General features: G+C 39.8%; 1 protein-coding gene across 3 annotated transcripts; it reads right to left on the bottom strand.

Annotated features, from left to right (window-relative positions):
• Positions 1-28,598: 28,598 nt before the first annotated feature.
• Positions 28,599-130,993, bottom strand: LOC128686874 (uncharacterized). Of its 3 annotated transcripts, none has more exons than XM_070082522.1 (21): positions 130,935-130,993; positions 122,757-123,014; positions 118,139-118,322; positions 117,355-117,527; positions 116,487-116,745; positions 115,550-115,675; positions 112,223-113,292; positions 107,851-108,021; positions 101,316-101,480; positions 78,789-79,098; positions 74,687-74,864; positions 66,308-66,421; positions 64,714-65,163; positions 55,517-55,721; positions 54,527-54,690; positions 53,992-54,064; positions 48,729-49,543; positions 46,859-46,936; positions 42,040-42,159; positions 41,442-41,602; positions 28,599-30,981 (listed from the first exon to the last, which is right to left on the bottom strand). In XM_070082522.1, the coding sequence occupies exons 2-21, from the start codon at positions 123,011-123,013 to the stop codon at positions 30,781-30,783; spliced, it is 5,274 nt and encodes a 1,757-aa protein (XP_069938623.1). In that variant the 5' UTR covers position 123,014; positions 130,935-130,993; the 3' UTR covers positions 28,599-30,780. The 3 variants fall into 3 exon arrangements, with proteins under 3 accessions (XP_069938623.1, XP_069938624.1, XP_069938625.1); XM_070082523.1 differs by having other exon boundaries at positions 64,714-65,160; XM_070082524.1 differs by having other exon boundaries at positions 74,687-74,834.
• Between the last annotated feature and the right edge of the window lie 2,162 nt (positions 130,994-133,155).

The following is a 133,155-nucleotide window of genomic DNA, read 5'->3' as shown; positions in this document are numbered from 1 at the left end:
CACACGATGGTTTTCTTGTTATACTCCAGCTCACACGATGGTTTTCTTGTACAATGGTTTTCTTGTTATACTCCAGCTCACATGATGGTTTTCTTGTTATACTTCAGCTCACAAGATGGTTTTCTTGTTATACTCCAGCTCACACGATGGTTTTCTTGTTATACTTCAGCTCACACGATGGTTTTCTTGTTATACTTCAGCTAACACGATGGTTTTCTTGTTATACTCCAGCACACACGATGGTTTTCTTGTTATACCCCAGCTCACACGATGGTTTTCTTGTTATACTTCAGCTCACACGATGGTTTTCTTGTTATACTCCAGCACACACGATGGTTTTCTTGTTATACTCCAGCACACACGATGGTTTTCTTGTTATACTTCAGCTCACACGATGGTTTTCTTGTTATACTCCAGCTCACACGATTATACTTCAGCTCACACGATGGTTTTCTTGTTATACTCCAGCACACACGATGGTTTTCTTGTTATACTCCAGCACACACGATGGTTTTCTTGTTATACTCCAGCACACACGATGGTTTTCTTGTTATACTCCAGCTCACACGATGGTTTTCTTGTTATACTTCAGCTCACACGATGGTTTTCTTGTTATACTTCAGCTCACACGATGGTTTTCTTGTTATACTTCAGCTCACACGATGGTTTTCTTGTTATACTCCAGCACACACGATGGTTTTCTTGTTATACTCCAGCACACACGATGGTTTTCTTGTTATACTCCAGCACACACGATGGTTTTCTTGTTATACTCCAGCACACACGATGGTTTTCTTGTTATACTCCAGCTCACACGATGGTTTTCTTGTTATACTCCAGCTCACACAATGGTTTTCTTGTTATACTCCAGCTCACACGATGGTTTTCTTGTTATACTTCAGCTAACACGATGGTTTTCTTGTTATACTCCAGCACACACGATGGTTTTCTTGTTATACTCCAGCTCACACGATGGTTTTCTTGTACAATGGTTTTCTTGTTATACTCCAGCTCACATGATGGTTTTCTTGTTATACTTCAGCTCACACGATGGTTTTCTTGTTATACTTCAGCTCACACGATGGTTTTCTTGTTATACTTCAGCTCACACGATGGTTTTCTTGTTATACTTCAGCTAACACGATGGTTTTCTTGTTATACTCCAGCACACACGATGGTTTTCTTGTTATACCCCAGCTCACACGATGGTTTTCTTGTTATACTTCAGCTCACACGATGGTTTTCTTGTTATACTCCAGCACACACGATGGTTTTCTTGTTATACTCCAGCACACACGATGGTTTTCTTGTTATACTCCAGCTCACACGATGGTTTTCTTGTTATACTCCAGCTCACACGATGGTTTTCTTGTTATACTCCAGCTCACACGATGGTTTTCTTGTTATACTCCAGCACACACGATGGTTTTCTTGTTATACTCCAGCACACACGATGGTTTTCTTGTTATACTTCAGCTCACACGATGGTTTTCTTGTTATACTCCAGCTCACACGATGGTTTTCTTGTTATACTTCAGCTCACACGATGGTTTTCTTGTTATACTCCAGCTCACACGATGGTTTTCTTGTTATACTCCAGCACACACGATGGTTTTCTTGTTATACTCCAGCACACACGATGGTTTTCTTGTTATACTCCAGCACACACGATGGTTTTCTTGTTATACTCCAGCTCACACGATGGTTTTCTTGTTATACTCCAGCTCACACGATGGTTTTCTTGTTATACTCCAGCTCACACGATGGTTTTCTTGTTATACTCCAGCTCACACGATGGTTTTCTTGTTATACTCCAGCTCACACGATGGTTTTCTTGTTATACTCCAGCACACACGATGGTTTTCTTGTTATACTCCAGCTCACACGATGGTTTTCTTGTTATACTCCAGCTCACACAATGGTTTTCTTGTTATACTCCAGCTCACACGATGGTTTTCTTGTTATACTCCAGCTCACACGATGGTTTTCTTGTTATACTTCAGCTCACACAATGGTTTTCTTGTTATACTTCAGCTCACACGATGGTTTTCTTGTTATACTTCAGCTAACACGATGGTTTTCTTGTTATACTCCAGCACACACGATGGTTTTCTTGTTATGCTTCAGCTCACACGATGGTTTTCTTGTTATACTCCAGCACACACGATGGTTTTCTTGTTATACTCCAGCACACACGATGGTTTTCTTGTTATACTTCAGCTCACACGATGGTTTTCTTGTTATACTCCAGCTCACACGATGGTTTTCTTGTTATACTTCAGCTAACACGATGGTTTTCTTGTTATACTCCAGCACACACGATGGTTTTCTTGTTATACTCCAGCACACACGATGGTTTTCTTGTTATACTTCAGCTCACACGATGGTTTTCTTGTTATACTCCAGCTCACACGATGGTTTTCTTGTTATACTCCAGCACACACGATGGTTTTCTTGTTATACTCCAGCTCACACGATGGTTTTCTTGTTATACTCCAGCTCACACGATGGTTTTCTTGTTATACTCCAGCTCACACGATGGTTTTCTTGTTATACTCCAGCACACACGATGGTTTTCTTGTTATACTCCAGCACACACGATGGTTTTCTTGTTATACTCCAGCACACACGATGGTTTTCTTGTTATACTCCAGCTCACACGATGGTTTTCTTGTTATACTCCAGCTCACATGATGGTTTTCTGTTATACTCCAGCTCACACGATGGTTTTCTTGTTATACTCCAGCTCACACAATGGTTTTCTTGATGGATTTTCTTGTTATACTCCAGCACACACGATGGTTTTCTTGTTATACTCCAGCACACACGATGGTTTTCTTGTTATACTCCAGCTCACACGATGGTTTTCTTGTTATACTCCAGCTCACATGATGGTTTTCTGTTATACTCCAGCTCACACGATGGTTTTCTTGTTATACTCCAGCTCACACGATGGTTTTCTTGTTATACTCCAGATGGTTTTCTTGTTATACTCCAGCACGATGGTTTTCTTGTTATACTCCAGCACACACGATGGTTTTCTTGTTATACTCCAGCTCACACGATGGTTTTCTTGTTATACTCCAGCTCACACGATGGTTTTCTTGTTATACTCCAGCTCACACGATGGTTTTCTTGTTATACTCCAGCACACACGATGGTTTTCTTGTTATACTCCAGCTCACACGATGGTTTTCTTGTTATACTTCAGCTCACACGATGGTTTTCTTGTTATACTCCAGCTCACACGATGGTTTTCTTGTTATACTTCAGCTCACACGATGGTTTTCTTGTTATACTTCAGCTCACAAGATGGTTTTCTTGTTATACTTCAGCTCACATGATGGTTTTCTTGTTATACTTCAGCTCACACGATGGTTTTCTTGTTATACTCCAGCTCACACGATGGTTTTCTTGTTATACTCCAGCACACACGATGGTTTTCTTGTTATACTCCAGCTCACACGATGGTTTTCTTGTTATACTCCAGCACACACGATGGTTTTCTTGTTATACTCCAGCTCACACGATGGTTTTCTTGTTATACTCCAGCACACACGATGGTTTTCTTGTTATACTCCAGCACACACGATGGTTTTCTTGTTATACTCCAGCTCACACGATGGTTTTCTTGTTATACTCCAGCTCACACAATGGTTTTCTTGTTATACTCCAGCTCACACGATGGTTTTCTTGTTATACTCCAGCACACACGATGGTTTTCTTGTTATACTCCAGCTCACACGATGGTTTTCTTGTTATACTCCAGCTCACACAATGGTTTTCTTGTTATACTCCAGCTCACACGATGGTTTTTTTGTTATACTCCACCTCACACAATGGTTTTCTTGTTATACTCCAGCACACACGATGGTTTTCTTGTTATACTCCAGCACACACGATGGTTTTCTTGTTATACTCCAGCACACACGATGGTTTTCTTGTTATACTCCAGCTCACACGATGGTTTTCTTGTTATACTCCAGCTCACACAATGGTTTTCTTGTTATACTCCAGCACACACGATGGTTTTCTTGTTATACTCCAGCTCACACGATGATTTTCTTGTTATACTCCAGCTCACAAAATGGTTTTCTTGTTATACTCCAGCTCACACGATGGTTTTCTTGTTATACTCCAGCTCACACAATGGTTTTCTTGTTATACTCCAGCACACACGATGGTTTTCTTGTTATACTCCAGCTCACACGATGGTTTTCTTGTTATACTCCAGCACACACGATGGTTTTCTTGTTATACTCCAGCTCACACGATGGTTTTCTTGTTATACTCCAGCACACACGATGGTTTTCTTGTTATACTCCAGCACACACGATGGTTTTCTTGTTATACTCCAGCACACACGATGGTTTTCTTGTTATACTCCAGCACACACGATGGTTTTCTTGTTATACTCCAGCACACACGATGGTTTTCTTGTTATACTCCAGCACACACGATGGTTTTCTTGTTATACTCCAGCTCACACAATGGTTTTCTTGTTATACTCCAGCTCACACGATGGTTTTCTTGTTATACTCCAGCACACACGATGGTTTTCTTGTTATACTCCAGCACACACGATGGTTTTCTTGTTATACTCCAGCACACACGATGGTTTTCTTGTTATACTCCAGCTCACACGATGGTTTTCTTGTTATACTCCAGCTCACACGATGGTTTTCTTGTTATACTCCAGCTCACACAATGGTTTTCTTGTTATACTCCAGCTCACACGATGGTTTTCTTGTTATACTCCAGCTCACACAATGGTTTTCTTGTTATACTCCAGCACACACGATGGTTTTCTTGTTATACTCCAGCACACACGATGGTTTTCTTGTTATACTCCAGCACACACGATGGTTTTCTTGTTATACTCCAGCTCACACGATGGTTTTCTTGTTATACTCCAGCTCACACGATGGTTTTCTTGTTATACTCCAGCTCACACGATGGTTTTCTTGTTATACTCCAGCACACACGATGGTTTTCTTGTTATACTCCAGCACACACGATGGTTTTCTTGTTATACTCCAGCACACACGATGGTTTTCTTGTTATACTCCAGCTCACACGATGGTTTTCTTGTTATACTCCAGCACACACGATGGTTTTCTTGTTATACTCCAGCACACACGATGGTTTTCTTGTTATACTCCAGCTCACACAATGGTTTTCTTGTTATACTCCAGCTCACACGATGGTTTTCTTGTTATACTCCAGCACACACGATGGTTTTCTTGTTATACTCCAGCACACACGATGGTTTTCTTGTTATACTCCAGCACACACGATGGTTTTCTTGTTATACTCCAGCACACACGATGGTTTTCTTGTTATACTCCAGCACACACGATGGTTTTCTTGTTATACTCCAGCTCACACGATGGTTTTCTTGTTATACTCCAGCTCACACGATGGTTTTCTTGTTATACTCCAGCTCACACGATGGTTTTCTTGTTATACTCCAGCACACACGATGGTTTTCTTGTTATACTCCAGCACACACGATGGTTTTCTTGTTATACTCCAGCTCACACGATGGTTTTCTTGTTATACTCCAGCACACACGATGGTTTTCTTGTTATGCTTCAGCTCACACGATGGTTTTCTTGTTATACTCCAGCACACACGATGGTTTTCTTGTTATACTCCAGCTCACACGATGGTTTTCTTGTTATACTCCAGCTCACACAATGGTTTTCTTGTTATACTCCAGCTCACACGATGGTTTTCTTGTTATACTCCAGCTCACACAATGGTTTTCTTGTTATACTCCAGCACACACGATGGTTTTCTTGTTATACTCCAGCACACACGATGGTTTTCTTGTTATACTCCAGCACACACGATGGTTTTCTTGTTATACTCCAGCACACACGATGGTTTTCTTGTTATACTCCAGCTCACACGATGGTTTTCTTGTTATACTCCAGCACACACGATGGTTTTCTTGTTATACTCCAGCACACACGATGGTTTTCTTGTTATACTCCAGCACACACGATGGTTTTCTTGTTATACTCCAGCTCACACGATGGTTTTCTTGTTATACTCCAGCACACACGATGGTTTTCTTGTTATACTCCAGCACACACGATGGTTTTCTTGTTATACTCCAGCTCACACAATGGTTTTCTTGTTATACTCCAGCTCACACGATGGTTTTCTTGTTATACTCCAGCACACACGATGGTTTTCTTGTTATACTCCAGCACACACGATGGTTTTCTTGTTATACTCCAGCACACACGATGGTTTTCTTGTTATACTCCAGCACACACGATGGTTTTCTTGTTATACTCCAGCTCACACGATGGTTTTCTTGTTATACTCCAGCTCACACGATGGTTTTCTTGTTATACTTCAGCTAACACGATGGTTTTCTTGTTATACTCCAGCACACACGATGGTTTTCTTGTTATACTCCAGCACACACGATGGTTTTCTTGTTATACTCCAGCTCACAGTATGGTTTTCTTTTATACTCCAGCACACACGATGGTTTTCTTGTTATACTCCAGCACACACGATGGTTTTCTTGTTATACTCCAGCTCACACTATGGTTTTCTTGTTATACTCCAGCTCACACAATGGTTTTCTTGTTATACTCCAGCTCACACGATGGTTTTCTTGTTATACTCCAGCACACACGATGGTTTTCTTGTTATACTCCAGCACACACGATGGTTTTCTTGTTATACTCCAGCACACACGATGGTTTTCTTGTTATACTCCAGCACACACGATGGTTTTCTTGTTATACTCCAGCTCACACGATGGTTTTCTTGTTATACTCCAGCTCACACGATGGTTTTCTTGTTATACTCCAGCTCACACGATGGTTTTCTTGTTATACTCCAGCACACACGATGGTTTTCTTGTTATACTCCAGCACACACGATGGTTTTCTTGTTATACTCCAGCACACACGATGGTTTTCTTGTTATACTCCAGCACACACGATGGTTTTCTTGTTATACTCCAGCACACACGATGGTTTTCTTGTTATACTCCAGCACACACGATGGTTTTCTTGTTATACTCCAGCACACACGATGGTTTTCTTGTTATACTCCAGCACACACGATGGTTTTCTTGTTATACTCCAGCACACACGATGGTTTTCTTGTTATACTCCAGCACACACGATGGTTTTCTTGTTATACTCCAGCTCACACGATGGTTTTCTTGTTATACTCCAGCACACACGATGGTTTTCTTGTTATACTCCAGCACACACGATGGTTTTCTTGTTATACTCCAGCACACACGATGGTTTTCTTGTTATACTCCAGCACACACGATGGTTTTCTTGTTATACTCCAGCTCACACAATGGTTTTCTTGTTATACTCCAGCTCACACGATGGTTTTCTTGTTATACTCCAGCACACACGATGGTTTTCTTGTTATACTCCAGCACACACGATGGTTTTCTTGTTATACTCCAGCACACACGATGGTTTTCTTGTTATACTCCAGCACACACGATGGTTTTCTTGTTATACTCCAGCTCACACAATGGTTTTCTTGTTATACTCCAGCTCACACGATGGTTTTCTTGTTATACTCCAGCACACACGATGGTTTTCTTGTTATACTCCAGCACACACGATGGTTTTCTTGTTATACTCCAGCACACACGATGGTTTTCTTGTTATACTCCAGCTCACACGATGGTTTTCTTGTTATACTCCAGCTCACACGATGGTTTTCTTGTTATACTCCAGCTCACACGATGGTTTTCTTGTTATACTCCAGCACACACGATGGTTTTCTTGTTATACTCCAGCACACACGATGGTTTTCTTGTTATACTCCAGCACACACGATGGTTTTCTTGTTATACTCCAGCACACACGATGGTTTTCTTGTTATACTCCAGCACACACGATGGTTTTCTTGTTATACTCCAGCTCACACGATGGTTTTCTTGTTATACTCCAGCACACACGATGGTTTTCTTGTTATACTCCAGCACACACGATCGTTTTCACACGATGGTTTTCTTGTTATACTCCAGCACACACGATGGTTTTCTTGTTATACTCCAGCACACACGATGGTTTTCTTGTTATACTCCAGCACACACGATGGTTTTCTTGTTATACTACAGCACATACATGGTTTTCTTGTTATACTCCAGCTCACACGATGGTTTTCTTGTTATACTCCAGCTCACACGATGGTTTTCTTGTTATACTCCAGCACACACGATGGTTTTCTTGTTATACTCCAGCACACACGATGGTTTTCTTGTTATACTCCAGCACACACGATGGTTTTCTTGTTATACTCCAGCACACACGATGGTTTTCTTGTTATACTCCAGCACACACGATGGTTTTCTTGTTATACTCCAGCACACACGATGGTTTTCTTGTTATACTCCAGCTCACACAATGGTTTTCTTGTTATACTCCAGCTCACACGATGGTTTTCTTGTTATACTCCAGCACACACGATGGTTTTCTTGTTATACTCCAGCACACACGATGGTTTTCTTGTTATACTCCAGCACACACGATGGTTTTCTTGTTATACTCCAGCACACACGATGGTTTTCTTGTTATACTCCAGCTCACACACGATGGTTTTCTTGTTATACTCCAGCTCACACGATGGTTTTCTTGTTATACTCCAGCACACACGATGGTTTTCTTGTTATACTCCAGCACACACGATGGTTTTCTTGTTATACTCCAGCACACACGATGGTTTTCTTGTTATACTCCAGCACACACGATGGTTTTCTTGTTATACTCCAGCTCACACGATGGTTTTCTTGTTATACTCCAGCTCACACGATGGTTTTCTTGTTATACTCCAGCTCACACGATGGTTTTCTTGTTATACTCCAGCACACACGATGGTTTTCTTGTTATACTCCAGCACACACGATGGTTTTCTTGTTATACTCCAGCACACACGATGGTTTTCTTGTTATACTCCAGCACACACGATGGTTTTCTTGTTATACTCCAGCTCACACGATGGTTTTCTTGTTATACTCCAGCACACACGATGGTTTTCTTGTTATACTCCAGCACACACGATGGTTTTCTTGTTATACTCCAGCACACACGATGGTTTTCTTGTTATACTCCAGCACACACGATGGTTTTCTTGTTATACTCCAGCTCACACGATGGTTTTCTTGTTATACTCCAGCACACACGATGGTTTTCTTGTTATACTCCAGCACACACGATGGTTTTCTTGTTATACTCCAGCACACACGATGGTTTTCTTGTTATACTCCAGCACACACGATGGTTTTCTTGTTATACTCCAGCACACACGATGGTTTTCTTGTTATACTCCAGCACACACGATGGTTTTCTTGTTATACTCCAGCTCACACGATGGTTTTCTTGTTATACTCCAGCACACACGATGGTTTTCTTGTTATACTCCAGCTCACACACGATGGTTTTCTTGTTATACTCCAGCACACACGATGGTTTTCTTGTTATACTCCAGCACACACGATGGTTTTCTTGTTATACTCCAGCACACACGATGGTTTTCTTGTTATACTCCAGCACACACGATGGTTTTCTTGTTATACTCCAGCACACACGATGGTTTTCTTGTTATACTCCAGCACACACGATGGTTTTCTTGTTATACTCCAGCTCACACAATGGTTTTCTTGTTATACTCCAGCTCACACGATGGTTTTCTTGTTATACTCCAGCACACACGATGGTTTTCTTGTTATACTCCAGCACACACGATGGGTTTTCTTGTTATACTCCAGCACACACGATGGTTTTCTTGTTATACTCCAGCTCACACGATGGTTTTCTTGTTATACTCCAGCTCACACAATGGTTTTCTTGTTATACTCCAGCTCACACGATGGTTTTCTTGTTATACTCCAGCTCACACAATGGTTTTCTTGTTATACTCCAGCACACACGATGGTTTTCTTGTTATACTCCAGCACACACGATGGTTTTCTTGTTATACTCCAGCACACACGATGGTTTTCTTGTTATACTCCAGCACACACGATGGTTTTCTTGTTATACTCCAGCTCACACAATGGTTTTCTTGTTATACTCCAGCTCACACGATGGTTTTCTTGTTATACTCCAGCACACACGATGGTTTTCTTGTTATACTCCAGCACACACGATGGTTTTCTTGTTATACTCCAGCACACACGATGGTTTTCTTGTTATACTCCAGCACACACGATGGTTTTCTTGTTATACTCCAGCACACACGATGGTTTTCTTGTTATACTCCAGCACACACGATGGTTTTCTTGTTATACTCCAGCACACACGATGGTTTTCTTGTTATACTCCAGCTCACACGATGGTTTTCTTGTTATGCTCACACGTGGTTTTCTTGTTATACTCCAGCTCACACGATGGTTTTCTTGTTATACTCCAGCACACACGATGGTTTTCTTGTTATACTCCAGCACACACGATGGTTTTCTTGTTATACTCCAGCACACACGATGGTTTTCTTGTTATACTCCAGCACACACGATGGTTTTCTTGTTATACTCCAGCACACACGATGGTTTTCTTGTTATACTCCAGCTCACACAATGGTTTTCTTGTTATACTCCAGCTCACACGATGGTTTTCTTGTTATACTCCAGCACACACGATGGTTTTCTTGTTATACTCCAGCACACACGATGGTTTTCTTGTTATACTCCAGCACACACGATGGTTTTCTTGTTATACTCCAGCACACACGATGGTTTTCTTGTTATACTCCAGCACACACGATGGTTTTCTTGTTATACTCCAGCTCACACGATGGTTTTCTTGTTATACTCCAGCACACACGATGGTTTTCTTGTTATACTCCAGCACACACGATGGTTTTCTTGTTATACTCCAGCACACACGATGGTTTTCTTGTTATACTCCAGCACACACGATGGTTTTCTTGTTATACTCCAGCACACACGATGGTTTTCTTGTTATACTCCAGCTCACACGATGGTTTTCTTGTTATACTCCAGCACACACGATGGTTTTCTTGTTATACTCCAGCACACACGATGGTTTTCTTGTTATACTCCAGCACACACGATGGTTTTCTTGTTATACTCCAGCACACACGATGGTTTTCTTGTTATACTCCAGCACACACGATGGTTTTCTTGTTATACTCCAGCACACATGATGGTTTTCTTGTTTTCTTGTTATACTCCAGCACACACGATGGTTTTCTTGTTATACTCCAGCACACACGATGGTTTTCTTGTTATACTCCAGCACACACGATGGTTTTCTTGTTATACTCCAGCACACACGATGGTTTTCTTGTTATACTCCAGCACACACGATGGTTTTCTTGTTATACTCCAGCACACACGATGGTTTTCTTGTTATACTCCAGCACACACGATGGTTTTCTTGTTATACTCCAGCACACACGATGGTTTTCTTGTTATACTCCAGCACACACGATGGTTTTCTTGTTATACTCCAGCACACACGATGGTTTTCTTGTTATACTCCAGCACACACGATGGTTTTCTTGTTATACTCCAGCTCACACAATGGTTTTCTTGTTATACTCCAGCTCACACGATGGTTTTCTTGTTATACTCCAGCACACACGATGGTTTTCTTGTTATACTCCAGCACACACGATGGTTTTCTTGTTATACTCCAGCACACACGATGGTTTTCTTGTTATACTCCAGCACACACGATGGTTTTCTTGTTATACTCCAGCTCACACGATGGTTTTCTTGTTATACTCCAGCACACACGATGGTTTTCTTGTTATACTCCAGCACACACGATGGTTTTCTTGTTATACTCCAGCACACACGATGGTTTTCTTGTTATACTCCAGCTCACACAATGGTTTTCTTGTTATACTCCAGCACACACGATGGTTTTCTTGTTATACTCCAGCACACACGATGGTTTTCTTGTTATACTCCAGCACACACGATGGTTTTCTTGTTATACTCCAGCACACACGATGGTTTTCTTGTTATACTCCAGCACACACGATGGTTTTCTTGTTATACTCCAGCACACACGATGGTTTTCTTGTTATACTCCAGCTCACACAATGGTTTTCTTGTTATACTCCAGCTCACACGATGGTTTTCTTGTTATACTCCAGCACACACGATGGTTTTCTTGTTATACTCCAGCACACACGATGGTTTTCTTGTTATACTCCAGCACACACGATGGTTTTCTTGTTATACTCCAGCACACACGATGGTTTTCTTGTTATACTCCAGCACACACGATGGTTTTCTTGTTATACTCCAGCGATGGTTTTCTTGTTATACTCCAGCTCACACAATGGTTTTCTTGTTATACTCCAGCTCACACGATGGTTTTCTTGTTATACTCCAGCACACACGATGGTTTTCTTGTTATACTCCAGCACACACGATGGTTTTCTTGTTATACTCCAGCACACACGATGGTTTTCTTGTTATACTCCAGCACACACGATGGTTTTCTTGTTATACTCCAGCACACACGATGGTTTTCTTGTTATACTCCAGCACACACGATGGTTTTCTTGTTATACTCCAGCACACACGATGGTTTTCTTGTTATACTCCAGCTCACACGATGGTTTTCTTGTTATACTCCAGCATCACACGATGGTTTTCTTGTTATACTCCAGCACACACGATGGTTTTCTTGTTATACTCCAGCACACACGATGGTTTTCTTGTTATACTCCAGCACACACGATGGTTTTCTTGTTATACTCCAGCTCACACAATGGTTTTCTTGTTATACTCCAGCTCACACGATGGTTTTCTTGTTATACTCCAGCACACACGATGGTTTTCTTGTTATACTCCAGCACACACGATGGTTTTCTTGTTATACTCCAGCACACACGATGGTTTTCTTGTTATACTCCAGCACACACGATGGTTTTCTTGTTATACTCCAGCTCACACAATGGTTTTCTTGTTATACTCCAGCTCACACGATGGTTTTCTTGTTATACTCCAGCACACACGATGGTTTTCTTGTTATACTCCAGCACACACGATGGTTTTCTTGTTATACTCCAGCTCACACAATGGTTTTCTTGTTATACTCCAGCTCACACGATGGTTTTCTTGTTATACTCCAGCACCCACGATGGTTTTCTTGTTATACTCCAGATGGTTTTTTTTTTGTTATAATCCAGTACACACGATGTTATGTTACTCCACCACACAGGATGGCTAACCTAGGGTAATCCAAAAAAGTCAGACAGTGGCTTATTTCCATGGGGTCCTTGATAATAAAATGTCAACCTGACCTTTGCATACTTTGGGTTTCATAAATTTTATATTTGTGGAAGTATAATGTTTTAAAAAATAAAATTATTAATTTTGAATTAAAATGTATGAGTTATTGCATTTAAAAGGGAGTGCCAAACCCATAGGGATCATATAGCTCCTGGGGGAATGGGAGACAATAAAGTTCAATCCAAGGAAGGTAATTGGGGCCCAGGTCCTTTTATCAAGAGCCCCTCATCAAAAAAGTAAGCAAATTATAATCATGGGAAAGTGCTAAAGCCTAGGGGTAAAAATTAAAATCTTGGGGAGTGGGGGGATAATGAAGGCTCACTAAACATAGTAAAATTGCACAAAAAATTATTTTTCTTTCATATTATTTTGTTAATTTTGTTTTATTTTAAGTTGCTTTATTGCATATAATACACATATTTCTCAGCATGTATGACTATTCTCCATACAGTTGGATTCAATAAACTATTTTAAATTTGAATGCTCCTTGCATTTTTTCCAGATTCTGTGGACTTTCAAGTCTAGTAGGTAATTTTGCTATACATAAATTTGTTTTGGGGTAATACCCAAAAAGGTTTGCAGAGCTCTGCACTAGACCCAGAGGGTATCATACAGCACCTGGGAGAATTTAAGACAACCAGGTTCAAGGGGAGGATAGGCCCAATTCATTGGATCAAAATCCCCTCATTACTGTCCACTAAGCTATATCAGCTTTGAAAGTTTAAAGCCAATCGGAGGGGAATTCCTAGCTATTTCATAGACTAATATCCCAGATTACTCCAGAGTTGCTTATAAGTTGTATTCTCAAGTTATCTATGCTGAAGGCTTGACACCTGCTGGATGAGGCATTCACACTTTATTGTATGGAAATTGTATTATTTAATAATTTCTTCAATTTTACATTTATGGGGAGACCACTAAATCCATAGGGAGTCATAGCACCTAGGTGAATGTAAGGCATTTAGGTGGCCCGGTGGCCTGGTGGCTAAAGCTCCCGCTTCACACACGGAGGGCCCGGGTTCGATTCCCGGCGGGTGGAAACATTTCGACACGTTTCCTTACACCTGTTGTCCTGTTCACCTAGCAGCAAATAGGTACCTGGGTGTTAGTCGACTGGTGTGGGTCGCATCCTGGGGGACAAGATTAAGGACCCCAATGGAAATAAGTTAGACAGTCCTCGATGATGCACTGACTTTCTTGGGTTATCCTGGGTGGCTAACCCTCCGGGGTTAAAAATCCGAACGAAATCTTATCTTATCTTAGGCTTGATTCAAAGAACTGGAGTGCAGGTTCAGTTCCTTTGATCAAGACAGCCTCAACATTAATGTGAAGCTGAATTATTCTCATTGTTCCAGACTATGAAGGATAAATAGTATAAAATACCGACACAATGGAAATATAAACACATATGCAGTATAATGTGATCCTTTATTGACAATGTTTCGCCCACACAGTGGGCTTTTTCAAGTCACAAACAGATCTGTTTGTGACTTGAAAAAGCATACTGTGTGGGCGAAACATTGTCAATAAAAGATCACATTATACTGCGTATGTGTTTATATTTCCAGACTATGGAGCTGAACTCTTCTCCAGGCTGAGGGACTGATCACCACAAACTATTTCTTCAAGCTTGATGGACTGATTACATCATTTTTGCTTCGCCACTACTGCTGCCTACTATCCCTTCTCTGTATCTGACTGAAGAAGCCTACAATGTAGCCAGAATGTTTCAACAATACAGATACCCAACTGTTGAACATATGTTTTACTGACGAACTTGTCCGTATTTTATACCATTTTCAAGATCTTTAAGTCTTCAAGAGAGAGCCTGACAAGTTTCTCATAGCAGTTAATTATCAGCAGCATTGTGGTGCTTACACTTTACTGCACATTACTAGCAACTAATATGTATGCTTAAGCTATCAATCAGGACTAATCAAGGATTAGGCTGACCCCTCAGAATCCATGACAAGTAGAAAACAGGTAACCTGTTTCAGCACCTATGTGGGGCAATCTAGAGGTGTAATGCCTTCTAGTTTTGTAGTGCATTATCATGTGCTATTACTTAGGTTAACCAAAACATTTGCTGGCATGTGCAAGCTAACTTAATCATAACCCATCAACTTGTATGCATAGTTCTCTTGATTTAGGGAATTGGATCTGTGCTCCAGTTCCCCGAATTAAGCCTGAATGCCTTCCACATCCCACCCCCCAGGCGCTGTATAATCCACTGGGTTTAGCGCTTCCCCCTTTGATTATAATAATAATAATAATGTATGCATAGTTGAGTGCAGAATATCTTGTCTTAGCTAACCAAATAATTTAAATACAGTATAAATCTGTGACTGGTTACAAGGGCTTTTTTACTCTTGCACCCAGATATGGAACTAAACTGTATAAGTTGTATCATGTAATTGTAGAAATAAATATTATTATTATTATTATTATTCTAAACTTCCAATTTGACTGCCTATTCACTCAAGCTATTACTGCCAGTGAACTGCAGGCATACATATTATTATAGAATTCACAATAAAGTGCTAAACCCTGCAGGCCTACACAGCTATCCCACAATGGCCAATCTGGCACACTTTGCAGGAAGTGATCCATCTTTCTCTTTAAAATATAAATCACCATCCTTGCACTGAGTTTTTTCTACTCGAAATCAAACGTATAAAATGATAAAAACTATTATATTTGCAAAAAGTACCATACCTATATGGGTCATCATGCAGCACAAAGATGGTCAGAAATAAGGAACGCTGCCAATTACACTCAATTTTATTGTGATGACAACAGTTACCCAAGGTAAGCAGGCATATATAAAGGACTGTTGTATTAAAAGTAATTAGCTCCTTGCATCTGTCAACCACAATCATTCACTTTAAATGATGTTTCTTAAAAAGACTTAAGAGCTGAGTATACTGTGCTCCATAAGCAATAAATTCATAATATTAAGGCCATTTCTGAGTAAGGTTATGGTGTTTGCACGTTAATACATTAATGTTTGTATCTCTCTTAAGTACAAAACATAGAAATGTGGTAACTGAAACAAGCCCAAATATACATAAACAGAAGAAATTCTATGTAAGGCATTGCGCTGTTTAGCTATTGGCATTGTAATGAAAAAGAAGTACTATTTACAAAAGGTTGTATCCAGTCCTATGATCATATGATTTTTTTTATATATCTGCTAGTGAATACTAGTGTAAATGAATGTCAATGAATTGGCAGTAAAATTAAAATGTAATGATAAATAATCCTACATTAGTGTCAAAGGCATCTTCAAGCATATGCATACAAATGGCTCAAAGATATCCATTAAATAAAATCTAAATGTGAAGTCCAGATACACAATACCTCCCCAAATTACTACAGAACCATAAATATATATTTACCAGACATTTTTTATAAATGTCCTAATTATTACATTCATGGGGAAGCACTAAACCTGTAGGGGCCATACAGGGCCTGGGGAATGGAAAGTAATCAGGTTTGATTCAAGAGGAGAGCTCCAATTCCTTGGATTAGGAGCTTTTTACCAACATCAAGGCATCCCATAAAGTGAATGTATATGCTACCTGTCTGAAAATTTACTTTTTTAGGCCTTAAAAATGTAGAATGGGCCATTTTCTGATTCTTCGTTGCATGTTTTAATTCAAGCAGTTATTTTGTTAGCTTTAAAGTCTATTAACTGCAATAGGGTTATTAAGGCCTCAAGAATCAAGAATCCCTAAAATTGGTATTAAAGTATGTGAATGTATGTGTATATATATATATGTTTGTGTGTGTATGAGAGAGAGAGAGAAAGAGAGTGAGAGAGAGAGAGAGCATGAGAGAGAGAGAGAGCATGAGAGAGAGAGAGAGCATGAGAGAGAGAGAGAGCATGAGAGAGAGAGAGAGAGAGAGAGAGAGAGAGCATGAGAGAGAGCGTGAGAGAGAGAGAGAGAGAGAGAGAGCGTGAGTGAGACAGCATGAGAGAGAGAAAGCACGAGAGAGAGAGAAAGCATGAGAGAGAGAGAAAGCATGAGAGAGAGAGAGCGTGAGGGAGAGCAAGTGAAAGTGTGAGAGAAAGAGAGAGAGCATGAGTGTGAGAGAGCGTGAGTGAGAGATAGCATGAGTGTGAGAGAGCGTGAGTGAGAGATAGCACGAGTGTGAGAGAGAGCGAGCGTGAGTGAAAGAGCACGAGAGCGTGAGTGAGAGATCATGAGCGAGAGAAAGAGAAAGAGAGTGAGAGCGAGAGAGTGAGTGTTGAAAACCCCCTTCTCCTGTACACATAACTAAATTTAAAAAGGGCAACTTTAGTTTTTCTTGTTAGGTCACCTTGCCTTGGTGGATACGACAGGGTCATTGAAAAAAATATGTATATATTTTTTATATCATGCTGGCTGTCTCCCACCCAGGCAGATTGTGTAGGAGAAAGTGAGATTACTTTCCAGTGAGAGTAGGCCTTAGACAGGGATGTGTGATGTCACCATGGTTATTTAACATATTTTTAGATGGGGTTGTAAAGGAAGTAAATGCTAGGGTGTTGGGGAGAGGTGTGGGATTAAAATACGTATACAGAATCTAATACATGGGAGTTGTCACAGTTACTTTTTGCTGATGACACTGTGCTTTTCAGAGATTCTGAAGAGAAGTTGCAAAGGTTAGTGGAAGAATCTGGGAGGGTGTGCTAAAGAAGAAAGCTGAAAGTGAACAAAGATATGAGCAAGGTGATGAGGGTAACAAGAGTTAGGTAATGAAAGATTGCATATCAGATTGGAGGGAGTATGGAGGAAGTGAATGTGTTCTGATATTTGGGAGTGGACCGATCCAGATGGGTATATGAAAAATGAAGTGACCATAAACTGATGAAGGAAAAGAGGTGGGTGGCCTATTGAGGTATCTATGGAGACAAAGAATGTTATCCATGGAGGCAAAGAGGGGAATGTATGAGAATATAGTGGTGTCAACACTCTTATATGGATGTGAAGCTTGGTTGTAAATGCTGCAATGAGGAGGAGGAGGAGGAGGAGGCTGGAGGGAGTGGAGATGTCATGTTTGAGGGCATGTGTGAGCATGTTAGATAGGAGTGGAGACAAATGGTTTTTGGGACCTGACAAGCTGTTAAAGTGTAAGCAAGGTAATATTTTGTGAAGGGATTCAGGGAAACTGGTTAGCTGGACTTGAGTCCTGGAGGTGGGAAGTATAGTGTCTGCACTTTAAAGGAGCTGTCTTGGATATCTGCTGTTTGGAGGGACATCTTAACTGTCATATATGCTCGCCTCTGGCAAGACAGTGATAGTGTGAATGATGGTTACAGTTTTTTTTTTTTTTTTTAGGGGGGGGGGGGTCACCCTGCCTTACTGAAAGGCGGCCAGCGTGTTAAAAAAAATATATACATGTACTCATGTATACACATACATACATACAAGAGATACAAGACTGCTTGATGTATATTCAATGAGATGCACATCTACTGGTATATATACTGCAGTATATGAACACTAATGCACACACCTTTTGGTGTATATACACATCTTAGTATACATACCCAAAAAATCTCAAACACAACCATTCTAAAACTGTCACATTCTAAACAATAATTACTACAGTAAACTCAGGAAACTTGTAGTTGCACATACACTATTCTGAACAAGAAAGAGTAACTTGCTATTTAAAATGTGACAAGCAAAAAAACAAGAAAATTCATTATCTTTTGTTAAACAATAATACAACAATACTAAATTACAATCTTACAATTTAGTACAACAGAACAATAATGCTTAAAAGAAAATGTATAAAAATACCTTAAGAAACTTGCAAAACACCAGAGTTTGATTTTAAAGTATTTCTGTACTACCAAGCTATAATCAATCTCAACATACTTTAATTATTCAAGTGACAATTATTTTCCCTTTCAAATATTACACAACTGGAAAATACAACTTAATCAGTTTATAGTGATTAGTATATTCACACAAAAGTTAAACTTGTCAGCAGCTGGATATTATGATCACATTCATGGAAAACGCTAAGCCCATATGGGTTGTGCAGCGCTGTACAGTTTAGGAGGAGAGATGAAACAGAGGTTTCGAGGAACAAACATTGGCAGAAGGTTGGATACAGAGGATGAAGCAAATCAGTGTCAGTTAAGATAGCAAAGTCTGGGTCTATAACAAAGATGGGACTGTCAAGAGAGAGGAGGGCAGGCAAGGTAAGCCTAGCAGTGCATTGGAAACAGTGTCTGAAATGAAGTTAGCCCATGCTCTCCAGTGAACAGGGCCATTGATCAAAATATAATACTGTACTGTGTACTGGACTGTCAGGGTGACCTGACAATTATTGCAGTGGTGTAGTGCACCCTTGTCACGCAACAGTTTATACTGAAAAGTTAATAAATATACTGAACAGTCAGCAATTTAGATAAAAGTTTAATCTAAGAAAATGAAGTTCAACTTATTAATTTTAAATAAATTTTATTTAAATGATGTATGCAAGGTACACAGTTTTTACCAACTTATTTTCCTATTTTCGTTATATGGCAGAGCAGATTGCATAAAATCTTCCATCACAGCCTTAGTGAATATTTTAATACAGGGGTATTCACAATAAGTGCTAAACCTGTAAGGGTCATATAGCACCTAAGCAGTGAAAGATAATCATGTATGATCTGAGGAAAGGGATGATAACACTCAAATAATTTGGGTGAGACCTTCACCATCATCAAGGAACATTCCTTACTGGCATTTAACCTTTTATGTATGAATATGGAGTTAAGTGAAAAGCATCACCATTATACTTCGAGATGTCATTAAACCAACGTTCTCATGGGGAGGCACTTGCCACGAAATGAAAAATTGTATTTCTGTTGATATTGTGCCAGTGGTAGTACTAACTTCCTGCGATAGTGGTGGTAATTACCAGTTACACCTACCATCCGACTTACGACCTGCTCGATTTACGACCACTCGACTTACGACCCTGTTTTTTATGCCAAATTTCTGGGAAATAAACAACTATTTGTGTTGTACACAGTGTTTATCCTAAACCTTACAGTATAAAATACAGTACTAACAACATAAAAAGTAAAGTAATACATGAAATACCAAAATAAAACAATAAAATAAAGCCATTACAAAAATGTTTTGTTGATATTCAGTAGTAAAGTTCGACTTACGACCGGTGGAAAGTAATACAACACTTAATCTTTTTTTTTTGCCTCTAATAAGGAGTATGACTAAATAATTCCTTTTTTTCTCCTTTATTAAACTGATTTATTGGGTATATCCTTTTCATTCTATGTTGATTGGCATTATATAGGTATCTTATTGGGAGTATTAATACAGCATATTTGTGGGGAAGTGCTAAACCCATAAGGATAATATAGCACCTGGGACTGGGCAGTGGTGGTGTTGGGGTAGCCCTTCAGCTCCTGCCAAAATTTCCTGAGCCTTCCGTCTTCCATTAAAAATACAATGCTGCTGCTTCAAAAGTCTCCTAGCCCCCCTCTCCAACCAGACAGCCACCCCTAAGCATTCCCCTAGTATACAGACAGCCTCTCCTCACTTAATGACACACTCGTTTACCGATGACTCGGACTTATGACAGGCTCTCTGACCTGTATGCACACCTAAATAATATGTATTAGAGTTACGTAATTTCCTCTATTCTGCTTATTACAATATGCAGTACACTACTGTATAAACATTTAAAAATAGTATGTTAAAAATGTTATAAATGGTGCAAAGATGACATTAAAACAATATCAAAGATGGTTGACACAAACCCACAACCATTATAGTATGCTCCTTGCTTAGTGACAAATTAATTTACCGATGTGGTCTTGGGAACGGAACTCTGTCATTGAGTGAGGAGGGGCTGTATTCTAGCACCACTCCTGGGAACGGGAAAGATGTAGGTAATCAGGTTTGATCTGAGAAAGTGTAATATCATTCCAGTTCCTTCAGTCAAAAGGTCTTCACCAATCTCAAGGTTACCTCCTCGATGGGATATGAGAAGTACTGTACAGTATTTGTCATTTTCTTTAACAACATTTGGCAAAAAAGTGTTAAAATGTTGATGACTTCTTGATAAATATCCATGATATAAAGTATAAAAAAAAGATACAAATAATGGAAATGCTACAGAATGCACACTTATCAGCCAGAGAAAAAATATGTCACAATAAATAGAGCCTCGGTGGGGAAAAAGGCAACCCTTTTGAAACTCCAATTTTTTCTTTTTACTGCACCAACTATTTCCCACTAAGGTACTGTAACAAGGAAACATTCACTACTGCTCATTATCCAGTTGTGTTTACCAGACCTGCACAAACATCACAACTCAAATGACTTCTAACTGCAGCATTTCTGCCTCAGGAAGCAGTAGTGTGTTAGTTATGGAAAGTACTGAACCCACGTGGATCATTTATCGCTACATGGCAATCACAAGGAGGGTTTCGTGGGTGAGGATCTTGGACTTCCAGCAAGCGTGCGTGAGTATGTTAGATAGGAGTGAATGGAGACAAATGGTATTTGGGACCTGACGAGCTGTTGGAGTGTGAGCATGGTAATATTTAGTGAAGGGATTCAGGGAAACCGGTTATTTTATATAGCTGGACTTGAGTCCTGGAAATGGGAAGTACAATGCCTGCACTTTAAAGGAGGGTTTTAGGATATTGGCAGTTTGGAGGGATGTGTGTATCTTTATACGTATATACTTCTAAATTGTTGTATTCTGAGCACCTCTCTAAAAACAGTGATTGTGTGTGAGTGAGGTGAAAGTGTTGAATGATGAAAGTATTTTCTTTTTGGGGATTTTCTTTCTTTTTGGGTCACCCTGCCTCAGTGGGAGACGGCCGACTTGTTAGAAAAAAAAATACATTTTATCTGCAAACTATAAAAATCTGGCTTTAAAAATGTCTAAATTTAAAGTTTTAGCAGCTTTCCTTTACTGCAACCTAAATTCTTAATAGTACTTCAACAATGATCTTAATAGTTGTACTTGACTGAGATAATGGTGGTGGTTGTTCATCAGGAAACAACAGTCTCTCTTGATGAGCATCTTTGATCAGTTAAGTTGTTAAGCATTTGCTGCTGTACCAGAAATAGGTTTTCCATCCCAATTAAATATCAAGGGATCACCACACAGTAGTCCTAATTCATTATCCCAAGATAATTGCTCCCACTGCAAGTACATTTACACTGATACTGCCAATGAATTTACAACTGAACTATCTGTGTTATTTATACATTCATGTAAAGCACTAAACCTGTAAGTCATATGGTGCTTGAGAATGGGAGGTAATCAAGTTTGATCCAAAGGAGAGGGTAGCTCCAATTCTCTAGATCAAAAGCCTTCACCAGTAACAAAATACCCTTGAAGGGTGAATAATCTGTAAACAGTCATGGAAAAACTTTTCCCAGAAAAATCTTTGTCCTATCTACTTTGACTAGGTTCTATAAACAAAACTTCATTTCACAATTATCTAATGCCAACTAATTGTTTCTATATCTACAGTGCTCATCAATAAAGTAAGATGGTCCCTACTAAAACCATGCCCACAAAAGATTGTCCTTTGCTTTTAAGGACATCCTTCAACTGACCAGGAAGTGTTTAACACACATTCTTCAGGGTTTCATTGGATAAATTCCCCCATGACTTGTGGATGATGTCTTTAAGCTGTGGGATTGGGCAGATGTCCTTTACCCAGTAGATCTGTCTGTATTACAGCCCAGAGATTCTCAATTATGTTCAAGTCTGGGTAATATCCTGACCAGTGATCAAAGAAGGGTACGTACCTCACAGGCATGAAGCCAATGAACAACAGATTTCATGGTGTGGCAAGCGGCAGTCTTGCATGAAAACTTTGCATCACACTGCATAAAAGATTCAAATAAATGATAACAGAGTAATTCTAGGTACATTATTACAGTTAACATTAGTGGGCATTTTATGATGTTTCCCTCAAAGAACCAAGAGAACCAGGTCCTCACTGGACACTAACACACATCAGTGGCTTCTACTATTTCCATAGTTTGATGATCTGCCATATGTAATCCAATGAATTCTGCAATGGTTTCATGTCAGCAACTTACTCCTGCCAATATTAATTCGTCAAAAGGCAAAAATGGACAATAATCTCGGCTCTCAAGCTCACACGACACAGGGGTACTACGGACACAAAACTATCCATCTCACAAGCCTGGAAGGCCCTTAAGATCCTGCCAGTAAGTAACCTTAGGAAATCTTGAGACATCCAGCTTTTTGTCTCACTAACAAACCTACCAGGGTAGGGTATTACTTTGGACACTGAATTATGGCGAGTGCCTTTCACCCAATGTACTGTACATCATTATCAGCACTATGTGCTCTATCAGCCAACATGCACTATCTGCTTCATCCACTTTACCACTTCATCCAGAAGAACAATTCCTATACCATAACTATAACAGCACTTACTGCTTAAAATATTAACCAATGTTGATAAAAATAATATTTGTTAAATGTCAAAAACAAAACAAAAATTTGGTACATTAAAGGTGAGTATGCATAGTCAAATAAGCAATTACACAAAGATACAGGGATTCAACAGTAAATACAGTACAACAATGCTAATTCACACTAGTCGGCCAAGATTTAATTGAAAGATGAAGTGAGGAGCTGAAACTCGCCCTTCCACAAGTGAAAATAAGTTATTGTACACACAACATGCTAGCTGTCTTCCGTGGACGTAGGGTGATTCCACCCTCCTTACAAAAAAAACTCAATAGCTGTCTTACTAGTGTGCAGACATCACAAATCAAATGAACCTCATATGCATGAGTGAGGTGAAAGTTTTGAATGATGGTGAAAGTATTTTTTGGGGGGGATTTTTTCTCTTTTTGGGTCACCCTGCCTAGGTGGGAGACAACCGACGTGTTGGAAAAAAAAAAACACAACATCCTCAATCCCCCTTTTCAGGCATTATACTACCTACTTTCAGAACTCAAGACCAATTAATCAGTTTTCTCAAATTCCTTCACAAATGTTACCTTGCTCATGGTAAAATTGCATTCGAAGCCATTAAAAAAGCACTCATCTCCCTTTACTCCAATCTAATGCATTCACACAAGCCTGCTAGATGTTCAGGCCCCCTAATTCTCAAAACCCCATCTACTTCGCTTCTACAAACTTCCTTGGAATGACACCTTACTCCCTCCTTCCATCCACCCCATATTGCACCCTCTTAGTCATCTATTCTGCTTCATTAACTCTTGACCACCATCTCAACCACCTCTCCTCAGCCATTTGAATTACACCCCTGATAACCCCAACTCCATCTTCTAAAATCTATGCTCCGAATTCTATATGCAATATTTACAACACACACTGTTCTCAGACATGACATCTCCACTGCCTTCAACCTCCACTTCCATTACATTCTAAATACTATTATTTTCAAGAATAGAATTTTATTAGGTAGTAGGTTGGTAGACAGCAACCACCCAGGGAAGTACTACCGTCCTGCCAGATGACTGTGAAACAAAAACCTGTAACTGTTTTGCATGATGGTAGGATTGCTGGTTTCTTTTTCTATCTCATAAACACGCTAGATAACAGGGATATCTTGCTACTCCTACTTACACTTTGGTCACACTTCACAGACACGCACATGCATATATATATACATACATCTAGGTTTTTCTCCTTTTTCTAAATAGCTCTTGTTCTTCTTTATTTCTTCTATTGTCCATGGGGAAGTGGAAAAGAATCTTTCCTCCGTAAGCCATGCGTGTCGTATGAGGCGACTAAAATGCCGGGAGCAATGGGCTAGTAACCCCTTCTCCTGTAGACATTTACTAAAAAAGAGAACAAGAAAAACTTTATAAAACTGGGATGCTTAAATGTGCATGGATGTAGTGCGGATGACAAGAAACAGATGATTGCTGATGTTATGAATGAAAAGAAGTTGGATGTCCTGGCCCTAAGCGAAACAAAGCTGAAGGGGGTAGGAGAGTTTCAGTGGGGGGAAATAAATGGGATTAAATCTGGAGTATCTGAGAGAGTTAGAGCAAAGGAAGGGGTAGCAGTAATGTTAAATGATCAGTTATGGAAGGAGAAAAGAGAATATGAATGTGTAAATTCAAGAATTATGTGGATTAAAGTAAAGGTTGGATGCGAGAAGTGGGTCATAATAAGCGTGTATGCACCTGGAGAAGAGAGGAATACAGAGGAGAGAGAGAGATTTTGGGAGATGTTAAGTGAATGTATAGGAGCCTTTGAACCAAGTGAGAGAGTAATTGTGGTAGGGGACCTGAATGCTAAAGTAGGAGAAACTTTTAGAGAGGGTGTGGTAGGTAAGTTTGGGGTGCCAGGTGTAAACGATAATGGGAGCCCTTTGATTGAACTTTGTATAGAAAGGGGTTTAGTTATAGGTAATACATATTTTAAGAAAAAGAGGATAAATAAGTATACAAGATATGATGTAGGGCAAAATGACAGTAGTTTGTTGGATTATGTATTGGTAGATAAAAGACTGTTGAGTAGACTTCAGGATGTACATGCTTATAGAGGGGCCACAGATATATCAGATCACTTTCTAGTTGTAGCTACACTGAGAGTAAAAGGTAGATGGGATACAAGGAGAATAGAAGCATCAGGGAAGAGAGAGGTGAAGGTTTATAAACTAAAAGAGGAGGCAGTTAGGGTAAGATATAAACAGCTATTGGAGGATAGATGGGCTAACGAGAGCATAGGCAATGGGGTCGAAGAGGTATGGGGTAGGTTTAAAAATGTAGTGTTAGAGTGTTCAGCAGAAGTTTGTGGTTACAGGAAAGTGGGTGCAGGAGGGAAGAGGAGCGATTGGTGGAATGATGATGTAAAGAGAGTAGTAAGGGAGAAAAAGTTAGCATATGAGAAGTTTTTACAAAGTAGAAGTGATGCAAGGAGGGAAGAGTATATGGAGAAAAAGAGAGAGGTTAGGAGAGTGGTGAAGCAATGTAAAAAGAGAGCAAATGAGAGAGTGGGTGAGATGTTATCAACAAATTTTGTTGAAAATAAGAAAAAGTTTTGGAGTGAGATTAACAAGTTAAGAAAGCCTAGAGAACAAATGGATTTGTCAGTTAAAAATAGGAGAGGAGAGTTATTAAATGGAGAGTTAGAGGTATTGGGAAGATGGAGGGGAGGGAATATTTTGAGGAACTGTTAAATGTTGATGAAGATAGGGAAGCTGTGATTTCGTGTATAGGGCAAGGAGGAATAACATCTTGTAGGAGTGAGGAAGAGCCAGTTGTGAGTGTGGGGGAAGTTCGTGAGGCAGTAGGTAAAATGAAAGGGGGTAAGGCAGCCGGGATTGATGGGATAAAGATAGAAATGTTAAAAGCAGGTGGGGATATAGTTTTGGAGTGGTTGGTGCAATTATTTAATAAATGTATGGAAGAGGGTAAGGTACCTAGGGACTGGCAGAGAGCATGCATAGTTCCTTTGTATAAAGGCAAAGGGGATAAAAGAGAGTGCAAAAATTATAGGGGGATAAGTCTGTTGAGTATACCTGGTAAAGTGTATGGTAGAGTTATAATTGAAAGAATTAAGAGTAAGACGGAGAATAGGATAGCAGATGAACAAGGAGGCTTTAGGAAAGGTAGGGGGTGTGTGGACCAGGTGTTTACAGTGAAACATATAAGTGAACAGTATTTAGATAAGGCTAAAGAGGTCTTTGTGGCATTTATGGATTTGGAAAAGGTGTATGACAGGGTGGATAGGGGGGCAATGTGGCAGATGTTGCAAGTGTATGGTGTAGGAGGTAGGTTACTGAAAGCAGTGAAGAGTTTTTACGAGGATAGTGAGGCTCAAGTTAGAGTATGTAGGAAAGAGGGAAATTTTTTCCCAGTAAAAGTAGGCCTTAGACAAGGATGTGTGATGTCACCGTGGTTGTTTAATATATTTATAGATGGGGTTGTAAGAGAAGTAAATGCGAGGGTCTTGGCAAGAGGCGTGGAGTTAAAAGATAAAGAATCACACACAAAGTGAGAGTTGTCACAGCTGCTCTTTGCTGATGACACTGTGCTCTTGGGAGATTCTGAAGAGAAGTTGCAGAGATTGGTGGATGAATTTGGTAGGGTGTGCAAAAGAAGAAAATTAAAGGTGAATACAGGAAAGAGTAAGGTTATGAGGATAACAAAAAGATTAGGTGATGAAAGATTGGATATCAGATTGGAGGGAGAGAGTATGGAGGAGGTGAACGTATTCAGATATTTGGGAGTGGACGTGTCAGCGGATGGGTATATGAAAGATGAGGTGAATCATAGAAATGATGAGGGAAAAAGAGTGAGTGGTGCACTTAGGAGTCTGTGGAGACAAAGAACTTTGTCCTTGGAGGCAAAGAGGGGAATTATGAGAGTATAGTTTTACCAACGCTCTTATATGGGTGTGAAGTGTGGGTGATGAATGTTGCAGCGAGGAGAAGGCTAGAGGCAGTGGAGATGTCATGTCTGAGGGCAATGTGTGGTGTGAATATAATGCAGAGAATTCGTAGTTTGGAAGTTAGGAGGAGGTGCGGGATTACCAAAACTGTTGTCCAGAGGGCTGAGGAAGGGTTGTTGAGGTGGTTCGGACATGTAGAGAGAATGGAGCGAAACAGAATGACTTCAAGAGTGTATCAGTCTGTAGTGGAAGGAAGGCGGGGTAGGGGTCGGCCTAGGAAAGGTTGGAGGGAGGGGGTAAAGGAGGTTTTGTGTGCGAGGGGCTTGGACTTCCAGCAGGCATGCGTGAGCGTGTTTGATAGGAGTGAATGGAGACGAATGGTTTTTAATACTTGACGTGCTGTTGGAGTGTGAGCAAAGTAACATTTATGAAGGGATTCAGGGAAACCGGCAGGCCGGACTTGAGTCCTGGAGATGGGAAGTACAGTGCCTGCACTCTGAAGGAGGGGTGTTAATGATGCAGTTTAAAAACTGTAGTGTAAAGCACCCTTCTGGCAAGACAGTGATGGAGTGAATGATGGTGAAAGTTTTTCTTTTTCGGGCCACCCTGCCTTGGTGGGAATCGGCCAGTGTGATAATAATAATAAAAATAATATCTGAGTATTGGTTATCAGGAAGGCTGGAAAAAAGACTACGATAGTAAAATCCTACATTAAGAGTGAGAAACCCAACATCAAGTTAAAAGACATGCACCACAAAGTTACTACCTGTGTCAGAGGAAGTGGAAATAGTTATCGGCCAGAATAAGATTAGCTAGGAAGGGATTTCAGTATTTCCAAATTTCAGGCTAAGAGGCAAAACTGTGTATTTTCTAGGAGTATATTTTTATCAGAAATGGAAATCATAAAATAATAATTAAGGCTTAATAATGAAGAATGTTTTTATCTGCAGTTTATTTAAAAACTTTCGATGCAATTAAACAATTTAGTGTGTATTATTTCACACTGATGTGGCTATGGTACCACAATGTAAGAAATAAAGGCCGAACATGAAATCCTACATCTAAAGAATAAAAAAGTCAATATTAGCTGGAACAGTTCACAAACTGCATCAATAAGACTGAAACTTACAGTGACATTTTGATCCAACTTGGACCATTAACAAGTCACTGTTTCTACTACTACTACCACCACCACCTTATTTCAACCTCTATCTACCACCGTACTATGGCAGCTGCTGTTGCAACCACTACCATCAATACCTCCAGCTCTGCATCACCATAACCCCATATATTCTGGATCCCTTCCCTTCTCGCTTCTCTGTCTGACTTGTTAACAGTCCAAGTTGGATTGAAACATCAACAAAAGTTTCAGTCTCCTCAGTACAGGTTATCTGTTTTGAATCCTACTACTCTTTGTTTAGTCTGTTCTTTAATATACAGAGCATGGTATTAAAAAAAATCATTTGCAGGATGGAGATTCCAACTTGAGTCACATACTGCAGTACACGGTAATTCAGCAGTAAGGAGCAGAGATTTAAAATTTATAAAGTAGCTAATAAAAATTACAAGAAGTTTAGGCAAGTCTTGGTAACTTGGAGGCTATGTAAAACTGAGCCAAGAGAGTAATTGAATCTTAGAAATGTGTAGATATGAACATCAAATGAGCTAACTGAGTAAGAAACCTAACAGTGATTATGGAAAATATTTTATGCAACCCATCCTCCAACTTAAGCAGAGTGCAAGGGGCTTACCAGTGATTTAAACAACTGTGTTTCAAAATGTAAGCTGGTCATTTTATGCAACTTTGTTATCAGCTGTTAACTATACATAAATCTAGATAACTTAGGTTAAGCTAACCTAACATAGAATAACTATTGCATAATTTTTGTTATTATTTAAACTGTGCAGAAATTGACGAATTATAAAAATGAGCATTTTATTAGGAGAGCAGGCTAAGTTATGACTCCAAAGATACAAAACAAAAAAATTACAATAAACTTTGCTATTAATTTCAGTAAGTACACTTTACAGCTTTAATTTCATTGTTCAAATCTAAGAACCCTTCCAGGTGAAATACCTATCTATAGAAAGGGGGAAACAAAAAATAACAATGCTCAAGTAAATTCTCGCAGAAATTTACTTTTTAAAGGCATAATGTGATACAATCTACATAAATCATTCCATTATAAAAAATATATTTTATATACTGATATTCCCTTTTTGTATCCAGTCTTTACTCTAGCTTGAACTGAAAAAATATTAACACAGAAAAATACCTGAAAATTCTTTAAGCATTTGATTTTTGAGTTCAATACTACCTCTGGTGCTCAGTAAGTTTCTTGTTGGTATGTACTTAAAAGACATGGACATGCATAAACACTCATAACACAATATTATCAATAAATGAAATCCCATGCCCTTCACATATTCCAAGTATGAAATCATAGTTGCATGCTCAATAATAATGTATGAAGGCATACATATGCTTTCCAAAATCCATGAAAAAATTTTGCCTAACATATTTGATAACCTGCAAATACTGTATATATTTATGATAAATTTAAGATCTTTATTATTTAAAAAAATATAAAGAGTAATATCACAATACATTGCTTCAGTGGTAGCAAATCCCTATAAATGTGTTACCAGACAAGAGACATGCCTGGTTGATATTCTTTGTGTATATTTCTAACAAAACAAAGTTGAACATAACAAAACCAAACTTTTTGTTCAGTGATTTACACATGTATAGTTTTAACTTGCATTAACAAAAAACTCAAACAATACAATTTCCCTCATTCCAAAATGAGCCTGAAAATCTCACTTTAAAAACAATGTGGCCACAGCAGGAATGTTAAATTTTCTCACTTGCACTGTACCACATACAGCCATCCTACCCTTCTCTCCAGTACTGAAGATATGTCTCAAATGCAGAAGACATTCTCTCTCTCATTTAAAGAGATATGGTCCTCAGATTCATATGGCACTGTATGAATTTCTGCCCTTCCCCTAACTGTAGCGTATGTCTTTTATATTTTACGGATTATTTCCTTATAATTTATTTAGTTTTTGTTGCATGCCCCCTTTTTAAGCTGATCTCCAATGCACGTAGAGAACCGTCAGCGCAAGATATTCAGTTGCCCTCTGTTAGTACCATAAATAAGACCTTGACCAGGGTAAGGAAGCCAGCGAATGCAGTTTAGTGATGTGTGCCGGTGATCATTCATGACTTCAATGTCACGGAGTAGCTGCAACTGTCCTGCTTGCCCTCGTCTATGGAACACTGGGTTGTCACACAATTTGTAAATCTGAGCCACAACCTAATTGGAGATAAAACATAATTTAGAAAATTAAATCTATAGAGAAGAAACAGTGCACATTAATTAAATGGAACTGAGGTGCTGCACAAAATGAATACTGCTTAGTCATATAGTATTCAAGGATAAAATATACATACATGTATCTAATGCCCATCAATGTGCATCATAGCTGTTGATGCTGAGCTTCTTCAAAATGCTGTACTCCCTTAGGATAATTTCTATAAAAAATCCAAACACATTTTCTTCATACATATCTAAATTTTCCTAGGTAGTAGGTTGATAGACAGCAACTGCCCAGGGAGGTGCTACCGTCCTGCCAAGTGAGTGTAAAACAGAAGCCTGTAATTGTTTTACACAATGGTAGGATTGCTGGTGTCTTTTTTCTCTCATTAACATGCAAGGTTTCAGGTACGTCTTGCCATATCTACTTACACTTAGGTCACACTACACATGCATGTACAAGCATATATATACACACACCCCTCAGGATTTTCTTCTATTTCCTTACTAGTTCTTGCTCATTTCCTCTTATCTCCAGGGGAAGTGGAACAGAATTCCTCCTCCATAAGCCTTGCATGCCTTAAGAGGTGACTAAAATACTGGGAACAAGGGGCTAGTAACCCATTCTGTATAAATTACTAAATTTAAAAAGAGAAACTTGCATTTTTCTTTTTAGGTTGCCTTGCCTTGGTGGGATATGTTAGTTTGTTGAAAAAAAAAAAAAAATCTTAAATCCAATACCATGCATAATCTACTTTTTAAAAAAGATTATAAGTCTTACAGTCAACTCTAAATTATCTGAACTTTCACACCTCCTCCTGTAAAAAAAAAAAAAAGTCACCATCTTTATCATGACTTCCCAACACATTTGTGGCCTTTACTATATCTGGACATCATTTATCCAATGTTTCTGATGGGCAACCCAGGAACAGATTTGATTACCCAATGGTTTTTCTGGTTCAATGGCTTTCTCACACTCAAATCTCTCATTGTTCTGGTCATTATTTCTTATCCATGTCAATATTAACCATGCTAGAGTGATATATTGCAGAAGTATGGGCTCTGAGACACTATGAACCCAAAACTTTAACAATATTTGTTAAGCAGATTTAATTTCAGATTGCTAGCAGTGTTTAGTGTCTCATAACCTCTAGGAAAGTAATACTCTGTGAACTGGTAGAGAAGACTACTCCACACTAAATCACATTACTCTCCTCCAAACCTTTCCATGCGAATCTTATTGTGGCTAGCTGGTCCAGTGGCTAACGCGACGGTCTGGAGTTTTGAGAATCTCTGACCGCGGGATCAAACCCCACCCGTGGTATGGTTTCTTTCCATGCTGTCTACCTGTTAATGTCTATCTTGTGTTAACTCAGAGGCTAATGGTGAGAAGTATGACCCTCTGTAGCAAATCGCAGAGGACAACAAAGTTAGCTATGTTGGCTGATAAAAAAAAGTGTGATAAATAATTGATAAATAATACAAAACCAAGATTTTTAGAGAAGGATTAAGAAACAAAGCATTCAGAATAAAAAGTTTCACTATCAAAAATAGTCAGCACAATAAAATACAATTTTTAAAAAATAACTACCTGGAAGTTAACAGGTAGCGCCCGCCCCGTTGGTTCCACCCATAAGAGGGTGTACTAACGAGGTTACCACGAGAAGGTGGGGTCGGACTTGACTACCCTCCACAAAGGTAGGGTAGCCCTTTCCGAGGTGCAGCTTGTTCTCCAACAATAAATTCTTTTTTGAACAGCTTTGCATAGCCTCAACCTCATTGGATTGGTTACAATACTACTGTTATACAAAACAGCAAATATACCCTCCCCAACAGTGATTTAACAGTTCTCAACACCAATAATCACCTCACACCAATACTTCCTCCTAACTCTTATTAACATTCTTCAACACTGATCATCATCTTACACCAATACTTCCCTTCCTACTCTGATCAACATCAGCTTAGTTCAGATCAGTATTTCCTCCCGATTCCAATCAACATTTTTTCTGAGCTGGCCAACATTAGTTTATCTCACACACAAAATACCACCCAATTCTGACTAGAAGTCCCTCCTATTTTCCTGAACAACAAACCTACCCAAGTCTGCAATCTGTAGTTCTTCTTACATCTCCACTATACATGCTATTTTCTTTAACTGTAACTTTTAGTCCATGTATCATCACACACAATCACATCACAATATTTTATGTGAAAGCTAGGTAGAACTTTTTTTTTTTAACAAGTCCGCCGTCTCCCACCGAGGTAGAGTAGCCCAAAAAGAAAGAAAATCCCCAAAAAGAAAATACTTTCATCATCATTCAACACTTTCACCTCACTCATACATAATCACTGTTTTTGCAGAGGTGCTCAGATACAACAGTTTAGAAGCATATACATATAAAGATACACATTATATCCCTCCAAACTGCCAATATCCCATAACCATTTTAACAAAACATTGGCTCTTTGTAGCATTACACCACAATCTCATTAATATGGTATAAATCAACAAAATTACTTAATTCCTAAATTATTTTTTTTCAACAAGTCGGCCGTCTCCCACCGAGGCAGGGTGACCCCAAAAAAAGAAAGAAAATCCCCAAAAAGAAAATACTTTCATCATCATTCAACACTTTCACCACACTCGCACATTATCACTGTTTTTGCAGAGGTGCTCAGAATACAACAGTTTAGAAGCATACACATATAAAGATACACAACATATCCCTCCAAACTGCCAATATCCCAAACCCCTCCTTTAAAGTGCAGGCATTGTACTTCCCATTTTCAGGACTCAAGTCCTACTATATGAAAATAACCGGTTTCCCTGAATCCCTTCACTAAATATTACCCTGCTCACACTCCAACAGACTGTCAGGTCCCAAGTACCATTTGTCTCCATTCACTCCTATCTAAGACGCTCACGCACGCTTGCTGGAAGTCCAAGCCCCTTGCCCACAAAACCTCCTTTAGCCCCTCTCTCCAACCCTTTCGAGGACGACCCCTACCCCGCCTTCCTTCCCCTATAGATTTATATGCTTTCCATGTCATTCTACTTTGATCCATTCTCTCTAAATGACCAAACCACCTCAACAACCCCTCTTCTGCCCTCTGACTAATACTTTTATTAACTCCACACCTTTTCCTAATTTCCACACTCCGAATTTTCTGCATAATATAATTCTTAAGTGTGCTACTAAAAATTAACTAGACACGATTTCATGCATTAGGATGCTCGAGGGAAATCTCCCTTACCCTTCTCTTTCCCTCCCTACCTCCCCCAATTCTTTTTCTCTTCTCCTTTTCTTGCTCTCCTTCCTTACCTTTCCTCTTCTTTATCCTTCCCCCTCCTCTCCTAAAGGATAAGGCGAGAAGGGCCTCAAAGATATTGGACCGAGATTTCAGAGCAAATGTTAAAGGAAACTGTAGAGCAAGACCAGAGGTATTTGAGGATGAATTCTGATGAGTACCAAATCATAGGGAAGGGAGGCTGTGTGAGGGTATTCAAAACTAAAATAAGGGCAGAAGTAGGGATTTCTGAAGAAACCAACTACAGTTGAAATTTCCTAGGCAGCAGAATTTGAAATCACTGGTAAGAGGTAATTTACACAAAGAAAGGTTTAGGCATGGCTGTACATGCCACCTTCTCCTTTAAACAGCAAATCTTGCATTCCTTATTGTACACATAGCACAGGCAGAAATATGCAAAGGATGATCTCCAAAATAATTCAGGCAATGCAAGACTGAGTTCTTAAAACCTCAGGAAATGTACTCTAACTAAAGATCTGTGCATTTTCAACTGTAAATACAGCACATTACTTGGTACCAGAGTAGGAGTGTAAGAAGCAATGTTGTTTTGCAGACCTGCTGTCTCACCGGTATACACAAAACATCCCAAACTAACAAGCAAAATAGTTAAACAAATATCCACCAAGGTTCATCATTTTCAGTTGTGCATATATAAAATTGTGGTTTATGAGGAGTTAAGAAGCAGTTTACACAGAGATTAATCTACACCCTGCCTCAGTGGGAAACAGCCAACATATTAAAAAAACAATGCTTATACAGTGGACCCCCCGGTTATGGTTATCGTAATTAATCTGTTAAAGAGATTGTGACTAAAGCTGAATTTGATGATATCCAAATTCATTTTCCCTATAAGAAATAATGTAAACCCAATTAATCCATTCCAGACACACAAAAGTATTAAAAAATAATAAGTATTTTACATGAAATATACATTTACCTACACAGAAAACAATGAGACATGAAGAATAAAACAATAATAACATGACACCTTTATTGAAGATTCTTCTTAGTGTATGGAAGATGGGAGGAGGGAAGAGGATGGAGGAGTTACTATTGTTTGGAAGGGAAATCTCCTTCCATAAAGACTTCGGGTACCAAGTCATTTTCTGGGGTTACTTCCCTTCTTTGTTCTTTAATGCCACTAGGATCAGCTTGAGAATCACTGCACACCTGTGGCACTAAATATCTGTCAAGAGAGCTCTATTTCTGGTGTCTCTTTAAAATTTCCCTAAAATGGGACAAAACATTGCCATTGTACATGTTGCCGACATGGCTTGCAGCAGCTTTGTTACAGTGATGTTCCTCCACAAATCTTTCCATCCTACTCCACATTGCACAATCTCCATTACTACCACCCTCTACCACCATCACTACGACCCTCTACCACCTTCACAACCACTACCACCCTCTACCACCATCACAACCACTACCACTCTCTACCACAATCACTACCACCCTCTACCACCATCACAACCACTACCACCCTTTACCACCATCACAACCACTACCACCCTGTACCACCATCATTACCAACCTCTGCCACCATCACTACCGCCTTCTACCACTATCACTACTGCCCTCTACCACTATCACTACCACCACCACTTTCGTATTTTTCTACAATCTTTTTCTTTAATTCTATTGTGTTTGTCACCTTCTTTATCAAAGGGCTGGCATTAGCTTTCTTTGGGCCCATGGTGGCTTATTTAGCAGTTGCAAGCACTTAAACGAATGGAATATTATGAAATGTATTGTATGAACGCGTGTGATCGTGCTCACTCACTGATAAACAATGGCACACTTACAGTGGCTGCGTCGGGGCCACTCATGTGCATTTGGGAAAAACAACTATTACCGAGGTAAATGACGATCACCGAACCAATATTTTGGCAAAAAAAAAAAAAAGTTACGATTACCAAATATTACGAAATCTGACCACTACGATATCTGGGGGTCCACTGTACAATGAAGCTTGCTTTGACATGCAATGGACCCCCGGATATCGTAGTTGTCGGATTTTGTAATAGTATTCGAAAATCGCAACTTTTTTCGGCAATAGTCATTCGTCCCAAATGCTTCCGCACGGCAACAGCGGCCCAACATAATTTACAACCAGTGTGCCATTGCTTATCAGCCAGTGAGTACGATCCCATGCATTCATACAATACATTTTGCATTATTCCATTCTTTTTAGTGCTTACAACTGCTAAATAAGCCACGATAGGCCCAAAGAAAGCTCGTAGTGCCAGCCCATTGGTAAAGAAGGTGAGAAACACTACAGAATTCAAGAAAGACATCATTGCAAAATATGAAAATGGAGTACGTGTGGCAGAGCTTGCCAGGTTGTATAACAAACCCCATACAACCATCGCTTCCATCATGGCCAAGAAAAAGGAAACCAAGGAAGCTGTTGTTGTGAAAGGTGCAAATATGCTCACAAAACAGAGATCGCAAATACTCGAAGATGTGGAGACTTTGTTGTTGGTGTGGATCAACGAGAAACAATTATCAGGAGATAGTATTATGCAGTCGATAATTTGTGAAAAGGCAAGGCAGTTGCATGGTGATCTCATTAAGAAAAATGCCTGGAACTAGTGCTGACATTAGTGAATTTAAGGCAAGCAAAGGCTGGTTTGAGAGATTTAAAAAGCGTAGTGGTATACACAGTGTGGTAAGGCATGGCGAGGCTGCCAGTTCTGATAAATATGTGGCTGAATAATATGTTCAGGAATTCAAGGGGTACATAGAGGCTGAACAATTCAAACCCTAAGTGTTCAATTGTGATGAGACAGGCCTCTTTTGGAAGAAAATGCCAAACAGGATCTACATCACACAGGAGGAAAAGGCACTCCCAGGACACAAGCCTATGAAAGACAGGCTAACTTTCATGCTAGTGTGGATTTCAAAGTGAAGCCTTTACTGGTGTATCACTCTGAAAATCCCAGTGTGTTCAAGAAAAACAGTGTCGCCAAGAGTAACTTGTGTGTGATGTGGAAGGCAAACAGTAAGGCATAGGTTACGACGGACATTTTCCTTGACTGGCTCAATGAAGTGTTTGGCCCCAGTGTGAAGAAATTCCTCCTGGAAAATAAATTGGAACTCATGTGCCTCCTGGTAATGGACAATGCTCCTGCTCATCCTCCAGACTTGGAAGAGCAAATGGTGAAAGAGTTTCGTTTCATCACAGCAAAGTTCTTGCCCCCTAATACCACTCCGCTCATCCAGCCCATGGACCAGCAGGTCATTTCAAACTTCATAAAAACTGTACACCAAAGCAATGTTTCAAAGGTGCTTTGATGTGACCTCAGACACCCAGTTGATCCTAAGAGAGTTCTGGAAAGATCACTTCAGTATCCTCCATTGCATAAACCTTATAGGTAAGGCTTGGGAGTGACTTCCAGGACTTTAAACTTTGCTTGGAGAAAATTGTGGCCAGAATGTGGAGGGAGGGGGATTTTGAAGGGTATGGGGAAAGTATTGTGGCATTGGGGAATTCCATGGGGTTGGATGTGAGTGGCAAAGATGTGGAAGAGTTGGTGGAGGACCACAATGAAGAGCTAACCACTGAAGAGCTGCAAGGCCTTCATCTGCAACAGCAACAGACCTTAGCTCAGAAAATTGCTTCAGAGGAGGAGGAAGAGAGATGGAAGAAGGTGCCTTCTATAAAGATTAAGGACATTTGTGCTAAGTGGAGAGAGGTCGTGTTGGCAACATGTACAATGACAACGTCGTGTCCCATTTTAGGGAAATCTTAAAGAAACGCCAGATACAGAGCACTGTGGAACAATTTTTTGAGTGACAGGGGTCCAGTGACTCTCAAGCTGGTCCTAGTGGCTTTAAAAAACAAACAAGGGAAGTAACCCCAGAAAAGGACTTGGTACCCAAAGTCTTTATGGAAGGAGATTTCCCTTCCAAACAATAGTAACTCCTCCATCCTTTCCCCTCCTCCTGTCTTCCATACATCAACAAGTCTTCAATAAAGGTAAGTGTCATGATATTATTGTTTAATTCTTCATGTCTCATTGTTTTCTGTGTAGGTAAAAAAATTTTTTTCTTTAATACTTTTGGGTGTCTGGAACAGATAAATTGGATTTACATTATTTCTTATGGGAAAAATGAATTCAGATGTCATCAGATTCAGGTTTAGTCACACTCTCTGGAATGGATTAATTACATTAACCGAGGGTCCACTGTATAAGCATTCTAAAGTTTTATAAGTTTCAGGTCAATATGTGGGAGCAAGGGGCTAGCTTTTCCTGTATACATTACTTAAGCTTGTTGAAAGGAGGAGGTCAATATGTAGAGGTTATACCACATTGCAGTACATAAACCAGTATAGATTTGTCTTCAGGATTAATTACTAAAATAAGTTAACATCACATGGCACTGTGACCAGTTTCTAGGGTCCTTCTATCCTCTCACCCCAGCCTGAGGCCAGATTTCATTTTGACTGCCTGGTCAACCAGGCTGTTGCTTTACCTAATGAAGATACCTAAAGAGCCTTCCTCCAGTTTTGAAAACTTCTCAACCAAGTTGTTACAGAGATAAGTTCATAGTATGCATGTCCATTATAAATCATCAATCATTATCCCTGATAAGCATCATTTTCAAGAGTGGTTTATGACTTTATTTTTTATTATTATCACACTGGCCGATTCCCACCAAGGCAGGGTGGCCCGAAAAAGAAAAACTTTCACCATCATTCACTCCATCACTGTCTTGCCAGAAGGGTGCCTTACACTACAGTTTTTAAACTGCAACATTAACACCCCTCCTTCAGAGTGCAGGCACTGTACTTCCCATCTCCAGGACTCAAGTCTGGCTTGCCGGTTTCCCTGAACCCCTTCATAAATGTTACTTTGCTCACACTCCAACAGCACGTCAAGTATTAAAAACCATTTGTCTCCATTCACTCCTATCAAACACGCTCACGCATGCCTGCTGGAAGTCCAAGCCCCTCGCACACAAAACCTCCTTTACCCCCTCCCTCCAACCTTTCCTAGGCCGACCCCTACCCCGCCTTCCTTCCACTACAGACTGATACACTCTTGAAGTCATTCTGTTTCGCTCCATTCTCTCTACATGTCTGAACCACCTCAACAACCCTTCCTCAGCCCTCTGGACAACAGTTTTGGTAATCCCGCACCTCCTCCTAACTTCCAAACTACGAATTTTCTGCATTATATTCACACCACACATTGCCCTCAGACATGACATCTCCACTGCCTCCAGCCTTCTCCTCGCTGCAACATTCATCACCCATGCTTCACACCCATATAAGAGCGTTGGTAAAACTATACTCTCATACATTCCCCTCTTTGCCTCCAAGGACAAAGTTCTTTGTCTCCACAGACTCCTAAGTGCACCGCTCACCCTTTTCCCCTCATCAATTCTATGATTCACCTCATCTTTCATAGACCCATCTGCTGATATGTCCACTCCCAAATATCTGAATACATTCACCTCCTCCATACTCTCTCCCTCCAATCTGATATCCAATCTTTCATCACCTAATCTTTTTGTTATCCTCATAACCTTACTCATTCCTGTATTCACTTTCAATTTTCTTCTTTTGCACACCCTACCAAATTCATCCACCAATCTCTGCAACTTCTCTTCAGAATCTCACAAGAGCACAGTGTCATCAGCAAAGAGCAACTGTGACAACTCCCACTTTATGTGTGATTCTTTATCTTTTAACTCAATGCCTCTTGCCAAGACCCTCGCATTTACTTCTCTTACAACCCCATCTATAAATATATTAAACAACCACGGTGACATCACACATCCTTGTCTAAGGCCTACTTTTACTGGGAAATAATTTCCCTCTTTCCTACACACACTAACTTGAGCCTCACTATCCTCGTAAAAACTCTTCACTGCTTTCAGTAACCTACCTCCTACACCATACACCTGCAACATCTGCCACATTGCCCCCCTATCCACCCTGTCATACGCCTTATCCAAATCCATAAATGCCACAAAGACCTCTTTAGCCTTATCTAAATACTGTTCACTTATATGTTTCACTGTAAACACCTGGTCCACACACCCCTACCTTTCCTAAAGCCTCCTTGTTCATCTGCTATCCTATTCTCTGTCTTACTCTTAATTCTTTCAATAATAACTCTACCATACACTTTACCAGGTATACTCAACAGACTTATCTCCCTATTATTTTTGCACTCTCTTTTATCCCCTTTGCCTTTATACAAAGGAACTATGCATGCTCTCTGCCAATCCCTAGGTACCTTACCCTCTTCCATACATTTATTAAATAATTGCACCAACCACTCCAAAACTATATCCCCACCTGCTTTTAACATTTCTATCTTTATCCCATCAATCCCGGCTGCCTTACCCCCTTTCATTTTACCTACTGCCTCACGAACTTCCCCCACACTCACAACTGGCTCTTCCTCACTCCTACAAGATGTTATTCCTCCTTGCCCTATACACGAAATCACAGCTTCCCTATCTTCATCAACATTTAACAATTCCTCAAAATATTCCCTCCATCTTCCCAATACCTCTAACTCTCCATTTAATAACTCTCCTCTCCTATTTTTAACTGACAAATCCATTTGTTCTCTAGGCTTTCTTAACTTGTTAATCTCACTCCAAAACTTTTTCTTATTTTCAACAAAATTTGTTGATAACATTTCACCCACTCTCTCATTTGCTCTCTTTTTACATTGCTTCACCACTCTCTTAACCTCTCTCTTTTTCTCCATATACTCTTCCCTCCTTGCATCACTTCTACTTTGTAAAAACTTCTCATATGCTAACTTTTTCTCCCTTACTACTCTCTTTACATCATCATTCCACCAATCGCTCCTCTTCCTTCCCGTACCCACTTTCCTGTAACCACAAACTTCTGCTGAACACTCTAACACTACATTTTTAAACCTACCCCATACCTCTTAGACCCCATTGCCTATGCTCTCATTAGCCCATCTATCCTCCAATAGCTGTTTATATCTTACCCTAACTGCCTCCTCTTTTAGTTTATAAACCTTCACCTCTCTCTTCCCTGATGCTTCTATTCTCCTTGTACTTATAATAATATAATACTTGTACTTATTCTCCTTGTACTTATAATAATAAAATTCTACCTTTTACTTATAATAATAAAATACCCTACTTGCCTGTTTTGTATTATGATGTGCAACAAGCCGAGGCATATGAGATGCAAACCCAACCACCAAATGTCTTGCCATTGGAGAAAGACTGACACAAATGGTATTGGGTGCGAAGATGTAGCTGTACAGGAGCTGACCAAATGAATGACCTTCTAAACTGTAGACTCCTGGAAAAAGGCACAACAGTCACAATTTACACCAGATTCTAAGAAAGATTATGAATATGCTACAGATATAAATAGCTGTATCATGCATCTTAATGTTATCAGAATGAGATGAGCAATAATAAATTTGAGGCAATAAAAGAAAGCACAGCATAGCGCAGTACTGAATGTTATCAATGTTGTGCCAGTCAATCACACGAACAATACATCACAAAACTGTGACAAACAATTCATAACTATCCCACAAACTGGAAATGAAACTAGATAATATTTCGGTATCTCCTAGACTATTATAACTCATGTTTTGATAACGATCCACGACAGACCAAGAGGTCACCTAGTTTTGGAGATCTGTGGATCAGATTTGAGGTAACCATATTTAAACATGGAACACAGCTTGGTAGATACAGAAAATATAAGGGCTTCCAAGAGATACTCACCAACCATGGTCATGGCTTGACTCTCAGGAACTAGGGCAGCTAACATGGTGCCATCAGAGGAAATGTCAACACTGGCATCATTGTGTATTTTGCATTTTCCCACCACCACATTTGCATTCCCTGGAAATAAATGTACAAGTTTCATGCATTTCATTTTTATACCCAAGTGGTTTTTCAGTGTTCATATATACTGTCCAGTACATTTTAACTGATAAATTAGACACATGTGCAACACTTGGGTATCTTTATTGAGGAAAGTCTCGCCACACAGTGGCTTCATCAGTCCATACAAAGGACAACATTGAATAACAGGAGTAGTTTGAGGTAACCAGTCCCTCAGCCTTGAGTCGATGTAGTCAGTCCATCAATCTTGAAAAGAATACAGCATATGTGCATAGAAGTAGTTTATATACTGTAGGTAGGAGAGGTGCAGCAGTCGTAGGTGGTATCACATTTGTCCAATGTGGAAGTAGGTCATGCCCAAGGGTTAGGCAAGTGAAGATTTCCCTGTATTAAGAGCCCAAGATGTTGCTGTGTCAACTTGTCAGTTCTCTGAACCATTCATCTACATTCCTGTCTGATACAGCAACATCTTGGGATCTTAATACAGGGAATTCTTCACTTGCCTAACCCTTGGGCATGACCTACTTCCACATTGGACAAATGTGATACCACCTACGACTGCTACACATCCCCTGCCTACGGTATATAAGCTACTTCTACTCACATATGCTGTATTCTTTTCAAGATTGATGGACTGACCACATCGACTCAAGGCTGAGGGACTGATTACCTCAAACTCCTCCTGTTCTTCAATGTTCTCCTCTGTATGGACTGATGAAGCCACTGTGTGGCAAAACGTTTCCTCAATAAAGATACCCAAGTGTTGCACACGTGTCTAATTTATCAACTTGTCAGTTCTCTGAACCATTCATCTACATTTTTAACTACACTATACATGAATAAATCAGCAAATTATTGCAGCTAAAAATCTCTATCGCTGTTATTATTTTGAACAGTACATTTTTAATTACAATATATAGGAATAATTGAGGTAGGTAGTAGGTTGGTAGACAGCAACCGCCCAGGGAGGTACTACCGTCCTGCCAAGTGAGTGTAAAACGAAAGCCTGTAATTGTTTTACATGATGGTAGCATTGCTGGTGTCCTTTTTTCTGTGTCATGAACATGCAAGATTTCAGGTATGTCTTGCTACTTCTACTTACACTTAGGTTACACTTCACTTGCACGTACAAGCATATATAAACACACCCCTCTGGGTTTTCTTCTATTTTCTTTCTAGTTTTTATTCTTGTTTATTTCCTCTTATCTCCATGGGGAAGTGAAACAGAATTCTTCCTCCGTAAGCCATGCGTGTTGTAAGAAGCGACTAAAATGCCAGGAGCAAGGGGCTAGTAACCTCTTCTCCTGTATATATTACTAAATGTAAAAGGAGAAACTTTCGTTTTTCCTTTTGGGCCACCCCGCCTCGGTGGGATACGGCCGGTGTGTTGAAAGAAAGGACTGCTTGTGTCTTTTTTCTGTCTCATAAACATGCAAGTTTTCAGGTACGTCTTGCTACTTCTACTTACACTTCACTTGCATGTACAAGCATATATAAACACACCCCTCTGGGTTTTCTCTATTTTCTTACTAATTCTTGTTTATTTCTTCTTATCTCCATGAGAAAGTGGCACAGAATTCTTCCTCCATAAGCCATGCATGTTGTAAGAGGCAACTAACATGCTGGGAGCAATGGGCGAGTAACTCCTTTTCCTGTATACATTACTAAAGTTCAAAAGAGAGACTTATGTTATTCATTTTGGGCTACCCTTCCTTGGTGGGATAGGGCCAGTTTGTTGAAAGAAGGAATAATTAAGCAAAATACAAAGAAGGAAATGTATGAAAGTATAGTAGTACCAACACTCTTATATGGGTGTGAAGCTTGGGTTGTGAATGCAGCAGCGAGGAGGCGGTTGGAGGCAGTGGAGATGTCCTGCCTAAGGGCAATGTGTGGTGTAAATATTATGCAGAAAATTCGGAGTGTGGAAATTAGAAGAAGGTGTGGAGTTAATAAAAGTATTAGTCAGAGTGCTGAAGAGGGGTTGTTGAGGTGGTTTGGTCATTTAGACAGAATGGATCAAAGTAGAATGACACATGGAGAGCGTATAAATCTGTAGGGGAAGGAAGGAGGGGTAGGGGTCGTCCTCGAAAAGGTTGGAAGGAAGGGGTTAGGGAGGTTTTGTGGGCGATGGACTTGGACTTCCAGGAGGCGTGCATGAGCGTGTTCGATAGGAGTGAATGGAGACAAATGGTATTTGGGACCTGACGATCTGTTGGAGTGTGAGCAGGGCAATATTTAGTGAAGGGCTTCAGGGAAACCGGTTATTTTTATATAGCCGGACGTGAGTCCTGGAAATGGGAAGTACAATGCCTGCACTCTAAAGGAGGGGTTTGGGATATTGGCAGTTTGGAGGGATATGTTGTGTATCTTTATATGTATATGCTTCTAAACTGTTGTGTTCTGAGCACCTCTACAAAAACAGTGATTATGTGTGAGTGAGGTGAAAGTGTTGAATGATGATGAAAGTATTTTCTTTTTGCGGATTTTCTTTCTTTTTGGGTCACCCTGCCTCGGTGGGAGACGGCCGACTTGTTCAAAAAAAAAATAAATAGTTAAAAATCTCAATCATTAATTATCATGGGAAGTGTTAAACCCATAGGATTCAAACAGCACTTGGGAAATAGGTGGTTATAATATTTGTCCCTTTTTATTATTTTTTAACACACCAGCCATCTTCCACCAAGGCAGGATGACCCAATAAAAGAGAAACAAAAGTTTATTTCTCTTTTTACAATTAATAATTTATACAGGAAGGTGGGTGTAGGAAAGAGGAGTGATTGATGGAATGATGAAGTGAAGGGAGTGATAAAAGAGAAAAAAGTAGCTTATGAGAGGTTTTTACAAAGCATAAGTGTTATAAGAAGAGAAGAGTATATGGAGAGTAAAAGAAAGGTGAAGAGAGTGGTGAGAGAGTGCAAAAGGAGAGCAGATGATAGTGTGAGAGAGGCACTGTCAAGAAATTTTGATGACAATAAGAAAAAGTTTAGGAGTGAGATAAAGAAGTTAAGAAAGCCTAGGGAACGAATGGATTTGTCAGTTAAAAACAGAGTAAGGGAGTTAGTAGATGGGGGGTTGGAGGTACTGAGTAGATGGCGGGAATATTTTGAGGAACTTTTAAGTGTCGATGAAGAAAGGGAGGCAGTAATTTCATGCACTGGCCAGGGAGGTATAACATCTTTCAGGAGTGAAGAAGAGCGAGATGTGAGTGTGGGGGAGGTGTGAGGTATTACATAAAATGAAAGGGGGTAAAGCAGCTGGAAATGACAGGATCATGACAGAAATGTTAAAAGCAGGGGAGGGGGGATACAGTGTTGGAATGGTTGGTATTTTTGTCTAATAAATGTATGGGATTGGCAGAGAGTATGTATAGTTCCTTTACATAAAGGAAAGGGGGACAAGAGAGATTGTAAAAATTATCGGGGAAAAAGTTTACTGCATTATAGGTAGTAGGTTGGTAGACAGCAATCACCCAGGGAGGTACAACCGTCCTGCCAAGTGAGTGTAAAACGAAAGCCTGTAATTGTTTTACATGATGGTAGGATTGCTGGTGTCTTTTTTTTTCTGTCTCATGAACATGCAAGGTTCCAGGTACGTCTTGCTACTTCTACTTACACTTAGGTCACACTACACATACATGTACAAGCATATATATACACACCCCTCTGGGTTTTCTTTCTAGTTCTTGTCCTTGTTTATCTCCTCTTACCTCCATTGGGAAATGGAACAGAATTCTTCCTCCGTAAGCCATGCGTGTTGTAAGAGGCGACTATAATGCCAGGAGCAAGGGGCTAGTAACCCCTCCTCCTGTATATATTACTAAATGTAAAAGGAAAAACTTTCGTTTTTCTTTTTGGGCCACCCCACCTCCGTGGGATACAGCCAGTGTGTTGAAAGAAAGAAAGAAGTTTACTGAGTTATAGGTAGTAGGTTGGTAGACAGCAATCACCCAGGGAGGTACTACTGTTCTGCCAAGTGAGTGTAAAACGAAAGCCTGTAATTGCTTTACATGATGGTAGGATTGGTGGTGTCCTTTTTTCTGTCTCATAAACATGCAAGATTTCCGGAACGTCTTGCTTCTTCTACTTACACTTAGGTCACACTACACTTACATGTACAAGCATCTATATACACACCCCTCTGGGTTTTCTTCTATTTTCTTTCTAGTTCTTGTTTATTTCCTCTTATCTCCATGGGGAAGTGGAACAGAATTCTTCCTCCATAAGCCATGCATGTTGTAAGAGGCGACTAAAATGATGGGAGCAAGGGGCTAATAACCCTTTCTCCTGTATAAATTACTAAATTTAAAAAGAGAAACTTTCGTTTTTCTTTTTGGGCCATCCTGCCTTGGTGGGATACGGCCAGTTTGTTGGAAAAAAAAAAAAAGTTTACTGAGTATACCAGGAAAAGTGTACGGTAGGATTATTATTGAAAGAATTAGAGGTAAGACAGAGAGTAGGATTGCAGATGCGCAAGGAGGCTTTAGAGTGGGGAGGGGATGTGCAGATCAAGTGTTTACATTAAAGCATATATATTTTTTTTTGAACAAGTCAGTTCTTAAGATATTGTGATGTTCATAAGGTATTGTGACATCTTATGTCAAAAACTACTACTATATAAATATACGTAAGAGCTTCAGACTTTGATTAAGTTTTTCATATAAATATAATATCAAGGATAAGGCTTTTAATATTTTTACCATCAGAGATATCTGGGATGCGGTAGTGTGTAAAGTCCCAAGCTTGGATGCGATGTGTTACCCCCGATCCTGGAGAGCCTGAAATAAAATGGCCAAATGTGAGTACTGACTGATGATAAAATCTAATCAGCCTGAAAAAAAACATACACACAACTATGTCTAAAGTTCTGGAAGAGTATTGAAACATCCAGATTCAAATTTCATTACATATATAACACTACATGGGGAAAATGAATGTGTTGAAGAAATAGTGGACATACATTTTGCACTTGAGCTGCACCTGTATAAAGCCATAATATTACTTAGATATTCTAGATCGATTGTAATACAAATGCATCATCTAACAGGCATGCAGTGTTGTAAAACATACATGCAAGTTGTGGAGTAAGGAATCACTCTCAAACTGGGAGACATAAGGTTCCAGTAATAATTAAGTTAATTTGTTATTACAGGAACCATACATCCAAATAAAGTCACAACATCCCATACAAGTCACAAATCCAAGAACTTAGCCTCAAATAATGGGCATTAAGTCATAAATATACCCTGTGAATCAGTGAATCTGATGATTAAGAGGGTACAACAGAGTATGTATTCTATTGAGCTTCTCATTCAATACTTTTATATTCATTTTTAAAGATGGGTTACTGCATCAACTAATCAAAGACAATGTTTTATTCTGTTATCATACGCAGCACAGGAGTGTGAGCTCCCAAACAGTGACAACTTGTGGGTGTGGAAGATGGCAATAAAACTACAATGTTAACAATGGTTAAGAAAGAAGCAAGTAACGAGACATTGACTGCTTTAACAGAACAAAACTGGATACTATAAATGGAATGCAAATGACTACTTAAGAAATATGAGTCATATGTGACCAGTTTATTTACAGCACCCTTCTCTCACAACCCAGACTGTGGGCAGAAATCCAAAGTGGCTGCCTGATAAGCCATGCATAGAAAAAAAAAAAATATTGTGGCTACTGCAAGGGGAATTTGATAGAAAACAAGCTCAGGAGAATATTAATGAGTTACTGAAGGGCACTGCAGAGTCTTCAAATGTACAGTTGCTGATTTGCAACTTAACCAGGAAGACAACACTAATGCCCATCTAGCAGAATCTCTGCAGCAGTTACTTGAAGGAATTAAGATAAGAAATCTGGAGTCTTCTTTACAGAATGTGATCCAGATCAATCATCTAACTGTCTGAAGACATTAAAAATGCTGTTTACTACTACAAGGAGCTATTGTATATCTTCCATTGAGGCTGAGGAACTGTAAACCTCAAGATGACTCGTCTACTTCTTCCAAATGTGGAACTAAACCCCACAAAATCTCCACTTCAACTGTTGCTTTCAAGGGTGTGGGACTGAACACATCAAAATCTCTACTCATTCAACAGTCTCCAATATGTTAGTAACAAAATCTCCATTTATTCAACTGTCTCCAACATTTCAGTCACCTCTGTATTTTTAAGAAGTGGCCTGCAGCACAGGCAAAAATGTTTCCATTACAACTTCTAAATGCAAGAATAGTGAGCAATACAAGACTGTGCCCAAAAGGAAGAGAAGTATGTTGAAGTTAACCAAAAATAGTAATACTGCATTATTAGACAAGCTTGTTAAAATGATTCATGAGTTGGTGACCAGATATCTGGCATAAATAAGTCAGCAGTGAAATGCACAGAGTGAGAAGCAGATAAAGGACAGCATGGGATCATATAAATTTTTATGCATACACATGCTTAGGTGCTACAGTTCACAGGATAAATATGGAGTGCAGAATAAATAAGTTACTTTTGTGGCATAAACCAAATCTAGCCTAACAGCTGATGCCAACAGTTTCCCTGTTTATGAGGTCCTGTCTTTTACCTGATAATGTTCTGGATGCTCCAAAATGTGGTGTAAAGTATGGTCTACTAAAGAAGTTGTCGGCTTCCCTTTCTGCTGCTCGGTCAGGTGGTGCACGCTGAAGATTAGGACGGAAAAGCATCTCTGAACCGGGCCCTCTGGGAAGTCCTATATCATAAGGAGTTAAGTGGCCTCTCCATGGAAATGGTGGGTCTGATGGATGACTTGGCCCATCCTGAACTCCATCATGGGGGCCAGGAGAATCTTCAGAGTCTGGGCTTCGTCTATCAACAGCATACTGGCGACCAAGGAGGCGAAGAGGTACCCCTGACACTGACCTTGTGCTGAAATCTGCCTGGTCACTGTGAGAAGGTCCAGGCGTAGAACCAGAAGGTGCATTCTCTTCTTCAACCTGACTCTCACTCCCATTAGGATCACTTAATGTAATACGAGGGATAACAAGAAGGGGTCTTGGAGAGCTGCTTCTGAAACTTGTGCTTCCAGTCCTCCCTGATCCTCCATTAGCATTTTGTTGTTGAGCCAGGTTCCCTGACCGTCTTAAGAAATCTGTAAGTCTTCTAGGAACATTTGTGATGGGTCTAGTACTCTCCTGAGATGGATTAGATTCTCCAGCTGCATCTCCAACACCATCATTTCTCAATTCTTCACTAGCCATACGCACTGTTTCAAGAAGTGTACTTAGATTATGTAACCCTGGTTCAAGATCCAAGGCCATAGGAGGAGGAAAATCGCCTCTTTCCCCATCCCCAGCACCGCCTGTCTCCTCATCACGGAAGGGATTAGGAAGGCGAGATATGGGTCGTTCTTCATATGATCTTTAAAAAGAAAAAGAATGATGAAAAATTGGGTAAATACAAATAAAAATCTTTAAGAATCTACAAAGCAACTATATTTTTTTTTCAACAAGTCAGCCATCTCCCACCAAGGCAGGGTGACCCAAAAAGAAAGAAAATCCCCAAAAAGAAAATACTTTCATCATTCAACACTTTCACCTCATTCATACATAATCACTGTTTTTGCAGAAGCACCCATATACAACAGTTTAGAAGCATACATAAAGATATATAACATATCCCTCCAAACTGCCAATATCCCAAACCCCTCCTTTAAAGTGCAGGCATTGTACTTCCCATTTCCAGAACTCAAGTCCAGCTATATAAAAATAACCGGTTTCCCTGAATCCCCTCACTAAATATTACCCTGCTCACACTCCAACGGCTCGTCAGGTCCCAAAAACCATTCATCTCCATTCACTCCTATCTAACACGCTCACGCACACTTGCTGGAAGTCCAAGCCCCTTGTCCACAAAACCTCCTTTACCCCCTCCCTCCAACCTTCTCAAGGAAAACACCTACCCCACCTTCCTTCCCCTACAAATTTATATGCTCTCCATGTCATTCTTTGATCCATTATCTCTAAATGACCGAACCACCTCAACAACCCCTCTTCAGCCCTCTGACTAATACTTTTATTAACTCCACACCTCCTGATTTCCACACTACAAATTCTCTGCATAATATTTACACCACACAATGCCCTTAGACATGACATCACTGCCTCCAACTGCCTCCTCGCTGCAGCATTTACAACCCACCCTTCACTTCGCGCCTACATATACCCGTCCTGCTCTACTTCTCGTCAGTGTGACTTTGTAAATGGTCTAAGTCGGACTGAAATGTCATCATAAGCTCCTCTCTTCTATGTGCAGGTTATTTGTGTATTGTGTAAGAGTATTGGTACCACTATACTTTCATACATTCCCTTCTTTGCCTCCATAGATAACATTTTTTGTCTCCATATATACCTCAACGCACCACTCGCCTTTTTTCCTTCATCAATCCTATGGTTAACCCCATCCTTCATAAACCCATCTGCTGGCACGTCAACTCCCAAATATCTGAAAACATTCACTTCCTCCATACTCCCTCTCTCCAATGTGATATCCAATTTTTCTTTATCTAAATCATTTGGTACCTTCATCACCTTACTCTTATCTACAGTAAGGCCCGCTTTACGGCGTTCCACTAATACGGCAATGTCAAATTATGACCAAAATTTGCTATACGGCAAGCGGTCTTTCAAATACGGCGCCCCCCACCCGGTTTGTTTACATTTTCCATGACCTCATCTATTACGTCAGGAAACTTTCCAAAATTTCAAGTGTTTTAAAGTTACTACATATTTTATATGTACTCTGATGATTACACTTAAGTTTACCTGTACCTAAATATACTTACACACAGTGCTGGTGTGCAGGTACACATTAAAATCACTAAGTCTCTCTCTACTCATGACGCCAATACTACGTAATAATAATCACTCTTGGGCACACTAAATGTCTTATTTTACATTAATATAGACATTTTCATTAATCCATCTATGATATTTTCCTCAAAATTATATATGAAACCCATTATATAGCATATAAACATGATACATACACTCACAGAATAAAAATTGACATAAATATGAGATTTGTTTACAAAGCAGCTGTGTGGGTAGTGTCGGAAGAATTACGTTTTCTCAAGTCAAACTGGAGGATACCTGTAGAAAAATATTCTTTTCTTATGCCTTTACTCTCTCTATAGCAATTCATGACCCTTGTGGATTTAGTGCTTTTTATAATAAATAATAATAATATTATTATTATTATTAATACTAATAATAATAATAATAATAATAATATTATTATTATTATTATTATCATTCACTCTAAAAATGGTGTGTTGCTGTTTGTTTATTCTTAACTAACTTGTACAACTTGTACACAATGTAAGAGTATTTGTATTGTGAGGTAATTATTATTATAATAAAAAAATATTGAGGTAAATGTTTTACAAACTTTTACAAATGGACGTGAATGAACTAAAAGTAGACACACATTAATACGCATTTATTTTGCCTGGCCAAGTGATCGTCCACTACCTGTTCAGTTTGTGTTCTTACATTGTCTCAACTCTGTATCTCGTTCTCTCTCTCGTTTACTCTTTCGTTAACTAGTTGGCTCTCATTGATGATGGCGTCTAAGGTTAGCTGTGATAAAAAGAGAAGTCGTAAGCCTCTTGCTTTAAGTGCCAAGCTAGAGGATGATGGTGTGCCATTCTGATTTTATTCAATAAACACCCTGCCACTCACCTCTCACACATTAATATTAATATTTTAAGGTAAGTAATAAGTGTACTCTGTGTGTATCTTACCTTTTATTGTGTTTTCAATGCCTAATTCTATTGCTAACTAATATAAGTTAGTGTAAACTTGTTGTTTGGCATTTATTGCATATTTTATATGCTCTGTTAATAATACTTGTGGAGCTGTATGGTAGCCGGGTGGAGGGACATTACGTTTTCTCTGCTCAGCTATCAGAGAAAACGTGTATGAATCTGCGTTTGGCCCAGTCACTCCCTCACTCCGCTTTTGTTTACAATTTTTGGCATGAATTATTCATTACTTCTACCTTCGTTTATGATGGCATCTAAAGGTAGTTGTTAGAAATGATTAAATTCAGTGAACAAGGCATGTCGATGTTAATAATATGGCTCTGGGCCACAGTGTAGGTAGCCGGTAGGTGTAGTCCAGGCGGGCTACACCTACCGGCTACCTACACTGACTTCCTACAAATAAATACTACTCACCTCTCTTCCTATATTAAGACTACACATATTTTAAGGTAAATAATGAGTGTACTGTATGTGTATTTTACCTCTCTGGGATGTTTTAAATATCATATATTAAGTATGAGACGGGGAGCCAGGGCTACCTACACCTGTGCTACCTGCACCTGACTTCCTACATATAAGTACTACTCACCTCTCTCCCTACATTAAGATTACAAATACTTTAAGATAAGTAATGAATTTACTGTGAATGTATTTTACTTTGTGTATTTTTAATGCCTGGTTATATTAATAACTTAATATAATTTAGTGTAAACTTGTTGTCTGGCATTTATATGCATTTATAAATGGAAAAAAATGGCGTTCTGCCTTCCAGCGATGTCTGCTTTCTGGCGACAGCCTGGAACCTAACCCGCCATATAAGTGGGGCCCTAATGTATATTCATTTTCAACTTTCTACCTTTACACACCTTCCCAAACTCATCCACTAACAGCAGTTTCCTCCCACAAGATGGCATCTTACTATGAAAACACAGAATCACTGAATACAAGTGATAATATTATACTTTAATAACAATATTAGTTCCAAAATAAATTCAGGTATGAGAGCTCATGATTACTCAAGATACACTAGTAGCAATATATTTCTAATAGGCCTAAAGTCAAGTCCAATAAAGATATTTACTACTCCATTTGTATCTCATACATACTATATGTTTGGAGACAATCTATTTCTAGTTAAATCCAGAACAAAAACATTAAATACTTACCTCAATCTGTGATCATAAATACTGATGATGTCTCCATCTAATTCTCTATAATTACTACCGTGTTTTTGTTTCTGCTTTTAACAACATTACCTTATCTATACATATTTTTGTTTCTACTCTTAACAGCACCATCTTATATATACAGAACTTGGCTATTTTGTCTACTGTACCTCTAGTTCCCTCATTATGTCTCCTCATCTCAAACAATTCTTCTTGCTTTAACTAGATATTATTCATGCAACTACAAGTTAGTGATTGTAGTGTCATTTAGCCACATTTTTTTCAAAGCATTGACCATCTCCTACTAAGGTAAGGTGACCCGAAAAAGAAGAAACATTTTCACTGTCATTCACTTAATCACTGTCTTCAAAGAAGTGTACTGCCATCACAGCTCAGATGAGGCTCTGAACTGCAACATCCCTGTCATTCTTTCAGAGTGCAGGCAATATACTTCCCACCTCCAGAAGTCAAGTCCAGCTAACCAGTTTCTACTTCCCACCTCCTGGACTCAAATCCAGTTAACCAGTTTCCATGAATCCCTTTAGAAATGTTATCTGGTTCACTCCAACCACATGTCAAAATATAAAAACCATTTGCCTCTACTGCACTCCCATCTAACACACTCACACAAACCTGCTGGATTGCCAAGCCGCTAACACTCAAAACCTCCCTTATCCCCCTCCCTCCAACCATTCCTGGGATGACCCATATCCCAGGAGCCATATAGTACCAGAGGAATGGGAGGGAATCAGGTTTGATGTGATCAGAGGAATGGGTGGGTAACTCCAATTTCTTGGATTGTGAGCATTTCCCGGCATCAAGGTATTCCTGTAAAGTGTAAAGGATAATGATGAAACAAATGCTGAAGCTAAACATACATATTTTGGTTGCAGATGAAGTTGAGTAGCTGGTAAATGAGATGAAGTGCCAGTCGAACCAACAGCCGTAAATCTGATGGAAAATACATGCGCTTAACACATAGTCACATACAGGAGGTCACTAATTTACAAGTTATTCTTAAATATACTCTATTAATTTGTTTTGTCAAAATTTAAGTAAAGGTACACAAACATTACAGTAAGTCCTTTATGTTAAAAAATTACCATATAATTCCAAGTAATGTATGCAATATTATTGGAGAATCTTATGCATAAATCTTAAAGGTACAGCAACTATTTTAATCACTTACCATATGCCCATATCCTGAATCTTATTTTTTAACACATTGGTCATTTCCCACCAAGGAAGGGTCACACAAAGAAAACACATTCACCATCAGACATTCTCTGAGTGTCTTGCCATAAGTACACAGACAATTCAAATAACCCTCCAAACTAGAACATCCCCATCCACCTTTCAGAGTGAGCGCATTATTTTGAGACTAACTGAAACCCTGAGAGATTAAACGCTTACTTAGCATATGGTTATCCATGGAGCTTCCAGCACCATCCTGCTCAGCCTCAGAGGCATCTGTTGTATGCTGGTCTTGCTGATTTTGTTGATGCTGGTGCTGCTGGTGCTCTTGCTCCTGACTGACCAGACTGTTAAGGCGATCTGCCATCCGCTGTAATATCTGCCTGAAAAGAGTATGAGATATCCTTAGGTTATTGAAAAGGAGACGCACAATGAGCTTTATCAAGTTACAAACAGATCTGTTTGTGGCTTGATAAAACCTATTGTGTGGGCGAATAAAGGATCAATCACATCATACTGCAATGGTGTCTCGTTTTCCATGTGTCAGTATGTTATACCATTTATCTTCATACTAAAGTTTTACACCTATAAAAAGATGACTCCATAAAGGATAATCATTAAAATCTGAAGTAAAGATTGGGCCCAAGAAGAGAAAGCCAAACCCATAAATGCAATTTCACCAAACTGATATACAAATTGGAGATGCAAGCCTGTGTGATAGGAAAAGCACCAAAAAGACAGAAGAACGTCAAGCCAGGGTGGAGAAAACACTGCATTAGACAAAAGTTACAATGTCCCCAAAAGACTATGATATTACTAAAATCAGTATAATTTCTGAAGTATGTACATGACCTACCAGTAGGAATCAACACCAAAAGATGCGAAGCTGATGATACACACAAAAAAATGTAAGAGGACCTTGATGAACTGCAGGAATGATCAAGCAGGTGTTGGATTTTAACCCAGTATGTACAAAATATAAATGAAATGTTTCTCTCACATGTGTCATGTGAGAGAGAAACAGCTTCTGACATTGGAAAAATAAAGACCTGGGTGTACAAATTACACCTGACCTCTGCCACGTTTAAGTAGTGCCTTCAAGAACTTTAATAAGAAATTGCTTAGAACACAGTACACCACATTCTTCCAGATAATCCTAGAATATGCATCACTAGTGTGAGGATGTGAATTAGTTATTAAGCAACATACCTGTAACGATCCCGTCTCTCACGACGAAAACCCTCCCTCAAAAATACCCTCTCAGCTGCTATACTTCGAGACCTTAGTGCAGCCATGGGCAACCGAACAGGGTCCCTGGTGTTTCCAAGTGTGCGACCAGTTACCATCTCTCTCCGTGTAGTGAAAATATCTGGTCTTAAACGATGTCTTGCACTGTACCACTGACTAGAATTATCTGGAAAAACAAAATTTTAATATTATATTGAGACATCCAAAATTTATTAAAAGCACAATATATATTTTTGACCCCACCAGTAATCTCCCACCAAGGTAGGGCGACCCAGAAAAGAAAACATCATTAATAGATGCCTTCACAGAAGTGCGCCAACATCAACATTCAAATGCCCTTCTGAACTAACTTCTCCACCTCTACTCAGAGTGCAGACACTCTATTTCCCACCTCCAGGACAAGTCTAGCTAACCAGTTTCCCTGAATCCCTTCAAAAATATTACCTTACTCACACTTCAACAGCAGGTCAAATTACTAAAACTACTTGTTTCTATTCACACTGGATAACATGCTCACACATGCCTGCTGAATGTTTCAGCCTCTACCACTTATAACCTTCACATCCTCCAACCCCTACCTCTTCTTCCTTCCACCCAGATTTATACACCTTAGTCATCCTATTCTACTGTGTTTTCTCTAAATGCCCAGATCCTTTAAACAAGCCCACCCATGCCCCATGAATAATGCCTCTCGTAACCCAACACAGCACACTGTTCTCAAACATGACAGTATCATGGTTTCCAATTTCCTCTTTGCTGTAACATTTAAAATCCATATTAGAGAGTTAATACCATTATACTTTACAATGGGATATTCTTCTTTTTAGATTCAATAAATTACTTTCTCCCCACAGATACCTTAACACTCCACCTACATTTTTCCTTTCATCTATTCTATGATCCTTCTCATCTTTTACAGACCCTGTGCCAACGTGTCCACTAAACTAATATCTTAGCGCCTCTGCAAAGACAGTGACTATGTATGAGAAAGGTGAAAGTGTTGAATGATGATGAAAATATTATCTTTTTGGGGATTTTCTTTCTTTTTGGCTCACCCTGCCCCAGTGGGAGACGACCGACGCATTAAAAAAAAAAATTCACCATAAAATTGATGAAGGAAAAAGGTGGGTGGTGCATCGAGGTAAATGTGGAGACAAAGAACGTTATCCATGGAGGCAAAGAAGGGAATGTACGATAGTATTGTGGTACCAACACTTTTACATGGATGTGAAGCATGGGTTGTAAATGCTGCAGCGAAGAGGCGGCTGGAGGCAGTGGAGATGTCATGTATAAGGGCAATGTGTGGTGTAAATATTATGCAGAAAATTCAAGTGTCCAAATTAGGTGATGGTGTGGAGTTACTAAAAGCATTACTCAGAGGGCTGAGGAGGTGTTGTTGAGGTGGTTTGGTCATTTAGAGAGGATGGAGCAAAACAAGATGACTTCGAGGGTGTATAAATCTGTAGTGGAGAGGAGGAGCGGTAGGGGTCATCCTAGGAAAGGATGGAGGGAGGGGGTAAAAGAGGTTTTATGAGCAAGGGGCTTGGACATACAACAGACATTTATGAGCATGATATATAAGAGTGAATGGAGACAAATGGTTTTTGGGACTTGACAAGCTGTTGGAGTGTGAGCAGGGTAATATTTTGTGAAAGGATTCGAGGAAACAGGTTAGCCGGCTTTGAGTCCTGGAGGTGGGAAGTACAATGCCTGCACCTTAAAGAAGAGGTTTGGGATATTTGCTGCTTGGAGTGACATCTGACCTGTCATATCTGCATGCCTCTGCAAACAGTGATTATGTGTGAATGATGGTGAAAGTGTTTCTTTCCTTTTTGGGCCACCCTGCCTCAGTGGGAGATGACCCTCTTTCTAATCTATATCCAGTTTTTCACTGTCTAATATTTCTGTTACTCTCATCACCTGCTCTTTTCAGTGGTTACTAGCAATGGGCTAGTAACCCCCTTCTCCTGTAAACATTTACTAAAAAAGAGAAGAAAAACTTTATAAAACTGGGATGCTTGAATGTGCGTGGATGTAGTGCGGATGACAAGAAACAGATGATTGCTGATGTTATGAATGAAAAGAAGTTGGATGTCCTGGCCCTAAGCGAAACAAAGCTGAAGGGGGTAGGGGAGTTTCGGTGGGGGGAAATAAATGGGATTAAATCTGGAGTATCTGAGAGAGTTAGAGCAAAGGAAGGGGTAGCAGTAATGTTGAATGATCAGTTATGGAAGGAGAAAAGAGAATATGAATGTGTAAATGCAAGAATTATGTGGATTCAAGTAAAGGTTGGATGCGAGAAGTGGGTCATAAAAAGCGTGTATGCACCTGGAGAAGAGAGGAATGCAGAGGAGAGAGAGAGATTTTGGGAGATGTTAAGTGAATGTACAGGAGCCTTTGAATCAAGTGAGAGAGTAATTGTGGTAGGGGACCTAAATGCTAAAGTAGGAGAAACTTTTAGAGAGGGTGTGGTAGGTAAGTTTGGGGTGCCAGGTGTAAATGATAATGGGAGCCCTTTGATTGAACTTTGTATAGAAAGGGGTTTAGTTATAGGTAATACATATTTTAAGAAAAAGAGGATAAATAAGTATACAAGATATGATGTAGGGCGAAATGACAGTAGTTTGTTGGATTATGTATTGGTAGATAAAAGACTGTTGAGTAGACTTCAGGATGTACATGTTTATAGAGGGGCCACAGATATATCAGATCACTTTTTAGTTGTAGCTACACTGAGAGTAAAAGGTAGATGGGATACAAGGAGAATAGAAGCATCAGGGAAGAGAGAGGTGAATGTTTACAAACTAAAAGAGGAGACAGTTAGGGAAAGATATAAACAGCTTTTGGAGGATAGATGGGCTAATGAGAGCATAGGCAATGGGGTCGAAGAGGTATGGGGTAGGTTTAAAAATGTAGTGTTAGTGTGTTCAGCAGAAGTTTGTGGTTACAGGAAAGTGGGTGCGGGAGGGAAGAGGAGCGATTGGTGGAATGATGATGTAAAGAGAGTAGTAAGGGAGAAAAAGTTAGCATATGAGAAGTTTTTACAAAGTAGAAGTGATGCAAGGAGGGAAGAGTATATGGAGAAAAAGAGAGAGGTTAAGAGAGTGGTGAAGCAATGTAAAAAGAGAGCAAATGAGAGAGTGGGTGAGATGTTATCAACAAATTTTGTTGAAAATAAGAAAAAGTTTTGGAGTGAGATTGGCAGAGAGCATGCATAGTTCCTTTGTATAAAGGCAAAGGGGATAAAAGAGAGTGCAAAAATTATAGGGGGATAAGTCTGTTGAGTGTACCTGGTAAAGTGTATGGTAGAGTTATAATTGAAAGAATTAAGAGTAAGACGGAGAATAGGATAGCAGATGAACAAGGAGGCTTTAGGAAAGGTAGGGGGTGTGTGGACCAGGTGTTTACAGTGAAACATATAAGTGAACAGTATTTAGATAAGGCTAAAGAGGTCTTTGTGGCATTTATGGATTTGGAAAAGGCGTATGACAGGGTGGATAGGGGGGCAATGTGGCAGATGTTGCAAGTGTATGGTGTAGGAGGTAGGTTACTGAAAGCAGTGAAGAGTTTTTACGAGGATAGTGAGGCTCAAGTTAGAGTACATAGGAAAGAGGGAAATTATTTCCCAGTAAAAGTAGGCCTTAGACAGGGATGTGTGATGTCACCGTGGTTGTTTAATATATTTATAGATGGGGTTGTAAGAGAAGTAAATGCGAGGGTCTTGACAAGAGGCGTGGAGTTAAAAGATAAGGAATCACACATAAAGTGGGAGTTGTCACAGTTGCTCTTTGCTGATGACACTGTGCTCTTGGGAGATTCTGAAGAGAAGTTGCAGAGATTGGTGGATAAATTTGGTAGGGTGTGCAAAAGAAGAAAATTAAAGGTGAATACAGGAAAGAGTAAGGTTATGAGGATAACAAAAAGATTAGGTGATGAAAGATTGAATATCAGATTGGAGGGAGAGAGTATGGAGGAGGTGAACGTATTCAGATATTTGGGAGTGGACGTGTCAGCGGATGGGTCTATGAAAGATGAGGTGAATCATAGAATTGATGAGGGAAAAAGAGTGAGTGGTGCACTTAGGAGTCTGTGGAGACAAAGAACTTTGTCCTTAGAGGCAAAGAGGGGAATGTATGAGAGTATAGTTTTACCAACGCTCTTATATGGGTGTGAAGCGTGGGTGATGAATGTTGCAGCGAGGAGAAGGCTGGAGGCAGTGGAGATGTCATGTCTGAGGGCAATGTGTGGTGTGAATATAATGCAGAGAATTCGTAGTTTGGAAGTTAGGAGGAGGTGCGGGATTACCAAAACTGTTGTCCAGAGGGCTGAGGAAGGGTTGTTGAGGTGGTTCGGACATGTAGAGAGAATGGAGCGAAACAGAATGACTTCAAGAGTGTATCAGTCTGTAGTGGAAGGAAGGCGGGGTAGGGGTCGGCCTAGGAAGGGTTGGCGGGAGGGGGTAAAGGAGGTTTTGTGTGCGAGGGGCTTGGACTTCCAGCAGGCATGCGTGAGCGTGTTTGATAGGAGTGAATGGAGACAAATGGTTTTTAATACTTGACGTGCTGTTGGAGTGTGAGCAAAGTAACATTTATGAAGGGATTCAGGGAAACCGGCAGGCCGGACTTGAGTCCTGGAGATGGGAAGTACAGTGCCTGCACTCTGAAGGAGGGGTGTTAATGTTGCAGTTTAAAAACTGTAGTGTAAAGCACCCTTCTGGCAAGACAGTGATGGAGTGAATGATGGTGAAAGTTTTTCTTTTTCGGGCCACCCTGCCTTGGTGGGAATCGGCCAGTGTGATAATAATAATAAAAAATTAACAAGTTAAGGAAGCCTAGAGAACAAATGGATTTGTCAGTTAAAAATAGGAGAGGGGAGTTATTAAATGAAGAGTTGGAGGTATTGGGAAGATGGAGGGAATATTTTGAGGAATTGTTAAATGTTGATGAAGATGGGGAGGCTGTGATTTCGTGTATAGGGCAAGGAGGAATAACATCTTGTAGGAGAGAGGAAGAGCCAGTTGTGAGTGTGGGGGAAGTTCGTGAGGCGGTAGGTAAAATGAAAGGGGGTAAGGCAGCCGGGATTGATAGGATAAAGATAGAAATGTTAAAAGCAGGTGGAGATATAGTTTTGGAGTGGTTGGTGCAATTATTTAATAAATGTATGGAAGAGGGTAAGGTACCTAGGGATTGGCAGAGAGCATGCATAGTTCCTTTGTATAAAGGCAAAGGGGACAAAAGAGAGTGCAAAAATTATAGGGGGATAAGTCTGTTGAGTATACCTGGTAAAGTGTATGGTAGAGTTATTATTGAAAGAATTAAGAGCAAGACAGAGAATAGGATAGCAGATGAACAAGGAGGCTTTAGGAAAGGTAGGGGGTGTGTGGACCAGGTGTTTACAGTGAAACATATAAGTGAACAGTGTTTAGATAAGGCTAAAAGGTCTTTGTGGCATTTATGGATTTGGAAAAGGCGTATGACAGGGTGGATAGGGGGGCAATGTGGCAGATGTTGCAGGTGTATGGTGTAGGAGGTAGGTTACTGAAAGCAGTGAAGAGTTTTTACGAGGATAGTGAGGCTCAAGTTAGTGTGTGTAGGAAAGAGGGAAATTATTTCCCAGTAAAAGTAGGCCTTAGACAAGGATGTGTGATGTCACCGTGGTTGTTTAATATATTTATAGATGGGGTTGTGAGACAAGTAAATGCGAGGGTCTTGACAAGAGGCGTGGAGTTAAAAGATAAAGAATCACACATAAAGTAGGAGTTGTCACAGTTGCTCTTTGCTGATGACACTGTGCTCTTGGGAGATTCTGAAGAGAAGTTGCAGAGATTGGTGGATGAATTTGGTAGGGTGTGCAAAAGAAGAAAATTAAAAGTGAATACAGGAAAGAGTAAGGTTATGAGGATAACAAAAGGATTAGGTGATGAAAGACTGGATATCAGATTGGAGGGAGAGAGTATGGAGGAGGTGAATGTATTCAGATATTTGGGAGGGTGAGTGGTGCACTTAGGAGTCTGTGGAGACAAAGAACTTTGTCCTTGGAGGCAAAGAGGGGAATGTATGAGAGTATAGTTTTACCAACGCTCTTATATGGGTGTGAAGTATGGGTGATGAATGTTGCAGCGAGGAGAAGGCTGGAGGCAGTGGAGATGTCATGTCTGAGGGCAATGTGTGGTGTGAATATAATGCAGAGAATTCGTAGTTTGGAAGTTAGGAGGAGGTGCGGGATTACCAAAACTGTTGTCCAGAGGGCTGAGGAAGGGTTGTTGAGGTGGTTCGGACATGTAGAGAGAATGGAGCGAGACAGAATGACTTCAAGAGTGTATCAGTTTGTAGTGGAAGGAAGGCGGGGTAGGGGTCGGCCTAGGAAAGGTTGGAGGGAAGGGGTAAAGGAGGTTTTGTGTGTGAGGGGCTTGGACTTCCAGCAGGCGTGCGTGAGCGTGTTTGATAGGAGTGAATGGAGACAAATGGTTTTTAATACTTGACGTGCTGTTGGAGTGTGAGCAAAGTAACATTTATGAAGGGGTTCAGGGAAACCGGCAGGCCGGACTTGAGTCCTGGAGATGGGAAGTACAGTGCCTGCACTCTGAAGGAGGGGTGTTAATGTTGCAGTTTAAAAACTGTAGTGTAAAGCACCCTTCTGGCAAGACAGTGATGGAGTGAATGATGGTGAAAGTTTTTCTTTTTCGGGCCACCCTGCCTTGGTGGGAATCGGCCAGTGTGATAATAAAAAAAATAAAAAATTTTTACAATCCCAAACTTCTGCCTCTGCCCAACACTCTAACCTTTATTTCTTTTACAACTCTATCAATACAATATTAAACACTCATAAAGACATCAAACATTCCTGTCTATGACCTGCTTTTACTGTAAAATGGTCCCCTTCTCTCCTTCACATCCTAACGTAAGCCTCACTTGCCACAAAGAAAATGCCCTACTACTTTTAATAATGAATTACCTATTCAATATTTTTGCAACATCTGCCATATTACACCCTTATCCAATCCTTTCCCTAAATCACAAATGCAACAATACATTCCCTACCCTTATCCAAGTAGTGTTCACTTATATGCTTCAAAGTAATTACCTGATCTACTCATCACCTACCTTTCCTATAGACTCCTACTTTCTTCTAACTTTTCAATAATAATTCTACAGTACACTTTACCCATTATACTCAGGAGACTTAGTCCCCTAGAATTCTTAATTCCCTCTTATCACCTTTTCCTTTATACGAAGGAACTACAGTGGACCCTTAGCACTCAAACTTAATTGGTTCCAGAAGGCTGTTTGAGTGCGGATCTGTTCGAGTACAGAATGAATTTTTCCCAACCAATTTTCTTTTTGGTTGGCTGTTATCACTAACCCTTTCAGGCCCCATGGTGATTTATTTAATATAAAAACACCAAAAAATGCGAAGAAACATGAAATGGTTTACAGTGAAGTTCTAGTAGGTTGTGTTTGTTTGGTTGGTTGAGTGCCGAGCAAACGGTTGACTATCAAGCAATCTCTTTACTAAACGAAGTGTTTGAATATCAAATTATTCGAGTATGGAGCTGTTCGAGTACCGAGGTTCCACTGTATGCATGCTCTCTGCCAATCCTTAGGCATCTTTCCTTCTTTCATTAATATACGTATTTAGAAAATACACCAACCACTCCAAAACCACATCCCCACCTGCTTTTAAACTTGTGATGGGATGATACCTAAATTTTGCCCAGTATCAATACAGACTCAATTTTAGGCTATTACCTATCAATACCAATACCATTAAAATTAGGCAATACCCACTGTTATCAATACTCAATATTAGACAAATACCGATACTATCAAAATTATCCCATCCATACAGATAACAATACCTGTACTAATATTTGGCATACCCCTATTTTTAACATGCTAGTCTTAATCCCAACTGTCCCAGCTGCTTTACCCACTTTCATTCTACACACTGCCTCATGAACTTCCCCAACATTCATCTCTGGAACTTCCTTAACCCTACCAGTTATTATTCCTTTGTCTGATGAATATCACCATCTCCCTCTGAAATCTTAAGAGTTATATACCCAAAGCAGTATTGAAAACTATTAGGTCAAATTCTTTAATTTTTTTTAACATGTCAGGCATTTCCCACCAAGGTAGGGTGACCCAAAAAGAAAGAAAAAACTTTAATCATCATTCAACACTTCCACTATCATTCATACATAATCACTGTCTTTGCAGAGGTGCTCAGATACAACAGTTTAGATGTCACTCCAAACAGCCAATATCCCAAACCCCTTCTTTAAAGTGCAGGCACTGTACTTCCCACTTCCAGGACTCAAGTCTGGATAACTGTTTTCCCTGAATCCCTTCACAAACTATTACCCTGCTCACACTCCAACAGCTTGTCAGGTCCCAAAAACCATTCGTCTCCATTCACTCTTATCTAACACGCTCATGCACACTTGCTGAAAGTCCAAGCCACTCACCCACAAAAACCTCCCTTACCCTCTCCCTCCAACCCCAATTCTCAATTCTTTAAGTACAGCCAGATAATCTATACCAATACAGTGCTGATTTAATTAAATACGTAGAATTGAGAACATTCTGCAAGATTAATTTCAGGCTAAATGTGTACTATTTTATATGCATAATAACAATCTACCAAGGTAGTAGGTTGGTAGACAGCAACAGCCCAGGGAGGTACTACCGTCCTGCCAAGTGAGTGTAAAACAGAAACCTGTACTTGTTTTACATGATGGTAGGATTGCTGGTGTCTTTTCTCCGTCTCATAAACATGCACGATTTCAGATATGTCTTGTTACTTCTACTTACACGTAGATCACACTACACATACATGTACAAGCATTTACATACACAGCCCTCTGCGTTTTCTATTTTCTTACTAGTTCTTGTTCTTGTTTATTTCCTCTCATCTCCATGGGGAAGTGGAACAGAATTCTTCCTCTGTAAGCCATGCATGTTGTAAGAGGTGATTAAAATGCCGGGAGCAAGGGGATAGTAACCCCTTCTCCTGTATAAATTACTAAATTTAAAAAGAGAAACTTTTGTTTTTCTTTTTGGGCCACCCTGCCTCAGTGGGATACAGCCTGTTTGTTGAAAGAAGAATAACAACAATCTACATACCTACAAGAATGAAATTTACAATACAATACTCACTGTTAAAGTCATTGCTTCGTGTCTCTGTATCATCAAGCTGTGACAGAGTAGGAGGTGCTGTTGATGGGGGCCCTGGAGGTGGTGGCTGTTGGGAAGGCGGTATTCCACTCCATGGACTTGAAGCATCTGAAGATCTTTGATATGGGGTATCTAGTGCTCTATCCGGATTCCTTCCACTGTTTCGTCCATGTGGCCGCTCAGAGTGCCTACTGTGCAACCGGTCTGACCCCCTCCTTGGCAGACGATCAGAATTTGTGTCGCACCACCTTTCCGACACTCTTCCATATGGCCTGTCAAACCACCTGCTGGAATTTCTCAGGGAAGCCCTCTCAAGGGGTCTGGTATAAGGTCTGTCTAAAGGCCTCTGATATGACCTGTCTAATGGCCTAGAAGGTGTTAAATTTGCTGCTTCACTTCTGTCACTTCCTACATTGTTTTCTTGAGACTCTGCTAAAGAAAAAGTATATTTTTGATTATCATCCATCTTACTTATATGTTTTGTTCTAATTTATATACTCATCTCAAAGTGGTGACTGAAATACATTACATTCACATGATTTCTTGGCATAATTCAAAATAACAAATAAATTACAAAAGTTAAATTACAGAACTTTTAAATAAAATTTATGTTTAATTCTAGTACTAGTAGTACAAGTACTAGTAGCAGTACTAGTACTATAGTACTAGTAGAACAAAACCCACAGAGGTAATGAAGCACCTTATAATTATGAGCTAATCATTTTTGATTCACAGAATGAAAGGAATGCTCCAGCTGCTAGGATCAAAAGCACTTCACTAGCATTAAGGAACCCCATACCTCTCAAAATTTCATCCTTTTGTCCCTTTCTTCTCTTCCTTGGAAGCCTTTACTACAATGTCTAGCATCTCCTAAAATCTGCTCTGCTTAGTCTTAGATTTACTGTGTGTTGTCTTATCAACTTTCTTTCATATTTTGCTACTTTCATTTTACATAACTAAATCACTTCTTCCACTCAATGAATTATATATTTCAATATTTCCTGTGCTCATTCCAGAGTCTATGATTTTTAACAAGATTTTTTTTTTCACCGCCTTTAACCCTCTTGCTGCCACTTTTGAAGTAATGCTTCACACCTATGCAAAGTTGTCACCCCATTATACTTTAATATATTTCTATTTTTGCTTTCAGTGGCAAACTTTCTTTCCCCAGACTCACCAATTCACTGAATCATTTCTCACACACTTATCTACTGACACATTCACTTCCTCCTGACCTTTTCCTTCCATTTTAAACTAATTTTTACTTTCCTACACAGAATACCATCTCCAACATAGAGTTCCATACTATGCCAAAGGCTCATAATCAATATCACGAAAGTAGCTATCACAACAGCATTAGCGTTTATACCTTATGGTTAAAGATTATTAAATTTCAGAGGGTTATTTGAATTGTGATATCCACACACTTCTGACAAATTAGCTACTGAATGAATGAATAATGGTGAACATGTCCCCTACTTTAGATCATCCTACTTTAGTGAAAAGAAGCTAATATGATAAAAGAAATAACTGCATTACAGCTTAGGTTAGCCACAAGCAATTTACTGATACTCACCTGAGGTTGAGCTACTGTTAGTTGCATTGGCTGCATTAGCAGACTGATGAGCAATCATATTAGCAATTCTGGAAGCCAGAGATGTTGTTGGTGGGCCAGCTCGTCGATAACGCTCTGCCAAAAAATTTAGAATTACGTAACTCGTCCACCGTCCAGCAAGTACATTTATGTAACTGATGCCAGAATCCCTTACACAGATGTATGTTTCGAGCTCAGCTACTGCGGATAAACTGTAAGTGGTAAATTTGGACCTAGATATGAGAGAATGGGTCTCTGCAGTGTAGTGAGTGTGCACAGTATAAAAAAAAAAATCCTGCCCTGTAGGGTTCATGTCGGGAAAAGAAAATTCAGACCTTGTGTCTGGTTTAGAACAGTGACTCTGAGGTCTTTTCTAAGATGGTTACAAAGCATGGCTTGCTTCTGCAGTGTTTTAAAAATTGAGGTTGGAGAGTTGAAGGAGGAGGTCTTGCTTCTCCAGGAAAAGATTAGGAGGCTGAAGGTCCACCTCAGTGGGTCTGGGAGAGAGTGTGAGGTGGCTGGAGTTGTGGGGAATGAGGCTTCTAGCAGTGAGGTGCAGTCTGTCTCTCGCTGTGAGGAGGCTGTAGGTGGGGAGGTAGCAACGGCTACCAGCAGTGAGGTGCAGTCCAGCACCTGCTACAAGTGGCGAGTGGTAACCAGTAATGGGAGGAGAATCAGAATAAGGAAAGTTAAGAGTGAAGATCTGAAGGTAGGAAATCGCTTCTCTGTTCTTCAGAATGAATGTACTTCAGTGGCCAGTGAAGGTAAGGGTACTACTGCCCCTGCTAACAGAGGTAAGCGCATTCTTGTGGTTGGTGACTCTCAGGTAAGATATATTGACCGTGCTTTTTGTAATAGGAATAAGAAGATGAGAGATAGAGTGTGCTTCCCTGGAGCTGGTGTTGGGGACATAGTTGACAGGCTGGATAATATCATGTCAGGTAATGAGAACGAGCCCATTATTTGTCTCAGTGCTGGTGGAAATGATGTTGGGAAGGGTAGGAGAGAAGAGCTGCTAGGTAAGTACAGGTCAGCTATAGATTTCATTAAGTCTAAGGGAGGGGTCCCAATCATATGTAGCATCTTGCCTAGAAGGGGAGTAGGAAATGAATGGTTGTCTAGGGCAATTGGTGTAAATTGCTGGCTAGACAGATACTGCAAGGAACTTGCAATCCCATTCATTGACAACTGGAACAACTTTTATGGCAAACATGATATGTATGCAAGGGATGGGGTACATCTCTCTGGGGCTGGGGTGGTAGCACTTGCAAACTCAATTGAGAAGGCCATTGGTGAAATGCCTATGATTTTAAACTGATAGAAGATAGAGGTATGGGTGTGTGTGGGAAACAAGCAGGTTGCAACACTAGGGTTGGAATCAGTAAATGTATAAAAGGCATTCAGCATGAAGTTATAAATAAAGACAATAGATCAGGTCAGCAAACAAAGGGGGACAGCAGAGGACAGCAAGGGACTAGCTCCCTTAAGGTTTACTATACTAATAGCAGGAGTGTAAGAAATAAGATAGATGAGCTAAGATTAATTGCAAGTGCAGGAAACATAGATATTATTGCTATAACAGAGATCTGGCTCAATCTGAAAGATAGAGAGATGCCCTCTGAATGTCACATACAAGGCTATAAATTATTCCACACTGACAGGGTCAACAGGAAGGGTGGTGGAGTAGCGATGTATGTCAGAGACAATTTAAATTGTTGTGTTAGACAAGATATAAAAGTAGAAGCATCAGACACTGAATCTGTTTGGTTACAGCTTCTTGAGGGCCGAGAAAAACTAATTTTGGGTGTGATTTACAGGGCCCCAAATCTTGAAAGGGAGTGCAGTAAACTTCTATAGGACGAAATTCGTAAGGCATCTACATACGAAAATGTTGTGGTAATGGGAGATTTCAACTACAGACAGATTGACTGGAGCAATTTGACAGGAAATTTAGAGTCAGGTGACTTTCTTGATACGATTCGGGATTGTTTTTTAAAACAGTTTGTGACAGAGTCAACTAGAGGAAATAACCTCCTTGACTTGGTTCTTGCCAGTAGGGAAACACTAATTAATAATCTTGAGGTTAATGATGAGCTTGGGGAAAGTGATCACAAATCACTCAGTTTTAATATATCATGGAATTCCCCTAATAATGGCAATCAAGTCTCCGTCCCTGACTTTCGCTTGGCTGATTTCATAGGACTGAAAAATTACTTAGGAGGGCTGAACTGGAATGACCTGACTAAGGGTCAGGTAGGTGGTGATGGTTGCCGATATGATGCTTTCCAGGGCATAGTTCTAGCTGCTCAGTCAAATTATGTTCCAAATAGGGAAATCAGATCAAACAAAAATGATCCTAAATGGATGAACAATAGATTAAAATATCTGATTGGTCAAAAGAGAGGCATATATAGGCAAATCAAAAGAGGAGAGGGGCAATTAAGAAATTGATATATTCAGTTAAAGAGAGAAATAAAAAAGGAAATTAGAAAAGCAAAAAAGAGATTATGAGGCTAAAGTTGCAAGAGAATCGAAGACTAACCCAAAAGGATTCTTTCAGGTATACAGAAGTAAGATCAGGGACAAGATAGGCCCACTCAAAAGTTCCTCGGGTCAGCTCACTGACAGTGATAAGGAAATGTGTAGAATTTTTAACACATACTTCCTCTCAGTTTTTACACAGGAGGATACCAGCGATATTCCAGTAATGATAAATTATGTAGAACAGGACGATAATAAACTGTGCACGATTAGGGTCACAAGTGACATGGTCCTTAGGCAAATAGATAAATTAAAACCTAACAAATCCCCAGGCCCTGATGAACTGTATCCAAGGGTTCTAAAGGAATGTAAAGAGGAGCTTAGCACACCTTTGGCTATTCTTTTCAACATATCACTACAAACTGGCATGGTGCCAGACAAGTGGAAAATAGCAAATGCAATACCTATTTTCAAAGCAGGTGACAGGTCCTTAGCTTCGAACTAAAGACCAATAAGCCTAACCTCCATAGTGGGAAAATTTATGGAATCAATAATTGCCGAGGCAGTTCGTAGCCACCTTGAAAAGCATAAATTAATCAACGAATCTCAGCATGGTTTTACAAAGGGGCGTTCCTGCCTTACGAATTTATTAACTTTTTTCACTAAGGTATTTGAGGGGGTAGATTATGGTAATGAATATGATATTGTGTATATGGACTTCAGTAAGGCTTTTGACAGGGTCCCACATCAGAGACTATTGAGGAAAATTAAGGCACATGGAATAGGAGGAGAAATTTTTTCCTGGATAGAGGCATGGTTGACAAATAGGCAGCAGAGAGTTTGCATAAATGGGGAGAAATCAGAGTGGGGAAGCGTCACGAGCGGTGTTCCACAGGGGTCAGTGTTGGGCCCCCTGCTGTTCACAATCTACATAAACGACATAGATGAGGGCATAAAGAGTGACATCGGCAAGTTTGCCGATGACACCAAAATAGGCCGTCGAATTCATTCTGACGAGGACATTCGAGCACTCCAGGAAGATTTGAATAGACTGATGCAGTGGTCGGAGAAGTGGCAGATGCAGTTTAATATAGACAAATGCAAAGTTCTAAATGTTGGACAGGACAATAACCATGCCACATATAAACTAAATAATGTAAATCTTAATATTACGGATTGCGAAAAAGATTTAGGAGTTCTGGTTAGCAGTAATCTGAAACCAAGACAACAGTGCATAAGTGTTTGCAATAAAGCTAACAGAATCCTTGGCTTCATATCAAGAAGCATAAATAATAGGAGTCCTCAGGTTGTTCTTCAACTCTATACATCCTTGGTTAGGCCTCATTTAGATTATGCTGCACAGTTTTGGTCACCGTATTACAGAATGGATATAAATTCTCTGGAAAATGTACAAAGGAGGTTGACAAAGTTGATCCCATGTATCAGAAACCTTCCCTATGAGGACAGACTAAGGGCCCTGAATCTGCACTCTCTAGAAAGACGTAGAATTAGGGGGGATATGATTGGTGTATAAATGGAAGACAGGAATAAATAAAGGGGATGTAAACAGTGTGCTGAAAATATCTAGCCTAGACAGGACTCGCAGCAATGGTTTTAAGTTGGAAAAACTCAGATTCAGGAAGGATATAGGAAAGTACTGGTTTGGTAATAGAGTTGTGGATGAGTGGAACAAACTCCCGAGTACAGTTATAGAGGCCAGAACGTTGTGTAGCTTTAAAAATAGGTTGGATAAATACATGAGTGGATGTGGGTGGGTGTGAGTTGGACCTGATAGCTTGTGCTACCAGGTCGGTTGCCGTGTTCCTCCCTTAAGTCAATGTGACCTGACCTGACTAGGTTGGGTGCATTGGCTTAAGCCGGTAGGAGACTTGGACCTGTCTCGCATGGGCCAGTAGGCCTTCTGCAGTGTTCCTTCGTTCTTATGTTCTTATGTTTCTTGGTATCATTTGTTAGAACAGGAGAATACTACTAAAACAGATATAATTAGGATTGCTTTCAGGATTGGAAGTAGCTTCAAATGAGGCTCAAAGTAGCAGAAACATTAAATTTTTTCTGATTATCCAGAGGATGGGTAAGGTAACCCCTGTACCCTTTACCTCCCAAGTCTATTTAATGAGTTTTTACTAGGTCTAATACAATTATTGGGAAGACATAAACCATAACAAATCATTCCTGGTTATATTTTATTATTCGAGATATAGGTCAAATCCTTGATTTTTTTGTGTGATAAATTTAAAATGGAAAGAAGTGTAACACAGGTCTGGAGGCATAATTAATGAAGACAGGTAATGATATTTTAGTGCCTGAAATGTCTCCAGTGCTTATTTTGGACTATTTTTAAATTTTATAAGTCCACACTTCCTCCTAATTTCCACACTACAAATTCTCTGCATAATACTGACACCACACACTGCCCTTAGACATGACATCTCCACTGCCTCCAGCCTCCTCCTTGCTGCAGCATTGACAACCCATGCTTCACACCCATATAATAGTGTCAGTGCCACTATACTCTCATATACAGTGGACCCCCGCATAGCGACCTTAATCCGTGCAAGAGGGCTGGCTGTTATGCGAAATGTTCGGTATGCGAATGAATTTTCCCCATAAGAAATAATGGAAATCAAATTAATCCGTGCAAGACACCCAAAAGTTTGAAAAAAAAAAATTTTACCACATGAAATATACATTTTCCTACACACAAAGAGAAGGATACATGCACAATAGTAGAGTAGTACATGCACAATATATATTGTGCCTGTACTACTCTACTAAATGAAGAATAAATGACACTTACCTTTATTGAAGATTCAGCAATGACTGATGAGACACTGTGTCCTGGGAGTGCCTTTTCCTCCTGAGTACTGTAGGTCCTGTTTGGTATTTTCTTCCAGAACAGGCCTTATCACACTGTGTATGTCACTACGATTCTTAAATCTCTCAAACCAACCTTTGCTGGCTCTAAATTCACCAATATGAGCACTAGTTCCAGGCATTTTCCCTGTTCACCTGGGTGTTAGTCGACTGGTGTGGGTTGCATCCTGGGAGACAAGATTAAGGACCCCAATGGAAATAAGTTAGACAGTCTTCGATGACACTGACTTTTTTGGGCTATCCTGGGTGGCAAATCCTCTGGGGTTAATTGTTTCTTGGTATTCTCAATAAGCCACACCAACAACGGTGCTACAGCAGCAGCAGCAGCAGCTGACGGTGGTACAGCAGCAGCAGCTGACGGTGGTACAGCAGCAACAGACGATGCTACAGCAGCAGCAGACGATGCTACAGCAGCAACTGACGATGTTACAGCAGCAGCAGACGATGCTACAGCAGCAGCAGCAGCAGCAGCAGACGATGCTACAGCAGCAGCAGCAGCTGACGGTGGTACAGCAGCAACAAACGATGCTACAGCAGCAACAGACGATGCTACAGCAGCAGCAGACGATGCTACAGCAGCAACTGACGATGTTACAGCAGCAGCAGACGATGCTACAGCAGCAGCAGCAGCAGACGATGCTACAGCAGCAGCAGCAGCTGACAGTGGTACAGCAGCAACAGACGATGCTACAGCAGCAACAGACGATGCTACAGCAGCAGCAGACGATGCTACAGCAGCAACTGACGATGTTACAGCAGCAACAGACGATGCTACAGCAGCAGCAGACGATGCTACAGCAGCAGCAGACGATGCTACAGCAGCAGCAGACGATGCTACAGCAGCAGCAGACGATGCTACAGCAGCAGCAGACGATGCTACAGCAGCAGCAGATGATGCTACAGCAGCAGCAGACGGTACTACAGCAGCAGGAGCAGCTGACGGTGGTACAGCAGCAGCAGCTGACGGTGATACAGCAGCAGCAGCAGCTGTACCACCAATAGTAGCGATGGTTGATTGGGGTTTATTATACAACCTGGCCAGCTCGGAGACACGCACTCCACTTTCATACTTATCAATGATCTTTTTCTTCATCTCCATAGTAATTCTCACCCTTATTGCTGTAGGGTTGGCACTAGAAGCTTTCTTGGGGCCCATGGTCACTTATTTTCCAGAAAAAAATCACCAAAAACACTGTAATAATACAAAATGTTCCGATTGTATGCTTGGATGTTACCGCGGAGGCTGGCTGGTAAACAATGCCACCCGCGGAACATGTGAGCGTGGCTCAGGCCGCACATTGGACGCGTCTCGGACGAAGGGCGCTGAGCGGGTTTTTGGGCGGTATGCGAGGCAAAATTTTAGCGATCAAAGCGTCCGGTATGCGGATTGTCCGTTATGCAAGGCGTCCGGTATGCGGGGGTCCACTGTATTCCCTTCTTTGCCTTCATGGATAATGTTCTTTGTCTCCACAGATACCTCAATGCACCACCCACCCTTCTTCCTTCATCAATTCTATGGTTTACCTCATTCTTTATAAACCTATCTGCTGACAAGTCTACTCCCATTATTATTATTATTATTATAATCAAGGGGAAGCACTAAGCCCGTAGGATTATACAGCACGTCTACTCCCAAATATCTGAAAAAATTCACTTCTCTCATACTCCCTCCAATATGATATCCAGTTTTTCTTTCCCTAACTGGCACTGGACAAGCACCTAAAGTCGGTTCCTGACCAGCCAGGCTGTGGCTCATACGTTGGTTTGCGTGCAGCCAGCAGCAACAGCCTGGTTGATCAGGCTCTGATCCACCAGGAGGCCTGGTCACAAACCAGGCCGCGGGGGCGTTGACCCCTGGAACTCTCTCCAGGTAAACTCCAGGTAATACCCTCATCACCTTACTCTTATCTATGCTCACTCTCAACTTTCTTCCTTTACACACCCTCCCAAACTTGTCCACTAACCTTTGCAACTTCTCTTTAGTCTCTCTCAAATACACAGTATCATCAGCAAAAACTAACTGTGTCAACTCCCATTTTGTATTTGATTCCCCATAATTTAATCCCACCCCTCTCCCCAACACCCTAGCATTAAGTTCTTCTACAACCCTATCTATAAATATGCTAAACAACCATGGTGACATTACACATCCCTGTCTAAGGCCTACTTTTACTGGAATGTAATCTCCCTCTTTCCTACACATCTGAGCCTCACTATCCTCAAAAACTCTTCACAGAATTTAGTAACTTACTAGCTATTCCACACACTTGCAACATCTGCCACATTGCTTCCCTATCCACCTAATTATTTGCATTTTCTAAATCCATAAATGCAACGAAAACTTCCCTACCTTTATCTAAATATTCTTCACTTATATACTTCAATGTAAACACTTAGTCTGCACATCCCATACCCATTCTCCAGCCTCTTTCAATAATAACCCTACCATACACTTTACCTGGTATACTCAGTAAACTTCTTCCCATATAATTTTTACATTCTCTTTTGTCCCCCTTCCCTTTATACAAAGGAACTATACACACACTCTGCCAATCCCTAGGTACCTTCCCCTCTTTCATACATTTACTGAACAAAATTACCAACCACTCCAAAACTATATCCCCACTTGCTTTTAACATTTCTGTCACGATCTCATCAGTTACAGCTGCTTTACCTCTTTTCATTCTACCCAATACCTCATGCACCTCCCTCACACTTACATCAAGCTCCTCATCACTCCTGAAAGATGTTATACCTTCCTGGCAATCATGCTGGGGAGCAACATGATTGCCAGGGCACAAGCTCCCATTTCATGCTCCTAGGGAAAACTGATAGTACCTTTTCCTCCTGGTTCGTTAATTTAATATCAGGTTATGGTAATGTACAAATGCCTAAATTAGTGTCATGAAGTATAAATGCTAAGGTTTTTGATTACATAAAACACTTCTAGAAATGACTCCCAACTGCAACAAGTAACATGCTTACCAGGTGGACTTGGTGGATCCTCTTCCCGGCCTACAGATGCAGATGAGGTAGCAGATGATGTGCTGGAAGTAGAGGAGGAGGAATTGAGAAGCCCACGCAGGCGACGCTCCTGCTGCTCTAGCACTTCCTGTCTCTCCCGTAAGCGTTCCTGAAGTCGTTCAAAGGAGTGACGTATCATCTGAGGATGCTTTGATGAATTACCCAATAGTAGAGGTGGGCTAAGTTTACTTATTGAATCCCTAATAAAGAATGAATTTTAAGTTCTTACAAACCAAAAAATAGAAAAAGCAAAATGTACTATGGTAATCAATAACTTGACATTAAAAATGCATCCCATTATTTCCTGCATTAATATAGTGATATGTATTCAATGTTACAAATTCAACAACACATTAACTAAAATATATTACTAAACTAATGGTCAGATACCCTAATTTTCTCTACCTTTTAACTACACTTCCTCTGCACTAGGTCATATTTCACTACTGTCCACAAAAGTCTACGCCATTCACCTGACCTCACTAATATGTCTATGCTCATATGTATTATAATTTGATATTTTTAATCTGCTACATCATCTATCTCCCAGTAAGGTCAGGTAATTCTGAAGAACACACATTACTGTGACATGCTCTCTAGCTCTTTCCACGAAAGTGAAGAAATCATTATCAAAATGTTGCCCACCAAGCCGACATGACCATCAAACTACGAAAGGTTCAAGCGCTGCTTTTCCTACCTTCAGCACTAAAGTCTGGCTAACCATCTTACCTGAATACCTTCAGAAATTGCCATGCTCCCACTCCAAGATATCAAATCGTCAAGCCTCCCTTGCACGAAAATACCTTTTGTTTTGCTCTAAAGCACAGTAGGTAGGGATGAAAGCAGCTTCTATGCATATCCTCCTGACTATTCTCCTTATAATGAAAATGAATGAAAGCCTCTTTATATTCAAATCTACAACACTATAACCAAATTACTTTAATGTTTACTACACCAATACATTACCTACATCACCAGTTCTCACCCGTGCAGCAGCCCAGGTCATGTGACCAAGGTCCTTGCTTATACTCTTTACTTGACCAGATGGCATATACAAGTGGCTGACATGTTTTTGTCTAACTTAACCCTTTGATTGTCGCAAAAGTTTTGGAAAAAAAAAAATTTCTCATGAAATGATAGAGAATCTTTCCCGAATGGTAATGACACTAAAAGTAGGAAATTTGGTCGAAAACTCATGGAATTACGCTCCAGCGAAGTTAGCGGTCTCGGCGACATATACGCATTGGCAATTTCGCTGACTTTGATCCCTGTTTTTGGCCAATTCCGTTGTTCCAGTTGACTAAACTCATATTTCTTTAGAACTCCATTTTTTCTATCAGCTGAGGACAAGAAACCGCCCATTTACCGATTTCAATGACCCAATAAAGTGGTCAGAAATTGGCAATTTGGCTAATTTCACGCAAATTAAAAAAGATGCCAATTTCAAAATAGGGTCCAGAATAAACAATGTAGACATTCTTGGCACTAAAATAACATATCCTCTGTTCATTAGTCACGTCTCTAGGCCCCTTTTATATTACTATTGCTTTCCATTTTTATTTTTTATTCATACAAAAAATACAAAATTTACTGTTATGAAGACTAATGCATCATTGTAAAAATGGTATAAATAATATCAGTCGACTAGTAAAAGAATATTAGACTCCCCAGTCGACGTGTATTGGACGTGTGGTGTAATTTGTTTACTCCTGAACATTGGTAAAAATCAAACATTTCTGCTACTTTGAGCTCAATTTCAAGGTAGTTTTCATCGTGAAAGTAATGAAAATCATCTCTATTTCTGTAATATGTTTTCCATTTTATCACCTGAGACCATGAAAACAAGAATACAACGATAAATGCTATACGAAAATACACCTCAAAGTCGGTGTTTTAATCCAAAAAAAGGTCAGTTTTTTTTCTCATTACGCACTGCGTGCTGCAGGTTTTTTTTTATGTGGTGCACACTGACCACACAGACCCATTCTCTCACATGTGGGTCTACCAGCTTTCTCCTGCTTGATTTGAAGCCGCTAGAATTTACATGTATAAATACATCAGAAACAGTGGCGCGTAAGCGTGTATATATGACGTAAACAGTCAAAGGGTTAATGAAGCTCTTCTTCAGCAAAATGCTATTATTATAAAGACTTATGCCATTTCATGTGTCTTTGTTATCTACTTGTCAACTTACTGCTGCATTCACCAGGGATGAGAAAAGACTAGTAAAAGGTGATGGTGGAGAGGCCAACTACATATACAACATTAACCCTTTCAGGGTCCCTAGGCACTCTCCAAGACTTGTTCTCAGGGTTGCCCAAATTTAAAAAAAAAAATATTTTTTCTTATGAAAAGATAGAGAATCTTTTCCTGATCATAATGACACCAAAAGTATGAAATTTGATGGAAAACTTACGGAATTATGCTCTCGCGAAGTTAGTGGTCTCGATGATGTTTACACATCGGCGATTTTGCCCACTTTGAGCCCTATTTTCGGCCAATTCCAGTGTGCTAGTTGACAAAAATCATAACTATTTCGCTAGAACTCCCTTTTTTCTATCGAATGAGTACAAGAAACCACCCATTTACCGATTTCAACTATCCAATACAGTGGTCAGAATTTAGCAATTTTGCCAATTTCACACAAATTTCAAAAGATGCCAATTTCCAAATAGGGTCCAGAATAAACAAGAAAGACATTCCTGGCACTAAAATAACATTTCCTCTGTTCATTAGTCACATCCCCATGCCCCACTTAACATTCTTTTGCTTTCCACTTTGAATTTGAATTTTCTCACAAAAAAAAAAATGATTTACTGTTATGCAGACTACTGCATTAGTGTAGAAATGGTATAAATAATATCGGCGCACTTGTGAAAGAATATTACTCACCAATTGACGTGTATTGGACGCTTAGCATGATTTCTTTACTTTTGAACTTTGGTAAAAATCAAACATTTCTGCTACTTTGAGCTCAATTTCAAGGTACTTTTCATTGTAAAACCAATCAAAATCAACTCAATTTCTGTAATATGTCTTCCATTCTATAAAATGAGACCAGGAAAACTAGAATACAACAATAAATACCATACGAAAATACAGTGCAGTCGCTGTTTTAATCCAAAAACAGTTTTTTTTTCTCATTACACACTGTGTGCTGCAGGATTTTTTTTATACTGCGCACACTGACCACATAGACCCATTCTTTCATATGTAGGCCTACCAGCTTTCTCTCACTAGATTTGAGGGCGCTAGAATTTAGGCGTACTAGTACGTCAAAAACCCTGGTGCGTAAGCCGTACCAGTATGGCAAAAACCCTGAAAGGGTTAAGAGTAGATATGATAAGACCCTGGAGCTAGAAATCAGCAAAGCCAGTCGTTCATATTTAGGAGACAACTCAAGAAGCTATGATTCTAACCCTACAAACAATTTGGAGAATATAACTAGAATACTCTTGCAACTTTCAAGTAGTATTCTGTGATTTACTTAATCCTTCATAACCCATCTGCTGATACATTCACTCCCAAGTAACTAAATACATCTGGTTTCTGCATACTCATTCCTTCAACTCAATTTTTTCCCTATACATTTACGTATTCTCATCACATTATTCTTTTCTATATTCATATTAAACTTCCTCCTTTTATATACCTTTCCAAACTTCTACTCCAAGCTATGCAGCTTCTTTTTCCTGGAGCACCCAATAACACTATGTCATCTGTAAACACTGTTTACAACAACTCCCACTTTATACAGAATCATATTTATTATATTTTAAAACTGTAGCACACATTAAGTCATTTCTTTCACAACCCCAACTTAAAATACATAAAACCAGAGACAATGCATATCTTGTCTAAGACCCAATTTTAATTGAACACATTCTTTATGAAACAGTAATGAAGACTGTTGGCGATGAGAGATGATTAAGATACAATTCATGGACAGGGTATCGACCCTCCACCACTTTGTGAGCTCAGTGACCCACATGGGTTTAGTGTTTCATGAAATGTAATGCAACCTTAATATAATTCACCTATAAAAACCCTGACACCATCTTACATTTCGTGTTTGTGTGAGGCACTGATTGCGAGACACAATTCGCACAATATCTCTTGGCTGTTCTTCCGAGTGCCCTTGGTCAGGTGGTGGTGTTGGGAGCGGGCCAATCACAGCTCCAGCCCCAGTGGTTACAGTGGCAGCCCTGGACTCCCCTAAATTTCTTGCTGATGACAATCTTCCTCCTGCTGTTGTTCCCGTGGTACTATTAGTTCCTTGCAGAGGTGTAGATAACTCTGGAAGGTGAAGACGCGTTCGTATGGAACGACGTCGAGGAATTCGGCGAAAAATACTGGGTGACATCATACATGACCTGTTGACAAAAATATATGGTATGTAAAAAGCTCTTTTAATTTCAAGCAAGGGAAATATTTTTTTAATTTTGCAATAATTTCACCCATTTAACCCGTAAACGGTCCAAACGTATATATACGTTTTTACCGTTAGTGCCCCAAACGTATATATACGTTTTATGTGTCTAAGGGCAATGTGTGGTGTAAATATTATGCAGAAAATTCGGAGTGTGGAAATTAGGAGAAGGTGTGGAGTTAATAAAAGTTTTAGTCAGAGGGCAGAAGAAGGGTTGTTGAGGTGGTTTGGTCATTTAGAGAGAATGGATCAAAGTAGAATGACATGGAAAGCATATAAATCTATAGGGGAAGGAAAGAGGGGTAGGGGTCGTCCTTGAAAGGGTTGGAAAGAGGGGGTAAAGGAGGTTTTGTGTGGTGTAAATATTATGCAGAAAATTCGGAGTGTGGAAATTAGGAGAAGGTGTGGAGTTAATAAAAGCATTAGTCAAGAGGGCAGAAGAAGGGTTGTTGAGGTGGTTTGGTCATTTAGAGAGAATGGATCAAAGTAGAATGACATGGAAAGCATATAAATCTATAGGGGAAGGAAAGAGGGGTAGGGGTCATCCTTGAAAGGGTTGGAAAGAGGGGGTAAAGGAGGTTTTGTGGGCGAGGGGTTTGGACTTCCAGCAAGCGTGCATTAGCGTGTTAGATAGGAGTGAATGGAGATGAATGATACTTGGGACCTGACGATCTGTTGGAGTGTGAGCAGGGTAATATTTAGTGAAGGGATTCAGGGAAACCAGTTATTTTCATATAGTCGGACTTGAGTCCTGGAAATGGGAAGTACAATGCCTGCACTTTAAAGGAGGGGTTTGGGATATTGGCAGTTTGGAGGGATATGTTGTGTATCTTTATACGTATATGCTTCTAAACTGTTGTATTCTGAGCACCTCTGCAAAAGCAGTGATAATGTGTGAGTGTGGTGAAAGTGTTGAATGATGATGAAAGTATTTTCTTTTTGGGGATTTTCTTTCTTTTTTGGGTCACCCTGCCTTGGTGGGAGACGACCGACTTGTTGAAAAAAAAAAAAAACATTTAACATTGCCACGATAAGCCTGAGTCGCCTAGACATGAGAGAATGGGTGTGAGCACTCACTGTGTGCCATATTAAAATAATTGGGGATGCCTGGGTACCATATGCTCTTTTTTCCTATTAAAAAAACTATTTTTTTTTTCTCAAAAAAGTTCGGGCAGTACGGTAGTAAACATATATATACATTCGGACCGTTTACAGGTTAACATACATAAATATAGTGGACCCCCGCCTTACGATAATAATCCATTCCTGAGAGCTCATCGTGAGCCGAAATACAGTGGACCCCCGCATAATCGGTATGCGAATGAATTTTCCCCATAAGAAATAATGGAAATCAAATTAATCCGTGCAAGACACCCAAAAGTATAAAAAAAAAATTTTACCACATGAAATATACATTTTCCTACACACAAAGAGAAGGATACATGCACAATAGTAGAGTAGTACATGCACAGTATATATTGTGCATGTACTAGTCTACTAAATGAAGAATAAATGACACTTACCTTTATTGAAGATGCAGCAATGACTGATGAGACACTGTGTCCTGGGAGTGCCTTTTCCTCCTGAGTACTGTAGGTCCTGTTTGGCATTTTCTTCCAGAACAGGCCTTATCACACTGTGTATGCCACTACGATTCTTAAATCTCTCAAACCAACCTTTGCTGGCTTTAAATTCACCAATATGAGCACTAGTTCCAGTTGACTGGTGTGGGTTGCATCCTGGGAGACAAGATTAAGGACCCCAATGGAAATAAGTTAGACAGTCTTCGATGACACTGACTTTCTTGGGTTATCCTGGGTGGCAAATCCTCTGGGGTTAATTGTTTCTTGGTATTCTCAATAAGCCACACCAACAACGGTGCTACAGCAGCAGCAGCAGCTGACGGTGGTACAGCAGCAACAGACGATGCTACAGCAGCAGCAGACAATGCTACAGCAGCAACAGACGATGCTACAGCAGCAGCAGACGATGCTACAGCAGCAGCAGCAGCAGACGATGCTACAGCAGCAGCAGACGATGCTACAGCAGCAGCAGACGATGCTACAGCAGCAGCTGACAGTGCTACAGCAGCAGCAGACGATGCTACAGCAGCAGCAGACGATGCTACAGCAGCAACAGACAATGTTACAGCAGCAGCAGACGATGCTACAGCAGCAGCAGCAGCAGACGATGCTACAGCAGCAGCAGCAGCAGACGATGCTACAGCAGCAGCAGACGATGCTACAGCAGCAGCAGCAGACGATGCTACAGCAGCAGCAGCAGCTGACAGTGCTACAGCAGCAGCAGACGATGCTACAGCAGCAGCAGACGATGCTACAGCAGCAGCAGCAGCTGACAGTGCTACAGCAGCAGCAGACGATGCTACAGCAGCAGCAGACAATGCTACAGCAGCAGCAGCAGCTGTACCACCAATAGTAGCGATGGTTGATTGGGGTTTATTATACAACCTGGCCAGCTCGGAGACATGCACTCCACTTTCATACTTATCAATGATCTTTTTCTTCATCTCTATTGTAATTCTCACCCTTATTGCTGTAGGGTTGGCACTAGAAGCTTTCTTGGGGCCCATGGTCACTTATTTTCCAGATAAAGCACCGAAAACAATGTAATAATACGAAATGTTCCGATTGTATGCTTGGATGTTACCGCGGAGGCTGGCTGGTAAACAATGGCACGGGCGGCACATGTGAGGCTGGCTGAGGGCGCACATTGGACGCGTCTCGGACGAACAGCGGTGAGCGGGTTTTTAAGCGGTATGCGAGGCAAAATTTTTGCGATTAAAGCAAGCGGTATGCGGATTAATCGTTATGTGATGCCAACGGTATGCGGGGGTCCACTGTAATCGTAAGGTGAATTAATTTTCCCCATAAGAAATAATGGAAATCAAATTAATCCATGCAAGACACCCAAAAGTCTGAAAAAAAAAAATGAAATATTAATTTTAACCCTTTGACTGTCGCGGCCATATGTATACGTTTTACGAGGTGTCGTGTTTGACGTATATATACTCATAAATTCTAGCGGCTTCAAATCAAGCAGGAGAAAGCTGGTAGGCCCACATGTGAGAGAATGGGTCTGTGTGGTCAGTGTGCACCATATAAAAAAAATCCTGGAGCACGCAGTGCATAATGAGAAAAAAAAAACTCCGACCGTTTTTTTTAATTAAAATGCCGACTTTGTGGTCTATTTTCGTATAGTATTTATGGTTGTATTCTCGTTTTCTTGGTCTCATTTGATAGAATGGAAAACATATTACAGAAATAGAGGTGATTTTGTTTGATTTTACTATAAAAAGAACCTAGAAATGGAGCTCAAAGTAGGGGAAATGTTTGATTTTTGCCAATGTTCAAAAGTAAACAAATGATGCCATTGTCCAATAAATGTCCAACTAGCCATTCTAATATGCAGTCATGAATGGGTTGATGTTATTTATACAGTTATTACAGCATTGCAGTAGTCTGCATAATAGTAAGTCTAATATTTTTTGTTTGAATAAAAATTCAAAATAGAAAGCAAGAGTAATATCAGAAGGGCCTGGAGACGTGACTGATGAACAAAGAAAATGTTATTTTAGAGCCAGGAATGTCTGCATTGTTCATTCTGGACCTTATTTTGAAATTGTCATATTTTTTAGTTTTCGTGAAATTGGCCAAATTGCAAATTTCTGACCACATTATTAGGTAGTTGAAATCAGTAAATGGGCAGTTTCTTGTATTCAATCGATAGAAAAAATGAAGTTCTAAAGAAATAGCTATGAGTTTGGGCGACTGGAACAATGGAATTAGCCAAAAATAGGGCTCAAAGTGGGCGAAATCGCCGATTTGTAAACAGCGCCGAGGTCGCTAACTTCGCGAGAGCATAATTCCGTCAGTTTTCCATCAAATTTCGTTTTTTTGGTGTCATTACAATCGGGAAAAGATTCTCTATCATTTCATAAGAAAAAAATAATTTTTTTTTTTTAAATTTTGCGACACCAGGAGACACCTCAGGATTGGGGGTTGCGACAGTCAAAGGGTTAATACATACAAACTTAAGAAGACATGCACAATTAATACTCTACTAAGAATAGAATACATGACACCTTTATTGAAGATCTGGTGATGATTGAAGGGATGGGAGGTGGGGAGACTGTGAAAGTTGTTATTGTTTAGAAGGGGAATCCCCTTCCATTAGGACTTGAGGTATTAACCCTTTCAGGGTCCGTCCCGTAGATCTACGGCTGGTCAGTGAGTGTCCAAACCGTAGATCTACGCCAAAATTCTAGCGCCGTCAAATTTAGCGCGAAAGCGCTCATAGGCTTACATATGAGAGAATGGGTCTGCGCCGTAAACAAAAAATCTAGGCGCCTGCATAGCATTGTGGGAACTCCGGCTCAGTCACCCTTGTTCACCATGCCTCGTCGCAAGTCAGCTCTCACTCCCCGGAAAATTGGGACTCTCCTCTTCCTGTCTGATAGTTCTGACACTGATGGAAGTGGAAATGAAGACGAATTCTACGGCTTTGATAAGTTAGTGACCGAAAATAATGACCAGGATATCGATAATAGTGCAGAAAACCCCGACGATCCTCGACATTCTACCTCTGGTGTGGGCACTCGTGACTCACCGTCGGGTGTTCCTAAACGTAAGAGAAAACTAATATTTTCCCGTGGCCTGGCCTCTGACTTCAGTAATGACGATGATTCTGACGTGGATTGTGATTTTATTGCGCTCGACGATCATTCGAGTAGTGATAGTGAGGAAACATATTCACCAGTGAAGCGTCGGTATGTTCGCCGCCGCATGCGCTCGGGTAGTGTACCCTATGCTGTGCCCAGGGGACGGAGTACATCCCGGAGTACATCCCGTGGCCCTACACCCGTTTTAGGTAGTGATAGTGAGGATGATGTGGCTACACTTGGCATGGATGGGCCACAGACATCAGTGGATGGTGTTAGTGGGGCTGGTGGTGGTAGTGGCACCGCCATGCGTGACTCGCTGTGCCACGCGGGAACCCACGCTGCTGACTCGTCAGTTCAAGGACAAAGCGGAGCGTCACCCACCAGCCCGCCACAACCACCCGTACAACCAGCCTATGATGTCCAGTATCCACCAGCAAACCGTATCTGGGATTGGCAGCAAAATCCCAATTTTGTTCCCAGCCCTCACCACTTTGATGACTCGCAAAGTGGAATTCTACCTACCTGTCCCCTTGGAACCACGGCCAATGAACTGGAATTCTTTGAATTATTCTTTGACCAGCCATTGATGGAAATTATTGTCAGGGAAAGTAATAAGTATTTTCAGTACACCATGGCAAATACGATCTTATCACCACAGTCAAGACTACACAGGTGGAAAGAGACGACTGTTGCAGAAATGTATTTGCTTTTTGCAACAATAATGCTTATGCCTCACGTCTATAAGCATAATATAAAAGCATACTGGTCCACAGATCGGCTAATTTGTACCCCATCCTTCAGTGAAATAATACCAGTGAACAGGTTTATCTTACTGTTACGTATGTTGCACTTCTCTGACAAAACCAGGCCTGACAGAAGTGACAGGTTATACAAGATTAGAAATGTTTTCATGTATCTCAAACAAAAGTTCAGGATATACTTTTATCCATTCAAGAATCTTGTAATTGACGAGTCTTTGATTTTGTTCAAAGGTAGACTGTCATTCAAGCAGTATATACCGAGCAAGAGGAACCGCTTTGGTATAAAATTGTTTGTACTCTGTGATTGTGACAGTGGCCTGGTGTTGGATATTGTTGTATACACGGGTAGTAAAACATTGAAAGATACCAAGATGTTATTGGGTATATCAGGTGACGTAGTGAGAAACATGATGGCACCTTATCTTGGTAAGGGCCATACATTATATACCGATAACTGGTACACAAGCCCATTACTCAGTGATTTCATGCGAGTGAACAAGACAGATGTGTGTGGCACAGTGCGTTCTAATCGTAAACATATGCCCAGGCTCAACGCAGGTGTTCGTGGTGATGACGTGCAGGTGTTTACTGCCAATGACATCATGGCATTACGGTGGCATGACAAACGAGATGTCACATTGTTGACAACCATTCACCGTAATGAAATGCAAGACAGTGGCAAAGTTGATCGAGTGACTAATGAACGTATTCGAAAACCAGTGACAGTGATTGATTATACACAAAACATGCGCTTGGTTGACAAGTGTGACATGCAGATTGGTTTTGTTGACTGTGTTCGTAAGAGTTACAAGTGGTACATGAAACTTTTCTTCCATCTCATGGACATTTCAATGCTGAATGCATATAATATGTACCAAATAAAGACTGGTAACAGACCACCGTATGGTGAATTTTGTTTGTCTGTTGTCAGACAACTCATAATGAAGTACCAGGTAACAACACCTGCAATACAACATGGTCCTCGAATTCATCACAATATAAACAAGCGTTTGAGAAGAGAAGGTGATCATTTCATAATACAGCTTCCTTCAACTCAAAAGAAATTTGCTCAGAAGAGATGCATTGTCTGTGCACAAACAAAACGACGGCAACAAAGACGCAAAGACACTCGGTTTATGTGTGAGGAATGTAAGGTGCCTCTGTGCATGGTGCCTTGTTTCAAGGAGTTCCACAAGCTCCAGCAGTTCTAAAACCATGTCCAGTGATTGTAAATATGTAAATATATGATAGAACATTAGTATTATACAATATTTGTGCATGTTTATTGTAATAAACAACAGTGGTAAACAATAATATGATAATAACTTTAGTGCGGTTATTGTGTTCAATACAGTGAGTTAATATATATCAATTATATACAGTATTGGTCTCTCAGGCCCCAAATGTTAGTAGGAATAGAAAAAAATTGGAAAAGAAAAGAAAAAACAACTAAAACAACAAAATAATATAATACGCGTATGTGGAATTCGTCGATGTTGCCGCCACCACATCATTTTCTACAAACTTCTTGGCACTGTATCTCGGTAAGTACTGATCAGATTCTAATTTTTTTTTTGTTTTATTACCTTCACAAAAATATGCTCTTTAATTCTGTAAGAAAAAATAATTTTTTTTTTTTTTCAAAATTTCTTGGACACTGGTGCGTGACTTCAGATTTTGGCCTTGGACCCTGAAAGGGTTAAGTCCTTTTCCGGGGTTACTTCCCTTCCCTTTTAATGCCACTAGGACCAGTTTTAGAGTCACTGGACCTCTGTCGCACAACAAATCTGTCCATAGAGCTCTGTATCTCCCATTCCTTTAAGATTTGCCTAAAATGGGCCACAACATTGTCATTGTAATAGTCACCAGCACGGCTTGCAATAGCTGTGCTATAGGTGATTTTCATCCATAAAGGTTTGCACTTCAACCCACTTTGCACACATTTCCTTAATCTTTGAAGTAGGCACAATGAATTCCACAACTGGCATAGGCTTCTCAGGGTTACCCCCAAACCCTTCAAAATCTTTCTTAATTTCCATACTAATTCTCACCCTTTTTACCACAGGGTTGGCACTAGAAGCTTTCTTGGTGCCCATGGTGACTTATTTTGCAGTTACAAGCACAAAAAACACTGGGATAAGGTGAAATGTACCAAATGTATGCGTGGATGCGACCGCACTGGCTGGCTTGTAAACGCTAGCACCCACGGGGCAGCAGAGGCCACACGTGGGACACATCCCGGATGAATCGTGAGAAGCGAGTTTTTTTAGCGTGAGGCGAGGCAAAATTTTTGCGTTCATATGTATCGTATGGCAAATTTAACGTAACGTGATGCCATCGTAAGGCAGGGGTCCACTGTATATATTAAAAAAAGTGGTGTCAGTCTTATATTTTATTAATTTCTTTTCTTTCTAAAAACATGTTATACAATGAAATGTGGTAGAAAACAAAATAAAAGATGAACTTTTTTTTGTGTTAACTGCACTACTGTGTCTGATCACAAGAACACAGCATCACTCTTAGCTAAGATTTCAAACAGACAAGAATGAACTTCTTGTTTCAGATAGGGTGTAATTAAGCCCCTACACAAGATAATATCTAAAGAATAATCATACTCAATTTGCAGTTAAAAATGTAGAGGCAGCTGGCAGCCAATCTGCATACATAAATCAAATAAGAGTACGTACAGTGGAACCTTGGCTTACGAATTTAATCCAATCCATGACCTTGTTCATATGCTGAGTCAATTTTCCTCATTTAAATTAATTGAAATGGCATTAATCCGTTCCAGCGGAATTCCTGCTCTGAGGAGGCATGACAAAATACTTCAATATAATGCTAATATCAACTCTACAGCTTATTTATATATCACAGTTCATCTAATTTCACCATCACCAGCCCACCTTTCTGCCAATAGTCGCTTATATTTCACCCGAACTTCCTCCTCCCTTAGTTTATGCACTTTCACCTCCCTCTTACTTGTTGTTGCCATTTTCCTCTTATCCCGTCTACCTCTTACTCTAACTGTAGCTACAACTAGATAATGATCCGATATATCAGTTGCCCCTCTATAAATGTGTACATCCTGGAGCTTACCCATCAACCTTTTATCCACCAAAACATAATCTAACAAACTACTTTCATTACATGCTACATCATACCTTGTATATTTATTTATCCTCTTTTTCATAAAATATGTATTACGTACTACCAAACCTCTTTCTACACATAGCTCAATTAAAGGCTCCCCATTTTCGTTTACCCCTGGCACCCCAAATTTACCTACTACTCCCTCCACAACAATTTTACCCACTATAGCATTAAAATCCCCAACCACAAGTACTCTAACACTTGGTTCAAAACTCCCCACTCATTCACTCAACATTTCCCCAAATCTCTTTCTCTCCTCTATACTTCTCTATTTCCCAGGTGCATATATGCTTTCTATAACCCACTTTTCACATCCAACCTTTATTTTACTCCACATATATTTATAGTTCCTCCTTTCCTGCCATAGCTTATCCTTCAACATTATTGCTACTCCTCCTTTAGCTCTAACTCTATTAGAAACCCCGGACCTAATCCCATTTATTCCTCTCCACTGAAACTCACCCACTCCCTTCAACCTTGTTTCACTTAAAGCCAGGACATCCAGCTTCTTCTCATTCATAGCATCCACAATCATCTCTTTCTTATCATTTGCACAACATCCACGCACATTCAGACTTCTCACTTTGACAATTTTCTTCTTATTCTTTTTAGTAATTATTACAGGAAAAGGGGTTACTAGCCCATTGTTCCTGGCATTTTAGTTGACTTTCACAACACGCATGGCTTACGGAGGAAAGATTCTTATTCTACTTCCCCATGGATATAAAAGGAAAAGTAATTAGAACTAGAACTATGATAAAATCAAAGAAAACTCAGATGAGCGAGTATAAATAAACGTGTAGTATGACCTAAGTGTAAGTAGAAGTAGCAAGACGTACCTGTAATCTTGCATATTTATGAGACAGACAAAAGACACCAGCAATCCTACCATCATGTAAAACAATTACAGGCTTTCGTTTTACACTCACTTGGCAGAACGGCAGTACCTCCCTGGGTGGTTGCTGTCTACCAACCTACTACCTAATACAGTGGACCCCCGCTTAACGATCACCTCCCAATGCGACCAATTATATAAGTGTATTTATGTAAGTGCATTTGTACGTGCATGTTTGGGGGTCTGAAATGGACTAATCTACTTCACAATATTCCTTATGGGAACAAATTCGGTCAGTAGTGGCACCTGAACATACTTCTGGAATGAAAAAATATCGTTAACCGGGGGTCCACTGTATTATTATTATTAATTTAGGGAAGTGGAGCACAGATCCAATTCCCTTGATCAAAAGCCCCTCACCAAGGAAGCTCCCTTGAGGGGGAAGTTCGCATCCTGAAATTTCTTTCATATCCGGAAGCAAAAAATCGATCGAGTGACTGTTTGTATCCTGAAAAATTTGCATGTTGGGGCATTCGTAAGCCGAGGCTCCACTGAATTATACAGCATGTTATTGCTATATTTGTAGCATAATTATGTCTAGAAGGCTACAATATTGGATGAAATAATTTTCATATAGCAGGAACCTATATCAGTAATCCATTTAATTTTTAATATTAAGGCAGTGGTACCTAAGCAAGTAGAATTCCAAGATATATTTGATTTAAGGACCAACTTAATTTTTGCAGACAAACATAAGAACATAAGAAAGGAGGAACACTGCAGCAGGCCTGTTCTCCCATACTAGGCATGTCCTTTACAATCCATCCCACTAACAAAACATTTGCGCATTTGTAAAGGAGGTGTTGTGGGCGAGGGGTTTGGACTTCCAGCAAGCATGCGTGAGCATGTTAGATAGGAGTGAATGGAGACAAATGGTATTTGGGACCTGACGATCTGTTGGAGAGTGAGCAGGGTAATATTTAGTGAAGGGATTCAGGGGAACCGGTTATTTTATATAACAGGACTTGAGTCCTGGAAATGGGAAGTACAATGTCTGCACTCTAAAGGAGGGGTTTGGGATATTGGCAGTTTGGAGAGATATATTGTGTATTTTTATACATATATACTTCTAAGCTGTTGTATTCTGGGCACCTCTGCAAAAACGTGATTATGTGTGAGGTGAAAGTGTTGAATGATGATGAAAGTATTTTCTTTTTGGGGATTTTTCTTTCTCTTTGGGTCACCCTGCCTCGGTGGGAGATGGCCGACTTGCTGGTAAAAAAAAAAAAAAAAAAAAAAAAAACTCTATCCACTCATACGCAAGTCCCACTCAAATCCAACCCCTCTCACTCACGTATTTATCCAACCTAAATTTGAAACTACCCAAGGTTTTACCCTCAATAACCCAACTAGGTAGACTGTTCCACTCATCAACTACCCTATTTCCAAACCAATAGTTTCCTACATCCTTTCTAAATCTAAACTTGTCTAATTTGAATCCATTACTGCGGGTTCTCTCCTGGAGAGACATCCTCAAGACCTTATTTATATCCCATTATTAATACTCATCTTCCACTCTCCCCTCATTCTTCGTCTAACAAGTGAATGTAATTTAAGGGTCTTCAATCTTTCTTCATAAGGAAGATTTCTAATGCTATGTATTAATTTAGTCATTCTACGCTGAATGTTTTCTAACGAATTTATGTCCATTCTGTAATATGGAGACCAGAACATAGCTGCATAATCTAGGTGAGGCCTTACTAATGATGTATAAAGCTGAAGTATAACCGCTGGACTTCTGTTGCTTACACTTCTTGATATAAATCCCAGCAATCTATTTGCCTTATTACGCACGCTTAGGCACTGCTGTCTTGGTTTAAGATTGCTGCTTACCATAACCCCCAAACCCTTTTCGTATTCTACATGGCTAAGTTCAACATTATTAAGCTGGTAGGTGCTAGGGTTATGGACATTTCCGAGCTTTAGAACTTAACATTTATCTACACTGAACTGCATCTGCCACTTTTCTGATCACGAATTGAGTTTGTCTAAATTCTCCTGAGGTTGTGAGACATCAAAGTCTGAATAGATTATCCTACCTATCTTCGTGTCATCAGCAAATTTGCTTATTATTTTTTTTTTTTTATTATCACAATGGCCGATTCCCAATAAGGTAGGGTGGCCCGAAAAAGAAAAACTTTCACCATCATTCACTCCATCACTGTCTTGCCAGGAGGGTGCTTTACACTACAGTTTTTAAACTGCAACATTAACACCCCTCCTTCAGAGTGCAGGCACTGTACTTCCCATCTCCAGGACTCAAGTCTGGCCTGCTGGTTTCCCTGAACCCCTTCATAAATGTTACTTTGCTCACACTCCAACAGCACGTCAAGTATTAAAAACCATTTGTCTCCATTCACTCCTATCAAACACGCTCACGCATGCCTGCTGCAAGTCCAAGCCCCTCGCACACAAAACCTCCTTTACCCCCTCCCTCCAACCTTTCCTAGGCCGACCCCTACCCCGCCTTCCTTCCACTACAGACTGATACACTTTTGAAGTCACTCTGTTTTGCTCCATTCTCTCTACATGTCTGAACCACCTCAACAACCCTTCATCAGCCCTCTGGACAACAGTTTTGGTAATCCCGCACCTCCTCCTAACTTCCAAACTACGAATTCTCTGCATTATATTCACACCACACACTGCCCTCAGACATGACATCTCCACTGCCTCCAGCCTTCTCCTCGCTGCAACATTCATCACCCATGCTTCACACCCATATACGAGCGTTGGTAAAACTATACTCTCATACATTCCCCTCTTTGCCTCCAAGGACAAAGTTCTTTGTCTCCACAGACTCCTAAGTGCACCGCTCACCCTTTTCCCCTCATCAATTCTATGATTCACCTCATCTTTCATAGACCCATCCACTGACACGTCCACTCCCAAATATCTGAATACATTCACCTCATCCATACTCTCTCCCTCCAATCTGATATCCAATCTTTCATTACCTATCTTTTTATCCTCATAACCTTACTCTTTCCTGTATTCACTTTTAATTTTCTTCTTTTGCACACCCTACCACATTCATCCACCGATCTCTGCAACTTCTCTTCAGAATCTCCCAAGAGCACAGTGTCTTCAGCAAAGAGCAACTGTGACAACTCCCACTTCATGTGTGATTCTTTATCTTTTAACTCCACGCCTCTTGCCAAGACCCTCGCATTTACTTCTCTTACAACCCCATCTATAAATATATTAAACAACCACGGTGACATCACACATCCTTGTCTAAGGCCTACTTTTACTGGGAAATAATTTCCCTCTTTCCTACACACTCTAACTTGAGCCTCACTATCCTCGTAAAAACTCTTCACTGCTTTCAGTAACCTACCTCCTACACATACACCTGCAATATCTGCCACATTGCCCCCCTATCCACCCTGTCATAGGCCTTTTCCAAATCCATAAATGCCACAAATACCTCTTTAGCCTTATCTAAATACTGTTCACTTATATGTTTCACTGTAAACACCTGGTCCACACACCCCCTACCTTTCCTATAGCCTCCTTGTTCATCTGCTATCCTATTCTCCGTCTTACTCATAATTCTTTCAATAATAACTCTACCATACACTTTACCAGGTATACTCAACAGACTTATCCCCCTATAATTTTTGCACTCTCTTTTGTCCCCTTTGCCTTTATACAAACGAACTATGCATGCTCTCTGCCAATCCCTAGGTACCTTACCCTCTTCCATACATTTATTAAATAATTGCACCAACCACTCCAAAACTATATCCCCACCTGCTTTTAATATTTCTATCTTTATCCCATCAATCCCGGCTGCCTTACCCCCTTTCATTTTACCTACTGCCTCACGAACTTCCCCCACACTCACAACTGGCTCTTCCTCACTCCTACAAGATGTTATTCCTCCTTGCCCTATACACGAAATCACAGCTTCCCTATCTTCATCAACATTTAACAATTCCTCAGAATATTCCCTCCATCTTCCCAATACCTCTAACTCTCCATTTAATAACTCTCCTCTCCTATTTTTAACTGACAAATCCATTTGTTCTCTAGGCTTCCTTAACTTGTTAATCTCACTCCAAAACTTTTTCTTATTTTCAACAAAATTTGTTGATAACATCTCACCCACTCTCTCATTTGCTCTCTTTTTACATTGCTTCACCACTCTCTTAACCTCTCTCTTTTTCTCCATATACTCTTCCCTCCTTGCATCACTTCTACTTTGTAAAAACTTCTCATATGCTAACTTTTTCTCCCTTACTACTCTCTTTACATCATCATTCCACCAATCGCTCCTCTTCCCTCCCGCACCCACCTTCCTGTAACCACAAACTTCTGCTGAACACTCCAACACTACATTTTTAAACCTACCCCATACCTCTTCGACCCCATTGCCTATGCTCTCATTAGCCCATTTATCCTCCAATAGCTGTTTATATCTTACCCTAACTGCCTCCTCTTTTAGTTAATAAACCTTCACCTCTCTCTTCCCTGATGCTTCTATTCTCCTTGTATCCCATCTACCTTTTACTCTCAGTGTAGCTACAACTAGAAAGTGTAAAGTAAAAGGACACAAGTGCAACTAATGTGACATTTATCGTGGCAACGTTTCGCTCTCCAGGAGCTTTATCAAGCCATTACATCAAGGCTTGATAAAGCTCCTGTAGAGCGAAACATTGCCACAATAAATGTCACATTAGTTGCACTTGTGTCCATTTACTTTACATATTGTCGGTAATTCTACCAACTTTATTACAACTAGAAAGTGATCTGATATATCTGTGGCCCCTCTATAAACATGTAAATCCTGAAGTCTACTCAACAGTCTTTTATCTACCAATACATAATCCAACAAACTACTGTCATTTCGCCCTACATCATATCTTGTATACTTATTTATCCTCTTTTTCTTAAAATATGTATTACCTATAACTAAACCCCTTTCTATACAAAGTTCAATCAAAGGGCTCCCATTTTCATTTACACCTGGCACCCCTAACTTACCTACCACACCCTCTCTAAAAGTTTCTCCTACTTTAGCATGTCACTAGTAATTCCCTTGTCAAGGTTGTTTATCTTATTTATTATTATCACACTGGCCGATTCCCACCAAGGCAGGGTGGCACGAAAAAGAAAAACTTTGACCATCATTCACTCCATCACTGTCTTGCCAGAAGGGTGCTTTACACTACAGTTTTTAAACTGCAACATTAACACCCCTCCTTCAGAGTGCAGGCACTGTACTTCCCATCTCCAGGACTCAAGTCCGGCCTGCCGGTTTCCCTGAATCCCTTCATAAATGTTACTTTGCTCACACTCCAACAGCACATCAAGTATTAAAAACCATTTGTCTCCATTCACTCCTATCAAACACGCTCACGCATGCCTGCTGGAAGTCCAAGCCCCTCGCACACAAAACCTCCTTTACCCCCTCCCTCCAACCCTTCCTAGGCCGACCCCTACCCCGCCTTCCTTCCACTACACACTGATACACTCTTGAAGTCATTCTGTTTCGCTCCATTCTCTCTACATGTCCGAACCACCTCAACAACCCTTCCTCAGCCCTCTGGACAACAGTTTTGGTAATCCCGCACCTCCTCCTAACTTCCAAACTACGAATTCTCTGCATTATATTCACACCACACATTGCCCTCAGACATGACATCTCCACTGCCTCCAGCCTTCTCCTCGCTGCAACATTCATCACCCACGCTTCACACCCATATAAGAGCGTTGGTAAAACTATACTCTCATACATTCCCCTCTTTGCCTCCAAGGACAAAGTTCTTTGTCTCCACAGACTCCTAAGTGCACCACTCACTCTTTTTCCCTCATCAATTCTATGATTCACCTCATCTTTCATAGACCCATCCGCTGACACGTCCACTCCCAAATATCTGAATACATTCACCTCCTCCATACTCTCTCCCTCCAATCTGATATTCAATCTTTCATCACCTAATCTTTTTGTTATCCTCATAACCTTACTCTTTCCTGTATTCACCTTTAATTTTCTTCTTTTGCACACCCTACCAAATTCATCCACCAATCTCTGCAGCTTCTCTTCAGAATCTCCCAAGAGCACAGTGTCATCAGCAGAGAGCAGCTGTGATAACTCCCACTTTGTGTGTGATTCTTTATCTTTTAACTCCACGCCTCTTGCCAAGACCCTCGCATTTACTTCTCTTACAACCCCATCTATAAATATATTAAACAACCACGGTGACATCACACATCCTTGTCTAAGGCCTACTTTTACTGGGAAAAAATTTCCCTCTTTCCTACATACTCTAACTTGAGCCTCACTATCCTCGTAAAAACTCTTCACTGCTTTTTACGAGGATAGTGAGGCTCAAGTTAGAGTATGTAGGAAAGAGGGAAATTTTTTTCCCAGTAAAAGTAGGCCTTAGACAAGGATGTGTGATGTCACCGTGGTTGTTTAATATATTTATAGATGGGGTTGTAAGAGAAGTAAATACGAGGGTCTTGGCAAGAGGCGTGGAGTTAAAAGATAAAGAATCACACACAAAGTGGGAGTTGTCACAGCTGCTCTTTGCTGATGACACTGTGCTCTTGGGAGATTCTGAAGAGAAGCTGGAGAGATTGGTGGATGAATTTGGTAGGGTGTGCAAAAGAAGAAAATTAAAGGTGAATACAGGAAAGGTTGTTTATATATATTATAAACAACAATGGGCCTAAAACTGATCCCTGCGGAATGCCACTAGTTACAGATCCCCACTCAGATTTAACCCCATTCATGCACACTCTCTGCTTCCTATTAGTGACCCATGTCTCGATCCATGACAGCATTTTTCCCCCAATGCCATGAGCAGCCACTTTCTTCAATAGTCTCTGATGTGGTACTCTATCAAAAGCCTTACTATAATCTAAATAAACAATATCAAATTCTTTATCCTGATCAACGGCCTCAAAAGCTTTGCTGAAGAAGGTTAATAAATTAGTTAGGCAGGAACGGCCCCTGGTGAAACCCTGTTGAGTATCATTAATCAAATTATGCCTATCGAGATGGTTTCTTATATTATCAGCTATAATTGACTCTAGTAATTTGCCTACAATTGAGGTTAGGCTTATTGGGCGGTAATTTGTCTGTAACAACTTGTCCCCTGTTTTAAAATTAGGAATTACATTAGCCTTCTTCCACATATCAGGCACTACACCTGTTTGAAGAGATAAATTAAAAATATTAGTTAAAGGTTCACAGAGTTCCATTTTACACTCTTAAAGAACCCTTGAAAAAAGTTCATCAGGGCCCAGGGATTTATTTTGATTTAACCGGTCTATCTGTTTGATAACCATTTCGCTAGTGACTATGGTATTGCATAATTTATCATCTTCAAGCCCACTATAAAAATTAATTACTGGGATATTGTCAGTGTCTTCCTGAGTGAAAACCGAGAGAAAATAATTATTAAGAATAGAGCACATTTCATTCTCCTTGTCAGTGAGATGCCCAGAGTTATTTTTAAGGGAACCTATCTTATCTCTAACTTTTGTTCTATAAACCTGGAAAAAACTTTTTGGGTTAGTTTTTGAATCCCTAGCAACTTTAATTTCATAGTCCCGTTTAGCTTTTCTTATCCTCTTAATGTCAATATACTGATTCATAAGATGACCCTCACCTCTTTTGATACGCCTATAAATTCCTTTCTTCTGTCCTAAAAGATATTTGAGCCTATTATTCATCCATTTGGGGTCATTTCTATTCGATCTAATTTCCTTGTATGGGATAAATGCCCTTTGGGCAGCATGTATTGTGTTAAGAAAGCTATCATACTGATAGCTCTCTTCGTTACTCCAGTCCACAGATGATAAGTGTTCTCTAAGCCCACTGTAATCTCCTAAGTGAAAATCTGGGACCATTACTGAATTATCCCTACTATCATACTTCCATTCAATGCAAAAGGTAATTGATTTGTGATTGCTTGTTCCGAGTTCCTCTGTAATTTCTAAATTATTAACAAGAGTTTCCTTATTTGCCAGAACCAAATCAAGCAGGTTATTTCCCCTTGTAGTATATGTAGCTGATCCAATGTCAAAAATGTTCAGGCCTTTATTGGACTGCTGGTAGAATGTACACTTCTGTCAATATGTATTCAGATGTCCAACCAATAACAGTAGCAGTAGTAGTTGTAGCAATAGTAATAGCAGCAGTAATAGTAGTAATAGAGGTAGTAGCATCAGAAACAGCAGGTAAAGCTTTTTGCTGTTGTTTATTGTTCTTGATGCAGTTGTTGTAGTAGTAGTTAAATTTTTGGGGATGCATACATACAACACTTGGGAAACACAAGATAATCAGATTTAATCCAAGAAAGAGGAAAGAAGCTCTGATTCTTTAGATTAAAAGTCATCACCAGATTCAAGGTTGCTCTATGTAAGTAAAAAGATCTCAGTAAATAAAGGAGAATGGGGTATCGCACAGCTAATGCTACAGAGCTAAGATAGACCCCTTACAGCACTTTCCAGGGCAAGAGATACTAGCTAATAATACTTCTAGGTAGTAGGTTGGTAGACAGCAACCGCCCAGGGAGGTACTACCGTCCTGCCAAGTGAGTGTAAAACGAAAGCCTGTAATTGTTTTACATGATGGTAGGATTGCTGGTGTCCTTTTGTCTGTTTCATAAATATGCAAGATTACAGGTATGTCTTGCTACTTCTACTTACACTTAGGTCACACTACACATTTATTTATACACGCTCATCTGACTTTTCTTTGATTTTATCTTAATAGTTCTTGGTCTTATTAATTTTCCTTTTATATCCATGGGGAAGTGGAATAAGAATCTTTCCTCCGTAAGCCATGCGTGTTGTAAAAGTCAACTAAAATGCCGGGAACAATGGGTTAGTAAACCCTTTTCCTGTAATAACTACTAAAAAGAATAAGAAGAAGAAAATTGTCAAAGTGGAAAGTCTGAATGTGCGTGGATGTTGTGCAAATGATAAGAAAGAGATGATTGTGGATGTTATGAATGAGAAGAAGCTGGATGTCCTGGCTTTAAGTGAAACAAAGCTGAAGGGGGTGGGAGAGTTTCAATGGAGAGGAATAAATGGGATTAGGTCAGGGGTTTCAAATAGAGTTAGAGCTAAAGAAGGAGTAGCAATAATGTTGAAGGATAAGCTATGGCAGGAAAAGAGGGACTATAAATGTATTAATTCAAGGATTATGTGGAGTAAAATAAAGATTGGATGAGAAAAGTGGGTTATAATAAGCGTGTATGCACCTGGAGAAGAGAGAAGTGTAGAGGAGAGAGAGAGATTTTGGGAAATGTTGAGTGAATGCATGGGGAGTTTTGAATCAACTGTGAGAGTAATGGTGGTGGGGGATTTCAATGCTAAAGTGAGTAAAAATGTTATGGAGGAAGTAGTGGGTAAATTTGGGGTGCCAGGGGTAAATGTAAATGGGGAGCCTTTAATTGAGCTATGTGTACAAAGAGATTTGGTAATAAGTAATACATATTTTATGAAAAAAAGGATAAATAAATATACAACGTATGATGTAGCACGTAATGAAAGTAGTTTATTAGATTATGTATTGGTGGATAAAAGGTTGATGGGTAGGCTCCAGGATGTACATGTTTATAGAGGGGCAACTGATATATCGGATCATTATTTAGTTGTAGCTACAGTTAGAGTAAGAAGTAGATGGGAAAAGAGGAAGGTGTCAACAACAAGTAAGAGAGAGGTAAAAGTGTATAAACTAAGGGAGGAGGAAGTTCGGGTGAGATATAAGCTACTATTGGCAGAAAGGTGGGCTAGTGCAAAGATGAGTAGTGGGGGGGTTGAAGAGGGTTGGATGAGTTTTAAAAATGCAGTATTAGAATGTGGGGCAGAAGTTTGTGGTTATAGGAGGGTGGGGGCAGGAGGAAAGAGGAGTGATTGGTGGAATGATGAAGTAAAGGGTGTGATAAAAGAGAAAAAGGTAGCTTATGAAAGGTTTTTACAAAGCAAAAGTGTTATAAGAAGAGCAGAGTATATGGAGAGTAAAAGAAAGGTAAAGAGAGTGCAAAAGGAGAGCAGATGATAGAGTGGGAGAGGCACTGTCAAGAAATTTTAATGAAAATAAGAAAAAATTTTGGAGAGAGTTAAACAAGTTAAGAAAGCCTAGGGAAAGTATGGATTTGTCAGTTAAAAACAGAGTAGGGGAGTTAGTAGATGGGGAGATGGAGGTATTAGGTAGATGGCGAGAATATTTTGAGGAACTTTTAAATGTTAAGGAAGAAACAGAGGCAGTAATTTCATGCACTGGTCAGGGAGAGATGGAGGTATTAGGTAGATGGCGAGAATATTTTGAGGAACTTTTAAATGTTAAGGAAGAAACAGAGGCAGTAATTTCATGCACTGGTCAGGGAGGTATACCATCTTTTAGGAGTGAAGAAGAGCAGAATGTAAGTGTGGGGGAGGTACGTGAGGCATTATGTAGAATGAAAGGGGGTAAAGCAGGTGGAACTGATGGGATCATGACAGAAATGTTAAAAGCAGGGGAGGATATAGTGTTGGAGCAGTTGGTACTTTTGTTTAATAAATGTATGAAAGAGGGGAAGGTACCTAGGGATTGGCGGAGAGCATGTATAGTCCCTTTATATAAAGGGAAAGGGGACAAAAGAGACTGTAAAAATTATAGAGGAATAAGTTTACTGAGTATACCAGGAAAAGTGTACGGTAGAGTTATAATTGAAAGAATTAGAGGTAAGACAGAATGTAGAATTGCGGATGAGCAAGGAGGTTTCAGAGTGGGTAGGGGATGTGTAGATCAAGTGTTTACATTGAAGCATGTATGTGAACAGTATTTAAATAAAGGTAGGGAAGTTTTTATTGCATTTATGGATTTAGAAAAGGCATATGATAGAGTGGATAGAGGAGCAATGTGGCAGATGTTGCAAGTATATAGAATAGGTGGTAAGTTATTAAATACTGTAAAGAGTTTTTATGAGAATAGTGAGGCTCAGGTTAGGGTGTGTAGAAGAGAGGGAGACTGCTTCCCAGTAAAAGTAGGTCTTAGACAGGGATGTGTAATGTCACCATGGTTGTTTAAAATATTTATAGATGGGGTTGTAAAGGAAGTAAATGCTAGGGTGTTCGGGAGAGGGGTGGGATTAAATTTTGGGGAATCAAATTCAAAATGGGAATTGACACAGTTACTTTTTGCTGATGATACTGTGCTTATGGGAGATTCTAAAGAAAAATTGCGAAGGTTAGTGGATGAGTTTGGGAATGTGTGTAAAGGTAGAAAGTTGAAAGTGAACACAGAAAAGAGTAAGGTGATGAGGGTATCAAATGATTTAGATAAAGAAAAATTGGATATCAAATTGGGGAGGAGGAGTATGGAAGAAGTGAATGTTTTCAGATACTTGGGAGTTGACGTGTCGGCGGATGGATTTATGAAGGAAGAGGTTAATCATAGAATTGATGAGGGAAAAAAGGTGAGTGGTGCGTTGAGGTATATGTGGAGTCAAAAAACGTTACCTATGGAGGCAAAGAAGGGATTGTATAAAAGTATAGTAGTACCAACACTCTTATATGGGTATGAAGCTTGGGTGGTAAAAGCAGCAGCGAGGAGACGGTTGGAGGCAGTGGAGATGTCCTATTTAAGGGCAATGTGTGGTGTAAATATTATGCAGAAAATTCGGAGTGTGGAAATTAGGAAAAGGTGTGGAGTTAATAAAAGTATTAGTCAGAGGGCAGAAGAGGGGTTGTTGAGGTGGTTTGGTCATTTAGAGAGAATGGATCAAAGTAGAATGACATGGAAAGCATATAAATCTATAGGGGAAGGAAGGAGGGGTAGGGGTCGTCCTCGAAAGGGTTGGAGAGAGGGGGTAAAGGAGGTTTTGTGGGCAAGGGGCTTGGACTTCCAGCAAGAGTGTGTGAGCGTGTTAGATAGGAATGAATGGGGACGAATGGTACTTGGGACCTGACGATCTGTTGGAGTGTGAGCAGGGTAATATTTAGTGAAGGGATTCAGGGAAACCGGTTATTTTCATATAGTCGGACTTAAGTCCTGGAAATGGGAAGTACAATGTCTGCACTTTAAAGGAGGGGTTTGGGATATTGGCAGTTTGGAGGGATATGTTGTGTATCTTTATATGTGTATGCTTCTAAACTGTTGTATTCTGAGCACCTCTGCAAAAACAGTGATAATGTGTGAGTGCGGTGAAAGTGTTGAATGATGATGAAATATTTTCTTTTTGGGGATTTTCTTTCTTTTTTGGGTCACCCTGCCTCGGTGGGAGACGGCCGACTTGTTGAAAAAAAAAAAAAATACTTCCATCAAGAATTCAAGTTATAAGATAGGAGTAAGTGGAGGCAAATGGTTCTTAGGACCTGATGAGCTGTTGGAGTGTGAATAAGGTAACATTTTTGTGAAGGGATTCAGGGAAACCGGTTAGCCAGTCTTGAGTCTTGGAGGTGGAAGGTACAGAGCTTGCACTCTAAAGGAGGGTAAGGGATATTTGCTGTCTGAAGGGACATCTGAATTGTTGTATCTGCAAGAGTGATAGTGTGAATGATGGTGAGTGTTTCTTTTTTGGGTCACCCTATCTTGGTGGGAGACAGCCAGTGTGTTAACAAAAATGATTAGAATATGCAAAATTTATTAAACATGAAAACTGTTAATACATCAACCATTTATTAATCTAGTTAAGAGATTTTTTAAATTCCAAGTCAAATTAACACACCTATGAGAATGTCTCGATCGTGCCCTCATACCAAAAGGCCCCCTCTGCAGTCGTGCAACTGTTCTAGGACTAGTTCGGGACCAATGGCGAATCAGTGGCAAAGATTGTGGGCTGACACTAGGTCCTAGGCAGACAGGCACCTGGGGATCATCATCACCTCCACTCCTGTATAGGCAACAATAGTGTTATGCTAGTGAGAATCACAAAATAGATACTATCATACAATACTGCAATCCATATCATTACTTAAATTTTTTTTCACATATATGGGATACAATGGTAGAAAAGCCCTTGAAACTGACCACAGTTATTGTCCCAACTAGAGAAAATTTTAATTAGAGGAGGAAGTGGGAAAAGAGTATGAGGCAGTGGGTAGAATGGGATTAAAGGAGGAGGTTAACCCTTTCTGTGTTGAGGGACCCTAAATTAAATGTCGCTTCTGTGCTCCAATTAAAAAAAAAAAATTGGAAAATGAAGAGCTCATTTTTCTGTTGGTAATAAACAGAATTAAAATTGGATCAATACTTACAGAGATGTTATAATTTGCATGTAGATATACTTAAAGAACAGTAAAAAGGTTAAAGGTAGGTAGTTGATGTGTTTGTCCAGTTTTGCATGAAAGAGAGGAAGGTACCAAAGGATTGGCAGAGAGCATGCATAGTTCTCTTGTATAGGGAAAAAGAGAGGAAGTAAGATTTTTATGAGTATTTAGCCTGTAAAGTATACCAAGTTTAAGACAGAAAGGAGGATTGCAAAGGAGCACGGAGAAATTAAGAAGTGTAGGGGATATGTAGACTAAGGGTTTACATTGAAGCAAATTAGTGAGCAGTACTTATATAAGGGTAAAGAGATGTTACATTCATGGATTTAGAAAAGTCATATGAAAGTGGATAGGTGAGCCATGTGGTAGATGTTGCAAGTGTATGGAATAGGGGGTAGGTTACTAAAAGCAGTTAAGAGTTTTTGTGTGGATAGTGAGGCACAGGTTAGGGTATGTAGGAAAGAGGGAGACTATTTCAGAGTGAATGCTTGATGACACAATGGATGTTTAACAAATTTATAGACGAGGTTATAAAAGAGGAGAATGACAAGATGTTAGGAACAGGTATATAATTAAAAGATGTGGGATCCAATAAAACTCTTGAGAGTTATCACAGTTGCTTCCTGTTGATGACATTGCTTTTGGGAAATTGTAAAGCCAAGTTTCAAAGGTTGGTGAACGAGTTTGGGAGGGTTTGTAAAAAAAGGAAATTAAAAGTGAGCATAGAAAAAGAGCAAAATGATGAGAGTAACACAAAAAGTCTAAAAAGTGGACATATCAGTGGATGGGTCAATGAAAGACAAGGTGAATCACAGAACAGATGAGGGAAGGAGGAAGGTGCGTGATGTTTTGAAGTGTCTTTGGAAAGAAAAGTAGCTATACTGAGGCAAAAAAAGCAAATGTACCAGATTATATGGTTGTGAGGCATGATTTTTTAAAACTGCAGTGACAAGGCTGAAGGCAGTGGAGATGTCATGTTTGAGATCAACATTCAGAATGAATTTCATTCAAAGAATTCAGAGTGTAAAAATTAAAAGGTGAAGTGGGGCCACTAAGGGTGAAGTTTAGACCTGAAGAATGGAAGGAGGGATAGGATGACAGAGGATGCATAAATCTTGGAGTGAAAGAGTTTTAGGGGCTTGTAAATCCAGCAGACTTATGCACTTATGCAAGTGTGTTAGGTAGGAGTGAATGAAGACAAGAGGTTTTTAAGGACATTTTGTTGAAATGTGAGCAAGGTAACTTTAATGACTGGATTCACAGAATCCAGTTAGCCAGACCCATATCTTCCTCTTGCAATCTATTCCATTCTTGCAACACTATTTACAAAGAAAAATTCCCAATATCCCATCAGCTCCATTTTTTGGTAATTAACAACTGTGGTCTCTTATTACTAAAAAATCTTCTTTATCTATTCTGTAATATTTTATGACCCAATATGTTATCTCCTATTTTCCTCACATTAGGAAACATGAGCATCTCTATTATTTTCAGCCTTTCATTATAATTTTTTTTTTAGTTCTGGGATCCATTTTGAAGCTTTTTTTTGGGGGGGGGGCACTTTTACTAATTGATCAAGATGTTTGACTAGTAAAGACAATGGAACTCTCACTTCCCATTAGAAGTTATGAAGAGGAAAATGGTAACATGAACACCAGAGATGACAATCTCCTAAGTGTGGAAGATTACAAATATAAACATATATACAGTGTGCATAGTATACACAATAAATTAATATATCTATTTTTGCAGGTGTAGGGTATAGGAGGTAGTTTACTGAAAGCAGTGAAAAGTTTTTATGAGGATAGTGAGGCTCAGGTTAGAGTATGTAGGAGAGAGGGAGATTATTTCCCAGTAAAAGTAGGCCTTACACAAGGATGTGTGATGTCTCCATGGTTGTTCAATATATTTATAGACGGGGTTGTAAGAAAAATGAATGCAAGGGTCTTGGCAAGAGGTGTGAAATTAAAAGATAAAGAATCAAACACAAGAGATTCTGAAGAGAAGTTGCAGAGGTTGGAGGATAAATTTGGTAGGGTACGTAAAAGGAGAAAATTAAAAGTGAATATAGGAGAGTAAGGTGATGAGGATCACAAAAAAGATTAGGTTACGTAAGACTGGATATCAGATTGGGGGGAGAGAGTATGGAGGAGGTGAATGTATTCAGATATTTAGGAGTGGACATGTCAGCAGATGAGTCTATGAAGGATGAGGTGAATCACAGAATTGATAAGGGGAAAACGGTGAGTGGTGCACTTAGGAGTCTGTGTAGACAAAGCAATTTGTCCTTGGAAGGGAAAAGGGGAATGTATGAGAGTATAGTTATACCAACACTCCTATATGGGTGTGAAGCATGGGTGATGAATGTTGCAATGACGAGAAGGCTAGAGGCAGTGGAGATGTTATGTCTCAGGGCAGTGTGTGGTGTGAATATAATGCAGAGAATTCGTAATTTGGAAATTAGGAGGAGGTGCGGGATTACCAAAACTATTATCTAGAGGGCTTAGGAGGGGTTGTTGAGGTGGTTCGGACATGTACAGTGGAGCCCCGCATAGCGACTTTAATCCGTGCAAGAGGGCTCATTGTTATGCGAAATGATCGGTATGCAAATGAATTTTCCCCATAAGAAATAATGGAAATCAAATTAATCCGTGCAAGACACCCAAAAGTATGAAAAAAAAATTTTTACCACATGAAATATACATTTTCCTACACACAAAGAGAAGGATACATGCACAATAGTAGAGTAGTACATGCACAATATATATTGTGCCTGTACTACTCTACTAAATGAAGAATAAATGACACTTACCTTTATTGAAGATGCAGCAATGACTGATGAGACACTGTGTCCTGGGAGTGCCTTTTCCTCCTGAGTACTGTAGGTCCTGTTTGGCATTTTCTTCCAGAACAGGCCTTATCACACTGTGTATGCCACTACGATTCTTAAATCTCTCAAACCAACCTTTGCTGGCTTTAAATTCACCAATATGAGCACTAGTTCCAGGCATTTTTCCCTGTTCACCTGGGTGTTAGTCGACTGGTGTGGGTTGCATCCTGGGAGACAAGATTAAGGACCCCAATGGAAATAAGTTAGACAGTCTTCGATGACACTGACTTTTTTGGGTTATCCTGAGTGGCAAATCCTCTGGGGTTGTTTCTTGGTATTCTCAATAAGCCACACCAACAACGGTGCTACAGCAGCAGCAGCAGCTGACAGTGCTACAGCAGCAGCAGCAGCTGACAGTGCTACAGCAGCAGCAGACGATGCTACAGCAGCAGTAGACGGTACTACAGCAGCAGCTGACGGTGGTACAGCAGCAGCAGCAGCAGCAGACAGTGCTACAGCAGCAGCAGACGATGCTACAGCAGCAACAGACGGTACTACAGCAGCAGCAGATAATACTACAGCAGCAGCAGCAGCAGCTGACGGTAGTACAACAGCAGCAGCAGCTGACGGTGCTACAGCAGCAGCAGCAGCTGACAGTGCAGCAGCAGCAGCAGCAGCTGACGGTGGTACAGCAGCAGCAGCAGCTGTACCACCAATAGTAGCGATGGTTGATTGGGGTTTATTATACAACCTGGCCAGCTCGGAGACACGCACTCCACTTTCATACTTATCAATGATCTTTTTCTTCATCTCTATAGTAATTCTCACCCTTATTGCTGTAGGGTTGGCACTAGAAGCTTTCTTGGGGCCCATGGACACTTATTTTGCAGATAAAATCACCAAAAACACTGTAATAATACGAAATGTTCCGATTGCATGCTTGGATGTTACCGCGGAGGCTGGCTGGTAAACAATGCCACCAGCGGCACATGTGAGGCTGGCTAAGGGCGCACATTGGACGCGTCTCGGACGAACAGCGGTGAGCGGGTTTTTGAGCGGTATGCGAGGCAAAATTTTTGCGATAAAAGCGAGCGGTATGCGGATTAAACGTTATGTGATGCCGACGGTATGCGGGGGTCCACTGTAGTAAGAATGGAACAAAACAGAATGACTTCGAGAGTGGAGGGAAGGCAGGGTAGAGGTTGGCCTAGGAAAGGTTGGAAGGAGGGGGTAAAGGAGGTTTTGTGTGCGAGGGGCTTGGACTTCCAGCAAGCATACGTGAGTGTATTTGATAGGAGTGAATGGAGACAAATGGTTTTTAATACTTGATGTGCTTCGGAGATTTGCAGTTGCTTGAAAACTAACCATCAGAATTCCATTTATATAGGCTCATTGACCTTATATTGAGTTACTCTATCCACCATAGGGAGTTTAGTTCGAATTTCTAATTTTAGGGGTTGTAAGAGAAGTAAATGCGAGGGTATTGGCAAGAGGCGTGGAGTTAAAAGATAAAGAATCGCACACAAAGTGGGAGTTGTCACAGCTGCTCTTTGCTGATGACACTGTGCTCTTGGGAGATTCTGAAGAGAAGTTGCAGAGATTGGTGGATGAATTTGGTAGGGTGTGCAAAAGAAGAAAATTAAAGGTGAATACAGGAAAGAGTAAGGTTATGAGGATAACAAAAAGATTAGGTGATGAAAGATTGAATATCAGATTGGAGGGAGAGAGTATGGAGGAGGTGAACGTATTCAGATATTTGGGAGTGGACGTGTCAGCGGATGGGTCTATGAAAGATGAGGTGAATCATAGAATTGATGAGGGAAAAAGAGTGAGTGGTGCACTTAGGAGTCTGTGGAGACAAAGAACTTTGTCCTTGGAGGCAAAGAGGGGAATGTATGAGAGTATAGTTTTACCAACGCTCTTATATGGGTGTGAAGCGTGGGTGATGAATGTTGCAGCGAGGAGAAGGCTGGAGGCAGTGGAGATGTCATGTCTGAGGGCAATGTGTGGTGTGAATATAATGCAGAGAATTCGTAGTTTGGAAGTTAGGAGGAGGTGCGGGATTACCAAAACTGTTGTCCAGAGGGCTGAGGAAGGGTTGTTGAGGTGGTTCGGACATGTAGAGAGAATGGAGCGAAACAGAATGACTTCAAGAGTGTATCAGTCTGTAGTGGAAGGAAGGCGGGGTAGGGGTCGGCCTGGGAAGGGTTGGAGGGAGGGGGTAAAGGAGGTTTTGTGTGCGAGGGGCTTGGACTTCCAGCAGGCATGCGTGAGCGTGTTTGATAGGAGTGAATGGAGACAAATGGTTTTTAATACTTGACGTGCTGTTGGAGTGTGAGCAAAGTAACATTTATGAAGGGATTCAGGGAAACCGGCAGGCCGGACTTGAGTCCTGGAGATGGGAAGTACAGTGCCTGCACTCTGAAGGAGGGGTGTTAATGTTGCAGTTTAAAAACTGTAGTGTAAAGCACCCTTCTGGCAAGACAGTGATGGAGTGAATGATGGTGAAAGTTTTTCTTTTTCGGGCCACCCTGCCTTGGTGGGAATCGGCCGGTGTGATAATAAAAAAAAAAAAAAAATTCTAATTTTAGGGCCCCTTGCCCGATAAAGGGTTAATACTTGATGTGCTGTTGGAGTGTGAGCAAAGTAACATTTATGAAGGGATTCAGAGAAACCGGCAGGCCCGACTTGAGTCCCAGAGATGGGAAGTACAGTGTCTGCACTCTGAAGGAGGGGTGTTAATGTTGCAATTTTACAACTGTAGTGTAAAGCACCCCTCTGGCAAGACAGTGATGGAGTGAATGATGATGAAAATTTTTCTTTTTCAGGCCACCCTGCCTTGGTGAGAATCGGCCAATGTGTTAATAAAAAAACAAAATATAAAAAATCTATTTTTCAGTCTTTAATATGCTGGTTGCTCATAATAAACGATTCCTGATAAGCCAGGCTTTGGTACTTATATTGGACTTTATGCTGCTAGCACCAATAGCTTGACTGATCTAGTCTGGGACTAGACTAAAGGGATGATGACCCTCAAAACCATCAAGAGGTTATGGTGAAGAAGACCTGAACTACAGCCTTCATAAAAGTACAGTACTAAATAATAAACTAATTTTTTCATTATTAAATAATCAGTACCTGCTTCTCACAAAAAATGAACTTGCCTGTGGTTGGCTGAGGTATTAATTTCTGGAAGAGGTCCACTAAGATCTTCGACAGACTGGTCCACTGACATGCGTAAGGAATGGATTTGGTTCTGTATGTCATACAGCATTGATCGAATTTGCTGTAATCGCATAATTTCATGTCTATGCCGAGTAATTTCCAGGTGTGCTCTGTAAAATAAGATAAAATGCATTAGTGATATAATTTATATGAAAGGGCTGAAGAGGGGTTGCTGAGAACCATTCACTAAAAAGAGGATGGAGCATAATAGGATGACTATGAGGGTATAAAAATCTGAGGTGGAGGAAAGGAGAGGTAGATGGTCATCCCAGGAAGGGTTGGGAGGGATAAAGGAGACTGAACATGCAACAGGCTGAAGTGAGTGCAACAGGAGTGAATAGAGGCAAGTGATTTTTTGTGACCTGGCATGCTGTTGGAATTTGAGCAAGATAACCTTTATGAAAAGATTTAGGGAAACCAATTATGTACTATGTAGCTGGATTGGAGTCCTGAATGTGCCTGTGACTGCACTTTAAACGAGGGGTGAGGGTACTGCAATTTGTAGGCCCATCAGAACTATGTTAGCACACTTCTGACAAGACAGCAATTGAATTAATGACCGTGAAGGTGTTTCCTCTTGTTTTGGGTCATCGTCCCTCATTGAGAGACAAACCAGTGTTAAAAAAAAATAAAGATGTGCATATTTCTTAAAATATTGCCCATTTCCCATCAAAGTAGAGTAGCCCAAAGAAGGGAAACATTCACTCTCATTCATTATCTAGCTGTTTCCAAACTGCATACATAATCAATTCAAACAATACACTGAATTACATCATCACCACACAACTTTCTGCAGGACAGTACTGTACCTCATTCCTCCAGAACTCTAGCCCAGGTAACTGGTTTTCCTGAATCCCTTCATAGGTATTACCTTGCTTATAGACCAAACAGCACATCCAACCCTAAAAAACGAATATGTATCCACTCCCAACTGGATGCTCAAGCCCTTATCACTAATAACCTCCTTAACATCCTTCTTCCAACTTTTTCTGAGATATTCCCCTTACATCCACCCCAGATATATACACCCTCTTGGTAAACCTATCTGATTCCATCCTTTTTAAATGACTAAATCATTTTGACACCATCTCTATTTGTGGCTACAAACAGGTAGCTTTTTTTTTTAAGCTGAAAAGATAAGCAAAAAATTACACAGCAGGTACAGTAGTTTTAATTATATAAATATTGAGTAGATGAACCAAGCGGCTGGCACAGACAAATAGTCAACAAAAATTGTAAATACTGCAACGAGTACATATTACATTCATAAGGGGGAAGATGTACATGTTTATAGAGGGGCCACAGATATATCAGATCACTTTCTAGTTGTAGCTACACTGAGAGTAAAAGGTAGATGGGATACAAGGAGAATAGAAGCATCAGGGAAGAGAGAGGTGAAGGTTTATAAACTAAAAGAGGAGGCAGTTAGGGTAAGATATAAACAGCTATTGGAGGATAGATGGGCTAATGAGAGCATAGGCAATGGGGTCGAAGAGGTATGGGGTAGGTTTAAAAATGTAGTGTTAGAGTGTTCAGCAGAAGTTTGTGGTTACAGGAAAGTGGGTGCAGGAGGGAAGAGGAGTGATTGGTGGAATGATGATGTAAAGAGAGTAGTAAGGGAGAAAAAGTTAGCATATGAGAAGTTTTTACAAAGTAGAAGTGATGCAAGGAGGGAAGAGTAGTATATGGAGAAAAAGAGAGAGGTTAAGAGAGTGGTGAAGCAATGTAAAAAGAGAGCAAATGAGAGAGTGGGTGAGATGTTATCAACAAATTTTGTTGAAAATAAGAAAAAGTTTTGGAGTGAGATTAACAAGTTAAGGAAGCCTAGAGAACAAATGGATTTGTCAGTTAAAAATAGGAGAGGAGAGTTATTAAATGGAGAGTTAGAGGTATTGGGAAGATGGAGGGAATATTTTGAGGAATTGTTAAATGTTGATGAAGATAGGGAAGCTGTGATTTTGTGTATAGGGCAAGGAGGAATAACATCTTGTAGGAGTGAGGAAGAGCCAGTTGTGAGTGTGGGGGAAGTTCGTGAGGCAGTAGGTAAAATGAAAGGGGGTAAGGCAGCCGGGATTGATGGGATAAAGATAGAAATGTTAAAAGCAGGTGGGGATATAGTTTTGGAGTGGTTGGTGCAATTATTTAATAAATATATGGAAGAGGGTAAGGTACCTAGGGATTGGCAGAGAGCATGCATAGTTCCTTTGTATAAAGGCAAAGGGGACAAAAGAGAGTGCAAAAATTATAGGGGGATAAGTCTGTTGAGTATACCTGGTAAAGTGTATGGTAGAGTTATAATTGAAAGAATTAAGAGTAAGACGGAAAATAGGATAGCAGATGAACAAGGAGGCTTTAGGAAAGGTAGGGGGTGTGTGGACCAGGTGTTTACAGTGAAACACATAAGTGAACAGTATTTAGATAAGGCTAAAGAGGTCTTTGTGGCATTTATGGATTTGGAAAAGGCGTATGACAGGGTGGATAGGGGGGCAATGTGGCAGATGTTGCAAGTGTATGGTGTAGGAGGTAGGTTACTGAAAGCAGTGAAGAGTTTTTACGAGGATAGTGAGGCTCAAGTTAGAGTATGTAGGAAAGAGGGAAATTTTTTCCCAGTAAAAGTAGGCCTTAGACAAGGATGTGTGATGTCACCGTGGTTGTTTAATATATTTATAGATGGGGTTGTAAGAGAAGTAAATGCGAGGGTCTTGGCAAGAGGCGTGGAGTTAAAAGATAAAGAATCACACACAAAGTGGGAGTTGTCACAGCTGCTCTTTGCTGATGACACTGTGCTCTTGGGAGATTCTGAAGAGAAGTTGCAGAGATTGGTGGATGAATTTGGTAGGGTGTGCAAAAGAAGAAAATTAAAGGTGAATACAGGAAAGAGTAAGGTTATGAGGATAACAAAAAGATTAGGTGATGAAAGATTGGATATCAGATTGGAGGGAGAGAGTATGGAGGAGGTGAACGTATTCAGATATTTGGGAGTGGACGTGTCAGCGGATGGGTCTATGAAAGATGAGGTGAATCATAGAATTGATGAGGGAAAAAGAGTGAGTGGTGCACTTAGGAGTCTGTGGAGACAAAGAACTTTGTCCTTGGAGGCAAAGAGGGGAATGTATGAGAGTATAGTTTTACCAACGCTCTTATATGGGTGTGAAGCGTGGGTGATGAATGTTGCAGCGAGGAGAAGGCTGGAGGCAGTGGAGATGTCATGTCTGAGGGCAATGTGTGGTGTGAATATAATGCAGAGAATTCGTAGTTTGGAAGTTAGGAGGAGGTGCGGGATTACCAAAACTGTTGTCCAGAGGGCTGAGGAAGGGTTGTTGAGGTGGTTCGGACATGTAGAGAGAATGGAGCGAAACAGAATGACTTCAAGAGTGTATCAGTCTGTAGTGGAAGGAAGGCGGGGTAGGGGTCGGCCTAGGAAAGGTTGGAGGGAGGGGGTAAAGGAGGTTTTGTGTGCGAGGGGCTTGGACTTCCAGCAGGCATGCGTGAGCGTGTTTGATAGGAGTGAATGGAGACAAATGGTTTTTAATACTTGACGTGCTGTTGGAGTGTGAGCAAAGTAACATTTATGAAGGGATTCAGGGAAACCGGCAGGCCGGACTTGAGTCCTGGAGATGGGAAGTACAGTGCCTGCACTCTGAAGGAGGGGTGTTAATGTTGCAGTTTAAAAACTGTAGTGTAAAGCACCCTTCTGGCAAGACAGTGATGGAGTGAATGATGGTGAAAGTTTTTCTTTTTCGGGCCACCCTGCCTTGGTGGGAATCGGCCAGTGTGATAATAAAAAAAAAAAAAAATAAATAAATAAATAAAATAAAATAAAGGGGGAAGAGCACTAAACTTGTAGGAGTCATACAGTGCCTGGAAAAAAACAAGGCATTCAGACTCAATTCAAGGAACTGGAGTACAGGTCCAATTCTTTAGATCAAGAGCCCCTCACCAGCATCAAGGAACCATCCATGAGACGAAACAAGTTCATAATGAAAACAAAGCATTAAAAAAGTTAAACAGTATGCCTCTTTCATCCAGCCCAAAAATTATTAAAATTTTCTCACAGTCCCAACTTTAAGTAGTGTGTTTCTAGTACAGAATGTCACATTGCCATTATGTAACCAATTCTGCACATACAGTATATGTATACTTCACATTCCCTCCCAAATCTAACCTTATCTCTCCCTATAAATATTCTAATTGTTATATAACTCTTCCTTTCCATTTTTATTCATACATTTCCTAATAGGTTTATATTACTCTGACTGGTTTTTAATTTATTTTTTACTCTCAACCTGGCATTGGAAAATTAGCACTCACCTGCATATTCTCTGCATATTTTCAATATGCCGACTAAGGAGCTGAACTCCAAACTGTGGATCAAGCGTGGAGGACGTTTGGAAGCGTGATGTGGATGTGAGGGAAGACATCCGAGACTGAGACACTCCTGAAAGTCCTGAAGGTCCAGGAACTGCAAGATCCTCATTAGGGTCACTGTGGGGGGCTTGTGAGATGGACGATATCAAAGGAATGGGAGGCAAAACTGGGTCTCTTTGGTTATTTTGGGACTCACAAGGGACATCAGTTCTTGCTGGGTCCACCTCCCTCAACTGCGAGTCTCTTACCACATTTGCTTGGGTTGCACCTAATTCACTTGGGCGTATTTCACTATTTCTTGCACTCTCCTGAGCACCAGTATCGTGGGTGCCCTCACGTCTAATGCCTACACCACCACCACCGCCACCAGTATCACTATCCACTTCAATATTTTGAAAAGTACTTCTTAAACCTACTTCATTTCTGGTGTGTGCTAATATGTAACGTCCACCGTGAATAACTGGGAAGTACTCCACATGTAATCCAGCACGCTCTGACTGAGATCCAATGGACCGCAGACTGGGTATCCCATTATTTATTGTATCTTCATCATCACTAGCTCTTTCTTCTGTTCCGCGATAATTTCTCCGTTCGCTATTACTACTGTCATTTCTTCTTGTCCCAGACACTGCTTCATCACTTGCCACTGGTGCCCTATGGTCCCCAGATCCACCCGGTGCACCAGTATCTCCCAAACTGTTCACACTGGATGCCTCTCCAGCACTGTCAGAATCTTGACCAGGTCGATGAAGCCTTGAAGCCCACAACAATGAAAGGCGAGTATTTCTCTCAGACACACCACTTGCTCCGCTGGTGGCTGATGAACTAGAATCAAGACTGGATGAAGAAGCACTGTCATCACTAATAATTTGCCGCAAAGTCCGAACAGCACTCAAGCCATAATCCTCTTCCAATCTCAGATTCAGTTCATTGGAAGCTTGAGAATCACGACCTCCCTGAATGTCTGGAGCCCAAGATGACCGACTTCTTGAATTCTCACCATGAGATGAATCCTGAGGAAAATGGAAAAATGTTGTGTGTTCACTAAGAATGTGCACTAAGAATTCATGTACAGTATTCTCATTATTAGTATTACCTTTTTTTTAACACACTCACTGTCTCCCAATGAGGTAGGGTGACCCAAAAAACCAGAAATACTTTCACATTCATTCATTCAATCACAGTCTAGCTAGAGGCATGCTGACATCACAGCTCGGGAAGTAGGCTGGTAAAGAGCATTAACCCAGGGTGGTACTACTGCCCTGCCAAATGGGTGCAAAATAGAAACCTGTAACTGTTTTATACAATGGTAGCATTGCTGTTTTTTTTTTTTAACTAGAAGACAGGTGCAACTTGCTGCTGCTACTACACGTGTATGTACATGCATGTATACACACTCGTCTAAATTTCCTTCTAATTTCTTAACAGTTCTTGTTCATAGTCTTTCCTTTCATTTCCATGAGGAAGTGGAGAAGAATGCTTTCTTTGCAAGCAATTTGTGTCACAAAAGGTGACTAAAATGCTTGAAGCAAGGGGTTAATAACCCCTTCTCTTGCATAAATGACAAAATTTAAAATGGAAATCATTTAAAAAAATAATAATAATGATATGTTGTATATCTTTATATGTGCATGCTTCTAAACTTGTATTCTAAGCACCTCTGCAAAAACAGTGATAATGTGTGAGTGTGGTGAAAGTGTTGAATGATGATGAAAGTATTTTCTTTTTGGGGATTTTCTTTCTTTTTTTGGGTCACCCTGCCTCGGTGGGAGACGGCCGACTTGTTGAAAAAAAAAAAAAATATATAATTTCCATTTTAAATTTTGTCATTTATGCAAGAGAAGGGGGGTTATTAACCCATTGCTTCAAGCATTTTAGTCACCTTTTGTGACACATATTGCTTGCAAAGGAAGCATTCTTCTCCACTTCTTCATGGAAATGAAAGGAAAGACTAAGAACAAGAATTAAAAATGGAAATTATTATTATTATTTATTAATTTTTTTAACATGTCGACCGTTTCCTACCAAGGCAGGGTGAACAAAAAAAAAAAAAAAACCATTCAACATTCAACACTTTCACCATCACTCATACATAATCACTGTCTTCACAGAGGAGCTCAGCTACAACAGTTGGATGTCCTTCCAAACTGCCAACATCCTAAATTAAAATTATTCTTTGTAGTAGTGGTAGTAATGCATTTTATCATGCTTCAAATATACACACTTTAGTTGGGTCTCAGGAGAGAAGTAAGCACACCAGCACTGACATAAACTAAATTGCCAACATGCCAGATGCTCTTCCTGTAATATCATGTGCAAACTATACAGGCTTAAGTTAAAATACTGAGAGGTTATACAGGAGACACCATGCCTAAACCACCTGACAGTCATATGCTTTGTCATTTGTTTTAACACGTCGGCCGTTTCCCACCGAGGCAGGGCAACCCAAAAAAGAAAGAAAAAACTATCATCATTCAACAATTTCACCATCATTCATACATAATCACTGTCTTTGCAGAGACGCTCAGATACTACAGTTTAGATGTCACTCCAAACAGCCAATATCCCAAACCCCTCCTTTACACTGTACTTCCCATCTCCAGGACTCAAGTCCTAACTATTAATTAGCCCTGAAAAGCTTAACAACTTTTGGTCCAGACTGGCATCAATTATTAATACAGTAATAATAATACTTTAAGATTTTATATATCTTCGAGTGCTTGACCTTAAGAAATTCACAGGCACTCAAACCATAAATACAACAACTATGATAAAAAAAGAAAACTAAATTTTAAATTCAAGAATGGATAATGATCATCAGGATCATAAGCTCTGGAAAGAGATGCACTTTCAACTGAGACTTATAAGCATGACCAGATTCCTGTGTTGGCGAGTCTGGGAGCTACTTGAGAAATGACTGTGAAAATTATTTCTCAGCAGCAATTCATAGTAACATTCCCAGGCCTGATGTGTAATGGTTGAAGCATATCAGCAAGATATGCTTGAACCCAAGTCTAGATTTAATTCTTGTCATGATAGGGAATCACTGCAGCTCATACAAATAGATATTAGTGGGAACTAAGGGGTATATACCAGCCTAGATGCAAGATTCAGTACAGACTGAAGCTTTTTAAGCAAGTAATTAAACCAACCCACAAACAAACAATTGAAAAAATCAATTCGAGAATAAGCAAATGTGTGACTAAGGACCAAGCTACTTTCTGATTACATACAGATTACATAAATCAAAAGTAGTCAATTCTACAATACCTGATTCTGTGTGGTTCCTCTTCTTTCTTCAGTTACTTGCCGAGCAAACTGACGTGCTTGATTTAGAAGTGCCTGTTGCCCTAAGGTTGCTGGTGGTGGTTCTATAGGATCTGTACCTCTATCAATCTGTCAAAACATTATAAAGCATCTAAAATGACTGCAATACATTAATTTCTGACAGACTTTTTCAGGAGACAATGACAGTCTATACAATGTATGACAACAGAACATTTAAATGATAAGAAAAAAAAAAAAAAAAAAAAAGCCCATGGCCAATCAATTGACATCATTAACCTCTTAAATGTGTCCAAAGTACTAGCATTCAAGTGATGACTAAGCATCCAACATACTATGTAATATGTATAATTTTTCATGCCTTCAAATATGCCACTTGCCAATATTTTTGACCTCAGCACAACTGTTTGGGTCTCCAACAACCTCTTCATGCTTTTGAAAAAATCTATGACCAGATGATTCCACATAGTGCATCATGGGTAACACTGCCTAATCAATCTAAGTAAACAATGACATCAGGACTTCTTGTTTCACCACCGCTTACCTACCAGCAAACAGGGTATGTAACTGGCAGTCATTCAAAATTCATTACAATTTCATGATATTAACAGTGGAATTCAGCCAAAAAACACACTATCGATTTAACCTAGAATAACCCAATATAGTCAAACTGACTTATTTCCATGTTTTGATGAGTATTATACCAAGAAAGAACTGTAATATAAGATTTTCTTGTAAATACATGTTTTACAGTGGTCTTGAAGGTGCATAGATGTTATCGACACAGAAATTACTTAATGTTTATATAACCACAACATTCCCTTGAACCTAAATATCTACCATAATAATTAACAAATACACTACTGCCACAAACAAATAGAAATATTTTAAAGAATAAAAACTCCCCCTCTACAAAACTCACTCTGCTTGCTGCTCGAGTCACATTGCTGAGGGCTCTGCTGGTAAGAGCCTCATATCTTGACATTAGGTTGAGATACTGATTTGACAACTGATTGTAACGGTGGGAGAGTTGCTGCTCTCTCTCCGCTAGCTCTGACTGAGAGAGAAATGGTGCACCCGTTGATCCCCCAAGTCTGCAGGAACCTTGGGCTGATCGATCATGATGAGAGTTGGCAATGCCAGTAATCAATTTGTGTCCAAGAGGGTCAAACTTCACATACCTTTTATCAGATAAAACAAGAGTTTTCAAATTAATTATATCTATCAAAAATACAGTAAGGTAAATATTTTAGACATATTTGATGGTACAGACATTTACAAAGAGTATACTATATAATGAAAGCAATTGCAATAGCCCAACAGGAATATTATCTTTAAAATATAGCATGAGAATATAAATAAATTACAAATTATTAAGAACAACTGTACATCAAGGTGGATGAAGACAGAAGTGTTATTTGTTACATCAATTTAATTAGGAAACAAGAACACAATTATACAACATTCAAACACTCATTTTATTTAATTTAATAACATTCAATATGAGTTTGGGAAAGGATTTTTATTTTTTTTAGTAATATGAAAAGATGAGCACCTATGAATACTGTAAACTCTCATTTTCTTTCTTTTCCTTTTGGAAGCATCCCCTCTCCATGAAGTGGAAAATGGAGAAAGGATGTAAAAAAGGAGGGGTCTATGGCAGTAGCAATAGTGGCAGTGCTTGGGGAAATAAGTGTCAACAGCAGCAATGTTGGTGCATATTTGCCACATACTTCAATTAAGAAGTATCAGATACTTTAAAGTGCATTTAACACTCTGACCTTTCTTACCTTACTTTCTCTTTATCATCTGCAGTACATATTTTTGCAAAAGGCTGTGGTTGAAACCAGTCCCAAAAGTAGATTTCATTGAATGTTGCAATAACAAGGACCTGGTCTGTTGGATGAAATGCCAGGGAGGCAATGACTGTGTTCTTCTCTGTGGTCCACACTTCACTGCCACCCTGTTCCAAAGGCAAATTTTTTTTAATTAGAAGATAAAATATATTTATTGTGCCTATTTTTAGAGAGTCAAATTAGGCAATATAAAAGATGTATTATGTTAAGAGAGGTGGCAAGCAAGTTTTCAACACCAATCAGAAGAAAAATCCTCATCTGAAGGAGGCTCACACACAAAAAGAGGAGGACCAGGGGAAAAACAATATCATGACATGTAAAATACTTAAAGAGGATAAGATGTAAAAAGTGAGCCAGGAGACATATGTCAGCTAAAAATAAAGAGAAGTCAGAGATAGGTTAGGAAGTACCTACCAGGTAATTAATCTAGTAGTAAATGGAATAAACTAGAAAAAGAGGTGTTACAGCAAATACTGTACTGTATACAGTGTCAAAAGTAGATATATTTAGGCCCTAGAGGCCAGAAATCAGTAAAGTTCCTCACAAAAAGTTAAGAGGCAGGACCAGGAGCTATGACTCGACCCCTGCAAACAACTAGTTGAGTACATCAAGCCACCTCCCTGAACAAAAAAAAATAATCACATATGGATACTCGGAATTACAATACGTAATTCTACTCCAGAGTCTTATCACTCTTTACACACGATGCCTCACCAACCTTGAGATCCCACACCCTGACTTCTCCCCCAAGGCAGCCAGAAGCTATGATCTCATTAGATGCAGGATGGAAGGCAACACACCAGGGGGTTCTGGGATGACCCTCCAAGGTACATATGCAATGACCAGTCTTCACTTCAGTCACATAAATGTTATGATCTCCATGCGTTGAAGCAACTTTTGATCTAGAAATAAAGAAAAATACAACACTGCTGTACTTGTCGAATATGTATCTGATGATGTACAGTCACAGACAAAAGTTTCGACACTCCTCAATGAGCTATTTGGTTAAGGAATGAAGAAAATGTTTGACCACAACTGTGCATATACATGTACAGTTAAAAACAAGTCCTACTTACATTCCTGAAACGACATACTGAAGGAATGAGAGATTGAACTGCTAAAGCTTGCTTAAGGGTCAGTACAGCTTTAAACAGGTGTGTAACAAGTTTTGACTATGACTGTTTCTGTATAACATATGTATGCATGTATAACTATGTAAATGTACCACTGTGGAGAAACAGCTTAACAAAAGAAATACAGACACAGATAGCAGGGAATTCTTTATTATGTTTCTCATGCTAACAATGTCTTTATTTGCATTTGTCAGATTATGCCATTATTTACCTTCTTCAGGAGAAACTATACGCTTTTGTCAATGAGTGTACTGTATTGTACACATAAACAAGAAAATAAAATCTACATTTGCCAGCAAATTGTAGCTACCAAGCCATATGTGACTTTTTGTGAAGTACTACAACTGTAATAAATGTAAATAATACTATGCATAAAAATTTACACTACTTACATACAATACAGTTAAGAACATAAGAATAGAGGAGAACTGCAGTAGGACTACTGGTTCATGCTAGGCAGGTTCTGCTCACACCCAACCACTCTTGCTCATATATTTGTCCAGCTCATATTTTAAGTTAACCAAAGTACTCACATAAGTGACATAACTTGGCAGTTTGTTCTGCTCACTACAACTTTATTGCCAAACCAGTACTTTCCTATTTTTTTTTTCAACAAGTAACCCGTCTCCAACTGAGGCAGGGTGACCCAAAAAGAAAATACTTTCATCATCATTCAGCACTTTCACCTCACTCATGCATCATCACTGTCTTTGCAGAGGCACTCAGATATGACAGTTTAGAAGTCCCTCCAAACCGTCAATATCCCAGACCCCTCCTTTAAAGTGCAGGTATTGTACTTCCCATTTCCAGGACTTAAGTCCGGCTAAATCTATAATAACTGGTTTCCCTGAATCCCTTCACTAAATATTACTCTGCTCACACTCAAACAGCTCGTCAACTCCCAAAAACCATTTGTCTCCATTTAATCCTATCTAACATGCTCACACACACTTGCTGGAAGTCCAAGCCCCTCGCTCACAAAACCTCCTTTACGCCCTCCCTCCAACCTTTCTGAGGATGACCCCTACTCTTCCTTCCTTCCCCTACAGATTTATACACTCTCCAAGTCATTCTACTTTGATCCATTCTCTCTAAATGACCAAACTACCTCAACAACCCCTCTTCAGCCCTCTGACTAATACTTTTAGTAACTCCACATCTAATTACCCCATTCCGAATTCTCTGTATAATATATACACCACACATTGCCCTCAAACAGGACATCCACTGCTTCCAGCCGCCTCCTTGCTGCAGGATTTACAACTCAAGCTTCACACCCATATAAGAGTGTTGGTACCACTATACTTTCATACATTCCCTTCTCTGCCTCTATAGATAACATTTTTTGTCTCCACAGATACCTCAATGCACCACTTACTGTTTTTTCCTTCATCAATTCTATGGTTAACCTCACTTCTTCCATACTCCCTCTCTCCAATGTGATATCCAATTTTTCTTTATCTAAATCATTTGATACTCTCATCACCTTACTCTTATCTATGTTCACTTTCAACTTTCTACCTTTACAGACCCAATTTCCTATATCCTTTCTAAATCTAAATTTATTCAGCATAAACTCATTGCTTGCAAAACCTGTCTTTGATATATATTTTCAGCACTATTTATATTCCCTTTTTCTATTCTGGATTTTTATCTGTACATTTCAATCATTTTTTTTTTCAACAAGTCATCCGTCTCCCACCGAGGCAGGGTGACCCAAAAAAGAAAGAAAATCCCTAAAAAGAAAATACTTTCATCATGACTCAACACTTTCACCTCACTCACATATATGTAATTACTGTTTTTGCAGAGGTGCTCAGAATACAACAGTTTAGAAGCATATACGTATAAAGATACATAACATATTCCTCCAAACTGCCAATATCCCAAACCCCCTCCAATAATTACACCCACCATGACAGCCAAGACCGTAGGTCAGCTAGACACCACCAAGCTGCCACAGAGTTCGGCCACCTCGGAGAGTGTAAATTCATCACCTTCATCCCATCTTTGTAGGAAAGATTTCTGATACAGGGGATTCACTGTCTTTCCTCTACATGTTTTATAGTGCATTTATGTCCATTTTTGTAATATGGAGAACCAGAAATGAGCTGCATAATCAAAGTAAGTTTTACTAATGATATATAAAATTTTAGTACAATACAGTATAAATTGGGACTAATATTTATACTTCTTGATATGAAGTCAAGAAGCCTATTAGCATCATGTTATTGTGAGCATTTACACACTTGTCTTACTTTAGAGTTCTACTAGCAAAATGTCCTAATTTTTTTGCATCCTGTTTAAGATCTATATTACAGAACAGTATAGTACTGTACTTAGTTTATAGTGCCATAATTTATTCTTTTTCCAGAACTAGAACCTTACATTTGTTTACAATAAACTGCATTTGCCACTTTACAACCACATCAACTTATCCAAATCATCCTATAGCTCCCCTGTGTCCTCAGAAATTGTTTTGCACCCAATTGTACCATCATCAGCAAACATACTTTTGTCACCACTTATAAATGGTTCCCATTCTGACTTCTACCTATTCATACAAACTCTCTTGCCTACTGGTCATCATGCCTCAAGTCAGAAGAGAATTTCTACTCCAATACTTAGTTACTTTCTTCTCAGTCTTCTATCCATAACAATCTGATTCAAAGGCTTTACTGAAATCCAAGTGCATAATGTTGTATTTTTTATTGTAGTCACTGAGCCGTATGCGGCTCTAGAGATACAAACTGCAGATCACTATATTTTACAGATGTTCTAATGCACTACGTAAAATATTGTGTGAATCATTTAAAATTTTGTACATCACTTAATAATACGGGTAAATAAGCAGGCAGCTGTGGGTTACTCTAGTATTAAGAAGACTGTCACCCTACAGTCACTTGTGAATCACTTTAGTATCAAGATTGTGAATTACCGAAGATGAAATACCACGAGCATAGCTCTACTCTTGTAGTTTCATTTAGTACACCCAAATTGTATAAGTAATGCTGTGTATGCTAGGGGCTTTTCAAACTACTGTACTCTATTTATGTATAATACATTGAAAAGTTTTGATTTTGATTTTCCTACATGTTCAAATGGACTATCATAAATTACTATAGCCATATCAGATCACTTTCTGTTATCTAGGTTTCTGATACAGAACTGTACTTCATGATGATTCCCTTTCTTATTCCTCTGAATTGCAAAAATTTTCATGAATATGACCTCAAACTTTCTCAGTATACAGTACTTATATTCCTAATTATTTATTTATTATGATGCAAGCAGAAGGTCCATGTATTTACTGTCTATAATGAGTATAATAGTTGCACCACCACCAAGAATGTTTTGGGTAATATTTTACCTATTGTACTTACTTGACATATACTGAACAGTGCACACACAAATATTCTGAAGAGGATATTTGAAGAGTTAAATACCTTCAAACAAGTGAGCAAGATACTGATTGAAGAAGTCTTTATTGTACAATATTACACCAAAAATTAGCTTTTGTAATAAACCAATGTACAATAAAGACTCCTCTGCAATCACTGTTTTACCCACCATCTGGTTGGTGCTTTGCCATTTTTCTGGTACTTTCCAACTGGAGACTAATGATTAAATACATCAACATACCTGTGACCAGTTTCCAGTTTTTCTATCCTCGCATCTAAGCCTGAGCTAAGACCTCTTTGTTGACTTGCCTGGGCAACCAGGCTCTTGCTGACAGTGACTTACAGGCCAACATAGCCATCACAACCTGCCTGATCTGGTACGTGTAGCATCAGTGGTCCAGTTTCCTCTTAAAAGTTTCTACAGTACAATATACCATACTAACCAAAAAACAATTATACAAATTAACACAGGTACCATCCAACTTACAACCGAGCTTGGTTCCAACCAACTGGTCGTAAGTCGAAATAGATGTAAGTCGAACCTTACTACTGAATATCAACATCACATTTGTGTAATGACTTTATTTTATTGCTTTATTTTGGTATTTCATTTTTTACTTTACTTTTTATGCTGTTAGTACTGTATTTTATACTGTAAGGTTTAGGATAAACACTGTGTACAACACAAACAGTTGTTTATTTCCCAGAAATTTGGCATAAAAAACACGGTCGTAAGTCGAGTGGTCGTATGTCGAGCAGGTCGTAAGTCAGATGGTAGGTGTACAGTATAGGAAAAACATACCCATCAGGACTAAACACCATCAAGAATGTAGACTTTGGTGCACCAGGCAGCTGACATGAAAGTTGAGAATGCTGGCGAAACACCAAAGTCTCCTCCGTCACACGATGTAGCTGATTAATAGTTGCCCTTGGATACCTGGTTGGCACTTCCCTTCGCGAGAGAAGTACTGCTGTGGGCACTAAAAGAGGGTCATATTGTAACCCCCCTCCTGTCTCCCCCCCACCTTCCAGTTTCATATCTGTGTCTGGGTCATCCATCCTGGAAAGGATACAGTATAATGTATAAATTATTATTATTATTATTATTATTATTATTATTATTTTTTTATTTATTTTTTTTTTCAACAAGTCGGCCGTCTCCCACCGAGGCAGGGTGACCCAAAAAAAAAAAAGAAAGAAAATCCCCAAAAAGAAAATACTTTCATCATCATTCAACACTTTCACCACACTCACACATTATCACTGCTTTTGCAGAGGTGCTCAGAATACAACAGCTTAGAAGCATATATGTATAGAGATACACAACATATCCCTCCAAACTGCCAATATCCCAAACCCCTCCTTTAAAGTGCAGGCATTGTATTTCCCATTTCCAGGACTCAAGTCCGACTATATTATTATTATTATTATTATTATTATTATTAACTGGACTACTGGACCAGTAGTAAGATTCCCAAATGTAAACAGCTTCTATTCTATTCTAATAAACAGAAATCAGTCAGTTTCCAGCTTCATCAACCAATAATAATGATGTTTAGTACAAGTGTTGAAATTGCGGGGAGAAAAGAAGGGGTCATTCAGGGCTAACATAACCTTGCTAATGATTGTTTACAGCTCTAGTGTCTGCAAACTCTGTATAGGTCTCCCTCAACATTCGCGAGGGTTAGGGGATCAAGAGCCTCGCGAATGTTGAAAAACCGTGAACGTTTGGTGCCCCAATATATTGTAGGGAAATATATTACAATACTGCTTCCTTAACTTGTTGAACCATGAATAATCATAAAATACATGAAAACGTCGTAAATTGTACTAAATATATACATGTTATGCTTTAATAACGTATGTTTTTAATAACATGTATGTTAATAACATGTATGTTATTAAATACCACAGACTCCACCACTGCCTCCACCAATGCCTCCACCACTGCGAGTCCCTACTACCCTCCCTCCGACCCCCGCAACTGGCAGCCAGCCCTCCCACCACTCAGTGTGGTGAGTGTTTTGTTTGTTCATTATTTGCTATTAAACTACAGAATAAATAATGTAAACCCATTCATGACTGCATATTGGAATGGCTATTAGGAAAGGTATTAGATGGTGACATCATGTGTTTACTCTTGAACACAGCAAAGAATCGAACATTTCTGTTATTGCTAATAATACAGTGGACCCCTGCATAACGATTACCTCCGAATGCGACCAATTATGTAAGTGTATTTATGTAAGTGCGTTTGTACGTCTATGTTTGGGGGTCTGAAATGGAATAGTCTACTTCACAATATTCCTTATGGGAACAAATTCGGTCAGTACTGGCACCTGAACATACTTCTGGATTGAAAAAATATCGTTAACCAGGGGTCCACTGTAATAGTAATAATAATAATAATAATAATAATAATAATAATAATAATAATAATAATAATAATAATAATAATAATAATAAATACGATATAATTGAAGAAGGAAATTGTACAAAAATATGAGGGAGTGGTTGACACATCGTCAGTGTGACTTTGTTTATGCTGGAGTGAACATTAGTCTCCCTGCTCTTCCAAACATTTCACAATAATTCAGCAGTTGAGGCAGTGGTATTTAATAACATATGTTATAAATAATAACAGTACATGTTATTATTAATAACATGTATTATTATTACCATGTATGTATTTAATAACATATATGTTATAAATAATAATATTAAATACCATTGCCTCAATCACTGCCTCTACCACTCCAGTCACACTCAATCTACAAGCACCAAACACAATGAATTATTGTGAAATGTTTGGAAGAGCAGGGAGACTAATGTTCACTCCAGCATAAACAAAGTCACACTGACGATGTGTCAACCACTCCCTCGTATTTTTGTACAATTTCCTTCTTCAATTATATCATATTTATTATTAATTATTATTATTATTATTATCATTATTATTATTATTATTATTATTGTTATTAGCTGTAGCAGAAATGTTTAATTCTTTTCAGTGTTCAAGAGTAAACACATGATGTCACCGTCTAATACCTGTCCGAATAGCCATTCCAATATGCAGTCATGAATGGGTTTACATTATTTATACTGTAGTTTAATAGCAAATAATGAACAAACAAAACACTCACCACACTGAGTGGTGGGAGGGCTGGCTGCCAGTTGCGGGGGTCGGAGGGAGGGTAGTAGGGACTCGCAGGTGGCGGGAAACTTAAATATGATTTGGCGGCTGGGAATTTGGCGGTTGGAAATTCGCGAATGTGTGAAGCCCGTGAAAGTTGAAAACGTGAATGTTGAGGGAGACCTGTATACAGTATATAACTATAATATATACAGCATAGAAGATGCCTAAAACTTAAGCTAAATGTCACTACTTAATAATAATATAAATGTTTCATAGTACTTAAAATAATAAAAAAATGCATAAGAACATAGTTAAATTTTCCCGAAATCAACCAAGCACTGAGACTGGCTTTCGATGATAAAAATGATTACTTTATTTGGTTTTTGGCTAATGATGAGTTTGGGTCCTGAGAAATTTGTGATGAATGGTTTAGAAAACCGACAAGTTGAAGAAAGAGACACTTATGCAACATATGGGAACCTTTATTGAAGATAAAGATTCCCATATGTTGCATAAGTGCCTCTTTCTTCGTCCTGAGAAACTGGCCACTATTTAAAATTTTACAATACAGGCAAGCTACCAAGTCCTTGGAAAAAATAGTTACTGTAATTGGTTAGCAAATTGTTTTTGTTACATTAGGCTTGGTTGAATTATGCTAGGTTTGATTGGGTTCTTGTAGGTTAGGTTGGGTTACTCTAGAATATATTAGGTAAATCTCATTAGAGTACATTGTTAAAAACTTATCTTTTTTTACAACTGACTCCACAAGCAAAATGTGTCAAAAAATAGCTGTCTTTTTATGATTTTGAAAAAAAAAATACATCTCTTTTACGATTTAGACAAAATATATATCCACTGCAAAAGCTACATAATATTCGACATTTAAAGTTTATATACATATTATATTCCCAGGTCAGAACCCTAACAATGTTACACAATATACTTAACACCAAAGATACTTATAACATGGCAAATACACTAATTTGTTGTGCAAATTGCTATTTAATGAAATCTTAGCCACAGTTTTACTCTATGATGCGGAACCCTCTCAATTTCATATATGTACTGTATATTATAAATAGCAACAATATCTACCCACAAAGTTAGAGCAAAGGAAGGGGTAGCAGTAATGTTGAATGATCAGTTACGGAAGGAGAAAAGAGAATATGAATGTGTAAATGCAAGAATTAAGTGGATTAAAGTAAAGGTTAGATGCGAGAAGTGGGTCATAATGAGCGTGTATGCACCTGGAGAAGAGAGGAATGCTGAGGAGAGAGAGAGATTTTGGGAGATGTTAAGTGAATGTATAGGAGCCTTTGAACCAAGTGAGAGAGTAATTGTGGTAGGGGACCTGAATGCTAAAGTAGGAGAAACTTATAGAGAGGGTGTGGTAGGTAAGTTTGGGGTGCCAAGTGTAAATGATGATGGGAGCCCTTTGATTGAACTTTGTATAGAAAGGGGTTTAGTTATAGGTAATACATATTTTAAGAAAAAGAGGATAAATAAGTATACAAGATATGATGTAGGGCGAAATGACAGTAGTTTGTTGGATTATGTATTGGTAGATAAAAGACTGTTGAGTAGACTTCAGGATGTACATGTTTATAGAGGGGCCACAGATATATCAGATCACTTTCTAGTTGTAGCTACACTGAGAGTAAAAGGTAGATGGGATACAAGGAGAATAGAAGCATCAGCGAAGAGAGAGGTGAAGGTTTATAAACTAAAAGAGGAGGCAGTTAGGGAAAGATATAAACAGCTATTGGAGGATAGATGGGCTAATGAGAGCATAGGCAATGGGGTCGAAGAGGTATGGGGTAGGTTTAAAAATGTAGTGTTAGAGTGTTCAGCAGAAGTTTGTGGTTACAGGAAAGTGGGTGCGGGAGGGAAGAGGAGCGATTGGTGGAATGATGATGTAAAGAGAGTAGTAAGGGAGAAAAAGTTAGCATATGAGAAGTTTTTACAAAGTAGAAGTGATGAAGTGATATGGAGAAAAAGAGAGTGGTTAAGAGAGTGGTGAAGCAATGTAAAAAGAGAGCAAATGAGAGAGTGGGTGAGATGTTATCAACAAATTTTGTTGAAAATAAGAAAAAGTTTTGGAGTGAGATTAACAAGTTAAGGAAGCCTAGAGAACAAATGGATCTGTCAGTTAAAAATAGGAGAGGAGAGTTATTAAATGGAGAGTTAGAGGTATTGGGAAGATGGAGGGAATATTCTGAGGAATTGTTAATTGTTGATGAAGATAGGGAAGCTGTGATTTCGTGTATAGGGCAAGGAGGAATAACATCTTGTAGGAGTGAGGAAGAGCCAGTTGTGAGTGTGGGGGAAGTTCGTGAGGCAGTAGGTAAAATGAAAGGGGGTAAGGCAGCCGGGATTGATGGGATAAAGATAGAAATGTTAAAAGCAGGTGGGGATATAGTTTTGGAGTGGTTGGTGCAATTATTTAATAAATATATGGAAGAGGGTAAGGTACCTAGGGATTGGCAGAGAGCATGCATAGTTCCTTTGTATAAAGGCAAAGGGGACAAAAGAGAGTGCAAAAATTATAGGGGGATAAGTCTGTTGAGTATACCTGGTAAAGTGTATGGTAGAGTTATTATTGAAAGAATTAAAAGTAAGACTGAGAATAGGATAGCAGATGAACAAGGAGGCTTTAGGAAAGGTAGGGGGTATGTGGACCAGGTGTTTACAGTGAAACATATAAGTGAACAGTATTTAGATAAGGCTAAAGAGGTCTTTGTGGCATTTATGGATTTGGAAAATGCATATGACAGGGTGGATAGGGGGGCAATGTGGCAGATGTTGCAGGTGTATGGTGTAGGAGGTAGGTTACTGAAAGCAGTGAAGAGTTTTTACGAGGATAGTGAGGCTCAAGTTAGAGTACATAGGAAAGAGGGAAATTATTTCCCAGTAAAAGTAGGCCTTAGACAGGGATGTGTGATGTCACCGTGGTTGTTTAATATATTTATAGATGGAGTTGTAAGAGAAGTAAATGCGAGGGTCTTGACAAGAGGCGTGGAGTTAAAAGATAAGGAATCACACATAAAGTGGGAGTTGTCACAGTTGCTCTTTGCTGATGACACTGTGCTCTTGGGAGATTCTGAAGAGAAGTTGCAGAGATTGGTGGATAAATTTGGTAGGGTGTGCAAAAGAAGAAAATTAAAAGTGAATACAGGAAAGAGTAAGGTTATGAGGATAACAAAAAGATTAGGTGATGAAAGATTGGATATCAGATTGGAGGGAGAGAGTATGGAGGAGGTGAATGTATTCAGATATTTGGGAGTGGACGTGTCAGCGGATGGGTCTATGAAGGATGAGGTGAATCATAGAATTGATGAGGGGAAAAGGGTGAGTGGTGCACTTAGGAGTCTGTGGAGACAAAGAACTTTGTCCTTGGAGGCAAAGAGGGGAATGTATGAGAGTATAGTTTTACCAACACTCTTATATGGGTGTGAAGCATGGGTGATGAATGTTGCAGCGAGGAGAAGGCTGGAGGCAGTGGAGATGTCATGTCTGAGGGCAATGCGTGGTGTGAATATAATGCAGAGAATTCGTAGTTTGGAAGTTAGGAGGAGGTGCGGGATTACTAAAACTGTTGTCCAGAGGGTTGAGGAAGGGTTGTTGAGGTGGTTCGGACATGTAGAGAGAATGGAGCGAAACAGAATGACTTCAAGAGTGTATCAGTCTGTAGTAGAAGGAAGGCGGGGTAGGGGTCGGCCTAGGAAAGGTTGGAGGGAGGGGGTAAAGGAGGTTTTGTGTGCGAGGGGCTTGGACTTCCAGCAGGCGTGCGTGAGCGTGTTTGATAGGAGTGAATGGAGACGAATGGTTTTTAATACTTGACGTGCTGTTGGAGTGTGAGCAAAGTAACATTTATGAAGGGGTTCAGGGAAACTGGCAGGCCGGACTTGAGTCCTGGAGATGGGAAGTACAGTGCCTGCACTCTGAAGGAGGGGTGTTATTGTTGCAGTTTAAAAACTGTAGTGTAAAGCACCCTTCTGGCAAGACAGTGATGGAGTGAATGATGGTGAAAGTTTTTCTTTTTCGGGCCACCCTGCCTTGGTGGGAATCGGCCAGTGTGATAAAAAAAAAATCTACCCACACCAAAGGAAATAAAATTGCATGTTGTGCAAATTGTTATTACACATGACGCAGTGAACCAGTGATCCATCGTTGGGTGGCTGAGTTACTGGTCACAGCCTCATCACCATAACACCATCAGCACTGCATTCCCTTTCACTTCAATATATCACCTGCTTTTGCCCTCAACAGTAAATCTAAGTACTGTACAGTATTATTATTATACATTATGTTAGGTTTGATTAGGGTGAGTTATGTACTGTAACCCAGAAGTTTGGTTACACTGGGTTTGGTTGGGTTAGTTTTTTTTTTTACATATGCACAAATAAAAAATACCTCAAATGTACATTATAATCATGGGAGAGCGCTAAACCCGTAGGAATTATACAGCGCATGTGGGGGAATGGAAAGTATTCAGGCTTAATTCAGGGAACTGGAACACAGATCCAATTCCCTAACTCAAGAGCCCCTCACCAGCATCAAGGAACCTCCCTTGAGGGGCCTCAAATGCACAACTACATAAATTTTGGATAATTTAGCTCAAAAAATAATGAAGTGGGAACTGGGAATAAAGTTCAACTATAAATCATTCTTTGCAGAAATAGTCTGTTACTTTACACATTCTCCAACTTTAAATTATAAATTATCCCTAAAAATCCCAGGATGTAAACTCAATATTACTGCAGATTATTAAGCCCAGGATAATCCAATTAAGCATATCAATGTGGCACTGGTATACCTGGATTATACCTGGAGAGGGTTCCGGGGGTCAACGCCCCCACAGCCTGAACTGTGACCAGGCCTGTAACCCAGACCTTTCACACGGTGAGGGTCTGGGTTCGATTCCCAATGAAGGGGTGAAATCATCAGATGTGTTTCCTTACACTGGTTGGCTATGTTCACCCATCACTAAAATGGGTACCTGGGTGTTAGTCAACTTGTGGGGGTCACATCCTGGGACACAACTGACCTAATTTGTCCGAAATGCTCTGCATAACAAAGGGCTTTCTATACAGTTGTATGTCACTGATGTCAGCTAGGCCTATATACCTTGTACATATACATGTAGTAAATAAATGGGATCCTTTTAAGGTCCCCTCCCCCAGTGTGCAACCTACAAAAGTTGACTAACTCCTAATTATCTATTTTCCGCTGGGTAACAATGACAATACTGGGTAATAGGGACAACACGTGTTAGATTTGTTCATAAAAGGACCCCAATGAAAACAAATCACTTTGCCTGACTTCTTTTTGGGTTATCCTAGGTAATTTACACATGTTAAACTGTAAGATTATGAAACTGTACTTATGTGTACCTGTACCTAAATGTAGTTACTTACACTATCTACCTATCTGTCTATCAGTTCGTCTCGTGGTGGGGCTCTAGTTCCCGTCCCCTCTGGTGTAAGCTGAGCGTGGTACCACTACAAGCTACCCTCGTCAGTACCAGTTAAATATCACACACCTGCCACAATTAAACATCACCTGTGGCCAGACAATGCACACAGGTGTCCTGGAGAGAATAAGGAGAGGATAATAGAGGGAAATACTGGCAGGTGGCCAATTTAACCCTTACACATATTCTCTGGCTCATCACATCGCTAACACGTACCATGTAAACACACAATTAAACCTCGAAATTATCTTCCTTCCACTAAATTTGAAGCCTCCGCACATCCCCTGTGTGAATGGGGAGGCTTCTGTGCCTTCCCCCATGGCCTCAGTACACCCAGGGTATTATAAAATGCAGGAAATATTGTCATTTACCCGTTCAAGTAGACGACGCCATTACTCGGCAAGCATCACCGTCCACTCCCTTGTTTATGTCAGCTGCTGTGACGTCACCAGCGCCAAATTCAAAGTCTTAGAAAGTCAAACTAATCCATGTCTGCATTAATAACTCATTACCATTGTAAGAATATATATACATGTAAACAGTGCATTACCATTGTAAATTGTTCAGCTATCAAAACTTTATGACCCAGTCCGTGGACCCATTTTGTGCTTCTGTAAGGACCCCAATGGAAATAAGACACGTATTTTACTAACTTACTATGTATGATAATTGTATTTATGTGGGCCTGTACGTAAATAAACCTAGTTACTGACCCCAATGGAAATAAATTACTTTGACTTTATTAGGTTATCCCGGGCTATTTACACATGTATTACCATTCAATATAGTTGCATAAGGAGGATTACCAATAGACCCCTGGCTGTCTTCAAGCAGGCACTGGACAAGCACCTAAAGTCGGTACCTGAACAGCCGGGCTGTGGTTCGTACGTTGGATTCCGTGCAGCCAGCAGTAACAACCTGGTTGATCAGGCCCTGATCCACCATGAGGCCTGGTCACAGTTCGGGCCACAGGGGTGTTGACCCCCGGAACTCTCTCCAGGTAACTCCAGGTCCAGGAATAAACTTATGAAAGGGTCTTAACTATCCATGGCTCAAAAAAGTCATCCTGAGATTTATTTATTTATTTATTTATTTATTTATTTAGTAATTTAAGCATACATACAGAGGTACAAAAAATACAGGTAAGAGCAGCATGCCAAAGTCACTTATATGCATAGCATTACGGGCTGGCTTAAAATTAACTTAAGATTAACTAAGCAATGATGAAATCAGTGATAAAACATTATTGTAAACAGATAACTATAAAGCACAAATGAGTATTACAAAGACAGGTCATATGGTTGCATGCATTGCCGTACATTCAGTCGAATGGAGTATTCTGTTAGGTAGTGTATTTAAAAAAATAACAAAGTTAGATTGGGTCCTAGGTTTAACATTTGTGTGATATAATTGTGAGTAACATATAGGATATACAATTTATAAGGTTCAGTTATTCAGTATTTATTTGGTTTTGAGTGAGTAAGTGATCTTTGAGAAGAGACTTGAATTTATAAACAGGACCTGCCTCGTATGGGCCAGTAGGCCTTCTGCAGTGTTCCTACATTCTTGTGTTCTAGTGTTTCTTTTATATTTACATGTAATGAATTCCAGATTTTAGGGCCTTTTATGTGCATTGAGTTTTTGCATAGCGTGAGATGGACACGAGGAACATCAAAGAATGATCTGTGCCTTGTGTTATGGTCATGTGTTCTGTTGAGGTTGGCAAGGAGATGTTTGAGGGGAGGGTTAATATCAGAGTTAAGTGTTCTATGTATGTAATAGGTGCAGTAATAAGTATGGATGTTTTGTATGGTGAGTAGGTTGAGTGTTTTGAATATTGGTGGAGTGTGCTGCCTGTAGTGAGAATTTGTTATCATTCTAACTGCAGCCTTTTGTTGGGTAATTAGTGGTCTGAGATGGTTAATTGTTGTTGAGCCCCATGCACAAATTCCATAGGTGAGATAGGGGTAAATAAGAGAGTGATGGTATAAACCTTGGTAATAAATACCGACAAGTTGGTTTAGAAAGACACGTAAGCAAACACTATAACATATTTATTAGAAAACGTTTCGGTCCTGGGACCTTGATCACTTCTAACATACAGAGGTAGAAAGACATTATATATATAGGCGGAGAGTGAGATGTGACGCACGTGACCTGAGGAATGTCATAAGAACATAAGAATGGAGGAACACTGTAGAAGGCCTACTGGCCCATGCGAGGCAGGTCCTTATCAAAACAACCTCTGCCTATGATGAGGACGGGTAGACGATGAAATCATGTGACTCCTGTGTTGTTGGGTTGGTGCTGCTTAAGTATCATGTATGCCAATGTTTTTGAATGAACATTAAAATGGTATAAAATACCGACAGATTGTTAGGTAAGACACATATGCAACAGTTAGGTATCTTTATTTCGAAACGTTTCGCCTACACAGTAGGCTTCTTCAGTCGAGTACAGAAAAGTTGATAGAAGCAGAAGATACTTGAAGACGATGTAATCAGTCCATCACCCTTAAAGTTTTGAGGTGGTCAGTCCCTCAGTCTGGAGAAGAGCATTGTTCCGTTGTCTGAAACAATATGAAGTTGAAGT

This window comes from Cherax quadricarinatus, chromosome 7 (genome assembly GCF_038502225.1).
Source record: "Cherax quadricarinatus isolate ZL_2023a chromosome 7, ASM3850222v1, whole genome shotgun sequence".
In the NCBI taxonomy this organism is placed as follows: domain Eukaryota; kingdom Metazoa; phylum Arthropoda; class Malacostraca; order Decapoda; family Parastacidae; genus Cherax; species Cherax quadricarinatus.
Note: the sequence above shows the minus strand (reverse complement) of the source record. Positions and strands in the feature narration are given on the sequence as shown.

What these genes read in the sequence shown, in the direction of transcription:
- LOC128686874 (XM_070082522.1), bottom strand. Translation starts at nt 123,013, where the DNA reads ATGGATGACCCAGACACAGATATGAAACTGGAAGGTGGGGGGGAGACA. An exon ending in GCCTCACACAAACACGAAAT is followed by an intron (nt 74,865 to 78,788) that starts GTAAGATGGTGT and finishes AAGCATCCTCAG; the next exon opens with ATGATACGTCACTCCTTTGA. An exon ending in TCAAGCCATGACCATGGTTG is followed by an intron (nt 41,603 to 42,039) that starts GTGAGTATCTCT and finishes GCCTTTTTCCAG; the next exon opens with GAGTCTACAGTTTAGAAGGT.